Consider the following 144,179-nt stretch of genomic DNA (forward strand, 5'->3'; position numbering starts at 1 on the left):
ATGCCATCCACGCAGGAGCCCAGGAAAGCCTAAGCATTGTCCTCAACCCTGTTCCTCCTTCCCCACCTGTATTCAATGGTTGAAAACTCCTGCCTAATACTCCTAAGTGGCTTTCTCATCTGTCCCCCGTTGTCTCTTCCATTGCTATCACATACTTCAGGTCCTGATAAACACTGTCTCCTGCTTCAGCCTCTTAATGGGTTCCCCTGCCTCCATCTTATCTTTTCCTCCCACTCAAGCACCAGAGAGATCTTCCTGAGAATCAAAGCTGATCATAGCCTTCCCTGTCTCTGAATCTTCAGTGGCTCTTGACTGCATACAAAGATAACATAGAGTTCCATATTTGACACACCCGTCATGTCTACAGGAATCACCTCTTTTAAAGCCACCTCTTCTATAGCCTGCGCTTGGGATGTACTGGATTGGAATTGATTGTCGATCTTGAATCTTGTCAAGGTGGATGATGTTTCCACACTGAACATATGTTGCTGCTTCATTCTGAATGCTGTACATTTCCCCTGCACTCCTCTGCACGAGGCTTCCTCCTACTTATCCTTCAAATCTTAGCTGAGATGTTACTTCCTTGACAAGGCTTCCCTGCTTGCCAAGTCTGGGTAAGGGATGGTTAAATCCTCCAATATAGCAGTTATTTATATGTCGTAATTGCTTTCCCCACTTGAGTCTGAGTATCTTGTGCTAAAGACAAGTCATCCTCTCTTCAGTGTCTATTTCTAAGACTAGCACAGCTCCTATCACTTAGTAGGAACCCAGTGAATGCTTGTTTGGGGTAGCCTATCTGGGCCATCAGCCCCATAACAAATATGTTCTCTCCTGGAGAAGGCACGATAATCTAATTAGAGAGTCTACCCAGGGAACCTTACACAAGTCAAAAGTTGGATGTAGGTTGTAAAGGAAGGCCTGTGGGTGTCCCAGTGAATGAGGGGAAATAATGCAATATTTATATAACCAGTACTAACTGAATAGACTAGAAAAAAATGAACTTGGAACAAAAAAGCCCTCCTCTGGCCAGTCCAGTCAATGTAAACACTGTCCAAACCATCATTTAACCAGCCACCTGGAAATACCTAGCTTCCCAAAGGATGCATTGGCAGCCAAAACTGAAGAAATTTTCCATCATCAGTCGGTTCGTTGTTTTTTTTTTTTTTAACTCCTCTGTACAATGGCAAGAATAAAAAAGTCTGAATGTGATATGAAGTTCATATCTCATTATGCATTACATTTTATTTTTTTTATTTTTTTATTTATTTATGATAGTCACAGAAAGAGAGAGAGAGAGGCAGAGACACAGGCAGAGGGAGAAGCAGGCTCCATGCACCGGGAGCCTGATGTGGGATTCGATCCCGGGTCTCCAGGATCGCGCCCTGGGCCAAAGGCAGGCGCCAAACCGCTGCGCCACCCAGGGATCCCTGCATTACATTTTAATTACAGAGAATGCTAAGTTAATGATGTGAAATTTTTGTGTAGGAATTGCTACTGTTATCAGTAAAACTACAACACTGAAATAAAATTATAGAAAAGGAAATATCACACCATTGTTTCTAAAGAATTTGCATTAAGCTCAGAGAGAGCAAATAATGAGGAATGAAAGGAGTCTTTGTTATTCAGCAATTTCTACGATCTGCCAAAATGTCAAATAATCCATTTAATCAATCAGAAAATTAAAGAATGTGGCAAACCTCAAGGTAGTTTGAGATTACAACTGTGCAAAGTATTTCAACTATAGCATGAATCTATGTCACAATAGCAATTACTTAATGACTCTTTTTTCTGTAACTTTGTTGATGTAAAAATGCAATTTAGGTTTCAAATTAATTGCAGCTGCGATCCTATTTGAATCTTGTATACTTGATTTGAGGATGTTTACACAAATTCTTTCAACTTCTGCTTAAATGAATCTCACGTTTATAGGAAAGCCACATCTATTAAAAAAGGAATTGTTGCTATGTTTTAGCCAAAAATTCAATTATAATCTTCAAGTCTTTCTTGGAATGTGGTAAGATCACAATCTGGAGAAGATTTGGGAGTTTTGAAAAGAAGCATGAAATATTCTGATAATTTAAGCTAGGGCGGGAAAACATTCATTCAAGTATTCAACAAGTGTTAGTTCCGTCCATATAATAGGCCCTCCTATGTAAGTGCTGGGGAAAAACAGGGGCGAGGCCAAAAACAGGCCTTTCTATTATGGAGCATAAATTATCTTTGGAAATAAGAGCATTAATTACCTAGTAAATAATTACAAACTGAGTCAAATCTCTTGAGAAAAAGAAACACTGGTGGGAATGTATAACAGATGAAACTGATCTAGACTGGGAAGTTGGGAAGGTGGCATAGGGTAGGAGAAGAATCTGGAGGTTGAATAGGAGTCCTTCCCTGGAAACAAGAAGGTGGAGTGGCAAGCTTGGAGAAGCTTCCAGACGGAGACAGCCATCAGTGTAAAGAGGTGCAAAAGAACTATCATGTTTGAAAGACTGAGGGACTGATGTAAACAGTGAACAGAGTACACAGGTCAACTGGAGATACGAGGTGGGAGAGGTAGACAGGGTCCAGACCCCACAGTACCTTGGAAGGCATGGTAATGACTGTTATTTATTATAACAGCAAGTGGAAAACCCTTAAAGGATTTTAAGCAAGAGAGCAAGTTGACATGTGAGACTTGAATTTGAAGAACCATGTCTGGCTGCACTGAGGCTGGAGGCCAAAGAGACTACAGAACAGAGAGGACATTGACCTTGAGTCGTGGCTGTGGGGACAAAGGCAAGTGGACATATTCAACAGATACATGTGACATACAACTTGAAATCGTTTAAAAACGGAATGAAAACTGAATCAAGGATTATTCCTGGATTTCTACTTTATGCAATGGATATTATTTGCTGACATAGGAAATTAGAGGAGTCCCAGGTTCAGGGCAGGAGATAACGGATATGTTTTGAACATATTGCAAGTGACATACCTTTGTAACATCCTAGTGGAGGTGTCTAGGAGGTAGTGACATATATGAATATATGTCATCTGGGAAGAAGTTATTGAAGCCATGGGCTTAAAAAGACTTACTTAAGGGGAGAGGAGAAAAAGAGCCAGGCCTTAATCCGGAATAACTTTATATTAAGTGTGTGGGCAGAGATGGAAAAGCCAGCAAAGGAAATGAACCATAGCCAGAGACATATGAAGAAAAATGGGAAAATGTTGTCTCATAAGGTCAACAGAAGAGAGGTTTTAAAAAGGTACTGATTTTTAAAAGGTACTGATCAACAGGGTAGCTGGCCATGGAGAGGTCAGTAAAATGAGAAATGAAATAGTTCTTCAGATCCAGCTACATAGAAGCTACTGGTGAACTTAAGAGCTGTTTATGGCTATGAGTCATGAGGCTTAAGCAAACTGAAGTAAACTGGAAGCAAGCAGGAGGGGAGGCAAAGAAAATGGCGATTGTGGTCATAGTAACATTGGCCTCCACTTGTATCTTTCCTATGTTTCAGGCACTATTTTATTTATTTAAATTTTTTTAATTTAAATTCAATTAGCCAACATATAGTGCACCATTAGTTTCAGAAGTAGAGTTCATAATTCATCGGTTGCATAAAAGACCCAGTGCTCATCACATCATGTGCCCTCCTTAATGCCCATCACCCAATTACCCCATGCTCTTATCCCCTCCCCTCCAGAGACCCTCAGTTTGCTTCCTAGAGTTAAGAGTCTCTCATGGTTTGTCTCCCTCTCTGATGACTCCCATTCAGGTTTCCCTCCCTTCCTCTATGATCCTCTGTGCTGTTTCTTATATTCCACAGAGGAGTGGAACCATATGATAATTATCTTTCTCTAACTGACTTAATTTGCTGAGCATAATACCCTCCAGTTCCAACCACATCAATGTAAATGGTAAGTATCCGTCCTTTCTGATGGCTGAGGAATATTCCAATGTATATATACCACAACTTCTTTATCCATTCATCCATCAGTGGACATACGGGCTCTTTCCAGTTTGGCTATTGTGGATATTGCTGCTATGAACATTGGGGTGCAAGTGGCCCTATATTTGTATCTTTGGGGTAGATATCTAGTAGTACATTGCTGGGTCATAGGGTAGCCCTATTTTTAACTTCTTGAGGAGCCTCCATACTATTTTCCAGAGTGGCTGCACCAGCTTGCATTCCCACCAACAGTGTAAGAGGGTTCCCCTTTCATCAAGTTCATTTGTTTTTAAATTGATTTAAATTTAAGTTGATTTGGTTTTAACCCTCAGAGGGAAGCCCCTGATATGTTTATGTGGTGATAGGAAAATGTACTTTTATCCCCTCAGAGAAGTGGAGAGATGGTTCCCAGTTGTATGTATCAGGAGAAATGGAGGTGCACCTCCCAATTGTGGTTCAGGGAGACACTGAACCCTGTACAGCTGGCCAAAGAGGGTCAGAATGGGAAATTTTTTTTGTAAAGTTATCTTTAGCCTAAGAATTCCTTTTAATTTTATGTGTGTGTCTTTGTGAGAGTAAAAGGAATGACTTGAATCTTTAGTTAAGATGTGGAAATCACCATAATGGGAGAGTATCAGTATTTGTATACTCTAGTTTTATGCTATTTAGGAAGTTGTGGCCTCTCACCTCTGAAACCAGGATTAAATATCGCTTCTCTAGGAGGCCTTCTCTGATTCCCCCAAGGACACATCCATGTATCCATCCAACCCTGGGCAGGCGTTCTCATAGCACTTATCCTACTGATCACTTGTTCAGTCTGGGTCATCCCCCCTGCCATTAGGCTCCACCGAGAACTGTGCCTGTCTTGTTCTTGGCACTATCCCCAGCCCCTGGCACAGGGCTTGGCACGTGAACCAGTGAATGAACTTAAAATCTCCACATTAAGTTTCAAGTGAAATTATGTTTTTGCCATTTTGTGTTAATTTCCAACTTAACAACCCTCGAGATGCTACGTTTCCAAAGTACGTAGTTCACCAAGGCATTTCTGCTCATGCATAGCTGGAGCTGAGCTTCAAAACAACTTGAAATGAGAAGGATGGAAATTATACCCAGATTTCAGATGAGGAATTTCAGCATCAAGAGAGGAAATGAATGTCTCATGGTCACGCATCTAGCCAGGGGCAGCGATGGGAACTCTGACTGTAATTCTACTCTCATGTTCTCCAACTGTTATTGGACAGCATGCTCTGTATTCTATTATCAAAAGCTTGCAGAGGTTGCAAAAGGATGGCTGGGTCACTTTGAAATACCTACTTCTTTCTTCTTGCTGTCACCTGCTCTAGTAGAATTAGGATATAGACCCTCCCACAATCGCACTATTTGCACAAGAAAGTGGGGAAGGTCTAGAAAATGTCCCCAAGGGGGCCTAGTGATCCTTGATGCTTTGTTTCCCTTGTGGGAGGCAGGAAGATTACCACTCAGGTACTCAGAGGACATTCTGCCCCTATAGGGCCATCCCTGCTTTTTCTACCATCATTCTGATCTTTAAGCTAGAATTACGGGAAAATGTTGGCCAACAGCAGACAGAAAAAAATCAGCTATGGGAGCTGTGATTGGGGGTCCCAAGGCCTCTCTTTCCTGGGCAAGTTAGCCATTAGAGGAAATAAGGAAATGGGTGAGTGTGTGTGTGTGTGTGTGTGTGTGTAGAGGTGGTGTGGTGGTGGTATTGGACACTCATTCCGATCTCAAACCTCTAAGAAGTAAGAGTAAGAGAATCATGTTGTATCACTATATACAAAACACAGAAGGTGGGTTTGGAGCTAAGAGACAGTATGTTAATAACTAGCACACCTAGTAGGAGTCATGCCCCAGGTCTGAGGACTGACACTGGGGGGATAACGAGAATCCTGTGAGAAGCAGCCTGGTGAATCACAATTTTCGGTCTCTCAGTTTCCAAACATGAAAAATAGAAATGAGGATAAACTCTTCCTGGTGAGATTGTTGAGAGGATTAATCAAGATGATGTACATTGAAGACATGGTTGGAAGACAGGTTGTTGGTGGATTACTGTTTTCTTAGTTCCTAGGCACCTCGGAGAAGGACAGAGTATAGAAATGAAGTGAGGAGGGAAGAGGCCATCAGTGTCTTAAGAGAAGGCTATTTCTAGACTTGAGAGGGTAGACCCGCTAACAGATGTTGAGGGTACACCTGGCTTTAAAGATTTGGATTTGATAAAACTGAGAAAAAATATTTACTGAAATTATTTTCTACAATCTCGTAAGAAGGGGTCACAACTAGAAAATACATATTCAAAGTAAAAAAAGTTGCAAAATCATGTATATTGTTTGCCCAGCCTGGTTTCTTTCAGGTGAGCCTCACTACTTCCTGCCCTTTAACAAATCTGTTCCCCTGAAACAAAGGGATTCACCCATATGTACACATCTGCCCCATACAACTATGGTGAACAACTGTTCAACTCAGTCATGCTAGTTCCCTTGGGAGATCTCCCGTCAATTGAGTTATTTACTTCACCTGGGCTCTTACATTTTCTTTAGAGCCATTAAAGCCTATCGGTAAGTAACAGTGTATTCTCCATAAGCCATTTGGAATTTCAGACTTCCTGAATTTAGTGTAGGTACCCAGGGTAATACATATATTTGTATACTAATGCTTTTTATCAGGTCGCAGTGTCCTATTTAAGCTATCAACTGATTCACCCCTCAAGATCTGTCGGGAAATAGAGCTTTGTTCATTGTTCTTGTTTACCATGGATGTTAACCACTGTCTGATCTTTAGCTATGGCATTCTCGTAACAATTCAACTTATGAATGAGGCGTGAACACCTTATCTGAAATCTTATGAAAGCATATACATGGGAGAAAAAATATGTGGGGCCAGTTTTGAGGATTTCAAAGGAAAGGCAATATAGGATTCCAAAGTTTTTCATTAGTGTACATTTCTCTACTGAGAAATGGGAGACCATGTGTGTTTATCCATGAAGACAGATGTCTTCAAAGGTGTATAGGTTTTTACAAATGTATATGCTGATTTGAATAGTCATTCCCACAAAATCTCCAAATGACAATTTTGTGCTAGCTTCAGAGAAGCACACAATCTTTTTCTTTGTTAAAAAGACCAGCAATCTAATTATTTTTACTTGTATTTAAAGAAGTAGAATGAATGCTACTAGTTTCTTGGTTGGATTGTAACTTTATGAAATTCAGAAAGAAGATAAATGAGAAGGAGCCAGATTGTGCAAGAGAGACTAAGACAAATAAAAGATTCCAGGACAAGTTAACACAGCAAGTGGAACAGGTAGTTCAACTTAAGAGTTACATCCTACGCACTACAAATATAGCTAATCTCTCAACATCAAGAGATTCTCTTGTGGACATTCTGACATTCATTTTAATAAGGAACAGGTAGGCTCTCATAGGTAAGAGCATGGTGTACTCTGATTCCTACTAGCTGACTCATGGTTTTGAAATACTTTCAGGTGTTGACGTGAGTGCAGTGCTGAGTCCCTCAGTCCTAGACTTGCTAGCCTTGCTTGCAACCAGCAGAATGATCTTGGAACTTCATTTCCTCATATGTAGAATAGGGGAATTAAAGAATATGACTTTTGACTTCCATTTCTAAAATAATTCATCTGATCATAGAAATTAAAGTTGAAAAAGGAAATAGCACAGTTTGATACTCCGGGAAAGAATAGGCAAAAGACACCAAAAGAGCAAGAGGATATAGTTAACTTGGTGAAACAGCATTAATACCAATTTTAAGAAGTCTCAAGCTGTAAGTTTCTGACATCTCCTTTCTAATAGGAATGTGGACTGGTACATCATGCCTGGAAAGCAATTTGGGAATATATACGAGGGACTATAAAAATGCCCATAAACTACAGTCATTCCACAATTAAGAAATTTATCCTAAGTAAGAATTGGCATAAAAGTGATAGGTGAAAATGCACGTCACAGTACTCTAACAGGGGAAAACTGGAAAAACAAAGCCATATGTCTTACAAGAATATAATGCTTAAAGCATGGTTAATTCAAATAGTGAGAAATATTAGTGATTCTTTCTTGTTGTGATATATGATGCCACTATCTTAACACAGAGATGCCAGGAAGTGCCAGATTAAGTGTTACTTCACTCAACAAATATTTGAGTGCCTGCTATGTACAATTCTAGGCTCTGAGGGTAAAGTGGTCCTGGCCTCCTGGAGCTTATTTTCTAGTGTGAAAAAATAATCAATCAATATTTTAAAAGCAGGTAAATATGTAGTACATCAGATGATGAAAAGTGTCATCTGTGGAGAAAGATGAATAAGGGTAAAGGGACTGTGAAATAGAAGCAACTCGGTACATTCATGAAATACCTCAAAGTCATTGGGGCTGGACTGGATGAATGATGGACAGATGAGACTAGAAAGTGGGGGTGAGTATAGGCCATATGGGCCTTGTGGGTGATAGCCAAGACTTTGAACTTAATTAAGCAAGGAATTAAGTCATCAATATATTTTGAGCCTTTCTTTTGTAAACTAATTTTAGGTGACCAGTATGTTGCTTACATATTCTCTACTAAAACATACTCCCAGAATATTTATAAATCTCTTGGCTAGAAAGCATTTATTCTTAGTGCCTAATTAAACACATAAAAGAGGGGAAAAAAACCCCGATGGAATGAAAGAATGAAACATGGCTGATATTATTATCTTAAAACAACCAATTTATGTTATATTCTTGATAAGGACCGAAGGTGGAAAGAAAGGTAAGAGGGGCCTGGCATCAGTGGCCTGCATCCCCAGATCATCATATGTCTTGGTGTCTGCTTTATGAAAAGGTTGTGAGGAGAAGAGCCATTCGGTAAAATCATAAGAGATTTTCTTAAATCCCATTCCACTCCACCCTTGGACTATCAATGTTTCAGATCCAAAGAGAGTCTAATCTAGAATAACAGGGTCTGGGGCAGCTCTTTCTGGCGTAGCTACCCTTGGGAAATCTGATTCCAAGAATGGGTTTGGAGATGGTCATGACTATCTGAAGCTCATGACCAAGAGGGTCATGTTATGTGGTGCTCACTGAGATTCAGGGCTCTGGTCCATGTAGACCCCACTGTGATCCAGAGCTGTTGGTTGGATCTCCCCCCAAGTCATGCCTTACACACCCATGGGAGTGACTGTGGTGCTAACGGTAGGCAAGTGAGTGTGTGGGCCAGACTGAAACCATTCCCACTCGGGCAAAGACACTTCAGAGGACACATCATCTCCTTGGTGAGACCCAAATTGTGACAAAAAGATCAGGCTCTGCTATTTGAACCATGGCTTCAGAGTACCTGGGACCATCCGAAAAATGAGAGAAGGATTCTGAACTATTTATTTCATCTTCTCTGGGAGACTCACAATTCCAATAATTGTAGCATTTTGGGATTTGAATGTGTAAGACAATCTGACTTTTCTCAACCTGCCCAATCCCAGATTCCGTGCATGCTATCCTCTGTAGAGTAAGGTGATGTTGGTGGTGAAAGCTCGCATCTTCCACTTGCGCCATGACCACTGGCAAGACGGAGATGGAATCATTCACTTGAGGAGTGAGATCCCTTTTTACTACAGCATTCTGTTCCACTGGCCAACATACCTATATGCACTTTACCCTGGCATACGAAGAGATTTACTGCCAACCAATAACCCTGAAGAGGCCAGTGGCAGGCTCACTATCCAGAGCTGTTGGGGGATGCTGAGCCCTTCTCAAAGGCAGCCACTAATGCACAAGAGGCCTCATAATTCCAGCAAGTACTAGAGTTTCAATACAAGAATAAAGGAGGGGAGAAACTGAGCGAATACACGTCCATCCTGGAAATCACGGGCATGCTGGTAACTTGGACTCATCGTGCCCCCATGGGTGATACTAATTGCAGCCCACTGAGACTCAGCAGTGATTAATTCATCTAAGCAAGTGTGTCCATTAAAATCTACGATCTGCTTTTAACAGTCCTTGTGAAGATATTTAGAAGTAAATATGTTCTCCAGGGTAGAATACTTTATAGGCCAGAAAAATTTTCCAAGAACCACTCATTTGAGCTTCTCATAAATTCCTTGATGAATTGATATTTAAATCCTTGACTCTTGCCCATGAAAATCTGGCTGTTTTCAACCCTCACATGGATCTTACCCTGATTCTAGGGAACTTTTCCTGCTCTGGATCCCTATCGTAATTCTGGATACACCGTTCACTACATGCCATCTTGAATGACTAGTAATGTTGACCCCCCTACAGAATTAAGCTCTCCTTCTTGCAGTTCACCTTTAACTGTGTATGTGTGTCAGCTATTCTCTATTTCCCTAACTGTACAATAAACTTCTTAAGGTGATATGGCTTTCTACCTCTGTATTTTCTTCCATCTTCCTCCTTCATTTCTTTCTCATTCATTTATTCACAAACATCTGAAGAGTTACCTAATGTCTCTAAGCATCAGGGACATGACAGGGTTCTGGATAGGTAGAGGTAAGTATGAGGTTTAAAGAATAAATTCGGGGCGCGTGGGTGGTTCAGTCAGTTAAGCATGAGACTCCTGATTTTGGCTCAGATCATGATCTTGGGGTCATGAGATCAAGCTCCATGGAGGGGTCTGCGCTGGGCATGGAGCCTGCTTAAAATCCTCTCTCTTCCTCTCCCACTGCCACTCCTCCTTTTCTAAAAATAAATAAATAAATAAATAGGGGCACCTGGGTGGCTCAGTCAGTCAAGCAGCCAACTCTTGGTTTCAGCTCAGGTCATGATCTCATGGGTCATGAGCCTGAGCCCCATGTAGGGCTGCAAGGTCAGCAGGGAGCCTGCTTGAGATTCTCTCCCTCTGCCCCTCCCGCCAACACACACACAATCTCTCTCTCTAAACAAATCTTAATAAATAAGTAGATAAATAAATTTAATTATAATAAAATAACCCTGGATACAGATATGGGGTCACTGACTTTCACTATCTTCTATTTTTTACAGCAGTACACTTATACCATTGTGTAATTTTTTTTTAAAGTTTCAGCATTTGTGTACTTGTGTGGTGCTTTTCTTCATTCACAAGTATTCTATAGACCTTAGTGATAAAGTCAAATGATAACTCCTCTGTGTTTAGAAGTTAAACCAGCACCAAAGTTACAACTGAACTGACAAATTTCCCCAAGTGCATTGATATGCAAATGTAGGGAGGCTATGGCTCAGCCTTGCCAGTGGGCAGTTTCTGCAGAAAAGGCAGCATTTATCTTACTGGGGCAGCCCAGACATTTTCAGAGCACAAGCTAAAATCCCATTGTGTGGAGGAAACAGAGAGGCAAAAGATTACAAAAATAATCTTTATTAGAATTCTCATTGAAAAAAATACAGAACACCAGTAAAAAGGGGTATAGGTCAACAGTCAGAATTAAAACAGTTCGAGGAAAAATATATATACAGAAAAAAAAGAACAGTGAAATAAGTCAGTCATGAACATTAAAACGGTTCATTTAAAAAAAAAGAAAGAAAGAAAGAAAGAAAGAAAGAAAGAAAGAAAGAAAGAAAGGAAACTATGAATCCAACCGAGACATTTAAGCCACATATGGAAAGGAGGTGCAACTCGACATTCTAGAAGAACTGTTTTCTCTCTCAGAGATACTATTTTTAGACCAATGTCTAAAGGGAAGAGAGGATGTGAGATAGGGAGAGAGGGGAAAGGGAGAGGAAAGAAAGGGGGGAAAACAGAACAACTTATATCTCATGGGCCTTTTTTGCAACACGTTCAATAATGTGCTACTAGGTCCTGTGTGCGTGACTTCAGTTAATCCTTACAGCGGCCCTGCGAGGCATACTACAAGAGGTTCACAGAGGTTAAATAACTTGCCCCAGGGCTCAAAGTTGAAGGGGCTGAGAGAGGAGAACCCAACGCCACCCCATAGCCCTTCTCCTTTCCTCTGACAGCAGGTGCTTCTCTACCGCACTACACCTGGACGCCGGACAGGCCTTAGCGGACTGCTGCATCTGAGGCGGTGTCGATCTAGCCCATGAAACGTATACCTTTTTTGGAGCTTGGGAGTAGAGCAATCTGGACCACATTTCCAAGAGGGCAAGTCTGATTTGACTATTTCTTCTTTGTTTCAGAATAGAGACCCACAGGAGAAAGAAGCCATAGGAGGACTGACCACTACCTACCAGGCTGGCAGGCTATCAACAGTTCTCCTAGGGTGCACTGGTTCATCGAAGACGGAGAAAAATGTATGATAAACAGAAACATGCAACCCCAAATGTGCATGTCAATCGATGATCACGAAGATGAATCAACTCTCATAACCTAGATTCCTTAGCTGTCATAAACCCAAGGATAAAGAGACTCAAACACCAAGCATGTAGCAGAGCTAGACGCTAAGTCAGTGCTCCATCACATTCACAGCTGCACAGGCTAACGTTTTCTATCCTGATGGCCCCTTCTTAGTTGATGATTTTTCACAATGTATTTCATGGCTTCCATCCCTACATGAGACTTTATTACTATCACATAGGAATAAAAAGCCATAAAGCACTAGAGTGAATTTATCTTGGTCGGATGCAAAACTTATTTTCTTCACATGACTTCACAACCATTTCAAAGCTAACCAATCATTTCATGCTACATTAAGGAACATTTTAAACTACACATAAGTGACAGGAAGCACACTTAAATTGTGACATCACAAATTAACAAGGTGTTATCCTTCAACGACATTCTTAGCTACAAGGACCAGGAAACAAGACCAGAGACACTCAACAACACTCAACCATTGAATTCACCGAAAACAAAGGACACTGGGAAGAATTCCTGGAGAAAAGCTCATCACTTTGACATTGGACTTGGAAACACAGGAGGAAAGACGGAAGACAGACAAATCACTGATACGAACCGAAACCAGGGGATTTCATTCAAGCCTCTTGCTTCACTTTCTTCCTCGGGAAGCTTTCTTACATGCCCACTGCCAGCTTTCAGACCTTTCATTCTGGAGCAGGTGGACAGAGGGGGGACCTTAGCACCTGCTTAGCCTAAGTCAGCATTAAGCCTTCTACACCTAAATAACAAAAAAGAAGGGAGAAAGAGAGAGAGAGAGAGAGAGAGAGAGAGAGAGAGAAACCCTACAGCTTGCTAAGAGACCATGAGTACTAAAAGCTCATCTGCAGACCTCCATGGAGGCTGACAACCGCCCCCCCCCCCCCCATCTGTAGAAGCCAATATCTAAGCCAGAAACAATCCGGTGTACTACAGCTCTCAGTGATCTAAATAACTCAGGCCCAGGGCCCCAGAACATTCTTTATGCTGCATTAAAGTGACACTGCTCTTGGAGTTGTTGATGCACTTTTAAGTGACCACACTGAAACTAGTTCCCTGTGACCACTAATAACTCAATGCCCTAAGTTCCGATGGATTCGCTGGCCTTTCCAAACTAAGCCTGGAATGCCTATTTACCAACTCCTAAAACAATGTCCCAGACTAATAAGCACTGCCCTTTTCTTTTTCTTTTTCTTTTTTTTAATATTGTATTATTCAAAGTCAAATAAAAGAAACAAGAACCCGAGTTTCTCGTGAGGGGTAAAGTCTAGGCAAGCTATTTCCACCTGGAGGTTACTGTAATGAAATCTTGGTGTATGTGAATCACAGGGAGGAGACTGGAAATAGTTAAATGAAAGGAAGTGCATACATAAATTCAATTATCATGCATGAAACATGCAAATGATGTAAGCACTGCATCTGAAACTCTACTTTATATTCATTAATCTCAGGTTGCACTTTTGAAGGAGAAAGACATGCTAATTGGGTCCAGATTAATGCACTCCCAAACCTCTCCAATTTGTTTTTAGGTGAGGGTTAAATGATATGTATTAAAATAAACACAGCTGCTCATGTGCCTCCACCTTCCACCCCTCCCCCACTCCACCTCTACCTCTGCCCCCAGCTGCCTCCCCTCCCCTGCCTCACCCACCCAGCTGCCTCCCCTCCCCTGCCACAGCCCACTCCAGCTGCCTCCCCTCCCCTGCCACACCTCTTTTCCTGTAGGAAGAGGGATGAAAAAGCCCCGACATCTTCCTTTTGAAAAGATACAGGACGAACAAGCCTGTCTCTTAGCCTTTTCTAGGCTTTCCCTTTCCCTACAAGCCACCAAACTGCAGGAAGAGCATGGATGGAAGATGCCAGACTGCGGCATCCGGACCGTGCACAGGTGGGCAAGCCACCTAGCACTGTCATGGTCAGCGGGTTCTTTCTACAAGCTTGGGCCTGAGGCCTTGGACCAGCATGTACTGAAGGGTAGTTTCCAGGTGTCCCCGCAGAGGCTTGACTTGAAGCCAAACCTGCTGCAGGTCGATAGGACAATCCTGGGACTCGAGGTTTCTGGTTGCTGTCCTTCCTCTGGGGGTCACCGGGCTAGCAGAGCCTGGCCTACAGCACAGGGCACTCAAAGGGTCTTTGTAAAGGATTCCTTGCTCTCCCTCTTCCTCCTCCTTCCTGGCAAAATTATGCTTAAAAGAAGGACATTATTTACATATTGACTTATTGGTTTGTTGGTTTATTTGTACTTGTTGGAAACATTAGTTTGGGACGCAAGGGAATAACACATCTTGGGGAAAATCATATCACTTTTAAAATAGTAAGACATCCACTGTGTGTGTGTGTGTGTGTGTGTGTTTCTTAGTTTCTTGGACCCAGTCTTGAGAGAAAATAAAACAAAAGAAGAGGAGCTGAGGCCTACTGGGGATGGACCTGGCCACGAAGGGTCCTCTCCGAAGGAGTGGCCACCAAGGAGTTAAAGGGGGGGGGGGCGGAGACAAGAAGCCTCCAGACTCATTTCACACTGAAAGTGATGTTTAATTTGAATCCTGCTCTTCCCAAAGGGAAAAGGTTCGTCTCATCAGCAGGCTCATATCCTCCTCCCCCTCCTCCTTTCAGATGAATTGAAAATTCAGATTGACCATTCATCACGATGTGACACGTTCTTTTTGTCCCGGGCCAAAAATCAAATGAGAGCCTGGGACCACATCTGAGCAGGCGCTGGCTGGCCAAACCTCCCCGACCGACCGACGGACCAACCGACCGGGGGGAGGGACGTGCACGAGGGATTGAAGACAGGAACGGGGGCACAGACGTACACAGACACGGGAGTGGACGTGCACTCACAGCGGGACACACAGACACACAGAGCGACCGCCCGAATCGCCTTCTGCCTATTTGCGAACGTAGGGTTAGGCTCGGGAAGTAACAACCGGGAACCTGTGCACCTGCCGGCGCTGCTGCGAGCGCCCTTCGGCGAGCCCCGGCGCTCCGGGCCGCGGGCTCGTAGGAGAGAACGTGATTATCCTAAGCGAAGCCTCCGTGGGCTGCAGACGTCCCGGCGTGGAGCCCGACCCGGGCAGCACGGGCTCCGCTCGCCCATCTTCCGCGGACTCCTGGGCAGTTCGTTTCCCGTGATGCGAAGTGAGCCTGGCACCTCCTTGGGGCCCGGGCTCGGCCAGGCGGGGGTGTCCAGCACCTAAACGATGTTTTCGGAGGCAAACTTTATAGAGATCTTCACAGAAACATATTCTCGGACCGAACCATGCAGCCGACGGAGGAAATGGGCTGTTTACCTTGGAAAAGAGCAGGCAGGCTCTTCTCCGCGCAGGAATCACTGCGGCCTTGCTGAACGTCGTCCAGAAGCGGCTGGGCTCCTTGGGCTTCCCGGCATCTGAGGCGGCGAGATAACCCTGGGAGCGCGGCCTCCTTCCCGGCCGCACGTTATTAGCCTCCTGGTGGGCGAGATAGAATACAGTGAATGTAATAACCGCTCTCCGCACAACGGGCTCGCTCGCTCTTTTAAATTGAAAATCCCCTTATTACAAAACAAGGGGTGTTCTTTTTCTTCCACCTTTAAGTAGGACTGCCACATTCATTGCTTTTTACAAAAACGCAGCTGCTTTTTAAGCTACAGATAAATAGAATCTGCTAGGCGGTAATTCGACTCAGTCTGAATGCATTATTTTCTAAGACACTTTGGCGAGGGGCTTTTTATTATAAATTGGAATGGACGAGGAAAGTCCTTTTCTCTTCTAATTATGAATGTGTTTTGTTCCCTACTATTAACCCACAATGGCAGATTGATCTTCTTCTCCTTCTTCTTCCTCTTCTTCTTTCTGCAGCCAGTTCAATAAATCAACATATTTCCTTTTTCTTTTTTCTTTCCGGAAAATTAGAGAGGGCTGATGATTAAGTCTTCATGGACTCCAATGACAAAAATAAAAATAGCACAAGGAATAGGCAAACGCTGTAACCACAAACAGAGACAATGAAGGGGCCCTCCAACGTCCAAGGTGACGAGTCCTGTTCCGACACTGAAAGTTAAGATAAAGGGGATTTACTCGTTCATTTCATTTTAATTAATGTAATTTTAAACAAAATTAAGCTTCCCAGGCATCAGCATAAAGCTGATCTCCTTATACCCATTCACTTAAAAAGGAAGAAGACATAATGAGAGGGTAACATTTCCACAGAGTGCCCTAACCTCATGTGTTTCTCGTTTGCTTGTTCATTACGTGTGCTAGTCGGTAATTTTATCAGTCATCCCTTGCTTCTGGAAGCAGTGCGCTGAAGAATTAAACCGGAGAGGAAACGCTGCGATAAAGCCTCTCCGATGAGAATTTCTGCTGACATTGCTTTAACTCCAAAGATAAACACTGAGAAAAATGGGGGAGCTCCTAATAATATCAAGAGGCAGTCCAGAAACTCCATTAGCCTCGATGTTGCTTTAATTTTGACCCCGACGTTGATATTCCTGAGGACAGCACCACCGTGGCCCACAGTGGCTATGGCCTACATCTATATGGATGTGTCACCTAGCCAACAGGAGGCCTTCCCATGGGGCATCAGTGGGGTTCCAATTAGGGGAGAATAAACACTGCCGCAGCCCAGACAGCGAGCGGGGATGGCCAGGCTGTCAGGAAGCACAGGCAGGTGCCCACCACTAAATCCACGGATGTAAAGCCGATGTCATCGGCTCCCTTCCTTCAGCAGTAATGGAAAGCAATGTGCTGGAGATGAACTGTGTGTGGCAGACAGTTTTGGAACAATTTCTCCTTGTTTAGGTCATTTTGAGTTTATTTCCAGGAAGGATGATAGTGGGCAATCGAGGGGGACCTGTGTAAACATAAATGCTGTCATGGAAGAACTCTGTGCTGGGATCACATGCATATGAGACAGAGAGAGAGAGTGGGAGAGAGAGAGAGGTGCCTTGAAATCATCTTTGCATCTAAAGCCACGCTGCCTCTCCTATGCAGCTCCGTCTGAAATTTTTAAAGGGAGATACTTATTACAAGCAAGATGCAGCCCCGATTTTTCAGGGCACCCACTCTAGCAAGAGGTATATTTGCAGTTAACGGTGGTGACAGGGCTGTTGAGAGTCCACTCTCCTGCCAAAGCTTTGCATCCATTTCCTGTCTTCCGATAAGCCTGGGAACAAAGGAGGCCCATCAGGACGCCAGCCTCAGTCTCGGTGACTACTAGATGCTGTGGCAAGAGAAGCAGCCCAGTTTACCTGGAATAAATAATCAGGCCCCTTCACTGAGAAACAAATTGGAGTATATTAGTTATCTCGGTAAGAGTGAAATTGAATCCTCGGGCATCGACATCTCCATTGAGCCACGGCCACAATGACAAGCCTGCTTCGGCAATCAGGGATGTTTATTTCTGTAATATTGATATGTGAGGCAAATAGAAGAAGAAAAGGGACCTTAATTGAAGGAGTTCAGTCCTGATTTAGAAGCATAATCTTTGCGGAAATCGGTTCTGCTGGATGACTCACAAAAATATCTTTGTGCCTCTGCTTCCCTCAATCCATTCCCTGACCCTGGTAAATCATGAACCCAGATGACAGACAGATTAGGCCGGGCTGAACGTGAACTTGTCAGGGCAGCATACAGTCACCATCCTCCGCTGTCTGTATGATTGTTCTCAGGTAATAAAAACTGCCTCTGGTGAAGGTAATATGTGCCACTCGAGGCAGAACCCTTGGCCCTCACTCAACTTTCAAAACCACTAAGTCCGTAGCTCTACAGAAAGTAACCCTATGACTAAGCAGAGAGGAATGCCTGCCCCGTGGCCTGAGACACAGCGGGAGGGTGCTCCAACAATCTGGTCTCCTTCCGTTCTCTCTTTCAGAAAAGAAAAAGGGGAGAAGCCAAGCAAGAAAGAAGGAAGTGATAGAAGAAGGGAAAAGAGGAAGAGGAAATGTCAGAAGCCAGTGGGGTCCAAGTGAGTCATTCCCATTCTTTCTACACAAATACAATTCTCTTAACTCAACGCCCCTGCCGCTTAGAAGCAGACTCAGCTGCAACCCTTTTAAGGCATCACTTTGTGACCCAGTAAACTGAGGCTAGTTGGGCCTGTCTCACTGGGCTTCTCAGAGGACGATGTGTGTGGTTCTGAGCTACATAGGATGCACCCCGTAAACAGCACTTACCCAAGAAGGAACAACCATTAGCATTCAGGGTTGTCACTCATTGGGCTTCTCATCCCCATTGTGCCTCTCTACCTGGAAATTCCTGATTCAGTCCCCTATCATGCTCCAAACTCTAAGAACACCTGGCAAAACTAACCCATGACAAATGGACCCCTGCTCTGCCTCATTTCTTTCTTCCGCCCAATTCAAATCACTTCACGCTTGCAGTGGAAGGGCTGGACACTGATTTTGTTTTACCTCCAGGACCTGCAGGTAGAAATGGGAGAGAGGAGGTGCCAGATGTGTAATAATCCAGCCCCAGAGGCCAAGCTGGCCCCTGTTCTGAGAGGGATCGTGGGCATAGCCAAGTCTGCCATTCACTAAGACATGGGGTCCCCGAGGAGAACTTAGAATCCATCTGGTTTTGAACCAGAGTGTTGTCCCCCAAGCCCAATTTCAAGTTAGTGTGCACACCTTGCATGCCCCACACCTGGTTGTGCACATGTGCACAGGCATATACACACCTGCATGAATAACCTATTGGGAACGCCACCTGTCAGGGAACAGACCCTGCTCTAGGGCCTCACCTGGAAATCTTCACTCTACCCCAGCTGGTGCGAAAACACCGCAAATAGTGGGTAAGTCTGATCTTACCAAACTGCCCAAATACCTCATCTTTCCGAAACAAAATACCAGGCAGTCACACTCAGGGTTATAAAGGGACAACCGCCCTAATGTCCCTTTCAAGGTCAACATCTATTATCAGGATGGGTTGAATTTCATAAGACAAAACAGCAACTTCAAAAAACACTCATATCCTTTTTTCTTTTCTCTTCTTTTCTTTTTGGTAGGTTCCACTCCCAGCGTGGATCCCAACACAGGCTTTAAACTCATGACCCCAAGATCGAGACCTGAGTTGAGATCAAGAGTTAGATGCTTAACCGACTGAGCCGGCCAGGTGCCCCAAAGCCACTCATATTCTGAAACACATTTTGCATGATTCCATTTAACTTTCAGCAACTCCAGTACTTTTGTTTTCTAAAATGAAAAAAAAAACTAGGCTGTATTATGAAGATGAACTTTTGCACAAGTACACTCACTTTCTTTTAAAAATACATCGCGGTGAGTGAAAAAAAAAATGGCCTGCTTTCCAACCTCTTCCTTCTAAACCTATTTTCTGAATAGAGTTGTTTGAAATAATCTCATTTCTATAAAGCCAAATATCTTACGATGATCAGACTTGACAATTACCACACAAGCAAACACAGACTCTTAGAACGGCAACTTCAAAAGGATTTCTTCCTGCTGATGGCTGTTTGCCCACAAACAGAGAGGCTCCAGAAAGAGGCTCCAAGCTGCGCGGGCCACAGGAACTTCCAGCCCAGATTCTAATCACCGCTGCGCCAGGCAGTGTGAAGGCGATGGACGGGAGCAAGGAGACATGGTGCGTGTGGGATTTGGTGTGTCCTACAAATGAGGGAACATGGGTGTCTTCCCCAGAATCACATTCAGCACAGAGATGCTCTTGATATGGAAAGTAAGACAAGCTTTTTAACTCCTTGTCAAGGCTTCCTGACATCCACCACTTTCAGGAGGTCAAGAAATGTGTCCCCAGCTTCTGTTTTCTGTTCTCCTCCAGGGAACATGGTGAAGAATGGGGCCGCCCAGCTGCCTTCTAGCACGTCACACTTGGATGACTCCCATCCTCACGGGGGGTGCGGGGGGATGGGGGGGGTGGGAGGGTGTTGGAGGGGAACATGTCCATTGCATTTGGACTCACAGGAAAGAAAAAAATCAATTTAACATAAAAGACACTCACATATTTTTGCCTCTTTGCTATTCTGCAGAGGGTCTGTGGTATAGCTACATTGAAAAAGTTTTACATAATGAAGATTACTGAGGCATAAATCACATAGGTAAGAACTGAGATGTGTGACAGAGACGGGATCTACAGGCTAATTAAATTCAACAAGGGCTTCTGAAAAGACAACATGCCCACTAACCTTCCTAGGCTGATATTTTGTTTTTCAAGGGGCAGTAAGTGCAGAGTTGTCACGGTTGTAGGGGCCACAGTGTGATCCTTTAGCAAAACCTGAGGGGGGTCGAGGTGAAGATAAGATGCATGGATTTCTGTGTTGAATGGATGCCAGAGCCAAGATGCAAAGAATAGATAAGTTAGAGATTCGGAGGAACTAAATTTGAAGCCAGCCAGTAAAACGGATTGAACCTTATTACCTCTAGTCACTGAGAAATTCCCGAGACAGTTGGATGCAATTTGAAAAGGTCAGAAAAATATTTCCTGCACAGCATTACTGCTTCATGGTTTAAGGGTGTACATTTGTGAGATGCCAGCTCTAATCATTTTTATTGACTTTGCTTTCCAGAGACAGACAGACAGTCTGGGAAGCAAGACCACTAGATAAGAGAAAGGCCATCTTCTAAATGAAAATCTCTTGTATTTTGTTTTCTCACTTGTGACTGTGAACAATCCCAAATCTTGCCCATCAGAGGAGAAATCACACCACTTCATAGAAGAATGACGGGATGAAAAGAGAATCTAGGAAAGTACTGCTGCAATTTTCCTAAGGTGAGCTCTCTTAATTGCTATTTATTTAGCCTCTACTATATGGTAAGCATCGAAAGGTAAAGGATGCTGCACTTTAATCCAAGTGTGAATATTTAAAATGAAACACCATAAAACACACCAGGGTGTGCAGGTTAATTTATTGTCAGCATTTCCTTTGAGGAATGGCTTCAGGAAAGAGGGAAATCCACAGGAAACATAAGAAGTAAATGAAACATATAAATATAGACTCAAGATATTGTTTTAATGAAGGCTCTGTGGGGATTAGAACCCTTCCGAATACAAAGAAAAAAAGATTTGTCATTTTACTTTGAATGCGACTTGCATGCAGTTAGAACTTTGTTAGCAAATACATTTGCGGGTCTTTTTTTTGTTTTTTTGTTTGTTTGTTTGTTTGTTTGTTTGTTTTTTGACATGCAATTAGAAGTCAGAACTGTTGGAATGGCATGATCCATTCTAACCCCGTGAAGGTTTAATTAACATCTGACTTTTCTGTCTATGAGGAGCCATGTGTTTCAGACGCAAACACAAGACTATTTACTCTCCTCTTGTTTAGCAGCGAGGCTGGAACTTTTTAATGGCCTGCAGACCCAACTGCATGCTTTCACATGATGGTCTGGCTCCATGATGATGGCCTGGCTGCTCACTGGGGCTTTACAATCAGCAGGATGGCTTTTCTTATAGAAAACCTTCTTTCTGATCCATGCCAGGCCTCATGAGATTCAGGAGTATTAAATTATACCCTGCCATCCACAAGCCACCACTTCCAGCAACACAAGAAGCCAACCACAGAATGGCTTTGCATAATCTCAGGTACCCCCAAGACAAGTGGAAAAGCCGGCTCATTAGCTGGACATCTGAGTTCTTGGCAGGGAGGATAAAATATCCATCTTCCAAGTGACTTCTTCCTATCTTACCTGAATATATCTGGTATGGTTAGATTGGTATTGGTGGATTTGAAAAAACATTTTTTTCACCTTGTACAACATAATAGCTTTAACCACAGAAAATGCTTACGGACACTTCATGATGGTACAGAAGTTCCGAGTGAATCACACTTAAAACTCAAGCTTTTCCACATCTTCATTTCATAAGCCCTGTGTTACTAGTGGAAAATGTACCTAATGTACACATCTTTTGACTTCCACTACCTAAGTTTTCCATGAGAAAGAATTTTAAGCATTTCTCCTAACCATTAATATCATTAATCACAACAATAATAACAATCCTAAAAGTAGTATTACGAGTAACAATAATAATGATAATAGAACTAGTGACTATTGGTTGAGCATTTACTAGGTGTGGGCACCATGCAAATGCATTGTCTCATTTAATCGTCACAGCTAACTGAAGTAAAATAAAGGTGATTTTTTTCTTTCTCTTCCCATATTAGCCATGAGGAGAATGAGGCTCAAGGAGAGCAAGAAACTCATCTGGGTCAGAAAACTAGAAAGTACTGATGTGGAACTCAGCTTCCAGGCTTACTTGATTCTAGTCCCTATTATTCAAAGCTGTGTGCTTTGAACCATGCCCCCTGAGCATTCACAGGCCCCAGGAGTGCCGCTCCTCACAGTTCCCAGCATTTCTGGAGTGATGTTGAACCAGATTTCATTGCTAAGATGGGCTGAGTCACGCCCACCAAACATTTGCTGACAGTGCACACAAGGCAGCCACCTTCCAGAGCTACAGGCTAACAGCTGGTGACAAACCCCCTTCCTGTCCTCATGGAATGCAGCACAGGAAGGGGAGCCTCCTTCACAGCAGCCTCCCTCATTGGCTGGCGAGGTTCACCTCCACCGAATAAATTTCGGAGCCCAACTGAACACAAATTGCTTTTCTATTTGAATTGTTGTCAAATTATGTTCAGAGAAGAGCAAGAAGAGCAAATTTCTTCCTAGCTGGGGCCGCATTAAGGTCGAATGTGTTAGTTCCACGAATCCTTCTTTGAACAGGATTTTAAAAGGGAAGATGGGCAGTAGCTATTTTGTGATAGTCACAGGCAAGTAAGTAGGATGAGAAGAAAAGAATGATGGGTCACAAAGGCTTAGCACAGAAACTACTGCAGGTCTTTTATGTCAACAGGATGTGCCAAACAGAGCCAGGTTCCAACAAACGGTTAGGGTACCTTTAACCGACAATCATTTATCCTAAGCAATTCACCAAATGTGTCCCCAGCCCCAATTCTACCTACGTGTGAGAGGTGATGACTATGAAAGTGTTGAAATGCCAGCTGGCATCCCAGCACACACTGTCCAGGCACCTGTCTACACCTGTCTGCAGTAGGGACCCTCTCAGCCCCTCCTGTCTGGAGGAGAACCTCGTTTACCTGTCAGGCACCCTCACAGAGGGAGACCTTTCTTCCAACCCTGAAAGGAGACTCTCCTGCTGACAAAGCTGTCTCAGAACTCAAGAGGTACTAACAGGAGCCAAGAGGAGACACAGCAGCAGCTGGGCTGCACTTCTTACAGAATGAAGTCATTGTTGAGGTCCTCCAAGTGAAAGCATTTAGAAACTAGAAATGAGATTAGGTGCAGCTACTGAGGGGTAGAGAGAGGAGCAGGTGAAGAGGAGGCTGGTACGTGAAATGAACTAAGTCTGGAGTCTAAATGCCCCAGGGCTTGTGATTCTTTTGCTTTCCCTCGGTGCAGAACAGGGCAGAAAAAAATAGAGTGTGAAATGGGGGCCTTTGCACCCCTGAAGTGCTCAGGGACACAAGGAGTCTAATTCTTCACCAAGGGAGAAACATAAAATACCCTCCAAAGGGATCTAAGTTTTAATAGCTCATGTTGAGACGTCATTTTTTTAAGCCTTAATTATCTTCCAAAGAAGATGCATGAAAAATGTATTTTTTAAGACAGGTTAATTGGCTAATTTCTTATGTTGTGTGTGTTTTTGTTTTTTTGTTTTTTATTGCAACCTACTCTCAAAGTACAACAACAATAACGATCTCTGTAAAGAAAAAAAAACTGGAAGAAAACATCAAACTGGGTTATCATATGAAATTCCCCTTTACTGGATTCTTCCTGTGAGCAGAAACTCAGCTTCAGGCATTAATATCATTAGAATTAACTTTCTAGCAATGATGATAAGAAATGATGACATACAATTAAAATATTTATAGTATTTATAGCAGTAGAAGCAGTTACACCTCAGATGTCAAGATAATGAAAATAGCCTTTCCTTTCTCAACTCTGGATCAAACATAGCAATTTAGCAATTTCTAAAAACTCATTATTAGATTTTTATTTTAATTATTATTCCAACACTTCAATGTCACAATGTTAAATGCTTTGTGTACCTGGCTATCCTTCTCAAGAGGATTGTGGTAGCACGAGAACCCAAATGTTATCCTAGTCCATTTTCTTTGAATTATAGGAACCTCCAGAGTATATTCTTTCCTATATTGGGAGACAGTGTGGCTTAAATTTTTCTGAATAATTTTCAAAATCAAATTTGAAAGTTTTCATGAGAGATGATCCTCCCCGGTGGGTGATATGAAGCATAACCTAAGGGGAAAACATGAAAATAATTAGCATAAGATATATTAGCATATAGATGCCTTTGAAATAATAAACAGCAGAAAACCAAAACGCTTATCCTCGAAAGAAAGTTATGAGAAAATATGAAATTAATATACACTTCTCGCATGACAACCTCAGCCTGAAAGCTAAACAGAATATTCTCATTCAGGGAAGGGTGGGATGGCCAGGGAGATGGAGAAATAACACAAACCAGTTCTCCTATGCTCTGTCTTCTTCATCATCACCACATCAATATTCTCTCTTTACCATTACTCCATGCTACCCCTTTTCCTTTATAGACAGAAAACAAAACAAAACAAAACAACCCAGTAGGAAAACAAGTGTCTTCCTTTTACTTCATCTGACAGCAACCACCAACTGGACAGATCCAATATTATTTCTCATCTTTCTCCCCTCCTTTAGCTAATTTTCGATCTTTCCGTAGATGGCATAAGAAATGCCAGGCACAGTAATTCACTTATCAAGAGGACTGAGAAGCTTCAGATGAAAGGGGGATGGTACTTAGCACTTGTTAACCATGGACCATAAACGCCACTGATTATTTTTAAATTTCAAGTTGGTACAGCCTCTCAAGGTAGTAAGCTTCCATATGTGGTGTGAAAGGAAGAATATGGCCTTTGGAAGCAAAACTCACTTAACAATCTGATCTGGGTAACCTTGGAAAAATCCGTTAAACACAATTAGTTTGAGGGGTGCCTGGATGGCTCAGTTGGCTAAGTGACTCTTGGTTTTGGCTCAGATCATGATCTCAGGGTCCTGAGATTGAGTCCTGCATCAGGCTCCATGCTCAGTATGGAGTTCGCTTGGCCCTCTCCCTCCGTTCCTCTCTCTCTCTTAACTAAATAAAATCTTTAAAAGATGTAAAACAAAACAAAACAAAACCCATAGTTAGCTTCATATTTCTCTTTCTACAAAATAGCGATGGTGTTGTCTAATTTCCAGATACTTGTGACACATAGAGGTTATATAATAAACACTTGGAATATAGTGGGGCTCAATAAAGACGGCCCCATTCCTTCATCAATAGTTTCAGGGAGAACTCCATAAATGTTTAAATTCTGGGATTTGGTAAGCCTCCTTTCCCATCCCCACTTCATATGTATGTAGATGAGTATATGGTCTAAAGACATTTATTAAGGAGAGATGCCACAAAATAATATTTTGTTCTGGGTCCCTGGGCTCCAGCCATACCTTAAAGTATCTGATACAGGTAAATTTCCTGAAGAAAGCCCTTGTTGGACTGTCAAAACACAGTCAATGTCTCTATATCTGGATACTATTTACATTATTTCATTTCTTTTATTTTTTTATTACTTAAAAAAATTTGTTTAAGATTTTATTTATTTATTCATGAGAATACACAGAGAGGAGAGAGAGAGAGGCAGAGACACAGGCAGAGGGAGAAGCAGGCTCCATGCAGGGAGCCCGACATGGGACACGATCTCGAGTCTCCAGGATCATGCCCTGGGCCGAAGGTGGTGCCAAACTGCTGAGCCACCCGGGCTGCCCTTCACTTCTTTTAATATTTAGTTGATGACCGCTTATATAGCATTTAGAACACTAAAACGGGTCCTTTGCCAATAATACCATTTGCTTTTCTCAATTTGTTTTCAACTTTGAACTTTTGAGTGATGCTAATTTCTTAACAAACGTTGTGTGTGAGGATCCCTGGGTGGCGCAGCAGTTTGGTGCCTGCCTTTGGCCCAGGGCACGATCTTGGAGACCCGGGATCGAATCCCACATCAGGCTCCCGGTGCATGGAGCCTGCTTCTCCCTCCGCCTGTGTCTCTGCCTCTCTCTCTCTGTGTGACTATCATAAATAAAAAAAAAAAAAAAAAAAATTTTAAAAAAAAATTAAAAAACAAAAAAACATTGTGTGTGTTGGTCTCTTAGCATATAAAGTGGGGAGGAAACTCTTTTTTAAAAAATGTGGAACTCTGTAGAGATTTGAAACTCCAACTTGGTTTAAGTCACTTCATTCTCTTTCTGTGGAGCACAGATCTTGAATTTACCCTTTATTATCTAATACCTGCTTATATGTCCCGGAAAAAAAAAACAGCCATTAATTTCTTGAATTTTTGTATTCCCTCATCAATACATAGCACACTGCTGACACCTAGGAATGAGACTGGGATGGGGAAAACCCCTCCTGTATCTCTTTTTGACAAATATGTCACCTAGTTGAGTTTATGATAAGCATTTTGCTGAGAATGTTTTGGCTGCTTTGCATGAACACAGACTATCCTATGTTTACTTTTCCCTGTTTAGACTTACCTGACTGACCATACACCTTCAGGCAGACATCTTTTTCAGGACACTCCTGCTGAATGTCCTTTAATCCTTCTCTTTTTTCTCCACTCGGGCCTAATAGGGCTTATGGCCCTTGAGGGCCAATTTAAAAGAGAAAATGTTTAGAGATACACACCCTGGTAAATAAACCAAAAGCTAGTTTTCTTTGGCTTTTGGGATTTGAAAATATTTTTATTGCCTGCATGCTTTCTGAGAATGACTCCTCTGGCTATGAAGGAAAAGGGCCTATTTCACAAATCAAATAAATACATATGTATACAGAAGGTAGTCTCAACGGTCTACCAGTCATATCACGGTTAAGGTAAAACAGGTTCTCTTCTGCAATTTCAAAGGGATTTGAGACTGTACCAATTTGTTCCCAAAGGAAATTTTGACTTCTTACAGGGCCTAGTTTTAATGCTAATGATGTGCAGATATGTTTGTTCTATGTTGTTTTCAGAGTTTAAAACCATTTGAGGTGAGTTAGCAGGGAATGGGCAGGCCCGTCTTCCTGCAAACTCTAAAATCCTTTTCTGTTTTGTCGATATTCTCAAATATCTCAAATACAAAAAAGTCAAAAATCACAAAAAGGTACTTTGAAACTAACATCTCCTTGACTAAAAACCGAGGTGTGATGATTAAATTTCCCGCCAACACACAGGCATATTCTTCAAATACTCTCAATGAATAGAAAAACAAGTCGGCAGAAATAGCAGTTCATCTACCTCAGACATAAGCTCGTGGAGGATGAAGACAGCATTCAGATTCGGGGTATATGATGGAAAAACAACAATGATTAGTTGATAACAATAATAATGACTAGGCATTATCTCTTTCAGCTCTACTTAAATCATCCTCTTCCATTTCCTACTTCCTCTTGCCGGACAATGACTAAGCCTTTATACTGCACTCACAGACCGTCCTTCTTGTTAACTGGAATGGTTTGTCACCTGCTGAACTGGTGATTCAATAAGAAACTGGCATATTCCCACTTCTCATCCCATCCAACAACACAAGTAATTTCTAAAAATCCACACCTCATTTATCTCTTCTTCAGCTTTAAAGCCATTAGACCTATTTACATGGAGTCATGGTAACACCACAGTATCAGACACATTAATGAACAGACCTGTTCATCCTTAGAATGTTTTCCTCATCAAATTCCATGACCCGAGCAACCAAGATGTCTTCAAGTAGGTAAATGGATAAATAAATGTGGTACATCCAGATAATGGAGTATTATTCAGTGCTAAAAAGAAATGAGCTACCAAGCAATGAAAAGCCATGGAGAGAACTCAAATGCAGATTATTAAGTCAAAGAAGCCAGTCTGAAAGGCGGTATACTGTTTGATTCCAAATGTATGATGCTCTGGAAAAGACAAAACTGGTCACAGAAACAAAATTGGTGTTTGCCAAAGGTGGGGTGAGGAGGGGGAAGAGGTGAATAGGCAAAGCACAGAAGATTGATAGGGCAGTACAAATATTCTGTAGGATATTCGAATGATGGATAGATGTAATTATATTTTTGTCCAAACCCACAGAATGTACATCCCCAAGAGTGGACCGTAAGGTAAAGGTATGGACTTTGGGTGATTATGATATGTCAGTGTAGGTTCATCCCCAGTAAAAAGCAACATACCATTCTAGTGAGTGATGTTGATAGTGGCTGTGCACGTGTGAAGCAGGGTCGTCTCTGTACCTCCCTCTCAATTTTGTTGTAAACTGTAAAGTGCTCTAGAAAAATTAAGTCTTTAAAAAAAATGCCACAATTGGGATCCCTGGGTGGCACAGCGGTTTGGCGCCTGCCTTTGGCCCAGGGCGCGATCCTGGAGACCCAGGATCGAATCCCACGTCGGGCTCCCCGTGCATGGAGCCTGCTTCTCCCTCTGCCTGTGTCTCTGCCTCTCTCTCTATCTCTCTGTGACTATCATAAATAAATAAAAATTTTAAAAAAAATTTAAAAAAATGCCACAATCTGCTATATTTCTGGCCTTGTCATATTGCAGTCCTGATAAAAAAAGCAAATATTCTTAGCTCTATACCCTGATTACTCGCTTGCTTTTCAGACTGCAAGAAGAGCTTGGGGGCAGCTGCAAGCCAATGTCTGAGAGCCCTTTCCACAGTCACCAGCTGGAGAGATACAGGAGAGAATGTCTACATTCCTCAAGGTCAGACTCAATCACTGATTAGTTCAAAAATACTTTTTCCAGAATTTGTTCTCTGAAGGTGGGACACACATGCAGGTATTATTAAAAATTCTCAAAAAAAAAAATCTCTGCAACACTAATACTCATGTGGATCTCCCATTTATCTCTGTGATGTGCAATCTGAGGATCAGAATCTTGGATCTGTCCCACACGCAACATGATTTGTTTCCTCTGTACTTGCAATGTCAACTATGGAGGGTTTTGGGTAGAAGAAAACATAAGGGGAGGTGCCTTATAAACTGGTAGGTACTCTAAATATTGTGGGGGTGGGGGTTGAGACATAGTTATGGTGATGATGATGATAGTAGTGATGATGATGATGATGATGATGATAATTATAATTGTTACATGAAGACCAGTTGATTTCATAATATATGAAAAGGAAAGTATGAGGAAGCACATAGAGGAAGTACAATGACAAAGTCCAAGAGTGCAATTTAATAGAAACATAAGATTTTATTTATCTGACCCAGAAGGGAAAAAATCACTAGCTCATCCAAAAGTTCTTATGTAAAATGAATTTTTCCAAGTTTCTTCCAATGTACTTGAATATGATTACAGGTAATAGATGCCTAACAACAGATGCCATTTATTGGGGTTTGTTACCATATACTTATTATTGCTAAGCATGTTGCATGAATGATCTCATTTAGATAGTAGGGGCAGGAACTGATATTGTACCATATTAGGTAATACCGAGAATGTCTAATATAGAAATGCAAATTATATTAAAAAAACCCAACAGAGTTAGCCCCAAATAAGGCTATTTCATTTTTGAATGGGATTTCATGAAACTGATAAATTCAAGAGAAGGGATATAGGAAGAATGATTTGGGTACATCTGGACTGATGAGAAGAGGTATCAGAAAAGTGAGCTGGTAAAACAACATGGCTGCGTGGATGGACAACAGGAAAGGTTTCAAGGAAATGTGCAGGTCAGGAACAAAATTCCCCATTCTTGATGAACAAGATTAAATTTCCCACCAACAAGTGTCCCTCTTGCTGTGGAACACTGTCCCCCCACTACACAAATCATCCCTGAAAGCTGTGCAATTCTTCTGAGGATTTAGTAGTCATTATATTCTCTGCAGTGTCCACTCCCTGATTGCCTCTGTGACTAGAGGTGATTTTCACCAATGTGTAGGGGATTTATAATTCTATTTTGGCTTCTCCATTTCTTCTGGCCCTCACCTGGGACAAAGCCTATACTACCCTTGGAGGGCTGTGCTCAGGTATGGAAACTAATCTTCAATTTTAATTTAACCAACCCCAATTGTGCAGACACGTTTGATGCTGAAAGTTCTCTAATGTGTCTCGATTTCAGGTCTAAATTTGTCACCATTTGCATCACTGAGAATGAAACCAGAGTATGAGTAAGCCAAGATAGACTCCCCAATACTCATTGTTTCCATTGGCTTGACAATATGCTTTGGGGTTTGTTAACACAATATTTTAATCAGTACAGAAACCCAGAGTAGTTATTTACAGCATTTATCATCATTTTTCCCTTTCCACAGAAGAGCAAGTAGGTGGGCAACTCACTGGAGAGAATATTACAGCATAAGAGAAGTGACTGCCTTTCCAGATTTCTACCTCTTAGAGTAAAATGGGAACAATTGCCCTTGCACCCCTGGTTACACTCAACAGTGTATTTAAGAAGAGCACAGAACTAACAGACTGTGGCTGTGGGATGATTTTGGCTAATCAAAAGGATCGATAAGTTCCTGAGATGACTTATTTTCAAACCCTGAAAGTAACCTCTGACAACACAGGCAATGTAGAAGAGCAGGCTGGTGGGTTCGAATCCTGGCTCTGTCTCATCAGAGTCTTTGTGCTTCAAATTCCCCAACCATAAACTAGGGAGAGTAACAGCCTCTACACTGAAGGCCCTTGTGAGTGCTCAGACCGGGACCTGGCACATAGCTAACCCCATGTCAGTGATGGGCATGACCATGACCATCACCACCATTATGCCCAATGAATCGGTTCATAGTTTCAGAGACAAAAGATCAAGTCCACATCAAGCTGACTTTTAGCATGAAGGAGACTAAATGCCATTTCATTATCTCAGCAATAGCCAATTTATTCGTTATCATACATAGAGTGCTTATTATATGCCAAGCACTACAGTATTAAACAAGGCAGAAAAATTCCCTCTCCTTATAGAGTTTACATGGGGGGGGGGGGTAGACAATAAAGAAATTAATAATATAATGTCTGTACTGATGAATACTATGGGGAAAACTAAAGGAAGGTGGAGAAATGCAGGGTGATCTTTACTCTGTCCCCATGTTCACCATATTTGACACAACGGCTCCCTGCAGGCCCTGCTTTTCCTCGGAAAGGAATTCTCAGGCTGACATTCTAAGGTAACTGCTTCACTGAAATCTCAACCATTTGGCTGCAACAAAAATAATCCAGCATATGAACGCATCCAGATAGACATATGTACACTGGTTTTCTGAAATGTAATGTGTATGTAATTTCCCGAATGGCTGGTTGTCACATCCATCTGGTCTTATTTCCATAGCACTTGAATGCACCACGAGGATATAAACCCTAAAAGCTAGAAAACAGAATTTAAATACCCAAACACATACGAGGTGTGTTTTCAAAAGCAGCAGACAAGCGAGCACTGTGGTAACTTCATTAACTTCTCTGCCACAGCTGAGAGTAGCTGAGACTCAGCATAAAGGCCACAGAACATAAAAGACATTCCACCGGCTGACCTCATTAAGTGGATTTAAGACAAGCCTGGTGAGCTAATGACAAAAATCTACTTTGGAATTTCTGGACCTAAGAACCCTGAAAAAGTCCAAATACACCAAAACTCCACCATGCCTGCTATCTGAAAAGGCGACAACCCAGTGTCAATTAGGTCCATGTGGTTCACGAATCAAAGCCCAGGGATGGATGTTGCCTTATTCAACCACACTGAATAGCAAATCATGTTCTGTGTGTTTTTAGGTTTGGGCTCTGGTCCCATTTCCACTGTACAGATGTTGTAGGTTCCTAAATTAACAGTGGTCTCCAGGGAGATGCTCATCAGGCTGCATAAACTGAACAAAGGCCTCGCTGACATCTAGATACCACACTGTTCTTTAGAAAACATTTTTCCTACTGTTTCCCTTTCTCTAAAGGACCTTTCTTATTTCTAAATTCTGTCAGCACCCAAGGGGTCTGGGCCATGTTAGACTCTACTTACTTAAATGCCAGGTGGAATTCTCTGGTTGCTCTAGGAGTGTGTCCACTCCCAACTACTTTTACATCCCTTGAGTGGAGGAGGCACTCCCTTTCATGAAGTGACAGCATGTGTGTATGCCCCACGCAAAGGAAAACTCCTCACAAATACCGTCAACCCTATAGCAATCTTATCATCACCTGAATTTTATAGATGAGCAAGCTGAAGACTCAGAGAATTCGCCCTACCTCAGGCCATCTGATTTCAGAGACCACATTTGTATTCCACCCCCAATGCAGGGAGGAATAAATGCTTGTTGAATGAATATGTAAATGAAAAATAAGGGTATTTTTTATACCCTTAGGATGAAAGGAGGAAGAATCTGCCACTTAAACTATATCCTGTTGCAACAGTAGGTATACAATGACAGGATAGTTATTCAAAGTCTTTGGGGCATTGTGTCTTATACTTTCTAGATTCCTATGATACATTTGTTTTGCCATACCTCACGAATGCAAGGCATTTGTTAAATATTTGTGGGATCGGTGATATATTTTAACTCAACATAACAAATAGCACCTGAATGAAATTATTTCCTTGAATCATTTTCCTTTTCCTGTTACTAGCTCTTTATATGCAGGAAGAACGGATTTTTTTCTAAAATCTGGCTCTTGGTGCTAATTGCTTAAGACATCCCAGGTTTCCACCTCTGGGCTTTTGGCCAGGCCTGAGGGAGACCTAAATTCCTGGTCCCAGCTTTTCAAACGATAGCTCACCTCATTTCCACAAAAGTCCTAGTAGTAACGGTGGAAATAACAATCTTTAACTACTGTGAACAAGTCAATGAGTCAGAGCATCTTCACATATGTTTATTGAGGGGAAACAAATTCCACTCCACCTGTCAAAACCTGGATGATATCCTGGATTTCACAATATATGGTATCCCTGGGCCCTACACTTAAATGTAGTGATATTTACATAGGATGTCACTCTGTTAATGTTGTGTGGAGAAACAGCATTATTAGCTTCTTTTTCCCAAACAGTCCAGAAAGTCTCTGAGTATCTACCTTCATTTCTTCCCTGTCCCTCGCTGTAGTAGTAAGTGACACTGGGTAAGTCCCTGCATAGCTCATTAATAAAATAAGAAGAACGTAATGTCACTTGTCCCATCTCGTTACTGTGAAGATTACATATAATAACGTGTACAGAACTATTTTTGAGCCATGAAACATTACACAGCTGTAAGACATTATTAGAAAAGAAGGAAAGTATGCTCGTGTATAACATGCCTTGAGCAGCCAGGTGTTTAATTTCAATCTTATGTTAATGATACGTGTATGTGTAAAAACACACATGCGTACAGCTACCCCTGGGACAAAATGAACCTGTATATATACTGGTGGGATATTTGAATCACTTTACTGCATAAGACTTCAAGAGCTAATGAATGCCACATTAGGAAAACTTCTCTTATCTCTGTTGGTTTTTGATGCAGAGCTACTGTGTTTTAAAAAGTAATTGTATCTACTATTTATTAAGTGTCAACTCAAAGACAGGCGTTAAGGTGTTAAGGTGTTGATACACACTGTGTGGTTTATTCATTGTAGCACCACTCTAAGTAGGTATTATTATCTCTCCATTGCATATGAGTAAACTATGGCCCAAAAGAATTAAGAAATGCCCCCAAGGTCACACTGCTGGCAAATGACAAAGGCAAAATCTGCATTCAGGTCTGCCTGTTTACAAAGCTTGGCTTACCAAATCAAATCCTATTCATCTGAAATTTGCATTGATTCAAGTATAGCATATGTTATGCTTCTCAGAGAGTGAATTCAAATGAATTCACTTTACCCTTTGTAAAATGTTAGGGTTCCTCTGACCAAACATAAAGTGATCAAAAATGTGCAACTTTTTCAGAATAATCAGGGGTTTAAAACATTTTTTTACACACATCTTTAGAGGGTTTACAATTGCTGGGTCAGGTAATGCATGGTATCTTATAACTTAGATTGCTGAGTTATGAATGGGGTTAATGACCATGAGTTTTACTCACTGATCCCCACAGTTCACTCGAGACATCGTAAGAGTGCTCCTACTGTGGGCATACCACTTCTCCTGTGGTAGAGCTACATGAAGGTACAGGAGAAGGTTTCACAAAGAAGCAAAAGATATCCCTCAGGAAGTCTACAATCTACCCTTTTGAAAAGAAACTAGCAAACACGAAGCAGCCAAAGAGTCAAATTAATCTTAAAATACATTAGCAATACTTAGAAGTAATAAAACCAAATCAAAATTTCTTCAAAGGATTAAGTCTCTCAGCCTTTAACTCAGTCTGACCTGCTTCCCCCACATGCCAGTTAGAGTTCAAAGAAAAGATTCATACACTTCATTTACAGATCTATTGAACCCTGGGCACAAGTGATAAATCCTTAATAAGTCAGAAAGATAGCTATATTTATTCTTAAAATTAACTAATTTGCACACAGAGGTTAAGTGATTTGCCTAAAGACAATTCACTGGAATGTCTGATAAAACTCCATAACTAATTCCATTTCACATTTCACATCGCTGACCTGTTTTCTTATTTTAAGGTAACTGTGTAGAAATGCTAACATGTGTCAGCAAGATTATAGAAAAGATTCTGACACCAAACAAGTTCACCTCTTCACAAAGAGACAAAGAACAAACAAAAATTTTTACTAAAACATCTAGGGAATCTCATGACAAGCAAAGAGTGCCCCAAACATCACTTGGAATAGAAGACATGACTGAACTTTGCAGGGAGAACTTTCCTTCTTTTCTCTGTGCTCTGAAAGCAGACATACATTTATTTAGCAGTCACTTTCATGAACACAGCAGCAAAAAGTAAATATACCTAACGACCAAACTGGTTGGCAGACTCTAGTGTCTATATTCAACTCTTCATTTAGGCGATTTTTATGAATGTATTTAAACACACACACATGTTTTGGTTTTTTAACAATGAACTTCCTGAGACTATTCACAGAACATGTGGCAAGCTACTGGGAAATAAAATGCTTCAAGTTTTCAAAAATAAAAATATTTCAAGAATAAAGGAATTTGGCAATAAGCATTTTTGAAGAGACTAATGCTAGAATGATCATTGAAGGCGAGAAAATTCTGAAGGTGATTATTCAAAGCATACTATTAAATAACCATAATTTTATTACACATAAATTTTATTTTAAAAATACTGGGATGAGCGTCACTGATTAGACAGCAAATACCAATCATATGCTACAACTGGTGTTGATACAGAAAATGGAAGACCAATGGTCCAAGCAGGACTTATGTTCGGTTTTTCTACTTTGATTTAAGCTATTTCAAGGACTACATGGTTTCCTGAGTCAGTGCATGGTATTTTAGCGTTTTTGTAGCCAAAATAATGAGAACAGAATCATTTAGACAAATTCCTTATGTTTAGTATTAGATTCCATTGTAATTTTGCTGGATCTAAACCTATCTTAGAGAACCCAAATGACACAAAACTTTGGAGATAGAAATTAGCATAATTGAAATAATTCAATTTTTGGTAATTATAATTCTCTCTTAAACCTAAATTAAATATGCCAAACTATAATTACGTTCAAATTTGCATCATGAAAATTATCCCCATTTTGCTCATGGCATCTTAAAATATCTAATAAGGGATCTTATACTCTTAAGTTTGAGTCAAGAGGCCTTATTTTCACAGCCTTTGGGAAGAGACTTATTATGTATTAAGCACAGTTATACAGCCTCTTGGGAATGGGAGGATGGGTCCATTATTCTTTGTGATATGATGTGCAGGATTTGTACTATAATCTTTGGGTACCTCTAAGTTAAATTGCCATTAATGAGCACTGAGTGCCACAGCAGACAGTAAAAGATTAATGCTTTCTTTGGAGAGAAACTTTAAGCAAAGCAGGTCATGCTTTAGGACACTGGTAATGGGAATCAAAGACACAGTAACAGCTGTAATACTTTAAAACTGGGCACTTCAAAATAAGTATGGCTTTGCTACCCATCTTTAGGTGACTGAAGATGAGCGACAACATCAAGGCAACGAGAACTTACCTTTTAGTGCTGCAAACAGCTCATCGATTCCTAAGAATCGCATGATCAAATTATTATTATTATTAGTTATTTGGGATGCAAAAAAAAATCCCTAAAATACTACTCACTGGAAGCTAACTAACCTTTCTACTACTGGACTTCATTAAATTAACCAGTTGATGTGGTTAAATTTGCAAGGTGGTTAATTTATCTTCATCTTTGGGACAGTGGGTGGATGTAATCTGGGAATATATTGGCCAAGAAATAGATGAGTCTGGATGTGCAGGGCTGGCACACTGTCAAAGCACACGATGAGTTTCTTACAAAAAAAACATATGAATATATCACCAGTTGAGTAAAATATTCACATTAATACAGGAATAAGGCAGAAGAACCCTGGCTGACATCCCATCTGTTCTTACGAATTAAATTTAGAAATCATATGTAATATAGACATTTCTGTCTGAATATCATAAAACCCTGACACATCTAGGCTTTCATTAGAAAGCTCCACGATGTGACTTGAATAACAATCTGTCTTAGCTAATTAGTATTTTCAGTTTAGCATATTCACTTCCAGACATATTGCTGTTTGCACATGGTAATTTAGGTAAACAGATACCATCCACAGCTGCATCAATTAACACTGCTAATCAAAACTGAATTCAGGTAATTAGGCACATTTATGCAAAAAAATGTGTAATTTTGGAGAAAAGCTAGATTCTTCAGTAATATGTCAATAAGTAAAAAAATCTTCTTTTGCTTATGAAGATGAAGAATGAGGGGAGAGAAATCATCATTAATATATACATCATGCAGACAGAGTAAAAATCCCTAAATTAAATCTCAAACTTTAATCGGTCTGTATTTTCAGAAATTGGATATTTTTCATAAATGTTTCTCTCAATGTTTCCACATAGTGAAGTTGATTCACATCTGCCTAAGGGTTTAATCATCATCAAGCAGGACTCAAATGGTTAATGAATTCTCAAGTATTTATATACTTAGAAGAGATGTTGGTCAAACTTGCTCTTCCATCTTGCTTAGTCTTTCTTAGGGAAACATGCTCTCAGTAGGTCTCCTTTTCTTACACACTTTACTGTTCTCTGCTACAAAGGACTTTCATTTGCCATTAAAATCACAATAGGAATTTCTAATTTTCCTGCAAATACTCTCCCATCCCTCCCCTATTCTACACAATGCCCTCTGGTTGCCAGTTGCCTTTTCATTCATTTTCAAAACAAATATTGCGAATCATTTTCTTGTTTTCCTAAAAAAAGAAACCTATCTGGTAATTTTGATTAGATATTCTAGTCAGTTCAGAAAAACTAGTTTAGCTGTTGATAAGTTATCAGTAACCAGTAACTAAAAACGCAGGGTGGGAGGAAATTAGGCTTAGAGTTAAAGCTAAAGAAAAGGAAAAAATTGGGTCATTTTCAAAAGCATTCTACAGTAGATATGGGAATCTATCTATCATCTCAATTTCTCCTTTCTCTTTTCCGACTTTGAAACTTAGATTTATTTCTTAGTGCAAACCCCAGGACTTTATAATGAAATATTGAGTTCAGTGTCCCTAATTTTATTTTAATGGTAATAGTCACAATTCAGTTTAACAAACATTTCCTTGATACCTTCCATGTTTCAGGCACTCTCCTAGGCCCTTGTGGACAGATACAGGATGGCTTTAGATTCACAGACCAAAAGAATCAACTTTTAAAAAGTGGACCAAGACTCCAACTGAAAATTGATCTGTCAATTCCAAACTTTTGGAACTTCTTATCCTAATTTTGCAAAGGTTTACTTTTTGTCTAACCCCTACTAATTCTTTTGTTCTCATAATAGATCAGGAAATGAGAACCAAAATTGTTTTTGCCAAATAGCATGTTATCTTTCTCTCATATTGCAGTAACCTCATACAACCTGTATTTTTGTGTATATATATATTTATCAACAAGATTTTTCCCACATATTTCCTTAAACTCATTTGGCATAAGCAACTGGATAATTCCCAATGGAATAGAAATATAACAGACCCTGTGCTTATATCCAGTTTCAAGAGCAGGCATCATCAAACATGGTGGCACATTTATCAATGGTTGTTAAACTTCTCAACCAATGAAAGTGTGTGAGACAAGACAGGGATACCTCTGACTTTGACTCAAACAGAATTATTTATGAATTTCAAATGAAAGATATGCTAAATACTTACATTTTTAAAGATAAAAAAAGAGCCTAATGGCTGACTTCCAATGAACTAAATAATATTTGCAGAGGGCAATTTTTAGTGTCTCTGAAATAAGTGAAGTTCATTGCATGGATGTGCCAGTGAATAATCTGTCATTCTAAAGCACTTCTGTTCCTTAGGAGTGAATCAAGGGAGAGCCAATTTTTCCCTTGTATGTAGTTCCTGCAATTTAGTAAATTCCTTTGTGTGAGGGAAGAGTTTACATTCATCTAAAACCCCTGTGCTCACAGGCACCCAATTTTAGCAAAGTGGAAAACGGATATGGCAATACTAGCTCTGATGAAGAAGGCCTTGAAATACGGCACCAGCTCCCAACCCAGGCAAATCACTCTCCACCCTCAGTCTCAGCTTCTGGTTCATAAAACATGGCTCATGGACCCACCTCCCTGTGTTGTAGGGAATACCTGGTACATAGAAGGTGTCCAAATCATTCTTGTCAAAACCCAATGCAGATTAGTCAGTTATAGGTCCAGAAATACTAATGCTAAACTCAGATTAGTCAAAGTTATTTTATCAAGCAGTTCTCCATATTCCACAGTAATATGTAGAGATGGTGCTAATATAAGTAGCATGGAATACATCAATAGGCCACATGCCACTTCATTAGGTTGCCTTCCAATTCACCTGAAAACTAATGCTATGGAGCTTTCACAATTAGCTGGAAAGTTAGCATCAGGGCATTTATTGTGTTTAGAGTATCTTTATTATTTTGTCAAACAAATTCCTAGAAAAAAATTCACTTGACCAATATTAACCAAATAATTTTATTCTATAAATACTGTCTGTTGAGGAGAGTAACATTTTGAAAAAATCAGACAACTTCTTGACCATTAGTGATTTTAAAAACCTTGAAAATCCTTGCATTTGCCACTTATCTCTGTTTGGCACCACAAAATGGCTCATAGTACATTTACTCTTAATTTTTGTGGAATTAAATTGTTGATTCACAAACCACACAATATGCAATGAATAAAATGACACCACTGGTCACTCTCTGAACAGTCTATTTTTTTAAATGCAAGGACTCTGAAATATGTGGCCCAAGAAAATACCAAATGGATTAATTTTGCTTGTTAATGGTAAAGAATGTTATTCCACAGCCATAAGAGAAAATGTCAGGTCTGGGACTGGGTGGATTAGAGGGGAACAGATTGCCAGAAACAAAGGCAACAAAGAAATAAAAATGTCTTCTAAATACACTGAAGCAAAACAAATGATTGGATTTGGGATTTAACAAAATCTAATCTTATTTGCCTCTGCTCTTTCAGCACGTCTTTTCTCTATGCTAAGACAATATGAATCTCACCCTCTCAAGCCATGATTTTCTTTTATGGGAGAGATTGCTGGTAACTAATGGCATTGCATAGAAGATATTATCAGTAGGTTGGCATATTCGTTTTTTTATGCTTAGGATGTTGTATTTACAATAAATTTTAATGCTCCCGATTATTTTCATTCAGCTCTGGTGAGAGGTAAAATGAGAATAATCAAATTAGAGGAGATTATTGAATTACAGCTGAAGAATGAATAGTGCTTATTTTAGAGATTTAGTTTAGCAGTAGTATTTGGTTTTTTTTTTTTTTCTTTCTTTCTTTTTGGCGAAGTGTCTCTAACAAGAAAACAAGTATTATCATGGAACAACTGGATTTTTTTTTAAGTTGGACATTTAATGTACCTAAACTAAAGCCGATAATCTACACTTTATCAGGCAAGGTACAGAACAACATATTTGTTTACAGCTTATGGTTGAATACTAGCCCCATGATTAAGAATTAGTAAATTATCTTTATAGCAAACAGATCTTAGTCAAACAGATTATTAATCTATGCTGCAAGGTATCATCCAGCTCTTTAGAGGATGCCAGAGTCACTTTGCCAGCTGAATTCTCTCTCACTCTATCACAGGATTTTCATCTTTGACTTCCTCATAGGCCTGGAGTAGAAGCCTATCTTTCAGAAAAAAATTGTTAAAAAAGGTACATGAAAAGCTTGTGCAAAAATAAACCAAAGCACCTCAGGCTTCTTAATTTTTACACTATAATATTTGGGACTTTTGTACCTTGACATGTTCAGAGTAAATGCTTTGATGAAAAGAGAGAGAAGTAAATTACATATAGAATGAAGAGAACTCATATTATCATTTTAATAATCCACAGACACATAAAAGGAAGATGTGTTCATTATGTGATGGGACTTAAAAAAGACCACCGACCTTGTAATAAAAAAATTTAACACAATATGAAAAAATGGAAACAGTTTTTTGAAGTGATGTGAATATGCAACTTTTCACAAGGGCATCTTGAAAAATTTAACAAAGAAAAATAAAACCCAACCATTATGTGACTTTGTAAATAACGAGAGCTTGCTCCTCTTATAATATTTTTGGACTTCATATAAGATACTGAATATATTTATAGACTCTCAGAGATTACAGGCAATGAAATTCTAAACGTTGGAAATAATCAACTTTTACAAACAGCTTCATAAGCAACCGTACCACAAAGACCCCATTTTCAGGAGACACCATACAGATTTAACACGGATATAATATGCAGTTTAGGTGGCTGCCAGTGGATTAGAATAAAGATGTCACTGTTATTTATTTCTAACCTCTTCAGGATATTTCTAGATTGGTTTTTCTATTGAGAGCACGCATTTTCAGTGTGTGAAGATTGCCTTCAGGCTCCCTGCTTTTTGCGAGGTGGTGGTTTTGATGCTTTGATGGGGGGAGGAATGCCTGAGACTCTTCCACGTGCTCCCAATTATCTACACATTATCCCATGTTTCCTGCCACTGGGATGCTCTCTCCAGAGCTATGATCTTTCCAAAGCATCATCCCATTCAGATGTGCAAAAATGAAAATTAAAATAGGAGGGTTTTTTATTATTATTATTTGAATGACATACGACCTGCTTAATGTTTGCATTTAAATTGGCCAGAATAATTCAGCTCTGGCTTTTAATTTCAGAAGGGTTAATCACCCTAACAAAGGTCAATCAAACTTTAATCTTCAATAAAATTGCTACAGCCCCAATCACCTGCAGGACATTTATTATATTCCTATTTCCATGCGAAAGAATGCACTGCTTTCATTATGCATCACTAATCTTCTAACTCTTTACATTAGCACATTTTACCAAAAATATTAATTCCTTTGAAACTCTGACAAGAGTTCATTTCTACACATCTCAGGAGATAATCCTGTTTAAAAGAACGGGTGCATCAGCTGTGAACCACTTTCCTGGCTCTTTCTAATCCTCATAGACCTTCGCTGCTCCAACTGAGTTCTTACAATAGGAAATCTCAATGACACAAAATGTTATGGAGGTTTAGGTTAAAACAACATTATATCATTTTAGGAACTTAATCCCCCCTATTGTCTGTGATTATGCCATTCATCTCCTTGTTTCTATCCATAATGTTTATGGTGTTCAAAAGTTATTGATTTGGAGGAAGCAAATGTTAACCATATTTGAATAGCAGCAGAAAGACTTAAATTCATTAATTTGTTCACTCGATAAATATATATTGAGTGCCTATTATGTACCACTTACCAGGAGGGGAGAAATGCAAAGTCAAACGAAAAAAAAGAGAGTCTCTCTCATGAGAATAACACTCTCTTCTGAAAATAACATCCAGAATATAACAAAATAATATCTTAAGCCTTCACATTCAGCTTTTCTTATCAATGTCATTAAATTTTAGGGAAGATTGGAAATGTGTTCGGTCAAATTTTAACCAAAATTTCAACAGACAGTATTTTTCTATTATTTGGACACTTAAAGGGTTTAAAATTCACGATCCCATAAATGGCCCATTTTTAAAATTTGAGAACATGAAATTTGATTCTTATATTTATGAATATATTCAGAGTATCTAGTCTCCCATGAGTAGGAATAAAGCCATGAGAAAGTTTAAATGGGCATTAAAAAATATGCATTGTTATGTATTACCTTGTTTCCAAATATTATTTCATTATGTTTAAAAACTGCTATTAACACACACAACGAATGGCATGGGTAAAAATAAATAAATAAAACATTGCTTTATTTTTGCCATGATATAGTGATCTGCATGACTGCAGAGGGAAAGTAAAGAACCTCAGTGTAAGTCCCAATTACCCTGCAAATCAATTGCTTTGGTATTCCAGCAGTGGTGTGACACAGCATAAACAGCCCAAACTCTACCTTCTGCATATTTTTTTTTTTTGAGAAACCTTCCTCTCTCTGTCTTTGTACTCAGAGGAAGCACACAGGCATATATATATATATACACAGAGGCACATGCTCCTCCTCATCAATATTCAAGTTCATTAATTAGCAATATGTGATGGCTGTAATTTGGGAAACTCCCCAGAGCCTGAATATTCAATCAAGCAAAGCAAATCACAGTGAAAAGAAAATACAGGTATGACAGTCAATGGCCAGACTGGCATTGAGGAATAGCACATAATTTTAAGACATGCTAGTCTTTCTAAATGTTATAAAAAAAAAAAAAACAACAACCCAATTACTTTGACGAAAGTCAAGACCCCAGCCTTCCTTCCCCCTGCTTTGAGCATTTCTTAAAACTGAAATAGAACCTCTACATCTTCTATAGCTATGCTTGCTTTTTTCACTCCCATAACGAGGTTGACACAATAGAATAAAGTAGAGAAATGGCTTTTATTGTTGAGAGAAATAAATCCAATGTTACACGATATAAAATGTTCAATTGATATTTGTTAACAGTTATTCTGAAAACTGATGAAGATTAGATACAATGACAGTCAAAACATTGCTTTATATTTCTATTCTGTATCAAAAGCCATTTTATTATATTTCTGAATTTCCAGATTTGGAAAAAAAAAAAAAAAGCTTTCAGAGAATATGCTGTAAATGCTCAAGATGCATATGGATCTTTTTAGGAATCATTTTCATCACAAAACAAAAAATAAAAACGAACCCACAAGCCACCGAACAAAAACCTTAATAAGAAAGCTCAGGTGTGGAATTATGAAAACAAAACAAAACAACCCACAACAAACATACCTTTGGCTGAACAAGTTCACAATTTCTTGTCTTGCCTATACAGCTTTGCCATTCCACCTTGAGCAAAAGTCAACTCCGTGTCCCTTGTGATCTTTGTGACAATGCCATCATATCACTGGCAAATTTTTCGATTAAACTTTGCAGATGTAGTAGCAACTTTGTTAATTATGATATTAGCCAGCTGGCGGGTACAATCAGTCAACCGCTGTAAGAAAGCCAGACAAAGAGACATCTAATCATTGCAACCAGAGCAGATAAATTTTGTTCCTTTCTCATACGTGTCACAGATTCTATCCCTTCTGACCCTCTCCTCAGCCATCGACTGTCAAATTTAGATTCTGCGAGCTCCCAGCTTCCCTTTATCCCTGCCTTAGATCTGAAACTCCTGGTTATCAGGAAGACACGCGTCACCAGCTGTCTCCGAGCAGGAAAGCAATCAGGTGAATACTACTTATTATCTTGCATTGCTTTCTGAGGAGTGACAAGATTGATTTGGGACCTAGAATACATTCAGATCTCAGACATGTAGTTCCTAGGGTTTTGAGTTCAAACAGTAGGGTATGTGTAAAGTTGCAACAGAGAGTAGTACTTCAACCCCAGTATTAAGGATATGGGATATTAGAAATTGAAAGAGAGGGCAGCCCCGGTGGCGCAGCGGTTTAGCACCGCCTGAAGCCCGGGGTGTGATCCTGGAGTCCCGGGATCGAGTCCCATGTCGGGCTTCCTGCATGGAGCCTGCTTCTCCCTCTGCCTCTCTCTCTCTCTCTCTCTCTCTCTGAATAAATAAATCTTAAAAAAAAAAAAAAGAGAGAAATTGAAAGAGAATTAAAAAAATCTATCTGAATTCCTTTTTCAGATGCCTTTGTATTTTCTTTTCCACATCAAGATTACCTTGGTAATAATGTCTATGGACAGACTGCCACCCAGCAGAGCCAGCTTCATGCCTCAGTAACTTTAAGTCGACCCACAGAAACAGGATTCTGACATTATGAAGTTGTCTCCACCCATCTCCTTTTCATCAAGAAGAGTACTCTATAAATTCCCATTCCTGGAACTTATCCTCACATAGAAGTTGATATCAAATGTATAGAGAATAACGTGAGAAACTGATTTGGGCATCGCAGCCAAGAGTAACTTATACCACTTTAGACAAAGAGACAGATGTCTTTACATCCTAATATAAATTTTTCCTTCAAAAAAATCAGTCTACTCAAATCATATAGAACTGTGATTGGTAGATATACACACATATACGTTCATGAATTTACTGAAATTGAAACGCATATTGGTAACACACATACTAACATTCCCATAAAATGACATTACAATATCTTTTTAAAGTGAAACATTCAGCTGGCCAGTGAAGAGTTTGATCTGCATGGTTAGCCATTAAACCAATGTAATATTTACTAAACGATTATTTTTCCCCATTGAAATGTTTCAACATCAGTGAAGTAATAACACTTATGCTGCAGACTTTTAAAAAGAATAATATATAACACAATGACAAAATTATATTCAACAAATTAGTAGGTCTTTCAGGGATGGAAGAATTTAGTGAAAAGTTAAAATGCAATTTGAATTACATTTTAAATAGGAATCCTACATATTTGGCTTCCAAAAGGGACCAAAACAGTTCTCTACCTGTGAAAACTGCAGGTACAGTACACTATTTTAATAAATCATGGTATGTATCCTAAATTTACATTTTATTTTCACATGAGGATGTTCCTGTAATGGAAGGTCCAAAGTCCCTGCACTTGGTTTATTTAGCATGAAGTGCTGAAAAGATAAATGTATTTAGATGCAATCTAAGCTATATACAACAGGGATAAGATGATGTAGGGATCCCCAAAACTACAGAGCAAGATACTTTCATTCCAGGAAGATAAAAGGGTTCCTTAAATCCTATCAACAGAGATGAGAGGGGAAACATATGCTTCCAGAAATTCTCAGACATTTTATCTATGTATATGTCTTTCTGAAAATAAAATATTCTCTACCCTTGGTGCCTGGGGCTGCGTTTAAGAAATATGTCAGGGTCCATGAAAGCAAAAGAACAAAGGACTCAAAAATGTTAGAGGCTGAGGGTGTCATGTGGCATAGTCTCAAGGACAACAACAACAACAAAAATCTTAGACCTGACTTTTAGTGATACTCTGTTAGGAAAGGACATGGGCTGTCACCTTCATCATTACAGACTTGGTGACCACCATGTGGCCTGGCACGTGGTAGCTTCTCAAGAAGTGCACATTGACAGAGAATGAATACTTCTGTTGCACACATCAGCCTCCCCAAGGCCCAATTTACCCATTTTAAACTTAATGCCAAAAAAAAAAAAAAATCACTCTTTAGGCCTCATGTTGGTCACTATACATCAATTATCATATATTCATTCAAAATTGTATCTTTAAAATAACAAAAAAACAATTCAGACCTGCAAAGAGTTCGAGATATAATTTTTCTTAAGATTCCAAAATAAATGTTTCAATGTTGTTCACTATTTGCTCCTGTGAAAACAAGTCTAACTCAGAAAGTTCCAATGAGTCAAAAGTTTTTATTCTTTGACTGAAAGACTTTTTCCCAGGAAATTCAAAGAAGATAAAATATACCACTTATGTAGAGTTTTTCGTTGCCGTTGTATCTGTAAGAGAAAATGAAAACAATCTAATATTCCCAAAGAGGAAAATTATTAAATAAATTACAGCAATTACTTGTAGGCAGTCATTACATGAGAATGGAGATGGCTGAGAAAATTAACTTCTTATGACTATAGTGAATGAAAAAAGCAGAATAGGGATTGTTTATATACTGATAACTGAGTACATCTGGACAGAGACTGGAAAGAAAAATGCCCAAAGAGGAAATATGGTCTATGGGACTAGAAAGTGTTCTATTCTTGCATAGCCACTTGCTTTGACAGCATTAAAATTGTTAATCTCAAAAAGTCTGAAAAAGAGCACCCATCTGTAAAATGGGAACAACAAGAATAATAGCCTCCTGATAGAGCTTTGGTATTCACTCAGATAATGCATATAAAACCTTTTGCATCTTTCCTGTGGTGAGCACTCACTACATATCGTAGTATCTTTACTATAAGCCCCACATAAGTGGTCCTCACACATTGATCTATACAATGCCTTTTATTTTTGTCTATGAAACATCACCAAAGAGTCGCTGAATTAAACGGCACAATCTAAAACACGGAAAACTAGCACAGAAATATGGCCTAGGTGATAAAACTGATTTATAAAATCATAACGATGGTAATAATTTCAGATGTACAACACGTGGATTTGAGAATTCTGTATGTTACTCAGGTTTTCATTGACGTGTATTTGCCATACAGTGTCATATTTGCTGGTGTGGTGACAGATGGTGACTGTGCTCAGGGTGAGAACTAATGGCAATAATAATAATAACAGATAAACATGACTTCAGTTACAAATTATACTTTGTATAAGACTTATAAGACCTCTCTTATTTTAGAAGACCTCCGTGTCCCAGTTCTGACTTGGGACACACCAGGCAAGCAGCAGCCCTGCTGGGAATAGTGGAGTGGAAACAGGATAAACAGACTGGGAGGAGTTTCATGCTCTTCCTTTTATTTTCCAACATGGTACCTGCTGATCTCTGCTCCCTGTGGACACAAATTCCGACTATTTCTGCTCCCTGTGGGCACAAATTCTGACTCGGAGCAGCATTGCCTAAGCTGCTCTTTCTCTAGGGATGACAGGGCCACACCTCACAACAGGTTATTATATAAATGCAATGCACAGGTGTGGACTTTTGTGCAGATGGAAACAGTGAGAACGAGGCAATCTAGACTTGGAAACGCCCTGTCTGCAGAGAATTGTAGACAAGTATTCACCACGGATCCACACGGACCAGTAAATCCTACTTATGCTTTTATCCATGTACCACCAACCAGCTTCTGTTGGCCCTCACAACATGCCTTCTGGTCACTTGAATGTGTTTAATTAAATCTCACACACATGTTTGTCTTATTTCTGCTTCTGGCCCGCTGTATGTAGAACCAAATGCCTACTTCCCCTCTCTATTGCACCGTGGTGTCACAAGGCAGAGAGCCTGCTTCCATTCCATTCCTGGCTCCTCACTTATCAGCTCTGGGACTTTGGGCAAGCTACCAAATCTCATTAAGACTGTTTAGGGATCCCTGGGTGGCTCAGCGGTTTGGCGCCTGCCTTTGGCCCAGGGCATGATCTTGGAGACCCGGGATCGAGTCCCATGTCAGGCTCCCTGCATGGAGCCTGCTTTTCCCTCTGCCTGTGTCTCTGCCTCTCTCTCTTCCTCTCATGAATAAATAAATTTTTAAAATCTTAAAAAAAAAACTGTTTAAAACAGTAATACCACCTTGTAACACTGTTGTGAAGATTAAATTATATGTCAATGGCTCAGCACACAGTAGGCATTCGATAAAGGCTCTGCCATTGCTGAAGTAGCAGGGGAATCACTGGGAAGCAACAGAATTCTGCCATAGGAGTAAGAGACCCGCAATCAAGCTTCTTGGGTAAATTTAGATCCTGGTTTTCTCACTTCAATGACTAAAACCAACAATGAAATAATAATTGTAATAATAACTTCCCCATTAGAGTTGTAAGACTTAATGACTACTGCAAAGTACCTACCACATAGTAAATAATGTTTGCAAATATTATTATTATTCTGCCTACTGTGCTAATTGGTTATTTCTTCCCTATTGCTTAACTATTGTCTAGTAAGAACAAATCAGGACTTTGAATGTGACGACCTCACGATACATATATTCACAGAGGTCCATATTCATACTGCACCACTATTTGCAAAAGCAAAAGCCTGCAAATGATCCAAAAGTCATCAAAGGTAACCGGTTAAAGAAGGTTATATTCATACTGTGGAATGCCAGGCAGCCATTAAAATGAATGAAAAAGTACTGATATGAAATTATTTCTAAGATCCATCTTAAGAGAAGGAAGAATGGTGCAGGACAGTGTACCATATGTTACCGTTTTATTTAATAGAAGTTTTTACACGATGTTTGTATATTTAGAGAATCTCCGAAAAGATATACAAGAAATCACTAACAGTGGTTGCTTCAGTAGGGAACGTGGGGCTTGTAGGACAGGAACAGAACTCTCTCCATCGATTTACCATGGCTTTATGTCTTGATAAACCCATCAAAAACCGAAAATATCACAAGTCAGAAATGCATCTAATACACTTCGACTACCAAATATCATAGCATAGCCTCACCTACCTTAAACATGTGCCAAACACTTACATTAGCCTATTGTGGGGCAAAATCATCCAATACAAAGCCTATTTTATAATTAAGTGTTGAATATCTCTTGTGATTTTCTGGATACTGTACAGAAAGTGAAAAATGGAATGGATGTATAGATACAGAAATGTTAAGAGTCATAAGCTTATGGGGGGTTCACCCCCAGTGGCTGACTCAGAGCCTGGACGTCAAGAGTCACATCTACCCACTGAGCCAGCCAGGCGCCCCCACAATGTTGGTTGTTTGCATCATAACAGGACCTTTTCCTTTCAATTCTCATTTCAATGCTATTTCAGTAGCATTTGTTGCGTGCGTAAATTTTCTTCACCCAATAAATGCCAAAATGTTGATTTTTTCCAGCAGTCTCTCCTATCTCAAAGTATGTCTTCCTTATAAAGGATTTAACTTAGTATATGAGAAACAAACTGTATTCCTACATTCTGGATGATTCTAGAAATCATTTCAAGTAAGGCGTCCTCTTCATGTGACAAATGGACAAATGTTTGTCTTCAGACAGGCAGTTGGCTCTCAAGGCTAGGTTCTCTAGTTGCCAGCAGAAATGCCCAGGGCTGAGGGTGTCCAATGGGGCACAAGACGCAACTCCTGGCATATAGTAAATTCCACACTAATAACCTGAAAGTTTGGTATGGGCTTCCAACTAAGACTCTTCTTGTCTTTTCAAATATGCAGATTTGAGAACTCACTGGTAATTATAAATGTTATCGAAACATATATCAATTGATAACTTTTAAAAAATATTTTATTTATGTATTTGATGAAGAGAGAAAGAGCACAAGCAGGGGGAATGACAGGCAGAGGAAGAGGGAGAAGCAGACTCCCCGCTGAGCAAGGAGCCCAGAACCCTGGGATCAGGACCTGAGCTGAAGGCCAACGCTTAACCAACTGAGCCACCCAGACTACCAGTTGATAATTTTCACAGGGATTGTTCATGCGTCATGTTGCCTCCTTATATGGGATGGTCTTTCCTACTTTTAAAAAGTGCATCTGCCAATCACAGATGTCAGCCATCAGAACGCCTGGATTTACAACAGGTTCAGACAACCTGTGGCCTCTGTTGCCTCTCTAGAAAAAACAGTATCGAACTCATAGTGAAAAGATGATGGTTAAAGGGGTTAGTTGATGTACAAGACACAATGGCCAGTGCTTGGGAGCACTTAATACCAGGTGTTCTCATCAGTAGCAACATCATTGTCATCATCACTAATTTTAAACACCATTAGATGGTCAAATGCTGCAGTAGGATATGAAAAACTGCTGTTCTTTCCACTTGCTAATTTTTCTTTTCCAGAGTAAATGCTATTCATGAAATGAACACAAGTTCATATAGCAACTGGTAATACTCATCCTCTATGCCAGTCCTTCTCAAACTTTTATGATCACGTAAATCACTTAGGGATCTTGTTGAAATGCAGATTTTGATCCTGTAGGTCTGCGTTGAGCCTGACATTCCACACTTCTGAACTCTGGAGGGATCCTGCCACTGCTGGCTTTGGGGTATCAAGGTTATGTAGACCCTGGACTTTACAAAGGGTAAGAATGACACGTTTGGTAATAAATGCAATGAATATTAAGCAATATTTATGTGTGCAACCAAGGAATACTTTTTACTTCTCTCTTTCATGCTTATCTCTCTGCATTTACATTTCTCAGTCTTCAAGTAAAATGCAGGTGTGCAATGAAAGTTCAACTCATTTCCTTTCTATGTTGACTCCTGCTGGATACAAGGCAAGGGGAAAAAAAACCCAATTATATCATCCACAAAGGAAGGGGCACATTTATAAAATAAATTTTTAAGGGAAAAGGCAAAGATTTTAACCTTGATATATTTGTTTTCTCATGCTTATTTCTCTGAATTTACATTTCTTAGTCTTCAAATAAAATGTAGGTGTGCAATAAAAGTACAACTACTTTCCTCTTGATGTTGACTCCTGCTGGATACAAAGCAAGGGGAAAAATCAATTATATCATTCATAAAGGAAGGGTCTCATTTACAAAAAGAAAAAAAATTTAAGGGAAAAGAAAATGCCTCGAGGCATTTTTTTATGTAGGCTCTACTCCCAGGGTAGAGCTCAACACAGGGCTTGAACTCATGACCTTGAGATCAACACCTGAGCTGGGATCAAGAGTTGGACACTTAAATTGACTGAGCTACCTAGATGCCCTTAACCCTTGAGATATTTTAAAAGAGTGATAACTATTATTTCCTTTCTTACCACAACCCAAGTCATTGTTTATACTCATTTTGTTTGACCCAACAACAAAATAAGGTATTAGCAAAATCTTTTTTCTGTGATCTGTATGGTACTCTTGTGTAACTAAACATTTACGTCAGTTTTTTAGAACAAAGCCAAATGGTTTAATCAGTAAGAATATTGTACCCTCAGTAAGCTGATACTGCATAACTCTTAACAATTCTGGAAATATTTGCTCAGCTTTCATTATCGTCTCTATTGCTATAAGTTAGTTCCCTTGAGGATAAATGGTGAAAAAACAATAAAATTTGAATATGGTAAAATAGGGACTCCTGGGTGGCTTGGCTTTGGATCAGGGAATGATCCTGAGGTCCTGGGATCCAGTCCTGCATCAGGCTTCCTACAGGGAGCCTGCTTCTCCCTCTGCCTGTGTCTCTGCCTCTCTCTCTCAATCTCTGTGTCTCTCATGAATAAATAAATAAACTCTTAAAAAAAATGAATATGGCAAAATAATACTCTGAATTCTAAAACGCAGCGTCCAGACAAAAGGTAACTAGGAGTTATATGGTTCAACTCAGCTTTGTTTTTGTTTTTCTCACTTTTTTTTTTTTTCAAACTGAGATCCATGGTAAGAAAATATTTACCACAGACTGAAGTACCACACACACTCAGAATATTTTTGAAAAAAATGTGTTCATGAAACAATATTTACTGCATTCAGTATGCTCTGATAATTCTCTTCTCTTTTTATTTTAATGGTATTAGTATTAATAATATTTTATTTTAATATTATTAAAATTATTAAATTATTAATTTTTAATGCTGCTATGACCTATTCAGTTGATTTCAAAGTCCACTGATGGGTCCTTCAAACTTCCAACCTTGGAAAACTTCTGAGAGCTAAGGCTAGTTCTGTGGAAGTTCATGGGTGCAAAGGATGTTTAAGAATTGAGGTCACGTTGTCTTGACATTCACAGACAAAAGGCCTGGTCATAGAGCCCATACAAGGGCATTTTAATTGCCGATAACAGACCATGTTTCCACCAATACATTCAGTATAAATGTTTTCTTCCCTCCCTTCTCTGGAGGATAATGTAAGAAAATCACCTTTCACAATTAGGTAGAATAATGGTGTTTAAATGAATTACCCAATTACCATTAGGAAGTAATAAGGAAGCAAGTGAAGGATGACTATGGGTCAGAATTGATGAATTCAAGGGAATGTGCAGGTAGCAATTTACATCTTTTAAACACATTCGAATATAGTAAGCTGCATTGATCTGGGAGTCACACCAGTGAGCCAAATGGACATTATTCTAACATAAACTGGAACTTTTAAGGACTGGTAAATCATGAAAAGAGCATGGAAACAGAATGAGATTTTGGTATGTGTTGATCCATTTCAGGTGGGAAAGGCCAAACTGTACCTTTCAAAAAATTCAAGCAGCACTGAATTGTTATAAACAACAAGCATAGGCACTTTCGTTTCCATTGTGTAGAAGGAAGTCAGCAATCAGGTGTATAAGATAAGAAACTAAAGCCAAGGAAGTCATAGAACCTAAGCGGAGTGACTGAAGCCACATGTCAATGCCTGGGTACTGGCTAGATCTCTTCTGTCCAATTGCAATGCAAGCAAGCAAACAAGCAAAGAGAAAGAACACCAGCACCGCAGTTGGTAAAAGACAGACAAACTGGTGAGAGGGGAGTACTGCTATCTTTAGTGGGTCTCGGAGTAGCTCTGTGTGAAGAAGGATTGGGTAACCTTTCATACTTCCTCCTGCACAGTTATTCTCAGATTCCATATGGGGAGTACAAAAATAGTGAAGAAAATCTCCCTAGTTCAGAGTTGGGTACCATGCGGAGGCTTAAGAGATACTTTTCAGTGGAAGAGAGTGGAATATTTTTACAACAGCAATATTTTAGAGTGATGATCAAAGATCATATGTCTTATATATTTTACCCCTAAATGTTTCTAAAGAAGATGTTTTTTCCAACAATTCGCTAATCGGTAGTAGTCTATATATGTTAGGATAAAGATATGTTTAACAGACTGGAAGGCCATATCACAATATTTCTCCTCTCAGAGAAAGACCTTTCCACAACTCTCTTACGGGCCCCTGACTCTAATTAAAAGCCAGCTTTTTGCTCTCTGCTGAAATTATTCTGACAGCTTTGACAGCACATTATCATTACAAGATAGTGGTATACTTAAAGATAAATAAGGATTCATGGAGAATTAAAAGTAAAAAGAATTAATACAAGTCTCCAAAATACCAAGTTAGAATATCAAAGGTTACTCAGATAAAAATTTGATATTTTCTCATTCAAGTAATCATACCTTTATATGGATAAGCAAACAATCTATGCTGTGCCATCAACAATCATCCACTTCCACATCACACAAAAACAAATACATCTCATTTCCAAGATTTGTGTAAAAGAAATGATGATATTTTAACATCTTAGATTTCTCAATATGGATTTGTTCTAATTCCAACTGATTTTCTCTGTAACTCAGCCTTTTTCACTTTCATTAAAAAAAAAAGGAAAAGAAAGAAAAGAAAAAGAAAAGAAAAGAAGAAAAGAGAAGAAAAGGATTCCCAGCAGGATCTTTTAGTTACATGGTAGATTTTTCTAAGTAGATTGTATGACTCTTGCTCTTATATGGTCTATTAATAAGATATTATGCTACTACACAATTTACTAAATTGCAAAGGTTGGTCATTCTTACTTTCTGTGCAAATCTAATCCTACAAAAAGCACATGCACATTCATACGCACATGGTTAAATACTCTCAACTCTAATGGTCCTTTACAAAGTTATATGATTAAATCATTTGCGTGTTTTTTTTTCAAAAAAGTTCGCTATGATCAAAAAAAAAAAAGTTCAAAACAGAAAGTGAAGAGTGTACCTGAGTTTTAAATGACAATTTTTATTCATTTATTTGTAAAATTATCCATTTATTTTAAGAGCACCAGCCAGAATGAGTTTGGAAGACTATGTATTAAGAGGAAAGATGAAACAGATGCAATACACAGCTAAGATCAAAGAGCCCCATCAATTCATTCAAAGAGTCAAAATCCAGCTGAGCCTCAGAGCCCTGTCTGCATAATAAGAAAGGTTGACTAAAACATAAGGATTAAACAGATGAGCTGTCTCCTGCAGAGGCGTGGGAGGGAAGCCCCACTGAGACACTTGTAAAGACACTTTGGAAGTGCGCACCTGCTCCTCCACAGTCAAACATACAGGAGACCAGCCTGGCCAAAGATGGTCTACAAAATTGCCAGTTTTAAGAAAACGGAATATATGTCCTAAGAATGTCTTTTTTTTATTTGTCATATTTTCAGTCCAGGAAAATGACAAATTAATAAATCACCTCCATTTTTCAAGGTGACTTATCAAATGCTTGCTTTTCAAAATCAAGTGTGTATTTTCCTACGTCATGAGACAGTATTAGTATTAGGGAGCTGCCTACCTCATGATCAATTTCTTTCCAATAAATGGTGGTTTTCTTGAGACCACTTTGAGTAACACTGGTAAATATATGCTAATTCTATTTTCCATTCCTAGGAAATTATCATTTTTAGTAGTAGATCCCAATTTTTATGAACATCAGGCCAAGTTCTACTCAGAGCTATGCTAAATTACACAATTCAGTTCCATACAGCAAGAATACAGCACAGAAATCAAATGCATTTATTGTCCTGGGCCCGTGACAAATGGTACATTTATTCTAATGACTTCACCACAAGTTATGTTGTAGCTACTGATAAGAAATTATTCTGAACATAAATACAATTTTCTTTTAAGAAAGCTAAGCTAAGCATGCTGGGCCTTTAGGCTCTACTGGGAAAAGATCGTATGGAGTTATAACATTAGATTTCAAATAAAATTTAAAAACTTTACCTTTGGTATGGATTAACTTTCTCAAGCACAGCATGTACGGTGATTTAAACATGCAATTAATAGACCCAAATATATGGTAAGCATCAGTTTTTGTTTAATTCACCAAAACAAGCAATCCAATTTTGCAGCGAGAGCAAGAGTCTCTCAGGAGTACAATGAGCTGCAAAACATCAGGAAGTGGCTTCGTGGGGTTGAAGTGCAGTCTTTGACCTGCTCCCTAGTAGTCTAATTACATGATCACTCACTCAACCAACCAACTAACCAACTGTTTTTACAGTGTGGATTACGTGTAAGATGCTATGAGGGATACAGAGAACTATAAGAAACAGTACTAAACCGTAGGTGTCAAACGTGTGACATGGATAAATTCTGTAGAAGTGGAACCTTGTGGGATAAAGAACTGGAGGTCTTTATTTAAGAGGTGGGATTGACTTAGGACCTGAGGGATGAGGTGAAGGGGAGGAAATTGGTTTTCAAGGGGAAGTACAGAGATAAAAGAACATAGAATCCACTTGGAGAGAGAGATATATATCATTCCATTTTGCTGAGACATATAGAGACATATGTATGAGGTTAAAAAGGGAAAAGAGGGGGCAGATAGGTGGCTCAGTTAGTTAACCATCTGACTTATGGTTTTGGCTCAGGTCATGATCTTAGGGTCCTGAGATCCAGCCCTGCATTGGGGCTCCATACTCAGCAGGAAGTCTACTTAAGAATCCCTCTCTCGGGATCCCTGGGTGGCACAGCGGTTTGGCGCCTGCCTTTGGCCCAGGGCGCGATCCTGGAGACCCGGGATCGAATCCCACGTCGGGCTCCCGGTGCATGGAGCCTGCTTCTCCCTCTGCCTGTGTCTCTGCCTCTCTCTCTCTCTCTGTATGACTATCAAAAATAAATAATTAAAAAAAAAAAAGAAAAAAAAAGAATCCCTCTCTCAATCTCTCCCTTGGCCTCTCCCTGCTCTTTCTCTAAAATAAATAAATAAATATTAAAAAATTTTTAAATATTTTATTCATTTATTCATGAGACACACACACACACACACACACACACACACACACAGAGAGAGAGGCAGAGACACAGGCAGAGGGAGAAGCAGGCTCCATGCAGGGAGCCCGACATGGGACTTGATTCTGGGTCTCCAGGATCACACCCTAGGCTGAAGGTGGCACTAAACTGCTGGGCCACCCAGGCTGCCCTAAAAAAATTTTTTTTTAAAAAAGGGAAGAAAGGTAACTATGAGGAACCTTTGCTGGTTCCCCCCACTCCGCCCCATCTTTCCTGACATGTTCTCTACCAGTAGTCTGGAAAATCACTTTGCATTTCTATCAAAAACTCATGATCCAGACATTGTGGATCAGAATCTTCAGAGATAAGAAATGAGAAACTTGATTTTGAATAAACACACAAATGAGACTATTTTTAATGTCTTAGAGACAATAGGGAACCTTTAAAGTAGTTTGGAAGAAGCAAACTGAAGGATAAGCTAGGACTTTGGGAAGGGAAGATTCTGAGACAAGAAGAAACACTGAGCAAGAAGTCAAATCAGAAGTTTTTTTTCTTTTTAAGATTTATTTTATTTATTTATTTTAGATAGTGCAAGCTCGCAGGAGCATGGGAGGGGAGAGGGACAGAGGGAAAAGATCTCAAGCAGACTCTGCCCTGAGGGTTACAGCTGACCTGGGGGCCTGGGTCTAATCTCAAGACTCTGAGATCATGACCTTGAGCTGAAATCAAGAGTTGGACGTTTAACCAACTGAGCCACCCAGGCGCTCCCAGATCAGACCGTCCTTGTTTTAATCTAGATGCATGGTAAGAATAATCACCTTTGCTCTAAAAAAAAAAAAAATCAACTTCCATTTCTCTCAAAAGTAGAAGCCCTTAATCCTAAGTCTCACCACAATTTCTGACATATTAATATTCCAATGTCTTTAAAAATGACTTTGAAAGTCCAACTTATTTCTGTAAGACATAACTGTCACCTTTAAAAAAACCTTTTAAAAGTACACGAATCTACAGCTGATCACTCCTTTAAGTACCCATTTTCAGAAGGTCTCACACAAGTCTAACCCGTCAGAAAAACATCTATACATACTATTCTATTGGCCAAAAATTAAGACAATAAATAATATTCTGTGCTGATGGAGGTACTAAGAAAAGAGGACTATTAATATCTATTTATTTATATAGGTATTATTTAATACCTATTTATGAATAAGTTTATGACTTATTCAGGGGCAATTGGTAATGCCTAACAAAAATTTAAATGTCCACACTCTTTAACAACAACAAAAATACTTCTAAAAGTCTAGTTTAGAAAAGTACTTACAGAAGTATATAAGGATGGATAGTGCATGGACGCACACACACACATACACACACACATAATGTAATCATTAATTTACAGAAAAAAGATGGAAATAATTTATAAGAGCTTCAGTAATGGAATAATTACATCAAGGTACATATATATTACAGAAAATGGTGCAGATATAGTCACAAATTCTGAAAATCTATGTGTTATGGAATAATGCTCAAGATAAATAATTTAAAAACCAAATTATAGGAATATGTATATGTATAGAATAATCCAATTTTCAATGAAAAAGGCAATGTGTGTTAATAAGTGTATTTATGTGTGTCTCTTTATTTATAGAAAAAGCCCCTAGGGGCACCTGGATGGCTCAATGGGTTAAGCATCTGCCTTTGACTCAGGTCATGATCTCAGGATCCTGGGATGGAGCTCTGCCTCAGGCTCCCAGCTCATCAGAGAGTCGGCTTCTCCCTCTCCCTCTGCCCCTCATCCTGCTCATGTGTGCTCTCTCTCTCTGAAATACTTTTTTTTTTTTTTTAAAAAAAAGCTCATTAACAGTAGTAGGATGGAGGAATAGCACAAGAAATAAAGGGTAGGGTTTCACTCTAATTTTTACATGTCTGTATCACTTATTTCCTTAAACAATAAGCAAAAATTCTTCTGTAACTTAAAAAAATAACTTAATATTTATTTTTGAAGTTGTTACAAAAATGAACCTAGTATTTGCAAAATCTATTAAATACTTAACAAGAATTTTAAAAACTTCTGAATATAAGTGACACTTCAGAAGTGTCACTTCTAAAGATGGTGTAGAGGGGAAACCAGCTTCCTTTCATTTTGATTAATTAGTTCTCAAAATTTAATGGACTTGCAGCCTTTAAAAATCATTCAGAAACGTTAACGATTCATGTATTGACTTCTACTTTACAAAAGCCTTTCCATTTTAATTAATCTATCAATCTTCCCATCTGATGGAGGAAAACTTTATATTTGCATCTTTAAAGACGAGAGTCTGAAATAAATAGATACACATAATATTAGAGCTTATAGCCTAAATTATATAATTATGCTGCTTGATCATTCATTAGATACATCTCGTGAGCCCACCTTCGCTTATTTTCTGATTTATATGTGTGGTTCCCACAAAATATCAACTTATATGAGAAGACTAAATATGAACACTAATTTTCATTTACGTATAATAGCAATCTGTTTTCAAAATGCTTCCAAAATTTGCTACTTAATGTACCAACTTCATACTATGTAAAAGATGGGGTTTTTCCTAAACCAACATCACAATTTTTAAAAATTAGCATAAAGCTAATATGTATTTTTTAAAAGTTAGAAAATGTCTTTTTACTCTTAGAGAAAATTCTTAAACATTATGGGAAAAAAACATAACTTCATCATGAAATTCTCTACAATTGGGTAGATTTATGTATTTCTCAGATCTCATTTTTCAAGTTTTTAGCAATTGGTTTTATTTATTTATTTTTTTAAGATTTATTTATTTCTTTATGATAGACAGAGAGAGAGAGAGAGAGAGTCAGAGACACAGGAGGAGGAAGAAGCAGGCTCCATGCTGGGAGCCCGACGTGGGACTCGGAGCCCGACGTGGGACTCGATCCCGGGACTCCAGGATCGCGCCCTGGGCAAAAGGCAGGCGCTAAACTGCTGAGCCACCCAGGGATCCCCAGACTTTATTTATTTATAAGATATATATATATATATATATGCATATATATATATATATATATAGATTGAGAGAGAGAGAGAGAGAGAGAGATACAGGCAGAAGGAGAAGCAGGCTCCATGTAGGAAGCCTGACGTGGGACTCGATGCTGGGTCCCAGGATCATGCTCTGGGCCAAAGGCAGCGCTAAACCGCTGAGCCACCCAGGGATCCCCTAGCAATTGGTTTTAATTGGAATACTGCTCCTTCCAATTGTAAGAAATATGAAAGGAAAAATGAAATATAAATAGTTGTATGTTATAAAATGAAATCACATTTTCGTATATTTATTTATTTTTATTTTTATTTTTTTAAAAGATTTTATTTATTTATTCATGAGAGACACAGAGAGAGGCAGAGACACAGGCAGAGGGAGAAGCAGGGTCCATGCAGGAAGCCCGATGCAGGAGTCGATCCTGGGACTCCAAGATCACGCCCTGGGCTGAAGGCAGGTGCCAAACCGCTGAGCCACCCAGGGATCCCCACATTTTCTTATATTTAATAGCACCAGTGGAATACATACATTACAATAGCACCAGTGGAATGCATCCTTTGCTGTGTATGACACAGTGAAAGGAACAGTTTTACCAAGACTATTCATATAAGATATAAGGAGAAAACTATTTACCCACAGAATTTCCTAGAGTTTGATGGCAATTAGCAAATCTTACAGCTCTTACTTTATTTAAATTACTTTTAAAGTCATGTTTTACAAATGGGGAGAATACTTCATCTAACATTAAGTTCCTGAGCTAAAGTACTCTTTTCCATACATGTAAAATTAGGAAGTTCAAGAAGATGACAAAAATAATATAAAATGTTGTCTCTAGATGTATGACCAAAGGACATAGTCAACTCCTGTTAGAATAGTTTCTTCATCACTTAAGCATAAATACAACTGGAGGTTTCTCCACCGTCTGGATGAAGGACCCAGGACTTTTAGTTAGAAATACTTTGAATTCAAAATTACACTCAGGTTGATGGAGAACATCTAGGAAGGACCAAAAATAATTCACCAACAAGGGGCTTATAGAAGAGATAAAGCATATACCTATGAAACAAATTAGAAAATATTTTTCAAATGTTTGAGTGTCACTATGTGTAGTACAGTCATAGACTAAGAGGGTGAGCTACAAAAACATCCATAATTTCTCTGGTACTTTTCAAATCCTCAGGTATGGTCATTTTCCCTCCTAAGTATAACAAACATGAAAGCACAGATCACAGAATATGCGTTTATTTTCAGCTTCCTTAATGCTAGCTTCCCTGCTTCAACCTCACCCCGGACTTATCACCTTGTAGCCATGTAAGAATTACACACATCAGAGGTAAAAATACTAAAGTTCCATGGCACAGATTAGTAGCTTAAGGGTGTTGTTTGCTATGATGACTTTTATTTCTTTCGACTATCAGAAAAACTTGTTTACTCATTTAATAAATACGGTTGAGCTCTACTATGTGCTTGATACTGTGTTTGGAATGATGCTGGGAAATCGGAGACAGAAGATAAATAAATCATAAGGTCTCTAAACAGACATGAATTGGTTTTCTTGTTTTTTCTTTCTTTTTTTTTAGAGTTCCCTCTCCCCCAAAGTAATCCAATTATCTTTCCTAGCAATGTCTCCCAGGTCCACCATAGCTTATTTCAATACCTTAAAATACCCTTTATTTCTTTTCTTGTTTGTTTATTTTAAAAACCACAGTAGGTAGCCTTTACATGTGCTAGGCTTATGACATGTGTGTATGGTTTTCTGTTTGTTTCCAAAACACCTCTTAGGTCATAAGGTGAGAGCTACTGGACAGAAAGACAGAGCAATACAAACATATTAACATTTGTTCTAGTTTAAGCCTAACTGTAAAAAAGCTTAGAATGAAAAGGAAACTGGCTCAATTTTAAATTTAGGCTACACAGACCATATCAGAAACCTAAACTGCTCCCCAGAGACTTCTTTATATTCCCAGTTTAGTTGATGTTTGAGATTTGCTTTTGTCTGGACTTAATTGAAAAGTGTCTTTCAATGTGAATACTATCATGCAACACACCCAGGTGTAACCAGGGTTAATGTCACAGCTTTAGATGTGAGAATAATCACTATTAACTTTTCTAAAGTTTTCACAAACCAGACCCTTCAAAGTACTGAAATTGGTCTAAAAGCTCCCCAGCGATTGTGTCGCTATAGAACTTTTTGCTTTTTCCTCAAAAAAACTTCAACTTCATCAGCAACAGATGAATTCATTAACTTCATTATTAATTCAAATGATTTTTTCATTTTTTCATTTTTGTAAGCTCGAGAGAGACCAGCTCTCTCTGTGTTCTATAAAATGTAATCAATCTCTATTATAGTCATGAAAATGGTATTTGTCACTTTGCTAAGAAAAAAAAAATCAATATATCATCCAAGGCTCAACAAGCATTTAATGCAATGAATTGAAGACCGTTAGAGAAATTTAGCTTGCCAGGAGTTTAGGACAAGATAATCGAAATCCAGAAAATTCACAGAAGGTTGGCCAATGAAATATATAGATGTGCCATAGAAATTAATATTTGGGCAGTAGAATAACCTGTCATCTCCAATCCTGGTAAGAAAATGGATTTAGACAGGCAAATCTCCAAGGGGTCACCATTTAAAAAAAAATGAAAGCAAAATCCAAATATCAAGAAAAGATTTGAATGTGGCTGTTAAATAGGGAAGGCTTCATTCTCATTTCCTATAAAATGTACCAAATTAGAGGGATGCTTTTAGAACTGCATAAATGTAAAAACAAAACAAAACAAAAAAAAACCTTCAAGGTTAGAGACCTGTAGGGAGATTGCCATTGGAAATAGTTTGGCTTGGAGTTTTTGGGGGGCTGTTGTTGGTTCCAGTGGTTAATGACCAGTACAATGGCATTGTTGAGTTGCAGGGCCCAAAGCACATCCTGCCAGTCTCCCACTCAGAGAGGACCGGACCTCTGATCCTGTTCTTCTAGCTTCTATTGCGTTACCTCCAGCAAAGAGGAAGCTTGCCCCCGACAACCTCCTGTCTTTAGAATAACTCTTCCAAACAGAAATTTCTGTCTTGAACTGAAATCTACTTTTTAAAAAAACTGCCACTCTTTGGTTCTAGTCCTGTATTTGGAACAACATAAAGTCAGCCTTTGCACCGTCCCTTAGATGCTTGAGGTCAACTATCATTTCCTCTGGCCCTTTACTTTTCTGAACATAACCCATCTAGGCCCTTCACCCATTTCTCCTACTAAACCACGTACTGTGCACACAGTCTCAGAAAATTCACGGTGCATTCATAAAATTCTTCCCAAGATACTTCAATTTATCAATATCTCTTCTAATTTGTACCATCAAGAGTGAATATAAGAAAGCAAGTATGTTCAATAAGCATAAAATCCATTAGAGCCCTGATTTACTGTGATTGGAAACTACAACATAAAAGTGAATTCCTTCTTTCTCACAGTAGCTTCACGGGATGTGTTTTACGTTGAATTTATGATCAATTACAGCAGAAGCTCTATAGAGGCAGGAATTCTTGTCTGTTTTGTACGCTGCTCCATCTTCAGCACTGAGCACATGGATGGCCTCAATAAACATTTGGTGAATAAATGTAAGGAGTAAAACAGCCATTTGAGGATGCTAGATCTTTGCTTATTGCATTGTTAACAAGCTACGTCCCTTCCATTCAATACTCATGAAATTGATTTTTAAAATCCAAATATAGGGCTATGTATCTGTTGAATATTGTCTGGGATTAGATCAGGCTTTTGCGATAGCTGAAACTGAATGCAAGTACCTACGCATGAAAAAAAGTGTGACTGTAAAGCAATGGCTTCCATCAATTTGCCTGATGGATTCAAAGTCATTTGGTTTTTATCATATCCTATACTTTTCAACTGCAAAGTAAACATCCCTCTGTACATTAACTTCACTTTTTAATCCTGCTCTAATTCATTATTTCATTACCCTTCAAGTGATAGTCATCATATCCTACATGAGACAACTGAGGCATAGCAAAATTAATAACCAGCTTTGGCTCATACCAAAGGAAAATTCCAGGATCAAGACCCAAATTCAGGTATCTCTTGACCAAATCCTATGTTTTCCACCATTACATGCTCCCCGTTTTATAAAATTGAAAGATGATGGGATGGAGAAAATCATGGCAAGGAATTTAGAGTATTAGAGATACTCTCTAATAATCTTATCTTCCCGATAAGGAGAAGTACCATTCCAAAGAGTTTATTATAAGAGAAAAATCATGGCAAGGAATTTAGAGTATTAGAGATATTCTCTAATAATCTTATCTTCCCGATAAGGAGAAGTACCATTCCAAAGAGTTTATTATAAGTTCCCAGTAGAAAACCATTTTTTCCTTAAGATATTTCCCCTTTTCTCCTCTATAGTCTCCAACAACTAGAGATTAAAATACTAAAAGAAAATTTTAACTTTGAAATTTACATCATATTTTTAATTTTCACTCCTATGACTAAAGAAACTGGTAGAGATAGAAAACAAAAAATTTAAGGCAGGGAGAAACAAGACCCCAATCTGGACTCTGTGTGAATAAACTGTGTTTGCACAATGGCAAGGCAACTTCTAAATGCAACTTTAAAAAACTGTGCACGAAAAAATTTTTAAAAAAAAACTGTGCACACACACACAGAAATAGTACTTCTACTTGTTTGTTCTGGCTCATGAAAATGAGCCAGAAGAAACTAGTGGTAAATTGAAATTTTTTTTAAAAATTGTTGGCCATTTTGGTGGGTATCATGTCACATAGAGTGAATATACATGACAATAATTTGTATCATCTGTTGTCCAGAAACAACTCCCTGTATGCTAAAAGGATCAAGGCAATTTTGACCAATGAATTCAAACAACTGCCAATTCAACAGAAATATTCCTTCCAAATAGGCTAGCTAACATTCTACTGAGACAAACTCCATAATCACTTGCTTGAATAATGGCATTATAACCATACAATGTACCGACCTTTTTAACTATCTTGAAAATTCAATTTCTTATTAAGTAAGAACACATGATGGTTCATCTTCATTTGTAACAAATCTGTGGATGCTCAATTCAGTTCATAACTTGCTCAATTACAAAGTAAATAAGCAACTCATAGAAATCACTTATTAGGGGGTAACAATGCAAACCAAAGATCTTATTTTCTTTACGGGCTTAAACTGCCCCTCTGTAGTTTTCATGAATAGAATTTTTTAACGCCATTTATTCTTGGCACTTTCAATAAGTGTTCCTCATAGAAGTTTAACTGTTAACTTTCACCAAAATTACAAAGTTGCTTCATTTCTGAGGTCCGAACAAAGCAATTAAAAGTACTTCTTTGTTTTTAATGTGGCAGATGGCAACATCTTAAGAGATAAGTTACACTAAGTCTTCTGGAAGTCTTCTGGAAATATGTCTCCTCCATTGTTGGGTCTCTGAGTATAAATATGCTTAGGTTAACTGGTTTTTTAAATAAGTTTTATTTATTTATTTTTTAAGTTTTTATTTATTTCTTCATGAGAGACACAGAGAGAGAGGCAGAGACATAGGCAGAGGGAGAAGCAGGTTCCCTGCAGGGAGCCTGATGTGGAACTCGATCCTGGGACCCCGGGACCACACCCTGAGCTGAAGGCAGACGCTCTACCACGGAGCCACCCAAGTATCCCTAGGTTAACTGATCTAACAATGCTAATTAACTTACTCAACAAACCTTCATTGACCACCCACTATGTGTCAAACATCATGCTACATCACGGGGATTTGAAGAAATAAGGCACAATTCCTTTTCTTCAGGTAGGTATACTCTAGTGGGTAAGACATAAACATGAGCATAAAATGTGAATGTGGTGGGGTAAAAATAGAATTACAGAGTATTGTCTAAGTTCACAGATGTCACTGGTATCCAGAAATGTAACTGTCACATAGTAGGCCCTCAGCAGATATTTGTTGACTAGATGAACGACTGAATGAATCTCAGTTGCCTGAGAAACAGAAGAGCTACCTGCCTACATTGAGTTCGGGCACTCGTGCTGCAGACTGGAGTGATGGATGAGGAGGAGATGTTTGATTTTACTTGCACGTTTCCAGAATATTCTGGCTTCATTTGGGGAGGAGAAAGGGAAAGGGAGCAAGAGAAAATAGAGCCATCTTAACTGTCCATCTAAGAGGATTTTATTTTAAGGTGATTTCTCCTAGATGGCAGTCTCTAAGCCTGTACCTTGGAGAAAAAGCGCAGTTACTTTCATGCTGATCACACTGAAGCCCTAAGTTATAAAGGGACATATCTGGATTTAAGTGGTTGAAAGCAGAACCGGGCCAGCAAGTTCAGTATATCATTCACTATGTCACACCCCAGCGAACATATTAATGAAAAAGCTTTTTATACTTGAAGGCAGACTTCAAATTTCTGTGACAGTAAATTAAAGATCTGACTTAAGACACCAACAGAATAGAGTAACTCTAGTTAATCAGCTGTATGCCTACAATAGAATCTTTACAAATAAATTTATAATTATCCCTTCTCAAAGGTCTATCTTTATTCTCTCCTACTAACTAGGATGTAAGTGAGAATTCAAGCAATTACAAAGATAGCTGTTGAGACAAAGTAATAATGGTCTCCTGGTTAAGATCCTATTCAAAGGATGAACCTTCTAAGAACTCATTTTACTATAAAAACTCAAGAAAATTAAGCCAATGAGTCTAGGTTTCTTCCACTTGTGCCACCTTACACAATGATGAATCTAGTAAAGAAAAGAAGCTGATTCCTGTCTAAATATTTGTCCTCTTTTAAAGCTGACTTAGAATACATTAAGTTTCTCTGCTGAAACTTCCAAGATTGTAGTAAAAAATAAAAGCAGTGTTATAAGCCTCAATTATTTAGTGTCTGCCACCTTACATCACTGCATTATCACTTTCAGGCTTTTATATTTTGCCCCACTGTCTTTCTGTCATATCCCCGGATTAATTTCTAACTCTGGGTAATTAATTAATAGATTTTCTCTGTTCTCACTCCAAAGCTATTCAATGATGCTGAAAAAACTTAGACCACTGGGAAGATTGATGCCATTACAAAAGGATGCCTTCAGAAACTCCTTCAATGCATCTCCCTGCCCTAGTCCTCATGAGTGCTCTGACAAATCTTCACCACTCCTCTCTTGTCCACCCTCAGCTGACTACCTTGCTTCCTACTTCCTAAAGAATAAAAGATCCCAAGAGGTGCAAATATCTTCATTTTACCAGCTGATAATCATCCTTAGCTTCTTTCTTTCTCTCTAGCAGGAAAGAAGCAAACATTTTTTTTTTCTAAGGTCTCTCCTTCAGATGGATTAACAACTTCTAGCATTAGGTAATCGGTTCGGCTTCTGCTTCTCTCTTTCATTATAAACATATTTCCTACAAATGTGCTTCATTCTTTTACTTTTTCAAAAGTCGTCCTTTTATCCTACCACTGCTTATAGCTACCCTTCTATTCCTCTCCTTTCCTTCAACACCAAATGTGTAGAAAATGTAGGCTGTCTGCCATTACTCTTACTTTTCTCCAGTCATATTCGTCATTGCATCCATTGTAATATGGCTTACATTCCCACTAATTCAGTCTTTCTGACATGACCATAAACTTCCTTATTTCCAACCAAAGGTTGGGTGCTTAATCTTCATACTGCTTGGCAGCTTAGTGAAATCTGGCACCAGTAAGACTCCCTTCTGCTTAAAATCCTTTTTTTTTTTTTTTTTTTTTTGCCTTGGCTCCCACAGTGTCATTCTTCCCTAAGGTTCCCTTGCTTCACTCTCTCCTTTGGTAGACTCGCCCATCCTATTCATTCTTTCAATGTGAGCTAGTTTGCTAAATTTCCCTCGATGGCACTCTTCAATGCTTTTCTCCTCATTCTCTTAGATTAGAGGTTGAGGAGAAAGGTGTTCTGTTGTTACATAAATATTACCCCTTTTATTTAGCCAACATTCACCTGTCTGTAAAGGTACTCGAAAGGCCTTAAAATTCCTTTTGAGTTCCATGGCCTCTGGAGATCCCTACTAGGATTTCTTTCAAGTATTTCAAACTTGATATTTATCTCCCACCCCATCTCCAGTAAATTATCCCACTCTCAGTACTAATATGAATGGCATTATTATCAGTTACAGTCTTCTGACCCAGAGCAATTTGCTGCTATCCCTGACTCTTCCCTCTCTGTGCCTCATCACATTCGTTGGTCACTAACATTTACTGATACTAACTCAGAAATATTTATTGAGTCTAGCCTTTTTCCATGATTGACAGAGTAAGCCATCTTTAAAAAATAATCATAAAAACAGGGCATTTCAAATCATAAGCCCATTTAAAAAAAAGTGTAATCATATACCTTGGTTGGTCGCTTTCTACAAGATTAAAATTCAGATTCCCTTTGCATTCAAAGCTCATCATCAGGCAGTCTGGGTGGCTCTGTGGTTTAGCACCACCTTCAGCCCAGGGCCTGATCCTGGAGACCTGGGATCGAGTCCCACGTCAGGCTCCTGGCATGGAGCCTGCTTCTCCCTCTGCCTGTGTCTGCCTCTCTCTCTCTCTCTCTCTCTCTCTCTGTCTCTCACGAATAAATAAAATCTTAAAAAAAAAAAAGCTTATCACCATCTGGCCTCATCACATCTTTTTAATTCATTGTTTACCTCCCCTCCTTCATATGTACATCTACCCAAAACCTCACCATACTGATTTTCCATGGTAATTGTGGGCCAACTTTGCAGGTGCTAGGTTCTCTGCCTAGAAAGATTTCCCCTACATTTTCATTCTGCATCCGTTAATAATCAGACGGAATATCATCTTTTTAGGTAAAACCTTTTCCAGTTACCCCACAGAGCTATTGAAACTAACAAAATCTTCTCTAATTTTTTGTGTGGCAATTTATCCATTTTCCTGTCACAGATACCACAGTATAGTCCTTTAGAACAGAGAAGTTATTTCACTTATCTCTATATCTCTAGAACGTGGCACAGTGCCTGGGAGATAGGCAGTAGTCAGTACATATAAAATTGATATTTTTGATACATATTTTATATTAATCACTGAAAATTAATGATAAATATTCAGGTAGGGGAAGAAACTCACCACACACCACTATTTTAATTTCAACATGTCTATCATGTTAAACTCAAAGGCTACCTTTACAAATTAGCTAAACATGTAGATAATAAAGAAAGTAGATTTTTAAGCCATTTTATAAAGCTATATTTATGGGACAAATTAGGACTGTTAACAAGATAGCCTGAAGACTAACATATTCCTGTCAATTATAATATAAAATCTTATGTGGACATGCATGTTTATATTTTCAGTCTATCTATCTGACATATATTAAGAATATAATGTATCATGAAATGTACTTAAAATAAATAGCTTAATGTCTACTTCTATTAAAATAGTTTTTCAATAATAAAATAGATTTATTTATTTATTTATGTTCATATTTTAAATGACTCACACCTTCATGTCTTAAATATATTGTATACTTATCCTGTTGTCAATGTATAAGAAAATAAACTACTTTTCAGATATTTAGACCTAATCATATTTTCTTTCCGTCCTATTTGAAAATTTACAAATCAAGTATTGACCTGCTTTGTTTTTTTTTTTTTTTGCAGTAAGAATGATACAAGTGGAAGTTTTCCTAAATTTGTTTGAAACACTCTGTCATGGCAGTGATATCAAAAATTAAATCCAGCTCCAAAACTTTTCTTTGGACCATACTAAAAACTCTAGAAGAATAAAAATAAAAGTGATTTTGGTAAAAACAGAAGCGACCATGTATTATCCACTACATTACCAACATGCATCCACAACTACATACATCTTGTTAATAGAGAAGAAGAATGAGAGAGTGAGTAATACAGGGCATTGTCACCACCTATATTTATGGTTTTCATGAAAGAAACCATTTGGAATTCACAGCAAAAAGCCTAAAGTATTCATTGCTGCAGAAGACAAGTGTTGCTCTCTGTGAGTTTTCACTATAAACCTTTTCAGTCTTTGTTGTCATATCTGAGCATCTGCTACCCTACAGTAGGAGAAGTCTAAACACAGCCCCATGCAGCTGTCAAGTTCTGTTTTAAACTTTTGTCAAAACCCAAATTCTTTACAAGCAGTCATTCATTTGAAATTTGTATTCCTCACTGATTACTGGGGCATTCTTAACTGTTCCTGTGCACTCGTGATCCTGTAACATAATCACAGGAGTTGGGTATTAATATTTTTCTAATTGAATATCTGAAGGGAAACCATCACACTGATTTTGCCTCAGACACCTCTGAATAATTTGCACACATCTGACAACTAAATTTCACCCGTTTCAAAGTATAAATCCCAGAAAGAAATGAGAATCTAGTATCTTCCAATTAAAATACTTTCATAGGCCATCAATAGCAAAGTGGAATAAAAGTGAACATACCACGAAGATTAAAATGAGAGGCTCTCAAATAAGGGTGACCACGGTTTCCAGGAAGGTAATCCTTCTTATATTACTTCCTTTAACACTTCCTTCTACAATCACAGAGAACAAGTCTAAGAGTCATTTATTCCATTTCCAAAGGGTAGAACTCAGTAGAGCAATAAGCAAGAAGAAATTACTCATTTTCCTTATCCTTATATCCTGGATATAAAGCAAATTGAAGTCTGAAACCATAAGTATTAGGAAATCCAAGATATGGTGAAAATAAATATAAAAACAAATACAAATGACCGCTTTTAAAGCATATAATTTTTTTAAGAACGTTTTCTTCATGTTTCTAAAAGGAATTCAATACTCAGAGTCCTCCTTTATTGGTAATACAAAAGCCAAAGATAAAAGCTGAGGTTTTATGATACCACACCCACTAAACACATACGTTATTGTGCTAATAATATTTTTAGGATGATATTTTAATATTGTGATGAAATGCTAAGATAAAATAAGAAGTGTATTTTAAGAAACGTAGTCATTACAGTTTGGATTAAACCTAGTCATTAAAGTGTGTGTCTTTGCATTCTTAATCAGGTATTTACATCTTTCAGTTGGCTTGAAATGTAATATAGTTTAATAAGATAGAGCCATAATAATAAGTTATTAAGAAGGCCCACATTTCTTGATCAGATTAAGAAAATTTCTGTAAGTCCATGAAGAAAGCCTATAAGCTCTGCAATTGTGTATCTGTGGTTTTAAAGAATTCTAAGAATGGACAGCCAATAAAGTGGGTTCAGAAGGCTCAAAGCACATGGGAAAAGGTGCAGAGCTGGCTTTTAGTAAGATGTAAAGAATGACGAGTAGAACAAAGAAAGAAAGAATTAGGTGGGATGAGTGAAGAGGAAGACAAAGCAAGAGAAAGTAGGCTAAGATCAAATTTTTCATTGGGTGTATGTGATGGGAGCTACCACTTGAAGTTCTTGAGCAAGGGAGTGACATATTCAATACAGAAGTCAGCAGGCAGGACTCAAAGGGCTATAATGGGTTTTACAGAAGGGAAAAAAAGATGAAAGAGCGAGTAAAATGTCGTAGTAGTTCAGTGACAAGGAACATAAAGACTGCCATGTACATCATGAAGTGTTTTACCCCAGTATCCTGTCTTTGTGCACCAAAGAATGTGGCTCACTTATATGACCTTGATACTGATTTCAAGTGATTAGGGATGTATTTCTCTCCATTTTTCCTCTGAACGTGATATCACAGTCCACAGGTCAGAATTCACAGCTCTTTGGGGTGTATGTATGGAGGGCGACACTGTTTCACACTGACCCACAAAGTATCATTGTTGAATATCTGAACTAGTCACCAATTAGGTTCACATAAACATTTGAACTTCCAGCTTTAAAGTTAGAAGGTCTTTACCAATTTAGAAGTTAAAATTAGAAGACCTAGCATGGCAAGATCTATATTCTTACATAACAACACATTATTTTGATTTTCAGACAGGGCATGCCTTCTCCAGCTTGCCAGAGTCCCCACTATTCTCTGGCATTGCTCTGCTTGAGGCCCCTTCAAATTTTAATGTGACCTGCCTGGCTCATTTGAGTTCCCAATCTTGGATCTCAATCTTCCAAAATGGATTTATATTTTGAGATACTTTCCTCCAGTGGTTTCCCTAGCCATGGAAAGTACTAATAAACAAAACTTATCTTCATATACGGATTATTGCTAACAAAGAACTTTCCTAATACAATCCACACAGGCACCCTATGAGCTAGGCAAGGTATTTTCCACCATATTGCATGAAAGAAAGGAAAGTGTAGCAGATCAAGAGACACCTGTAAGCTGACCCATTGCAAGTATCTGAGGTGGCACCAGGTCTCACGTCTTTTGTCCCCTGTTAATTGGTCTTCCCACTCCTGTGAGCTCCCAGAGCTATACCCCAATTCTTGTATCTTGAGTTTTAGCCAACAGGTCTTTTTTTTTTTTAAAGGTTTTATTTATTTATTCATGATAGACATAGGAAGAGAGAGAGGCAGAGACACAGGCAGAGGGAAAAGCAGGCTCCATGCAAGGAGCCTGATGTGGGACTTGATCCGGGGACTCCAGGATCGCGCCCTGGGCCTAAGGCAGGCGCTAAACCGCTGAGCCACCCAGGGATCCCCCAACAGGTCTTTTATGACATCCAGTCCTATCTCTCACATTCGCTCGACATCTGTTCCCCCTCCATTCTCTCCTGGGACTCCAAACTCTGCCCAATCTCAGCCTCTATTCACTGTTGGCTAGCTTCGATGGATCCTCCAATTCCCACCTGAAACCTCACTGCCTGAGGAAACTTCCTCAGACATACCCCGCGACCTGGTGCTATCTCTCCTTCTTAGTTACACCTATTGTGCCCTCTACTTACCCTGTTGTCACATGTTAAACTCTAGGTGACTATCTTTGTTTCTATCTGAGCCATGAATGCTACAAGTTTGGGAATAAGTGTTGCTCATTTTTTGCAGTGTCTCCAATCCCTAGAAGAACTCTGCTGGTATGTGACAGTGTGGTGTCAAGATTTTGGTTTTGATTGTAAAAATAGTGTTTTAATGGCATCAGTCTGTCTTAAATGAATAGCAACTGACATTTATTGAGCACTTACTATCAACTTCTTTGGATGCTCAGATGTCTTTATTCAGATCAGAGCTACATGATTCTGGATGGCAATAGAGTGTATATGTGTACAAAAATAAGATACAGGGATTCACTTGTGCCACTTTCTTATTATCTAGGGATATGCTACCTTCATCCTTTAGTTGACATGGACTATAGTGGTGGGACTCCTTGCCAATGACCCTAAATTCTGTGTGGCCCCACCCAGGGTCTAGTTTCCAACCAAACATTGTCAGGCAGCTTATTTGGTTCATTGGGCAATTTCTTCCTGCTGTTCCACATTATCTTTTTTCCTTGTTGCTGATGTCTGGTTTGCCAGTTAGCAATGCATGGTTACAATCTTCATTCTTTAAAGTGTTTTTTTTTTTTTTTATAAGTACCAGTCTTTTTCCCTGGAATTCTTAAAAAAAAAAAAAGAAAAGAAAAGAAAAAAAGAAAGGAGGAAAGAAAAAGAAAGAAAAAGCTGTTTTTAAACATCTAATCTCCCTAAGATTACTTACTCACTTTCATTTTCTAAAACAAAAGCCTCCATTTTGTCAAGACTCCTATAGCTAAAATTGAGTAGAGATTGCTTACTTTTTTAAAAATTAAAAGCTATCTTAGGTATGCCTTGTCTCATAGATCCTGGAGGTAAGGCTAAAGTCCTATTTAATAGTAGGGAGCTCATTAACCACTGATGAATTTTCTCATGGGGAAGAAGGAACAAATATGATCACAGATGCTGAGTTTTTGAAACTAGAAGGAAACAGTTAGTGTGGAAAAGACAGTAGGAAGATGTTGTGAGCATGAATACAATTTTGCTTTTAACCACTCTATCTTTTAGATATTGCCCAAGAAATAGGCAATCACAGAAAGGTGATGTGGAGAAGCAGAGAAACAATATGAAAATATTCCATAAAGACAGCAGTTCCATTGGGAGACCAAATAAGAGTCCCCAGAAAACAGGTCATGAATGAAGAGTTCGAGGAAAACCACACTGTACAAAAATAGTATATTTACCATTACTGAGTTTTTTATTTTTTATTTATTTTTATTTTTTTATGTAGGCCCCATGCTCAGCCCAGCACAGGGCCTGAACTCATGACCCTGATATCAAGAGTCACATGCTCTACTGACAGAGCCAGCCAGATGCCCCACTGTTACTAAATCTTAAACTCTTATTTTTCCAGCTCTATATTGTATGTCACCTACTTGTGAAGCCTTTTCTGACTCCATAGCTTGAGTTCGTTACTTCTTCAACACTGATAGGTCAATCGGTCCCTCCGTTTATTACGGTGCTATGATGTTCTAAATCTGTACTTGTGCCTCCCCAACCAGGCTAGAAATAGAAACTCTTTGGAGGTAGAACCAAATTGCCACAGTTGTTTCTCCAAGATCTAGCAGTCTCCCACAGGATCTGGCACTTATGGGTGCTCCATAAACAAATGATCAATATTTAAATGATGATATTAAGCTTAAGTAATAGATTAGATACCAGGGCAGGGCATTGCTTAAGAACAAGAATGGAGCTCCATCTGAATTTCAGAAAACTATGGTCGCTAATGTAACGGTCAGCAAAGGGCTCCTCTATAAGGGCAAACAAGAATCCTCTATTTTCTGCCATCGTTTTTACCTTCACCGAATGCAGAGAAAGTTCTATATTAACAAACTGTAACACTGGTAACACAATGATTGCTGCCAACAGGTCCTCTAAGGTGGCATCTCTTCCTTGAAGCCAAAGTCCAAGTGAGATCTACCATAACCAACATGTATGCTGTGTAGATGCAGCATTTCAAACAGTAGTGATGTGTTTGGAGGGCTGGGCCAGGAATCAGGCAAAAAACAGTTTTGTCTTGAAATCTGAGACATGATTTTGCTAAATAAAAATCAAAAATAGCGTCTCTGACATTTTCTGTTTATTAAGCCTTTTTTCTCTCATCTATTTCCTGCAGACACTTCTGCAGATGGAGATGGAGATAGGCACCTGCTACAGATCCTGTTCTCCCTTGGGAAATACACATTTGCTGTTTTTCATGGCCATTCTATTTTAAAATTTGCTTTCAGGAATGCTGAAAAGGGGAAGTTGCTCAGCTAACTTGCTCTGCCCAGAAGAGCACTAACCACTGTGGGAACTAACCAGTTTGCTTTGCTGGCTTTGTGTTATCATGCTTCTTTTAATTTCTTCAGCCTACTTCGATGCAGTGGGAGATAATATTATTAATCAATGTAACAATGAGCCTGTGCCCTGGAGACAGAGTACCCACCCGAACCACAGTGGTATCTTCATTATCAAATAAATGAATTTATAGCAGTCTAGATTTCTTGGTTCTGTAGGTTATGAGATGATAGGCCTTCCAATAATAGACATATCCCATATAAAATTCAATTTGCGAGGGTATATTGTTAAGACATGCTGCTGAACTTTAGTGAGATAAAAAAAATACAAAAACAGGGGACGTGGCGTTTAATTTTATTTTCAACCTGGGTATTTTCAGGTTTGTTGAATCTAATAATAGATGAGTTTGTGTTTTGAATGTTTTTTAATTTTATTTTTCCAGTAATTTATTTTAATTATATTTTTACCAAAGTATCAATCCACAACAGATTGTAAGTTCAGAGGGAAGAAAAAAGGTCCCCTTCGAGAATGAGAGCACTCAGAATGGCAGTGCAGCATAGTGTGCAGGGTCAGGCTGACCTGGGTGGGATTCCACCTAGAACCATGGGGACAAGTTACTTAACTTCTCTGTGACCCAACTGCCTCATATGCAAAATGTGCCTAATGCTATCTCTATCGCAGGGTCCTTGGGAAACCCAGGAAACAGTGGTTTGGTTCAAAGCCCTGTTTCCCTACAATAAAATGGATATAATACCACTGCTGCAAAGTTGTTGTAAGGATTAGATAATTGGGTAGCCTTGCAGCCCAGTGTCTATTTGGTGTCTAGCAAAAACTCAGTTAGCTGTTATTATTATTGAAAAGTATCTTGCCCATAGTAGCTACTCAATAAATACTTCTATTTATTTCTCACTTTTGCATAGAAGATTCTGAAAATGTTAATGCCTTGTGGCCTTACTCCAAACCCCTGAGTGACCCGGTGGCATGGCCTGACCATGCCACATACAGAAAGTCTACAGAATGATCCGGACCCTTTGAGAAGCTATTTGTGGATCTAGCCCATTGGTGTGGACTCCTTGTTTACCAGTGGACATTTGTTTCTCTTCCTCTATTTTCATGGAGAACATTCTCCTTTGGGCTATCTCTGATTCAATGACAAAGCCCTGACAGGAGGCAGCAGACAGGGGTAGGAGAAGGCACCGAAGAGTGATGTCAGGTAATGAGGAAAAATGTCAGAGAGATAATTTGATCTCTTCTTTCACAAATTACTAAACATAATGTGTCTCTGCATGCCCTCTATTAAAAAAAAATTGCTTGAGGAGGTAGGCATGATGGGTAAAAAAGAAGACCAAGAAGCTTCTATACTACTTTTGACTTTAGAGAACGCTTTGATTTGATTGTTACAACCCTCTGGCAGACCCTTTATTCCCACTTCACTGACAAACTGAGGCTGAGGAAGTAAATGGTTTCCTAAGCATATACTGCTGCTGAAGGCATACTCTAAACTTAAATCCAGCCCTTCGAACTCTGAAAAATGTGCATAGAAAGTGTTACATATACACAGAGAGTATTTTAGGAGAACATCTCAGCCTAATAGTTTGATGTGCAAACAACTTGAAATCATGAATACAGGCCTTTTGTGAAAGAAATACAATAGGTAACTGACAACGAAAGTATGGATGGGGTGTGCACAGAGAAAAGTGGATGTATAGCCGAACATAAAGAAGAGCATTAGGAAAAAATGCTCAAAGGACTTCAGCTTGTGGTCTAAGGCATAACTAGGTTCAAAACTCAGTCATAATTGGAAAAAAAAAAAAAAAAGGAAAAGCTGACAGACATTCCCAAGTGACCCCAGGCTTAGAGAGGCAGCCTTTGAGGATGTCAGACAACCCCCAGGAGAGCCCCAGCAGGCACCTTCCACAGGAGGACTAACCTTCCTCCTTGGCCCAGTTAACCACTCCCACTCTGGGGAGATCTCCTGAAGGCAAGGGAGAGATCATACTGTCAAATAAACTTCTCCGGCTGCTGCTGGATGCCTGCAATCTCATCAGCTCAGTATTTGATCTTTGATAAGAGGTTAGTGACCTTGACAAGGGCAACACCTCAATGTTCTCCGTCATCTAGACCTTAATGTGGATAAATTTCAGGTCATTGCTTGAAAGGAGGTTTTACCAGGAAAGGCAAGAGAGGCAGGGTCTGGGCATTGAGAGGCAGCGAGGACAAAATGCACCTTCTGGTACATTAAAAGCTGGCAATGCGGAAGGCGGATATTGCCTTTTCACGATGTTGTCTAAGATTAGCCATCCTTCTTTGACTAATGCATATAGAAAAATTGTATATATGGGGTATGTGAGTAGCTGCACAGACATGCAATAAATAGGAGCGATACTAAAGATGGTTACTGACGTTTATTGACCTCCTACCATACGCCAAGCACTGTGCTTTATACTCATTATTTCCTGTAATCTTTACAGCAACCCAAGGGGGGTGGGTATGATTACTTTCCTCATTTTATAGCTGAGGAAGCAGGGTTAGAACTGTTTAAACAGCTAGTAAGCAGTACAGCAGGAACTCAAACCCGTCGATCCGATTCCAGTTTAACTGCTATGTTTATGCATTAACTTAAGCTGCCATGTTTTCAGAGGATGACACAGACACACACACGCATCAATCAATACCGCAGACCCTGCAGCAGAGAAGACAGAGCCACCATCCACTGAGTTTTTAAGCTCCTGGTTTAACACATACCAAGTACACAAGAATTAGACAAACAAGGAGAACATGCAGCAGTTTATCTTCAGAAAAGATGGGAACCAAGGAGTGTAAGAGTGAAAATGGAAGGCGGATGGGGGTGGGGGTGTGTGTCAATCTTTAGGTGTGGAGCATGTGCAAAGTAGAAATGGGAAATGAATAACTTTCTGTGCCTCTGGAAGGTAGGAAGTAGAAAAGAAGCTTTAGAAAGCGTCTAAAGCGTGAAGGGATTGCTTTAAGTTCAACAAAAATTTACAGATTTGATGGGGCTTTCTGCTAAATTCTGACAATGACCAACTAAAATCCCTGGGTGGAAAAATGTGCCCAGGATCAAGGAGCTATGGTAATTTACAATTCACATATCTATTGCCAATTCATCTGTTTCACACCCCTGTGGACCTCTATTTTGTACTTTACAGATTCGAATAGGAGCCTCTGGGATATTCATCAGTGTTGGGGGAGAGGGGTGAACTAGTACCTGGCACATAGCAGAAGCTAAGTAAGTGTTCTTTGAAAAAATCATGGAAGGGCAAACATGGCACACACATCTCAAATATCAGATTTTCTCAACAGTAAGCAAATTAAAACTCTTTCTTTAATAAAACAATCACGATATATAATGAAACAATGTAAAATGTGAGCCAATTTCTAAGCTAAAACCCAAAGCTTCGAATTAAAAATGCACTTGCTTTGGTACCTGCTTAGGGTCCCACCCACACCCCTAGACCCTGAGGGAGTCCTTGTGGTTTCCCCTCCACCATTCTTATTACTTGGTTGAAAAATGTGTACAAGAAGTATATGTGTGCAAATAGGTGAGTGCACATATTTAACCCAGACCATGGACCACTGCCTTTCATGTTTAAAAATGAATCCATTTAAAGGAACTGCTATCTTTATGTCTTCTTAGATAGAAATGGTACATCATTCCTTTTAGCTTATTAAGATAGTGTAGTGGGGCTCTGAGAACATTAGCAGCTGAAAGGGAACTGCCTCCTTCCCTCACTCCTCACCACCACCATTAGGCTATGATTCACATCTCACGTACTTATTTGAATGATCAACAAAAGAAGGACATTTTATTCTCCAGCCTTTTTCATTTAACAAATTAGAAAAGAAACACACACACAAATCATCCCCTACCCATTTACTCCTTGCTCCCAGCCATGACTATCCTGGGCAAGAGTCTCGAAACCAGAAAGCAATAAGTGAACAAATGCGAGACCTCAGGCAACTGGACATCCAGAAGGCCATTTAGTGCACTCAAGTGCAGTGGAGGTTAGCTGTGCCGGGTGCCTGACAGGATATGGCCAGATCCTTGGCACCGTCACTTCAGTCAAGGAATGCACACAATAACTGTGAAATATTTTGATGGTATTGATCCTGAACACTTCTTTACAAAATAAATTAGTATCTGAGATTCCTCATGGACCCTAAGAGACATTTATAAGTAGGAAATCTTTGTCAAGCTGAAGCCAAATTGGCTAAAGAATCTGTCTAACTGCTAAACTGGAAGGGACTTCATACTCTTGAAAATACCCCAGGTACATTCATGGTGCAGGCATCCATGGCCTTTCATCATTCTTTTTCTTTTCTTTTCTTTTTATTTCTTTTCTTTCTTTTTTCTTTTTCCTTTTTTGCTTAAACCTCAAAGACAAAGTTATTTAGTTTTCCCACTGCACCTTCTATTAACTTCTGATTTATTTGATAAGAAATATCCATATTATGACACTCATAAAACATAAAACAAACTAGGGTTCTAGTCCATGGTAAGGTGGTGCGTGTAAAGGCTCTAACTCCAATGAAAGAGGATCTGTAGGGTTTATTTCAATATATGGCCTGTGGGCACCAGCTGGGGAGCATGTTGATTTATTCATAAAATAAGCTATGATATTATCATAATAATCTAACACATCTTGGAACTTTGGTCCTCCTGCCTTAAATATATACTTCGTTTATCCCTCCTAGACTACTCTTACATAGTGCTCTTAAGCTTGTATATATATTCAGCATGAACACGAAGTGATATTATTCATCCCAATTTCACCACTCGCAAGGAAGTCCCCTCCAATGAGATGACACCACGGTCTGCTGCTGCGGAGAAAGAAGGCAGACATCTCTCCTCACTCTATCAGTTCCCTAAACTCTCATCTTCAAGAACATGAGAAAAAGGCATCCAGTGTGGCAGAGTGACAGGTCAGAAGGTCAAGGATCAATACAGTGATGTGTGTTGGGATATTTGCTTGATTAAGCGAGCTTCATAAAATATTTAAGAAGGTGTATACTTACCACTTAGGAAATAGTAATCAAATGAACAGAACAAAGTAAAATCCATTCTCAAGTTCTTGTTCTAATAGAAGTAAACAATCACAGGTAAAAGGTACTCTTTGAGGAACTTCACATATACTTATGTTTTATGGGAATTCTCACCCTGCCTATTTAGTTTCTGCTAACCCAGGAGTTACTATTAAAGCTATTTGGAGTTCTCCCACTGCATCGTATTTAGGCAGTGGTAGGAAGTAGCCCAATAACATGCTGGGAAGAGGGGGACACCCATTTGGGTTGACAAAATCCACTCTAGTTAATCCTCAAAAGTGAAATTTCTGCATCCTATAATAGGAGTTGCTGGGTATTTGATTAAATACCCCAGGTATTTGGTCCCCAACCTCCTTTCCATTTCTCCCTCCAACTGGCAAACATGAGAATTTAGACCAGAAGAACCTGAAGAAACAAAGTGTGTACTTTAATACAGAAATGCTTTTACCTGCCTTCCCTGCTGTGAATGAAATGGGCTGGGCTTTCAAAATGTTAGCCAGCTTAACTCCCAGTTGGTGGCACTGGAAAAATGTAGCCATGCAGTCTTACTGCTCTGTTTCTGTTCTTTAACTACCAACTGGAATATAATAGAGGAGTTGAAGGGGAACAAAAGAGAGATGAATCCAGAAAGAATCCAAAGAATGACAACAAAGCAAGCAAAGAAAATGATAATGAGTCAAAGACATTGTGCTTGCCAAAGTCAGCAGCCCAGACTATTTTCACATTGAAGATAATTACTCTTCCATTAATTGCCACTTTTTCCCTGAAAAATTCATGATATTTCACAAACTACAAATTATCTGTGGAAATTCATCTTTGCGACATTTTAGGAAAAGTCATACCAATGTGCTTAACCCAAAGACAGATGTCTACATTCATGTTGCTCAGACATGGATAAGATATATTTTACGTAGTGGAGAGGATTTGGGTATAATGGAAAGAGCAGTGATGTTGAAAACACTAATATTTTTGAACTGGAAAGTGAGTACCTGGCCACTTTGATGGATTACAGGATAGGTACCAAATAAAGGGGCCTAGGGACCTGTGTCTCCTCGTATTGTATCTACAGGTACCTGAGCTTCCTATACGTCCAGTTCCTTCATCACTGCTCCATTGTCTTTGGTACTTGTTTCCTTCTCAGGCATATGTGAAAGTATTGCAATAGTAAACACAAGGCTGGCACTTACCATGAAATCTTTATTTCCCATTTTAGTTTTAGAATACTTCCCAAGTACGCCATCGTCTTTGGTTTGTTCACATTTAAGAGTTCACACTTCCAAAGTTAAACCTCCTGGAAGGTTAGAAAATAGTGTGCCTTTGCCCCCCTTAAGAATTACAATGTACATAATTTATTTTTATTTAAGAATGTTGTATGATATACTGAGTTACAATTTTCCAAGCTGAGGACAGAAAAACAGTAACAATAATATAATTTGTACATAAATAAAATACATTATTAAATAGCCTAGCTTTCAATGCCTCAAATTGGTTACAGTTTAGGCAGTGTATATAAAGCTTTATATTACAGATTTCCGTGTCAAATTGACAAATGCAAACTTTCTTGGGGCTGGGATAATGCTAAATAAGATCAAATGTAATCTCATTTTATGAGACATGATAAAATCTTACCTCATCAGATGGGACATCCAGAATGTCGCATTTTCCCTGTGATTTTATTAATAAAGCAGAAACGGCCTTCTAATAGCTACTTCTTCCTTCAAAGCCTTGTCTCTCTGGGTAGTCAGAGTCAGGGTTTGAGCTAGGTGATCCAAAGTTAGAATGTAAATTATAAACAGTTTTTGTTGTTGTTTCTGCCAGTCTGAAAGTTCAGGAAAAGGAAGAAAAAAAAAAAAAAAAGAACCAAGAATGTTCTACTGAAGAGCAGAAAGAAAAGCTTACTATTAAGATAACTCTATACATTCCCATGTACTCACTAGCAGTTTACATTTTAACTTTCTCATAATCAGTTTTTGATCCCAAGTATTAGAAGTTAAATTACACCTACCCCTAGACATAGCCAGGGGTAGTTGGGCAATTTTCCACTTTAAGACCTGAATTATCTTCCTTTGATCATCTACTCTACTCAAATTCATTATAAAAATGACCAATTTACCATCCCACTTCACATGAGGAAAAGACAATACTATACACTGTGGTTCCCAGGACAGAGCAACCAAATGCTACCTGGGGACAGATGAACATGATAGAGCATGTATGAGTAACTTAAATTTTCCAATTATTCTTTATAAAACAATTGCTATACTGGCCATTATGAGTTCCAAAAACATACACTTAGAAGCATGAGCCATTAGCATACGTCATTTTCTACTGGCGGAAGCCAGCTCGCAATAAATCTCTTACCTTGTAGAGAGATGGAACAGCACAGGGCTCATAATAGGATGAGTGATGCATGAAATGTTCTTCAGCTCACTTCCCCTGGGATTTATACTTCCAAACCTAGGAACACCGTCTGCCTGCATGGATGGAATGCTAAGTAATGCAGTACAACCACCAGTGCGTTATGTATAGCTTTTCAACTTTTTGAAATCTAGGAGAAACTGTGAAATAAGTAAACACGTAAGCAAGCATGTGTCTAAAAATTATGGCACAAATTGGCTGGAAAAATACACAGTTCAAATAAAGAAGATTCGTAATGAGCATGTGTTTTTAAGTAAAACTGTGTAAATAATATGCTTTTTCTTAGGAGCTGAAGGATTACTGCACTCCTGGTTATGGGTTTAAGACTGAGGCTGTTTTAGGGGATCCCTGGGTGGCTCAGGGGTTTAGTCCCTGCCTTTGGCCCAGGGTATGATCCTGGAGTCCTGGGATCAAGTCCCACATCGGGTTCCCTGCATGGAGCTTGCTTCTCTCTCTGCCTGTGTCTCTGCCTCTCTCTCTCTCTCTCTCTCTCTCTAGCTTGCTTCTCTCTCTGCCTGTGTCTCTGCCTCTCTCTCTCTCTCTCTGTGTGTGTGTGTGTGTGTATCTCATGAATAAATAAAATCTTAAAAAAAAAGACTGAGGCTATTTTATATTGTACAAGGAAATCACTGGATCTTAATTACAGACAAAATGTTGGTCAGTCAAATTTTTTTCAAAAGCATTCAAAGGAATGAAGAAAAAAAAAAGTGAACCTAAGAAAAAATACATGAGAAAAATCTTGTATACTCAAATTCTCATCCAATTTGCTCATTTAATTTTGTTTTTAAATTGTCACTAACTTTTTTAAAGGCATAGCTTCAGATGAGATTTGCTTCCAATCTAAATTTAGCCCCCGTTCCTCGTGTCATATTTCTTCAGGCATGAGAAAGAAAATCAATGCCTCTACTCACCTTTGGAAGAATTTCACTGCCAAGTCTCCATGGTTCTATGGGATCCAATAATCCGTGGCTCAGTATTGATTTTTCTGTAACACCTGTAGAAACAGCCTCTCCTTCCTTTTTAACAAAATATAGCAACAAGAATCGTGTAGTTTCTGAATGAATTAAACAGAGGCTATTAAGCATAACTTCATCCTGCAAGGAAACGTGGGTTGTATTTTCAAAAGAAACATTACATTTGCTCAATATTTTGGAGCTATTTAACAACTTTTTAAAGATAACGTCAACACCTACTTTTAAAGATAATCTGCACATAATTTCTTCAGGTATGTGGTAGCTAACTTGTGTATGACAAATTGTACTTATTTTTTCTAAGGAAATAGACACATGGTAAGAGACAGATCAGTAAACCTCAATCCCCAATTTAAAAATGTCTCCAAAATCAAAACTCTTTTTGCATATGAAAAACCACATCATGTCTTTAAACACCTAAAGTTTTGATAAAAATATAGGATGACCCTTTCAAGCAGTGGAATAGAGTAGACCAAACCCTAGGAGAGAGAGTACATTACACTTTGGAAGTATTTTATGGCTCTGAAAGAGTTGGAAGAACAGGCAAGAGCCACCAAGCTTCCCACTTTCCTTGAAAAACAAAAACAAAAAAACCAAACCAACCCAGACCAAACTCCAGAAAGTCATGTTTCCAGCATTCTTCACACACCTGATTTAAACCTCAAAGGTATGAGTCTCCCCCTGGGCAGACTTCTTTGGGCATGTCTGAATCTATCCCCCGTAGCCACTGTGTACGCTGAGTGGAGTCACTCGAGTTGGCAACCCACTCTGTCACTCACTCCATCAGCCTGAGAATCTGCAAAATAAAAATGCAGTGTTAAAAAAAAAAAAATTCCTTTTACATTTGCTTTTCCCAGCAAAATCCTAGAGGAGAAAACACAAAGCAGGTTGTTTCTCACAATATATGTGACATCTTGGTTAAAAGTGACACGACCATGTTGCACTCTGACAGGTTTAGTGCTTGGAACTGACAGACAGAAGCCCGCAAGAACTACCTTCCTGCCACATATATTTAAGCTCATATTAAAACCTTGATTTGATAGTCCCTTGATTAGCTTGAGCAACAGTGAGTGCTACTGCCTTTCAAGTTCATTATAAATTATGCTATTTCTCACATTACTGTCAATTTAAGCTCCTGTTTTACTAAAATGCAGTCATTTAAACACTCATCAAACCTGTGCACATTTCTGAGTTAAAGAATTAGATCAATCCAAACTCCAGCTCAAGGGAGAAGTTCCATTGTTTATCAGGCCATGTCTACACTGGCTGAGCAAAGCGCTCTGTTCAGAAGGAGAAGCGCCTTTGGCAGCTAGAGTCTACATAGCTGACCCATGGATGCTCGGGTGGAGCTTCTTCACCTAATTACACACGTGCAATGAAATTACTAAGCATTTGATGAAAATGACCCAGGATGACAAAAAAGCATGGCATGATTGTTGTTCTAATTTATTTACATGGCAGTCATTTAGAATATAATTCAAAGAACCTATTAAAAAAATAAGAACCACTTCTCAGCCTTTTGGCTAAGATCAAGTGTAGTATCTGTTCTTATCAGTTTAATATCTGATACGTCCTCTATCCGAGGACAATATATTAAATGGATTTTTGGAGCAGGGAGATGGAATAGGAGCTTGCTCCATCCACTCCGCGCATCGACCTGGTATTGCAGTACTTCCAGGGACGGTGCACCCCCTCGGGGGAAAAGACCGGCTGTCAAAGAGAAGTTCTACCTTACGGAGGGTGTGGCGGTCGTCGGGCCTGGGGCCGGCTCCTCCCTCGTCTAGGGCCTCTGTCGCTCAAGGTGATACGCCTTGCTCTTGGTGCGGCCCCTAGGGGGCTGGCTCTCCAGCCAGGCTTTGGCCTAGGAGTTTACCAGTCAGTCTTTTCCTCGTTCTCCTTGGGGCGCTCTGACACCAGAGGTCTCCATCCTCTGTCTGCCTGCGCGTAACGTTCCGGACCTTTGGGAACTCTAATGCAACCGTACTGCCTCTACAGATCCGGTCGGAAGGAATTGATGTATTGACTCTTCCTATCCATGAACACAATTTCGCTCCTTTCCTTTCCTTTCCTCCTTTCCTTTCCTTTCCTTTCCTTTCCTTTCCTTTCCTTTCCTTTCCTTTCCTTTCCTTTCCTTTCCTTTCCTTTCCTTTCCTCTTTCTTAAAAAAAAAGAAAAAGAAAAAGAAAAAAAAAAGAACACTTATACTTCTTAGGCATGATGAACATGGGCATTGAAATAGTTGACGACTCAACATTTAGTCTGACCCAGGTTGTATGCTTCCCAAACAGGACCGTGGTGGCGTGATTTTAAAATGCAGTACTTTTTCCTAAATGGTCTAGGTTAGGCTTTAACCCCTGACTTTACATTTGTAGGGGGAAAGCCTTCAGACTTCAGATAATTAAAAACTTCATTTAGACCTCCCAGAACAATGGGCCAAAACGGCAATTGATATTTTGCAGGAAATATTTTATACCCTTCCAACCTGCGCCAACAAGATATTATTAACAACTGTGGGTGCATTCTATTCTGGGGACAGGTCAATGCCCTTGTATCACCTCGAATTTTGAGGTCTTTTCACCAATTTTTTAAATAAAAAGATGTTTAGCAGAAATATTCTATTAGTAGCTATGAAATTATAGGTTTCTTCCTCCATCCCCCCAAACACACTCCACCCTGTGAAATAACAGATACAACATTAATCACCTTTGGAATTTTACCAGGCTTCTCTCATGGGTGAACTAGCAGGGCTGGACCAAACTGCCTTGAAGGAAGGAAGGCCCCCTCACCTCCATGGAAGCCTTTAAAGGCTGTCACAGATCACTCATTCCAACTCTTCAAAGAAAGCAGGAGACAGGATTTAAATGTGTGGGAATCCATCCACACCATCATCTATGAACCATACTTTACTTCTACCAATATCACCTCCAAATAAATTTGCTACATCGAAGTCCAAACCTCAGTTTCTCTAATTCCTTGGACTGCAGGAAGGATGATCTCTCATTTTTTTGCTACTCCCATTTTCCGATTTTCAAGAGCATGGCCAGTCTGTCTGTTTCTGTTTGACAAGTGTTCATAGGCTAAAGCTCCTTTTTGCTGGGAGCAAAATTCCACCTTCAGACTGAGTCACGGCAACAAGTTAGTCGACTGACTTTGCAAAATACCACTCAAATTCTGAAATTAAAATATATCTGGGATCCCTGGGTGGCTCAGCGGTTTGGCACCTGCCTTCGGCTCAGGGAGTGATCCTGGAGACCTGAGATCGAGTCCCACGTCGGGCTCCCTTCACGGAGCCTGCTTCTCCCTCTGCCTGTGTCTCTGCCTCTCTCTCTCTGTCTCTCATGAATAAATAAATAAAATCTTAAAAAAAAAAAGGAAAGAAAAAGAAATCTGGGCTGTCTAAGAATCACTTTATTTAGCAAGGTCCATCCAAGATAAATCAAATCTAGTATCTCCTTGTCCTGTATGAAACCCCCAAGAATGTCTGGATATAAAACCGCTGTCAATGTTTTGGGCACACAATGTTGAGTACCTCATGAGGACAACATAAAGCAAACAAAGGTCCTTGTGGTGCTTTCTGTGTGCTTGGCACTGTTCTACAACACCGTATGAGCTCACTGACTACCCGCTAACAACCCTATAAGGCAAGCTCTGTTATCTTCCTTTGAAAGAGAAAACAGAGTCAGAGGCAACGAGGAAGTTGCCGTGGATCACACGGTAGGAAGTGGTGGGGCTAGGATTTGAATCCAGACAGGCTCCCATCTATGCTTTTACTTGGCTTCTCTCCTTGCCCAGCCATGCTAACCAGACTGCTGTCATTACGGACAAGGATTTATGTCGAAAGGTGATTCTTTTAAATTGGTGCTTTCTTTCCTATATAAGTGGAATTAATTTGCCTGGAACTAAAAGCTTTACTCTGTGAACTGTTCTGGCCCCTTGGCTCATTTTTCTGCTTCTTCCTTGGAGGCATTTTCTTCCATATTGAGCCAGCATCTCCTCCTTTCAGAATAAGTTGGATGTCCTCAGAAGCAAAACTGTTCCTCGCTAATCATCATTTCAAGGGTACCGTTTACTCCTTTAAAGCTTATATCTTGGAAGATGCTTACTGAATGTGGAAAATAGCAAATAAAGAAGAAAATGCAAAGATAGAAACTGCTAATTAAATAGGGCCTCTGAGTAGAGCATGAACCTAATCGTTGCCTCATGGAATTGGACCTACTGAAGTCAGATCCTGACACTACCTTTTACAAGCTGGACAGGTTGTTTTTTTCTCTCTGTGCTTTAGTTTCCTCATCTTTTTTTTTTTTTTAAGATTTTATTTATTTATTCATGAAAGACAGAGAGAGAGAAAGGCAGAGACACAGACAGAGGGAGAAGCAGGTTCCCTGCAGGGAGCCTGATGCGGGACTCCATCCTGGGACCTGGGGATCACACCCTGAGCCAAAGGCAGACGCTCAATCACTGAGCCACCCAGGTGTCCCTTAGTTTCCTCATCGATAAAATGGGCATAAAAATAGTACCATTGCTCAGGGTCGTGAGGATTAAATAAACTAATCTATGTAAAATAGTTTGACTCAGTGCATGGCTCGTAGCAAGCCCTCAATAAATACATGTTGTTGCTATTACATTTAGTTGGTCGCTGCAACTAAGCCTAGCCTTCAGCTGCCACTAAGCACGTAACAATCAAAAGTTTTTGCTATTTGGGTGTGAAAGTATTAATAGGGATTTTAGGAAAATCGGTTGTAGTCACAGGAAATCCTTTCAGCCCAGGGACAATTTAGCTTTAAGAATTCACTGTGACAGATCTCTACAAATAATTTCATTCCACTTTATTTTGCGAGAGCACAGGCAAATCACAGAATATGACACAACTACTTAGAAAGTTATCAGAGCTCACAATGTTGTCAGACACCTAACCTCAAGCACCAGGAGCAGATTTTTCTATATGGCAAGGTTTTAAGTAACTTGAAAGGATTGCTTGCCTAATTGGTTTTTTTGTTGTTGTTGTTGTTTCTTTATGTCACAATCCAGATTTCAGCCCAGAGTTACTGAAGTGAAAGTGACCTGGACAGTGGGGAGGTGATTCTAACAATTGTGCAATTCAACAGGAGCCAAACTGTCCATGCATTCAGCTCATCTGTGTCTTTCTTTAGTCCTTTTCTTTCTCTATATTCTAAAAGCTTGGGCTTATGTGTAAGTCCCAACTCTTTGAGGCCACATGGGTGATGTAGAAATGGCTGCTTAGGAACGTGAAATAGAAATTTCCATTGTAAAGAGAGCATAATGCAAGTACTAGAGGAAAACGACTCATTGAGTGAGCACTTGCAATTGAGCTATTCGGTAAATGTTAGACAAAAGGAAAAGAAACAGATTGAAACCTTTCTTCCTCTTGGTTCTAAAAAGGACCCCATCACCCGAGAGAGACAGACAGACAGCAGACAGACAGAAGCCTGGAGGCCTAACAGGAGAATCATGGAGAAGCCATTCTGGGTAAAACTCACACTTTTGCCCGGATATCCCAGGGTACACAGGACTGTGATGGGACTTGGGGACTTCTTGCTGGTCCCCAGGGGGCTAGGCGTGAGGAGAGTGCCTCATTCCCCAGCACCTCAGGGATGGCATATTCCTTGGCGATCCAGAGGGGAAGCAAGTATGGACGGATAAAATAGCACCTTGGTCAAGACGTGAATTTTTGAATAAAGAGTCCAATGTGCAGCCTCATCTGACATAAAGAAAGTAGACAGAAAATAGAATGGAGAAAGAAAGCACACAAAATCTCAATTTTTAATCCTACATCTTTGCCTGGGAAAGCTTCCTGCCATCAACATGCAGAAGGCATGGACTCATAAACTACCCAGGCCAACTGATTTCCGTTCTGAAATGAGATTTTAAGCAAATGATTAGCCTCCAGTTCTCTAGATGAGCACGGCATGTCCCAGAAATACTCACCTGTCTAAAACATCATGAAGTGAGGGACAGTTCTAGCATGAGAAGTCATGGAGGGAGAAGGTGCTCCAAGGGTTAGAGAAGAAGTAAACTTCCTGACAGCAACTCAGTCATTAGAAGGTAAATGGAAAGGCCAGGAAATGCACAATGACTCCTATCTGCAAGAGATGCCACACCCTCCACTGGGAATTATCCATGCAAATGACAGGGGCACGAAGAGATGCTCTCCTCACCATTCTGCCACCAAGAGGATGTGGAGAATAGGGGGCAGCAAGAGGCCAAACAGCACAATCTGGTTTCTTACCTGAGATGATGAACCATCCATAGCAAAGGAAATGGACCATTAGAAACTTTGTAGGAAGGGTATTCACTCTGTGCTCAGGCTTTCTATCTGCAAGCATCATTAAGTCAGCTGAGCCTGGTACCAGGCACAGAATTGCCCTCAGAAAGTAAAATTCTTATTTTCCTGTGGCAGTCTTATTTTTACATGTTAGGGTCTTAAAATCCTTTAACTTGAGTGATTTTATTTTATTTTATTTTATTTTATTTTATTTTATTTTATTTTTGTAAAGATTTCTATCCATCTATTTGTGAGAAACACAGAGAGAGAGGCAGAGACACAGACGGGCTCCCAGGACCCTGGCATCATGACCTGAACCAAAGGCAGATGCTCAATCACTGAGTCACCCAGGCGTCCCTAACATGAGTGATTTAAAAAAGGATTCTACTTATTTCAAAAAAAATAAAAAGATACTACTTATTTCATATCAAATCAAGTACCAACAAATAACATTGATTCTTCAACACCAAACCATCTTCAAACGCCAAGTGGAAAGTTTACAAAAGAAAAAGGAAAAAGAAAAAGAAAAAAAAAAAAGATCAGATTTACGAGGGGTCCTCAACTGGCTACTCTGCAGACCTGCTGTCATTCCTCATTATCTTTTTTTAAGTCCCCATACAAATTCAACCCAGGTGCTTCGGTTCTTAACAAAATGAATCTGAATTAATTCTGATCATAAATTTTAATGAGACAACACTTTAGATCCTCTCAGTCATTCCAAACGCAAAACTTATCTTTTTCTGTGGCAAAACCAGAAATTCTTTTCTTGGGAAACCTTGATCATTTCACCTCTGCGGTTTTGATATAATCAACCAACGTGCATATCAGTAAGGTCAGAGGGGACAGACCTGGAATCTCAAGCTTCCTGAAACTTTACCTACCTTCCACAGTTACATATTTCTCATTCCCTTTTGTTCACAAGTTTTATAATTTCACAGAATTACAAGTCATACAGCCTGACACCAAGCTTGATCTTGCCATTATGCTTGATTGTTCAAAATTACACTAGTTCCAGAATGTTGACAGAATTCCTTTCAATATTTTCTCTGCTGGTTTATTAAGTGGCAATGTCATACTTAAAGAAACGATCATTTCTGGGGCCACTTGTTCAATTCTTTGAAGACTGACATCACATTAAAAAATGTTCCCCCCGAATCTTCTACTATTCTTTCTATCCTCAGTATATTTGACATGTCAGAAATAATTATAAGTGGCTTCCTAAATACGGGAGACATTTTTCTTTAATATTCTGGAATGGATGAGCGCAGGATGGCTTTGTTATCAGCTTCACTCTGGTTGGAAATATGCATTCAGCATCAGCAATATCTCACGAAAAAGCAGAGACCTGCCCTAATGTCTTGGATTTCTCTTTCTGTGAATCTGGCTCTACCTTCCAGGCACTGTTTGTTCCTTACAGATAATTATTAATGGCAAAGGCTCTTCTTCCTTAGAGGTGTCCTTCACCTTCTCATGCCGCTTTTCATATAAACATGTTCAAGGCAGTGACTTCGCTATGTTACTTCTTAGTATCAGGGCAGCTTGTTTAAAAACAGGTTTCTGATTACAATGGGGGGTGGCGGAGGAGCAGGATCTTTTTCCCAGAGCTCTTATTTCACACTCTCTCCTTCGAATGGGGTACTGCCTATCATTTTCATCAAAGGCAGAAAATCTGTTTTGTATCCAAGGTAAATGGAGAATGCCCACACCTATACTTCCTGTCAAGGCTTACTATTCTCATATATGGTAGAAAGAAAAGAAGGAAAGAAAGAAAGAAAGAAAGAAAGAAAGAAAGAAAGAAAGAAAGAAAGAAAGAAAGAAAGAAAGAAAAAGGAAGGAAGGAAGGAAGGAAGGAAGGAAGGAAGGAAGGAAGAAAGAAAAGAAAAGAAAAGAAAAAAAAAGAAAGAAAAAAAAAGAAAAAAGAAAGAAAGAAAGAAAAAAAGAAGGAAAAAAGCTAGTGAAGGGTCCTGCCCAATCAGTCTTGGTTGTGTCATAGGATAAATAAAGTCATCTCTCTACAAAATGATGTATCCTATGCACCTCTTCAGATGGATGGAAAAGATCTAATACTGGGGACATTATCCCTTTTCACTGATAATCAAGATTATAGCAAATTTCCTGAATCTTTGATTTGTTGGTTGATATTAGCTCCACTGACGGGCTCTCAGAACAAACTCCACCAGATGGGCTTATGAGTGGAGAGGTCTGCGGCCCCCTGAAACCTCCTGATGCAAATTCTGGCAGACGGGTTTCTGATATGGCTGCAGACTGATAGACAAAGTTCTTGGCTTAGGCAGATGGAATTGGGCTTCTTCTTTACCACTTATTATTAGTCACATGGCTTTGAGCCAACCACCTATGCTCCCTGAGGCTTATTTTATAAAACATCTTCTGAGGCTTATGTAATACATTGGATAATGCATATGACAGTCAAAGCATGATCCATCATATAACACCATACAAATGCTTGGCATTATTTTTTCTCAAATAATTACCTATGACTAATGAGGAAATAGGTCAAGACCATGGACATCAAACAGATCTAGGGGAAAATCCACATAGAACATAATCATGTTTATTTAGCACTGAGAACTTTCTTCTAAAGAAATATTATCATTACTCAAAACTTAGTCTTATGTATATATCATATATACAGGTGACCAATTTTTAATTGCAGTAAAATGCTTGAAACCACATATAGAGTAGATTTAAATTAACACTTCTTAATAATTTGGGAGGCATTTCATTGTCTTACCACACCTAAGGGTGGTAATTATGATTATCAGTGGCTAATTGACTAGAGAAATGGATGGAATCCAAATGGCTCTATGATATAAGTGAGAATAAATTTTAGGCATTAATCTATGCTACCTATTTTGAATACTATCATAGGTTTCTACTGCCAAAAAGTAGAAGTACCTGAATGATTCTGAGCTCTCTGACCTGAGCGTATTAGTGATTCCTCTTCTCTCTAGGGGCATGTTAACTACAACAGAAATTTCCACATTCTAACATTTCACCAAGCATGTTGCCCAACATAATGACTTTTGGGTGGTGCTGAAGGGTGGGAGTTTCACTTCTCTGAATCTGATGCACCAGGTTTGGAAAGAACAGCAGGAAGTAATTGCAGGGGTGGGATATAGGGAGGAAACAATAAGCTCTGTCCTGATTCACTGATGAGACTGTCAAAAAAAAAAAAAAATGAAATGACTTAAAATTTGAAGAAGACTTTGTAAGTTAGATGGCACTAGACAAGTATAAGACATAATTATTACTCTTAATAGTCTTGCTCAGTTTACAACAGAAGTTATATATAGCTCGAAAGAGAAGAATTCTTTATCCAACGATGGTATATCTATTCCTCCATCATCCAATTCTTGCTTTCTCAGCTCATCTCTCAGCCAACATGAGTGACATGTAGAGTCTATTCTTATTTTCTTCTGTTTTTGTCAGAGTTTGACACAGTTGGAATAGATGGGAAGATCTTGCAGAGAACAGAGCTGCAAGTGAATTTGGAAATTTTAAAAATAGCTGTCTCTGCATAGTAAGGTATAAAGATTCCTGTATGTAGAAGGTTAGAGATACTTCTTGTTAATACAGCTAAAAAGCATGTAGCAATTATTGCAGGATGGTGGAATATTCTGAAAGCTCTGCATTCGCACATTGTATCTGTTAGGATGCCATTGTCACAAAAGTCAAATACATGTCACAACGATTTCCACTCTGAGCCTAGCCATCTGAATTGCTTCCTTGAAATAAATAAATCTGCATATGTACATGAGCATGCATGAGAAGACATGGGTATAATTATAAACACACACAGTTACACGAAACTATGCCACTGGAAGAACCTTGGACACATTTGGCAGAGTGCTACAAAGCTCTACAAAGCTATCAATAGCCATCCGTAAAACAATTGAAGGTAAAACTAGGTTAATCAAAGTAGATATTCATTTCTCCACATGGGATGGGTTGTGTTTGTCTCCTTAATTTCTAATACAATTATCTTTGGAATTCTGCTGTAAGCACAGCACAGAGCTTAAGTAGGAAGGGGAGAAAAGTATAATGGGGCTCCATAATGGGCAGTCCTTTCCTAAATAGAATGAGGGAGATTCATATGGGCTAGCATAGAGTGATCACTAGGTAGGTAGATAGGTAGAAAGATGATAGATATATAGATAGATAGATAGATAGATAGATAGATAGATAGATAAAGGATAGTTGGGTAGATGATACATAGGGTGAGAAAGGACTTGTAGAAGATTAAACATAACATAGTCCCAAACAGGTTTCACACACACACAGACAAGTGTATGTATAGAAAAAGTATTTAAAAAAAAAAAGACGAAGATCCATCTGTTACCAGATGTTCTATGTGAGAAGGGAAGTAGAATTGAGGTGGGAGGCGGGCTCCTTTCCTCTCTTTAAATTTCACTGTGATTACTATCATTTTTATAATTAATTTTTAAAGAAATGTAAGTTTAAAGAAACACACATTAGGGCACCTATACTAAAGGAATACTGAATGTAATTACAGGTCTTTGGTAATTGAAGCTTCTACTTTTCATGCTGCTCACCGGGTTGTGCAGAGCAGATATTCTTAATTGATGTGAAGAGCATCTCGTCTGGCATAGGGTTACTGATCTGTTACAAGGTCTTCCAAAGCTCCACCCAAACACTACGTCCATGATAACCTCAAATGTAAGGAGGTGAAAATAATAATAAATCCATCCTGCTCCTCAGACTATATTCAAACTCTGCTAAGAGAGTTTTCCTTCTTAGTTTTAATGGGACAGATAGAAAGCACAGGACAAAAAAAAATCATACTGTACTTATTAAAATCTTATCCATCCAGGCTTAGCATATAACACTCCCCCAATCAGCTGCTTCAGAATATGAGCTCAGGTGGAAGCACACACTGTGTTCCCCACTGTCCACAGCATCATTCTCTACATCACGGTCAGTGCATTTAAGCTGGGATCCTTTGAAACACCGGAGCACAAAGAACTAAGAGTCTTAAAGATTGGGTCTTATACTCTGCAATAGGATCAACTTGCCTTAACGGTTGGCATACAGGGCCCTAAGCGCTCATTCATTTGTTTGAAAATCTGCCTGTATGATGAAGCCAGCACTTCGGTCATGGCTAGGGTATGACATAAATTAGCATCTCTCCCCTCAAGAAACGTGTAACCGTCCAAGCAGTAACTTCAGGTATAGAAAAGATCCTAAAAGGACACCTGGGTGGCTCAGCGGTTGAGCACCTGCCCCTGGCTCAGGGTGTGATTCACGGTCTTAGGATCGAGTCCCACATCAGGCTCCCTGCCTGGAGCCTGCTTCTCCCTCTTCCTATGTCTCTGCCTTTCTCTGTGTCTTTCATGAATAAAATAAAATCTTAAAAAAAAAAAAAGAAAAGATCCTAAAAATTATCAATCTTTTCTAACCTTTGAAGAATTCATGTACTTGTCTTTGATTATAAAATATTACTCATTATAAAGGAAGCATTACTTTTTTATGTCCATGACTTTAAAAGTCAAAACAAGGGAGTTCCAAGTTACATGAGGAGTTGGCAAAGCATGCAGTGGGCCAAACTCAGCCTGCCACCTGTTTGTGTAAACAGTTTCTTTGGAGCACAGTCAGTTAATCTGCTTACAAATCATCTATGGCTGCTTTTGAGCTATAACAGAAGAGGTAAGCAGAAACAAGAGCCAATGCCTTCACTGTGTACATCAGAAGGTATACATAAAAAAAACGTAAAGTACTTGTTTGTCTTCCATTTTGGTACGTTCTTATTTGGGAATCTGTTTCCGTAGGATAGTCTACAAGTGATTTCTTAAGAAACATGTGTGTCTCCTCCCTGATACGATTAAGAACAAAAAGAGATGGCGAAAAAACAGTACAGTAAAGCATCAGTAGAAAAAAATATATAAATTACAAATGGAGGGACTTTACAATGTTTTTTAAATCTAAACTTTGCTACCACTTCATTCACACCCAGATGGGCCAAGGGCTGAAATCTGAATGTGTATGCTAAGGATAGGAAGAAAGACCAGAATTAAGTGATTAGCAAAATAATGGAGCTTATTTAACCAGTCTTTGAAAATGTTTATAATATTGTGAAAACTGCCCCCAATTCCTCAATGTCTCTTCCTGAAGAGAATCTGTCCAAAAAAAAAAATGCTTAAGCTAAATTTTTGCAAAACATTTGCATGGATGGAGCTACATAGTGTACTGCCAAAGATGCTCCAATTTAATTATGCCCAGCAAGTTGGCTGGGCCTGTTTGGCACTTCATTAACAAAAAATAAACCTCACTCTTTTTCCTGAGAAAATAGCATTTATAGTATTTTGGGGGATGGCAAAGTTCAGTGTGCTACATTTTGGTATGAAAAAAATGCATGTGATAAATAAAGCTTTAAAGTTTTTTTCTTCTGGCGTGGTAACTGACTACCCTGGAAAATCAGTGTTTTAGACATGTGAGTGAATAAAAGTCATAAAATTTACTTTTAAATGTTTTTAAAAATCACTGAAAATAGGGGCAGCTGGTTGGCTCAGTGGTTGAGCGTCTGCCTCTGGTTAAGGTCGTGATCTTGGGGTCCTGGGATTGAGTCCCACATCAGGTTCCCCACAGGGAGCCTGCTTCTCCCTCTGCCTGTGTCTCTGCCTCTCTCTCTGTGTCTCTCATGAATAAATAAATAAAATCTTAAAAAAAAATCACAGAGAAGCAATGCCATAAAGCAGCAAGAGGAAAGATCTGGAAATTGAGAAATTGGAGTCTTGTGACACTTCTAAACTAGAGGAAGTGTTTGGTGTAAGCCAAAAACTTAGTCTTTTTAAATTTCAGCTTCTTTTGGTGGTAAAATATAGGTAAGGTGTGGATGTTGGGAGAGAAGGTAAAATCAAGATACTTGTATAGCTGTGACTCAGTTACTGCTCAGAAGGAAGGGAAGTACAATTAAATTAAAGGTAAATTACATACATATTAGCTCCTTACATTGGAGCTTCCTGACTCAATTACCAACAGTGGAACAGAGATCTTTCCAGTTCTGCACCACGTTCTTATCCAAAGAAGTCAGTCTGAATTAAGTTGAGAGGAATACGTTGTTAACAAGTTGCTAGCAGCTGTCAATGGACTGCGGAACTCACACCAGCACCAACTAGAAAATGACGCAGCTCACTCAATGAGTGGAACATGCATAGGGCACTGGTAGAGCTGAGGACAGTTGGGAGAAGGGTGGCAAAGCACACAAAAGAGGGTTCTTAGAGGAGGTGACACATTTGTTTTTGGTAAAAGAAGCCTCTGAGTGAGCCAGAACAGAGAACCCAAAAGTGACTTAGAGGCAGAGGAGACAGTAAGAGCTAAGAAATGATAGGGTTCATAAGCAGAATCCCCAGCTGTTGTCTGTGTCTGGAAAGCAAATTTTAAAACAGGAAATTGTTAGAGATAAGATGAGCAAGGCAGGATGTAGTGTATTTAAGGCTCGGACTCAAGTTGGGACCATTCTGGACTTGATCCAGAGCAAGAACACATGGGCCTAATTTAAGCCTGCGAGAGGCAGGTCTGCCCTAGTGGGACGTGCAGGGTGCACTTGAGGGTAACAAAGCTGTTTACCTGGTGCAGGTGGCCAAGAGAAAGAGAAATCACAGCCAGGCGGCAGCAGTTCTGAACCACCATGGGGGCAGTAGACCCAAGACGTAATTAGGATGGAAGATGAGAGCCAGTCCTGGCAACAAAAATGGGAAAAGGAAACCAAAATGGAGTCTCTGGTGTCTAGTCTAGGTGAATGCTGGCCACGGGTCCACAACATGATGTAGAAGAGCACCGAGTGAGAGAGTTGAGTGAGGAGGACAGTGATGAGGGCCCTGTACGCATGCCGGGGTGGACAGCGCCTGGTGGACACAGCAGGCAGCTGGATATTTGAGGAAGGGGATCTGAGCTCAGTGAAGTGTGTGCATAACTGTAAATCCTGACAATGGATGACAGGATGGGAGGGAAGCAACAGGCTGAGGACAAACCCCCTGGAAGAAGGGGGAAGAGAAGGCCACAGAAGAGACAGGGAAGGAACAAGCAACTAGAGGACCTTGAAGAAGGAGAGAGTGACCCACGTGGCCAAATGCACTGAGAGATCCAGCAGAGACTCAAAACCTTCCCTAGGTTTAGCGATTTAGGAACCACTCATCCAGTTGTGAACTGAGAGCAGGTGCCAATGCTGGGGACAACCAAGGGGAGACAAGGAAATGCACGAAGGATACCTACATCAGGTTGGCAACAGGTCTGAATGAGACGGAGAGGGGAGACAGAGGCTGGCATGAAGATGGACTGGAAGCAGGACGAAGGGAGGAAACTCCAGGCAGCAGGAACAAGGGATTACACTTGAACAGACGACCGTCTGTCCCAAAGCACCAACCCGACCGCAGCAAACTCAGCTGTGGCTCTATCAGCAGCTGTGCCAACGTCCTCTCCTCTTTCATTCATCCTTTCTGTTCTACCACATTCAGTTTGAGAACCCTTCCAGGCGATGTGCCCTGGTCCTCAGGATAGCAGGCTCATTAATGAGCACAATATGAACATGATGGAGTCGGATTCAAAATTTTTTGTATGAAATGTCCTGAGGAAATCTGAGAAAAAGTGATTGTTTTCTTAGCCACTATCTAAAACAAACAAACAAACAAAAAATCTCTTTACCTCCTACTTAAGCTCTATCGTTATCAGAGTGCTTGTACAGTACTTTAGCTAATGCTTTTGAGATAGATGTGCAGGTGTCTTAGGAGACGTCACACATAAGATCTGATCTGTTGGTGGATGGCAATTATCTGTGCAGCTAGTTTTCAAGAGCATGGAAATTCCTACACTGGAAAGTAATAGTTAAAAAGAGGGTCACCCAGGTATGAGCAGATTTGAGCTTTTCCTGGCTCTGTCACCGCCTAGCCCTGTGACCTCACCCAGGCTCCTTCTCCAAGATTCAGCCTCTATTCTAACTGTGGAATGAGGGGCTTCCACTTAATGGTTCCCTCTTCCAGAATTTCCAGCTAATGGGAAACTACCATCAATACCCCTTTATATTTTCTAAGATTGAGGAAAATTAAGTCAAAATACATTTTTGTGGCTACTATAGCAAATATTGAGCAAGATCAAGGTCATAAAATTACAGCCTATATCTTGGGTGAGAAACACCTCCTGGTAATAATTAGGAAAGAGAGCTATACACATTGCCTTCTCTTTTTCCAAATGAAAAGCTCGTTTGAATCTCACAATATTTTCCTTCCCTTTCAAAGTCCAGTAACAAGTGTTTGATGACAAATCAAAGCAGGATTGTTCCAGTCATAGTACACATGCCAGTGTCTCCAAACAAAGTCAGAATGACAATCTCTGGAGACAAATGATTCGTTTCTGTTCCTGCTCTGTTCACCAGAAGAACATAACTGCAGTCACGATTCAGTCTAAGGTTCACTAATACAAAGTCCATGCCTTTGGTTACCACACAGACAGCAGTTTCTCTGTAGTATCTCCTTAGACGATGTTGGATAAAGTGACCTCAAAGAATGAGGAATAGTGGGTGGGGATGAGGAAATTAAAAAGTGCTTTAAGTTTGATAGAAATTTACCTAAAGTTTATTCTGGGACCCTGGAGATAAAAGGAAAAATCCTAATGCAAAGAAATCTTCTTCTCTTCCTTCTTTCTTCCAGAGACAGAAGAAAAAACATGCAATAAGTATTTCTGGTCCTTTCTTAGGCCTTGGTGGGATTCTGTGTATCCTTGGGCTCACTCTAGCTATAATTTCAACATCAGAGAAACAAGACCTTCAAACACCTAATTCCTTTCTACCCTTTCCTGTTTCCTTTTTTTCCCCCCTTTTCCCCCCCCCCTTTTTTTTCTCCTTTCCTGTTTCTGAGCCCTCCTTCACTGACATTGGGTTTTGTGGATGTCATTTGGTATTTTGTTTTATTTTTTTCCTTCACCACTACGTTTACCTATTTTTATATCATATCTTCAGCCTCAGGCCAGGGCTTGGTGATCGCCCACAAAGATTACTGTGGCCTCTTTTTATCTGGCTTTCTGATTTCTGAAGTTCAGACTCTTCATCTGCCTTTGTGTGGCTTCCAGACATCATACATAATAAGCCTGTGGTCAATACACAGCAGAACCACCAGGGTTGCTTCCCACCCTTTCCCGAGGACCTCATCACTTCCTCTTCCTCTTAGGTTTCCATGCTGACATTTTACCTGGTAGGTTTTCCTAGCTTCACAGTTCCTATGGGCACCTCATCCTGCCCTATGTGCTTTGTCTCTTAACCGTCTCCAATCTGTCATATTCTTCCCAGGCAAGGCATCTTGATGTCCATATCATCCAGCCATCCCTCTTTCATTTCTGAAACTCCTCCCAAAGTGTGTCCTAAGTGTGTGATGAGGTCTTCTCCATCCTGCCTTCAGAAATGCCTGGCTCTAGCCTTCTGTCAGAACTCTACCTCTGTTGGTAATATCTGGAAAGCAAATGTGCCTTAGTTGCAATTTCTCAAGCACATACCATTCTTTAGGTCATTCCTGTTTTAATACCTAGACTGACCCTATTTGCATATCTCCTGCCTTCATTACTTCATTACAAGTATTTTCTCACACCAAACTTACTATATTTATATTCTTTCGTTAGACTTTAAACTCTCTGAGTATGGGAATGATAGAGCTATAAATCAATCTTTTCAGGACTGTCCAGTCACCATTTAAAAAATGACTTTAATAGGGACAATAAAATAGAAAGTCTTATATGAATGTATCTGTTTTTCCACAAGGACATAAATGAACAAATCATGTTGGTAACCACATAGTTTGGCTCTATCTGCTTCCCAGTGGGCCTTGAAAGCACTAAGCCTGTTTCTTACCTTGCTTTCTGTCCTGTGGAGCTAATCCAACCACAGACTTGCCTTTGAAGTCAACTGGAACATCATGCATGGGTAAGCTCCAGAGAGCACACAAAAGCAAGAAAAGAAAACTGACATGTTATTCTTAACCAAAGGGACTGTGCTATTTCCGTGTTTCTGTATACACTTGGGCATCCCACAGACTTCAAGAGCCTGCAGGTGAAGTAGGAGGAGAAACTAAAGTTAGTGGTGTCTTGTGAATGGGGAACGGGCAGCAGATGAAGCACAACAGAACAAAAGTTTTAAGCTCCTAGTAAATAATTCCTCTTTTTTCTTTATCAAGAGCCATACAAATCACAAACATAAAATTCTTCAAGGTTATAAAACTCTTCCCTGAGAATGTCAAACTCTTCTGGAAAAGGCATCTACTCTTCATCTAAGACATAACAATTGCCTTGTAGACTAGTATTCAATCCCATGCAACAGCCATTTATCCAGAATCTTTACTGAAAAGGAGTTGTGCTCATCAAGATGAGAGCATCATCACTATCTTCAAGAAGAAAAGTATAAAGCAGCTCTCATAGCATATAGCTCTCCAAGGCCACTTACAGAGAACGCTCTTAACCAGCAACAATCTGCAATGCAGCAACACAGTGAAATCTAAATTACAGTTTTAATACTGCTTCTCCTAGTCAAGGGCTTAAAACCAAACAATGTTGGGAAACTAACTAAATTTACTATGTACATACCTTTTGACCCTGCAAGTCCTTTCCTACAAAGAAATTCCATAGCAATAAAAGAACCAACCAGAGGCCCCGCTACTTAACAACTGTGTGTATTTTGGGTGGATTTTCCTTACCTCTCTGTCTCAGTTTGATAATTTGCAAACCATGGATAATAATGTACTTGCCTTATAGCCCATGTGAGTAAGATGCCTAGCATGTAGCAAATGGTCAAGAAATGTTAGTAAGGTGGGTATTATACTCCCTATTTTGCAGGGGGAAAAACTGTGTTTCAAAGATGCTGAACAATTGGTCCAAGGTAATAACAGTACGTCTTGGGTTGTTTTTGTTTTTGTTTTTTAATGTCTTGGATTTTGAATCAAATTCAGTCTGATTCCAGAGACTATCATTTCCTGCCTTGAAGGCTGCTTCTTAACTTAGGGCCCTAAAATGAACAAAAACAGGGCACAGTGACTGAGAAGATGCTCCGAATGCCATCTGGATGATTTAAGGAAGTCTGAGTTGTCATAACCCTCTCTTTAATGTGTATGCTCAACTATCAGATTATTAGAATATTAGACTTTCAAAAAACACCCAAGAACCTCATAATCACAGAGTGCTAAGCTCAAACATAAAAATGACATGACCAGGCAAGATAGCCTAAAAAATGACTATGAACCTGAAAAGCTAACAGTCAATTATTGACAAGATATAGGGATTCACCATAGGTGCAAGAAAAAAAGCTTTGAGCTCCTGGACATTGATACAGCACTGTAATATTGATTTCACGTTTAAATATTTCAAGATGAAGCATAAGAATTGGTATTTGCCAAGCATTATCATCAAAATACTCTGGCTACTTTTCTGGGGTAAAGACCTGGATGACAATGAGCAAGTTATGCCAAGGTTATGTTGTCATGAATGAGCACCTGGAGGGGTACTAGAGAGGTGTCATCCCCAGAAACAGTGGACACAAGATGAGGATGCTATGCTGAAACAGACTTCGTTTTCAAGGTATGGCACTAAAACTAAATTTTAAGAAGACAATGGACATCATGATCTAGCAAGTGAAACTGAGCATAGATGAATCTAAATTCAACAAAAACTTGATCTCTGTTCCTAAATATTGTCTTTGCTCTTTTCTGATTCACAAATTTAGCCACTTATCATATGCCCCAATGTAGAATGCTTTCACCTTCTTGAGGCTTTTTTGTTTGCTTCATTTCTCTGCAAATGCTGTGAGGCTAAATATGTAGTTTTCTTTTTAATGTGTAGTTTTATTATTTTTAAAAGATTTTATTTATTTATTCATGAGACACAGAGAGACAGGCAGAGACATAGGCAGAGGGAGAAGCAGGCTCCCTGTGGGGAGCCCAATGTGGGACTCGATCCCAGGACCCCAGGACCAGGCCCTGAGCTGAAGGCAGACACTCAACCATTGAGCCACCCAAGGGCCCCTAATGTGTAGCTTTAAAGGTAGAGATAGATAGAATGTATTTAAGTCTCTAAATGTATGTTCTAAATCACCTACTACTGGGTGCGGGATGAATAGGCAGGGAAAATCTCACTGAAGAATTTCTCAACCACACCTTTTGTGTTCCATGCAGTCTGAAAGTGCCATCTGCAAATGGCTGTCAAAAATGAAATGCAGCTTAGAGTAGCCAGCAGTGAGAGGAGTCCCTGACCTGAGAATACCAAAGGCACTCACAAGTCACAGAGAAAAGGCGGGTAGTGTCTTTGCTCTCCTTATCTGTTTAGACAGGTGGATGGTGAGCCCTGCTTCCCAAAGACCTGGGGAACCATGAGCTGCCACCTCTTAGAGACGAAGCTCCTCTGTTCTGAGTGGGGCTCATTAAATATCTTTCTGCCCAAAGCTGCCTCTAACATGTCTAAACTAAGTCCACTCACCTAACAGGATATTCAGGGGAGGCAGTCCTTTGCTGCACCCTGCCCATTTCCATCACATTAGGGCATTTGTCCTCCTCACTTACTGAATGCCCTACCCCGTCCACAGGGGGTGTTTGGAGGGAATAGGGTGCTCACTTGCCTCCAATTCTTACCTCCCCTGAGTAGAGAAGGCAGATAGTATTCTAGGGAGAAGGCTTTTCTCCCTACATCTATAAAATATAAACTCCACAAGATAAAAACAAAGAATAATTAAATTATTTCTGAACTTTTCAATACTGAGGTCTTAGCCTAACTAGGGGCAAAACTTCAAGGTTTTTTGATTAAAGTTTTAACATTTTGGGGCACCTGGGTGGCTCAGTGGTTGAGCATCGTCTTCAGCTCAGGATGTGATCCTGGGGTTCCAGGATCGAGTCCCACATCGGGTTTCCTGCATGGAGCCTGCTTCTCCCTCTGCCTATGTCTCTGCCTCTCTCTCTCCGTGTCTCTCATGAATAAATAAATACAACCTTTGAAAAAAAAAACCTTAACATTTTTTTGGGTGGCCAATCTTTGGCTTCCCTGGTAAATGACAAGTGAATACAAAGTTGTTTCTCCTTAAAATCCTAAAACTGTATAATGGTGATAAGAACGAAGACTGAAAAAATCCCAAAGCTCTTTGCCTACTGTTAGGTGTTGTTTGGAATGGTGTTTTTAGCTACGTGGGTGAATGGTGTAGTATTTCTGCCAGAGAACAATGCTCTTGGCAGGGCTTGACACACCTGGGATGTTGTTAAAGACAGATTTGAGAAGTTTTCCATCGCACAGAATATGTTAGTTAGTCTTCTCAAGATAGCAGGAGGAAGTTTAAGCATTTCAAAAAACTTTTCAATTTTCATTTGTGTCCAAATTTTAAGAGTATCATGAAGTACAATGAAGGCAAAGGTAAACCCCATCCCTCCCCCACACATACATAGTTTATTATAAACCTTTAGTAAAGTATTTGCAGGTTTTGGATGGTGAATTACTAACCATGTAACACAGTTATTTTTTTTTAAGTCTTTACAAAATGAAAATCTTCCTTTTGCTGATGAGATCGATTAAAAATGGTAAAAATCACTTTCAAGAGTTAGCCTCTATTGTAAACATTCTCATGACTATTCTTACAACGAATAGTCTGAAACAATATTCTGAAGCAAAAAGCCATCTATTTGATTGTTAATACTGCTTTCTACCTGTGAGGGCATAGCTTCTTCCTTCATAGAACTGAAGCAAGATTGTTAAAAGTCATTTTATTATATTATCCAATTAATTCTTTAAAATTTATTTTCTCTCTCCAATTATACAATAATTGATGAGGGAAACATTGTATTTTTGCCTTTATAAAATCCTCCTCAGTGCCTTTAGCAAATTGGTCAGACAAGATAATTAAGGGGGAAAAAGCCAATTGAATATTTGAGTAAATAAATGATTTGAAGTCTTCCCAAATTTATAACAATAATCTTGATTTTCAAGCAAAAAAGATACCATTTTAGAGAGGTCATATACTGTACCAACTTTAACTCAACTTAGAATGGAAAAAATAAAGCCCCCAAACTATGCAGAAATTCTGAACTCTTTAAAATATTATAGATCAGAACTTCCTTGCCCTATATGCTGACATTTCCTATCTATTGTACTCACCTAGCCAAGAAATAAATACTATCGAAGAGATAACAGATTGAAAGAGGTTAAGGTATTCATAAATATCAGAAATCCAATGAATTGACGTAGGTTAGAGTGGATTCTATTGTACTGCACTGAATTAGCAGGATTAAAGCAAAATGAGGACTAAGCTCTGGATTCAAATTTTGACAGCACTTGGAAAGCACGAGGCTTAAAAAATAGATCTTGATCTCTAGGATGATATGCTGCCTGTTTATAGAAATAATCCTATTCTTATCCCATTTTTCTACCTGTCAAAACTATTTCTCTGGACTGATTATAAGCACAATGTCTGATGGGAAGCCACGTGTATTTCCTGTTTCCATTATGTAAGTACACACTTCCTAGGTGGCTTCCTGGTCACTTGAAAGTCATATCATTTTTGTTATTTATTTAAAAATTTAAATTAAAAGCTAATGTGAAACTAGTTTTGCATATGTCACCAAATGGAATTTATTTTAAAGATCAACAGCCTCATCATACGGGATGCCTAAGAGTGGAATGCCATTATTTGTGCGTCACTCACAGCCTTTCATATGCTATACCCATAGCAAGCGAACAAAACAGAGGACTCAATGAACTTTAAAAAAAAATCTTTTGACCAAAACAAGTTATTAATTTAGCATACATTGAAAATAACTTCTTTTTGTTTGTACATTCAAATGGATAAGCCATGTCCACTGTTTTGCAGGATATGAATTTGAGAAGGAGCCAAAGGTTTTCATTTTGCAGTGACAAAACACACAGTTAATTCAGAGAAAACAGAATCTTCACAACCAACTCAACTGATTGGGGCTGCGTGGAAAAAACTGGCTGATTAAACATTTCCCTTTCCAACTGCATGTGGTGTGTTCTTATGGCAAATCACAGGGGCTAAATATTGTTCACCATTGTGCACCCAGGTGGCAGCAAGATACCAACAATTACACACTGTAGCTAAGTGCCAAGGTTCATGCCTGAAATTAGCGTTAAAATGAAAGGACCACAGAAAGTTAGGGTTCAAGGGGAGACAAGCTCATCCTCAGCATTTCACTGACACCAACACAGCATGTGATGAGTACTTGGAGCACATTTTCACTTTTTGGAACTCTCATGGGCTGTTCAACTGCTACTATTACAATACAGACTGCAGAACACTCCTTGTTTCCTAAAAGCAGCATGTAGCTCCTCATGGCCAAAGCTTCATCCTCACTCATTTCAACTAGCAAATAGGGATTCCCAGAGAATGGGGCTGTGTCAGCAGAGCACTCCCATATACATCAGACGGTACACACGGGCTATCATGATCACTGGTTCCAGGGGCCTGCTTTACCTTTCTAGGTTGCTTTACCTGGGGAAATTAATACACATTAGATTATATATTATGTATTAGTTAGTAATACCTCCTTGAAGTAAGCCCTATAGTCGTGACTATGTATATAAGTCATGGCTCTGATAGTAAAAGAGCTCCACAGCAGAGCTCAGGTATAGGAATTGCTTTGAGAAATATGTACCTGGATTTCCTACAAAATAAAATTTCTACCTTATGCACTTGATTTGAGAACCCACACAAAATACAGATGTGTAATTTTTTTTGAGATGTCAAAGCTGCATTTTTTTTTTACTACAACTGAGTAAAAATGTAAGTAAAATTAACCACAAGTGCTGCTTGTTGATAGAGGAAGAGATCCATTAGGATTTTGAATGCTGAATTTAGCTTTTGTTGGAAAAAAAAATCTAACATAAAGTATTAACCAATAAAATTTTATGATGGTTAAGAGAATGTCTCTTTTTGGGGAGGGGTGGTCAGCAACTTCTGTGATACTAAATAATGTCCCAGGATATAGAGAAACATAAAAAAAAAACAACCAGTTTAGAGTCTGCTGCACTCTGGGCCTGAAGAGTGTTGATAAACATAAACCCACATTGCACCTTCTCTTAGAAACACCAGAAAGTTCATTCTACACCTAATGTATTGATGTTGATAAGAGTGACAGATTATTCCTAGAAAAGGCAAAAACATATATGAAAGTAAGATTATTATGTGTGTAAGAAATACACATTTCTTAATGGGATCTCTGAGACTAATTAAATATTTAAAGATCTTGGACTGGGGTTATAAATTTAGGAATATGATATTATCCTTCCCTGCTATGTTTCCTCTTGTTGTCAATCTCTCCCCGCTTTGTGCTTCTCTTTTCCTTTTCCTGGCCTCAAACTTATATTAACTGCATATTCTATGCCAGGCACTGTGCTAGGCTGTGGAGCTCTTGTTTCCAAGCTTTCCAGGCCTCTTCCTCTTCTACCTTCTTCTCTTATTTTACTACTGGTTCCCTGAACTCTTTGCCAACATACCACCTGGTCCTACATTCGAGCATTAAAGCAGCCAGAACAGAGGGAATTTGTGAAATCTTACCTAGCCTCAAATCACTTTGGTTGTCACACACATCACATGTCAAATGATCGATGCAGATAAGAGAACTTTAGGATTTCATTTCCAAGACAGACTTTATTGGCACCATGGGCTTTGGCCCAGACACAGAAGGACGGGAAGTGCTCAGAGAACGATGACAAAAGTGTTTTGGGGCAAGAACTGTAAGACAAAACACAAGGCAAAGTTCATGGGGGGCAATGAGTAGATTAGTCTTCTGGTTTAGCAAATTCCTATTTAGAAATAGGTAATAATGCAGTTGGAAAGAAAGACCAAAGCCAAATAGTGAGAGGTCTAAAGAGGGTTTGACATTCCAATGTTTTACCCTACTGGCTCTGGGGAATCTGCAGATGCAAAGGGAAATGAGAGAATGAAAGCATCAAGGTGGCTGCATGCTCCTATTCTAAGGGCAGAGCCTTGCCTGTTATATCCACTGCTCTATTCTAAACATCTCGAGGAGGCCTAGGACATCATAAAAGCTCAATAATACTTGTTGAATGACGGGAAGAATGAATAGAGCCCGAAACACGGGTTTTAAGTCATCTCAGCTGCTTTGCTGGCTCTGTGACCTTGAGGGAGTTAACTTCTCAAAACCTTGGTTTCCTCTTCCACAAGCAGGGACACCAGTACTACCTTTCTCATAATGTAACTGAAAGGATTAGACAAGAAAACCTAGGTGGGAGGCTTAGTACATTGACTGGCATGCAGAAAATAAACGTTGACCATTAATAATTAGAATTAGAAGTCCCTTAAAATAGTTATAAGCAGCATGAAAGGAAGTAAATGTAAAAGAACCAAGTTAGTATTTGCTGCATCATGGGCCTAAATAGTGAGGGGGGAAAGGATGATTTTAGACCACAGTTCTAAATACACATCAACACGGTAACTTCTTATAACACATTCCGACTGCTTTGCCAATAGAATCTTCTAAATTGGTGTATATGCCTAGAACATATTTTAAGCCCTTAAGAGGCAAGTGAAGTACAAGTTCCAAAATAATATTGGATTGTCATGTGATTAGCTGATAGTGTATGACTAACTGGCGAGATTCCTATAATCTGCAAAATCGGACAAATAATGAATATTGAATTAATGGTGCATATTAGGAGCCACAAGAACAGCGTCTGGCACAGGGTAGGCACTGAATAAATGTCTGTGGAATGAATGAAAGAATATTTTCTAAATTCTATGGGAGAACATTTAAAAAATAATTTATTTGATTTCCATGTTTCAAATTTCTAACAAATCAAATCCTTCTTCAAACATATCCCGAAAATCCAATATTTTCAAAGATGCCTGCAGTAAACTATGTTAAAACCCTTGAGATTGTGATAATTAACTGTACACCATATGTTCCTGACCATGGTGTGCTTGCTACCTTGTCTTTCTTTCTTTAAGGAAATTCCTGGCCTTATGGTGTATTTCAGTCTTTCCATTTGGACTGTGAATTCAATTGTCAGAAAAATACAGGACTTTCAAAGATTTATAAATCACAACTATGTTGTGCTTAAATAATGCCAAGCAACATTAAGAACATAAATTATGGCTCAGAGATGTTATTAAAAATGTGAAACAGTTCTGTTCACCGCAGGGTGTAGGGTCATAAAGTCTATCAACTTTAGAAAGACATAGCACCATTGATTCTACACAAGCCATCTCTTGATAGAAAAAAAAAAAAGATTATAAAGACCACGAAGAAAACTACAATTTTCACATTTAAAAATCTAAACAACGTTTTCAATGCTTCAATTAATTATCAGTGAGTGCTAGAGTGTATAATTAAGGTTTTAGCACAACTTCTATTTTCTGAAATCATTCTGGGATCCTTTAAACAAAAAGTACCCAACTGATGGTAATGCAAATTAAATTCTGCTCTTGGATCACAGAGGTGATTAAACACAAAATGCCAGTCGGTAAAACTTTACAATGTATCCTTGCCAACAGGCTAGACGAGTAACCTGAAGTGACACCTTCGACAGCTATCCAAAAGGGTCCCTTCCCCACCAGGTTTTTTTAATTGTAAGTTTTCTAGATGATATTCACTATAATTCTGAGGTTTGCCACTCGGTGGAAAATAAACTAAGGTAGCTTGAAGGAAAGATTTTATTGAATTATGCAAATGCCTTGCTACCCCTTAGGAAATGCTATATCCCAATAGCACATCCCAAAGGCAACTCAAATCTTTCAGCACTTTATCCACAATTTCTAATGAAATCAGTTTTCCACCCCCTAAACACAGACAGGTCACACAAATAGCTTCAAAGCCAATATAACTGTCTCGATGACAGATAAGAATAATGGCACACCAAAAAGACAGAAACCAAAATTAGAGTGGGCAGAGAGAAACTAAGAGTAATCAATTACTCTGCAACACTGGCATCTGGAAGGGAGTATTAATGACCAAAAGAAAGTAAACTTGGGGAAATCTAGCAAACATATCAGGAGAGGAGAATAAGCAGATACCAGAACTTAATTTCACTTTTCTAAAAAATTACACCGATGGTATGTTGATCCAGCAATAATATGGTATTCTGACTGGAAATATTCATGACAATCAAGTTCAATTGCATACAAATTTTTCTAATTAGTGTTTAAAACAACGCAGTTTGGAAGCTAATGGCTCTGTGTAACTTGCACAGAAAAACTGATTTAAGATTTTCATTCTGACTTACATGAAAATTGATCTAATATGTCACAACTCCAGTTCCCAAAAGATTTGATTCTTTAAAAGCTACATGATTAACTTTACTTGTGTCTACATCTCCCGAAAGAATTGAGGTGCAAAGATGTTCCTGGTAACATTCGCTGCAATTACCTTAAGTTTCTATACATGCATTTACCTATTCAGTACAGACAGATACAACTGCATATTCACATACACATATTTGATTTCTTAGTCCATTTTTAAATTTAAAAGACACATGACATCTCGAAGCGAAGTCAGTTCTGTGACAGTGCACAATATTGATTCTTTCTGTCTTCGCAGCCTTTCCCTGACTTGCCTCTTTGTTTTCCCTCTTTACACCACCAACTATCATTTGCAATATTCCTCCCTTTAAGATACACTTAATTCTTGTAAGGAAGTCCCAAATTAAAATGGGAGGAATCTGGAAGTACTCACTGGTTTATCTCAAGACTTCAATGCAGTTGCTTCAGCTGAGATAAATGCATGAAGACTTTTCTGAAATAACTTTTACGTAAGGATAAAATGATTTCTGTGTAAGAAACAATTACCAGCCAACATTATTATCACCAGAAAACGGTAAGCTAGAATGAGCAATAAAAACATTGTATTTGCAATGAGATATTAGAGAACAGCTATTAAAATATTTTACTCAATTTCTATTATTCCTTAAAATGAAAGTCATCAAAATGTCATTACAGGCCTTTCCCCCAGATCCTTCAGAGACTGAATTTAATCATTTCAGGAAATTGAGCGCTATCTACATTCACTTAAATCCTCTGAAATAACAGCAAGGCAAAACACAATGTAAAATTTATAAGACATTTTATATTAAGATATGTCCACATACACACATACATACATACATACCACAGACTGGGGAATATCGGTCTCCGGATACCTAGAATTAAACATTTCTTGTGAAATTAGCCACTCATATAAAGTATTACCTTCAAGGAGACCTTAAGTAAGAAACCCAAGTCAAGGAGTCAGCACTGAGCTTTGCGAAACCCCAGTCTTCATAAAGCGTGAGAGTAGCAATTTAAAAAATGCCTTCAAAAAATCAGTTTTTGGAAAATGACTTCCAGCCACAATTATTAACGGTACCACAGAGCATAGAACTTTTAAAGTGCTGCTCCACTCAAAGGAGCTGAACACTGGAAGAAGCGCAATTAACAGCAATAAAGGCATCTCATGCCTTGTTTCTGAAAAACTAGTGCTCTTTGAGGGATTGTCAAGCTGGAAGACCTTCGATGTCACCCAATCCCTGTTCTAATTTACCAGCTTTAGGAATAAAATCTACATAAAACAAACATCACTTTTATGGATCCCCCAAATGATAATGTCCTCTCAAGAAAAAACAAAAACAAAAACAAAATCTGCCCGTTTCCAAGGCTGGAAGGAAACATATCAAGTACCTGGTTGCATTTTGTTAACAAAGGCTGGACAATCTTCAGAAAATGACTCACAATAGAATTCCCTAAGACAGTCTCTTCCCCAAACCTTTCACAGCTAGAAAGAATGTCTTACATTTTCGTTTTATTTAGGAAGCAGTTTTCCAATGCTACTGGCAAGTACATGGAATGGGTTGACAATGGCACTTAAAGAAAAATGTTTAATTTTTACCTTTCCATTCGAGGAGGATGCCACTTCTTTTGGAGCCCATATCTCCCGAAGATACTCAGTTCTGGCCGATTTAGAATAAAAACCATTAGCATATTACTATGAAAAGAGGAAATAAAAAAACTACACTACAGGGCTGCAGTGTCTCGGAAAAGAAGCTGACAGCGCTTATAAGCAATAAACGCCTCATCCTGATACCTATTCTGTGAGCAGCGTCTGATGAGCAGACTGTATGCTCCCTGCAGCATCAATTAAGCACTTAGTAAGGGACCGGCCAACGCACGGGGGCTCATCTGCTAAGCCGGGCTGCAGCCTCCACAGCCTGCTAATCAGCGCGGCGCCTGCCCTAACGAGGTTCTAGAACGCGAGGCCGGCCAGGGACCATTAAGGGGCACAGCAGCAGCACGGCCCCGGGCAGTCGCCAACGTTGGATACAAGTTTGCCTCAAAGAACCAGCGCAAGAGCGAAGGTGCCAGAGCCGCAGCACGTCTGCCCACTTGTGCCCCCGCTCCGGGCCCTGGGGAAGCGGAGGCCGAGCCGGCGGGGCACCCCCTCCCGGAGGGCGTCGGGGCAGGGCCTGCTCCTCCGGCGGCCCCAAGTGCCCGGGAGGTAAGAGAAGGGAAGGTTTCCCCTCTGTCCCCATCCACCTAAGGCAGCCTCACCCCAGGCACCAGCGAGATGCTAATGCACATGAAAAGACACGCCAATTTCCCCCACTTTGCTCTAAGTTTCAGAGGTCCCTCTGCAATAAAAGATAGCTGTTTGCGGAGGCTGCCTTGTTCCATACCATTAACTCAGAACAAAACATATTTTTAGTGGGACAGCGGTGTTTACTTGTAAGAACTGATGAATTGTCCGGCACCATTTATCACTCACAGACAAAGACGTTCAGCCACAATTTTGGATATAAATCAGGGTACATGCTCCTCAATTTAAAAAAAAAAAAAGACTCCTTAAGTCCCCAAAACCACAGAGATTGAGGTCAGACTGGCCATAGCAACCAAAACAGGACCTGGGTCTCCAGAAGGACCTAGCAACCGATAAATGAGTTCAGATCTCTTTTCATCTCCACTGGTGTGAAAGCCAAAATTAAAAAGATTAGATCACCCTGCACCCATTACAAAAGGCGCCACAATGAAAAAGTCATTTCCAGCCTTTGAATCACATCAAATAAATAACATTCATCCCTGCCATAATGAACAACTTTCAAAGTAAATTGAATCTCCATAGTACTGCTTTCCCTGGCTGCACAGTATTTACATGACAATATATCACAGGAAGCTCAGAATGGGTCTTGTAAATGGGGAACTTGGGATAAAAAGCATCTTTAGCCCGATTACTGTATACTCAGACTGCTTTTCAATCCCCTTCATTTAAACAATGTGTTGTATCAAGAACATAAACAATGTTTTAAATTGTGGGAAATGAAAAGTTTGCAGGACATTTTTAAATGTCTGGAGTCGCCCCTTCTGTGGGGCACTGAGAATGTAGAAATCACTTAACCTCCTAAATCCGTGCCCCGGATTCATTTTTGTGACAAAGAATTCTCATCTGTGGGTACACTTGCCTCATTGTTCGTGCCAGCAGTTTTTCACCCTAAATATCTCCTGAATTCTTATATATTACTTAAGATGAAAGCACGCTTGCAGATTTTTTTTTTTTTTAGCATGTGGTTCATTCATTTTTTTGTCATTTCCTCGAAAGTATAAGGTATTCTCTATTGCCAGGACAATCGTGTCTTTTAAGTTTCAGCAATATCTCCACACAATATATTCATCTTCTACAGTCTAGTTTTCACAAAATTTCTCCAGGTCATTAAAAAAAATTTCTTTTTCAGGGCTAATATCCCTAAAGACTTAGGTTTCCATAAACTATTGTACCATTCCTGCATTTCAAATAGAGCATGTTCAATTAAGACAGTTAAATCTATGTTAAAAATATACCAGCTCTATCTTATCTTTTTGTGTCAGCTCACGTAGACGTTACTATTTGAACTCCACAGGGAATCTCATTAATTTTTAAAACTCTCTGACCTCAGTACAGTTGAGTATAAAAATAATTTCAAATTAAGAATGAAAGAGCATCACTTGAATTCCAAACGACCATATGCTCTACGTTGCACAAAACATTGCTAACTATCATCAAACAGGATTTTTTTCCAGATACGAATTTAAACAGCATGATAAATGTCACCAGACAGACATAAAAAGCAGCTCACCCTTCCGACCAGCCCTGCTCACACCTCACCTCCAGAGATTCTCCTAACACAAAGCCCCGAGAACACAGGTTTGCAGGCAAGTGACAGCACAGAGGATATAGCCTCTTGAAAATATTTTCCTATTGAGAGTCGCTTTCTGTCTCAGCGTCTCTCTCAGCCACAAGGATGAAAAAAAAAAAAAGAAAAGAAACCCGCCAGCATCAGGGCATCCACGTTTTCTTACCTAAAACTTGTCGGAAGGATGGTCCTTGGGTCCTTGTCCTCGCTGTCACCTCCAGTGCCCCCTCTCGCCATCGTGGAAACTGGCTTCACTATGTTGATGGTTCTGTGCCTCAGGTGCAGCTGTGGCACTCCTCTGCCTGCACAGAACCTACGAGGGGAAATAAGGGAGGGAGAGAGAGTAAGGGAGAGGGAGGGAGTGTGTGTGTGTGTGTGTGTGTGTGTGTGTGTGCGCGCGCGCGCGTGTGCTTGTGTATCAGAGAGAGAGGGAGAGAGAGAGAGAGAGCTGCTGACTTGAGACTAAGAACCTAAAACCTCCGGCCAAGACAAGCCTGAATAAAAATGATCAAAGCTCTGTCCTTCATCAAGAGAGTAGACAGATATTTTTTTTTTCCTCCTCCACTGAAAAGTGGAGCTGTCATTGGGGAATCTCACCAGGAGAGCGCAGACAGAGGCAGACCCTCTCCAGAGTGTCAGGGCTGCCCAGCAGTCCGTGCAGAATACAGGTACCTATTGTTCCAGAGACAGATATGTAGCCAGCCAGTCAGACTCTGACAGATCTCAGCAAACCAGTGAGCCTGCCTTCGTTTTAACTCCTTATTTACTAGCGCTTTTTGGCCAAATGCAAAGGTCTTCTCATCACCCAGGAGAAATAAATGGAGATGATGCAGATGAACTCCTGGCAGGCGCTAATCCCGTATCTTTTACAAAGAGGGACTTTTCACTCCTGTGATTGAAATGCTGAATGTAAGGCAAATATCTTATATCTTATTTTTTCGGGGAGGAAATGAAACATTTAGATTAAACGGGAAAGACTTAGCAAGGGAAAGAAAATCTTGACATCCAAGATGAATAGCACAGCCCATTTTAAAAGGAAGGCAGAAATTGGGGCTGCTCAAAGCCCCCTGAATATAAGTACATATACTTCAGAGCACGAATAAGGTTACCTTAGCCAAAGGGGTTCCAATCTTTTGCATAGGGGTGTGGCACATTGACCATATTCCACTCAAAAAGCTACCTTGGCAGACCTGTTTTCCTAGGGGCTGGAATCTTTTGAACTCTGTGTTTCTAGACCTCACTGCTTTTGCAAGCGGTGCTCCCCCTTCCCCCCCAAATCCGCTTTCCCCAAAACCCCAACAGTATTTAAATTATCAGTATTTAAATTATGTCTAAGGCAGTAATATTAAATCAAGGGAGCTCAGAGAAAAATAACTTCTACATTATCCCTGATGGGTTCTGAGATCCAGAGGGTATATACGATTGTTGAAATTCTTGGACCTTTCTGGATTACAGTAGGTTTCTAACTTTCACCTTTGTATACTAATTAATTTTCTTCTAAGGCATGGAAGAAGGCAAAATACCTTGTATTTGACTGTTTGGCACTGTTAGAAGACAGAACATAGAAAAACAAGAGAAAAAGAAAAAGAAAAAAGAAAAAGTACCTTCTCATTGAGTTAAAATAAGAGATGGACTTACACTCCCCCCAAAGACTTAAAACATACAAACACTTCAGACTTTTTTTTCCAGAATGAACACCAATTTCATTAATTGTTACCATATACCTAAGAAACACTGTGCATATTCTGACTTTGTAGGTGTGTTACAGTCTATAAAGTGGTTGTGAAATTCCTTTGTAAAACCCACACTCAAGCATCACTTTCCAAAGCCAGAGGGTAAATAGTCAACGCAATAGGAGGAGGTTTAACCATGCATGGCTGTTAACAGTAATGAGATATGCAGTATGTATCTATGCACTGCCCAGCTGCTTCTTCTAAATATCTAGGGTTTATTTTATTTATTTAAAAAATCCTAATAAGAGGTTGCATCACGATGTTTCAAAACTCCATTAAAAAAGAAAGAAAGAAAAAAGACTTATAAAAGACAGTCTCCTTTTTCTTGTCCTAAATCCCAGAATTCTGAAACCAGTTCAAGTCATGCTAATTTAACAAAAACACTGTGCAATTAATAAAGACTTCAGAAACTCTTTTAGAAGTTAAAACTGCTTGATTCAGTGACTTTTGAAAAGTCCACTTTGTGTTTCGTACTTGGGGAGAGGTTCTATCATGCTCAGAAGGGCAAGGATGTCAAATGACTTTATACCTGAACAGGGAGAAAAGTATACAAGGTTTCACCTTCACCTGTGAGCAGCAGCAACAAGACAATCTTGTAGCTTTAATTTTTTTTCCTAAGTGGGATAGACAGAATTTTTTCAAACCTGTTTCATAGAACATGCATATCTTTGCAGGCTTAAGGGGTAACCTATTTTTATCATGGCTATCTTAACAGCAAAATAGCAGAAGCCCATTCAATGGACGAAAGGATGATAGATTATAGGTCCACACATAGAACAGCTGGATCACAAGAGGTGACAGCTCCCATGCGAGGCTCTCAGGACTGCCTCTAAAGCTGCAGTTTAAAAGGGGCATCTAAGCTCTCACTCCTGAGCATGTGATAAGACTTAGGTGTAAGTACATTTAATTAGAGCATTACCCAGGCCCCATCCAGATGTCATTATCTTTTACGGTGGTTTTTCTTTTTTTTTTTTCCCTTTGATCTCTCTGTCCAACTTCTGTTGTCTTCAGAAAACCAAGCTTCGTGTGCCAAACAGATTTTAAATATTCAGCTCTTAACATGTCTGAATACAGACAGTTCTCACAGTCGGGGTCCATTATTTTCTGGAGGCATGTGCAGAGGGTATTCAACGTTAATGAGACTCATGTGCACATGTAAATAAAAAACAGAGGACACACTCCTGCAAAGTCTATGTGTGTGTTATAAATGGATATCAGCATTTGTGCAAAGTATACATTTTTTTGTTGTTTCATGAGTAGAAGTAAAGGTAATTTTTTTTCTCAATAAAGTTTTTTTGACATCCTAGTAGGATGTCTCTAGAACATCCCTGAAACCTTTTACACAGCCCCAAGTTTGTAATTCACACTTCAGTCCCCAATTTGCCAAATAATTCATGTCAAGCAGAAGTCCAACATAAAGTGCCAACTATTTCTTGAAAGAGAAAAAAAAAAAACAACTGTTTCACGTGCTGGGTTTTTACGAAATAAACACATGAGGGTAGGGGCACCACTCATTAATAATAACAAGGGGGTAGGCTAATTCCCTTGGTACTCTGCTGGGCATTTATATTTATCTCTTTTCATCCACATAGCTTGAACTGAGAGACATGAAGTCAGATTTTCCAGGAGAAATGTGGAAGAAAAACAGAATACCTTCTTTGTGTTAAATAAAATTTCAATTTTTATAATTTACCCCCAGGACTTGCTACAGACACCTTCAGTTACTCATTCACACAATAAACCTCACGCTGATAAAACTTCTAAGAGACTCTCCGGGAACATTGCAGGTAACCCGACTCCAGCAAAGTTAAAAATAGTCTCTGCACCAAATTAAACATTATCTAAGTTCTCCACACAGTTATTAAATACATAGAAGATCACCTGTGTGCATGACCTATAAATGGCTTGGATTACATATTAAAATTCTAATTAAAAGTTTTTGTCTTATCTCAGTTGGTCGATTCGAGATTAGAGAGTGAATTCTGGTGCAGAGTGAAAGCTCATAAGGAATGGAGATTTCCGATGGTTGCCAATTGGAAATGAATGGCGTGTTACAAAGTATTTCTAATAGAAAGAAAATAATACAAAACTAAAAACAACTTCCAAGACCTGCTTTTGATGATGGGTGTTTAATGCCATGAAAATATTCCCTGGTGACTTATTCCACAGAACTTGAATTTCTTGAGAGTTGGAGAGAGACGTACGAGAGAGGTGCAGTTTCTGCGGGGAACGTATTAGTATGATTACATTCCAACCTGAAGGTTTAAAAATCTGATCATAAAACCTGGTTAATTAGAAAATACAGAATGAAATATAAAAGCTAAAGCTTTCAATACTTTAGACCCAGGATGGGGTAAACGCTACTTACATTTCCATTTAATCCACTGAGTGAAACACTACTTCTGAGAGCCTTGCTCTGAAAAGTCAGTGAAAATCTAATGGAAGATATAAGGGACTACTTTACATCACCCAAACACTTGCAACATTTTAATATTCCGCCATTTGATGATGAATAGGAGGAAAAGTAAGCACTGACCCCTAACAACACCCTCCCTGTAATGCTATAATGTATATACTTCACAGAGTTCACATGATCAACTTTCTGACATACAGTGTAAACGAGTTAAAAGTTTGGTTTCAGAAAAACTCAATGACATATTTTACTCACCCGTTAGTAAGCAATCAGATATTCTGAGGTAACAGTGGAGCATTCCGCCTTCCTGTTCTACAATAGCTGCTGGAAGTCAACTCTGAGAACCCACAAAGGGAGAACAGAATGTTAATATTTTGAATAATCACAAAGGGCAAGAATTTGCATTGTTGCACGTGTAAATGAAACAATATGTTTTCCATGGTTCCATAAATGTCCTCTTGAGTGGTCTCAGACTTACAGCAAAAACGGAAAAAAAAGGGGGGGCGGGGAGACATGGAGCTGATTGATGAGAGTTGATATTCAACATAAAAGCATTTCATACAAATTGGGAAACTCCCAGAAGGGAACTGGGCAGAAAAGTTGGTAAAGATTTCCCTGTACAGCATTTTAAAAAAATCACAGACTCTTCCAGAACATGAGTTATTTCCCTCAAGAATTACAATTTGGAAGTTTTTGTTAGCAGACATATGTTATCCTGTATCCCATTCTTTGAGGGAATTAAACCTACCTGACTTCTTCTCCAACAGCTGTTTCCAGAACTTCACAGGGATGGGGAGAGTGGCCTAACACATGCCAAGCTCCAGCTGAAAGTGCTCTTCTTCTCTTCTCTCTTCCATCATGTTGCAGTCTTCCTCATCCCACTCTTTTGATGAAAGTCAGGATAAGATATGATTTATTGATACAGCAAAGTCATTATAATCCTGAGCTAAAATGCTATTAGAGCTTTCCCTAGCTACTGCTGTTTAAGAAAGTCTTTAAAAACCGATTTAATTTCCTTCCACCCAGTCAAGTTTTCTCCACAGATAATTGGTTTTCATTAGATGCACAAAAAGCATCAGTGTAGTCAATATGTATGAGACATTTAAATATTTCCAAATGAAAGTATGCATGTATTTATGTTTGGGAGCCCAAACACACAATTCCATTTGATTATGTATCCCTGACCCTTAACACTCTTCCAGCATGGGAGAAAGCGTTGTGGAAATCAGAACAGCTGCATGAACAGCCAAGTTAGTCACGAGTGGTCGTAGAAGTTCCATAAAGTTTGACGGTGGATGGCCTATTCCCTCATTTTAAGCATGTATATCACTACGAAGCAATGTATCCTCCCTGCTAATTGTGCTCAATTTGTGCATGCTCACAACCAGAATACTTGTGTTTTTATTTTCGAAGTCTTCATCATTTCACTGGGAAAAATAAACAAACAACAACAACAACAAAAAACTTTTGATTTTTTTTCTCTAATCATCATTTACACAACAGCCCCTCTAGGATTTATAGAACCTATCTCAGTATATTATTATCATCAAAAGTGCATTTGAGATGCTAGTGCAGAATCACTAATTGTTCATAAGTACCTTGAAACATTAGATTAGCAATGTTTATAATTGTCTAAATACAGCATGACGCTAGGAAATCAATTACCATGCACATCAATCTTTGACATTTCAATGCATTATAACTGTAGCAAAGTTGCCATAAACTTAAAAAAAAAAAAAGCCAGAGTTTTCTTGCCTGAAAAATCTCACTAATGAAGAATTCAGTTGTAAACACTGGAGAAATAAGCGTAGTAGCACATGCAATGCTGAAACTGGTCTACTTACTTGAATCTTCGTCTTCCTCTCAATCAAAACCATTATTGAATTTGTAGACTTTCACGTTTGAGAATTTTTCAACATCCTCTTCCTCCCACAGTCCCTCCTCCACAGGTAAATTGTCATCACATAACAAGCTCCCCATCTCAACAGCCAGTCAACTATCTTTTAAGAGTCACTGAACTTCTGAGAACTGACGAGATGCTCTGAAACTTCCTCCGTGACACAGGTGTCTGCTGCTGCCTGTGGTCAGATCAGATTCATCAGTTGCCTGGGTAGCCACAATTTCCTGCATTTTTTTCCTCCTGGGGGTCCAGGGTACTGAAGTGAGAACGGCTTCTCCCTGATATTTATTGGCTTTTAGAATGGAAGGAAGTGGTTAGCTTTTTTTTTTTTTTTTTTCCATTCAAAATCAAAAGACAGAGTTTTTCTAAGTTGAATTTGGGTTTGAGATGTGTCCATTCCTGGACAAAAAACAAATCAAAATAAAACACAGAGCAGAACAACTCGGTGTGCCTGATTCCATCAAATCACTGTGATTTAAAAGAAAACGACAATTAAATAAGAAAAGAAAGGAGACATTCTAAGCAAATTAGTTTCTTCGTTCAGTCCCGCACTATCCCCTTAAACCCCTGACCTCTCCGCAGACCACGTCTTCCTCCTGCTGAATAGTAACTATTTCTGAATAGCCGGCACTTAATGAAGCTAAGGTCAGGCTGCTTCGAGTTGGCATTTGCAGTGATAACAAATCAGAAATGATAGCATCATACAGATTTATGAATTTTTTACCCCTGCAGTCACAAACATCAGACGTTTACTTTATAAAGAGAGCTTTTAGATCCTTCCTGCAGTTTCCATAGTGATTTCATTTTTTTCCTTTTATCACAGATTGGCTGAAGAGCTGCTACCCTTTGTGCGTTAAAAGGCTTGTGCTACCAACTGTCGATATAAAAGGTAGCTGAGGCAGCGACGCAATATATACTGCCAAAAATAATTGAAACAGAGACATGTTGGTGAAAGGTTCCAGGAGAATTTTTTTTTTTCTGCATCAGTGTGAAAGCACAGGAGAAAATAATTTTGCCTGAATTCTCGTAATTACTTAGAGTTAAATGTAGTAGTATTTTATGCTGTGTACCATACTTATATTAAAACACTCATCATACAAAACATAATCCTCTCATAAAAGGGTTTAATATAGCTTACACTGTTCCCAGTGTCTGGGCTTGTTAAACACAAAAGTTCATTTACAAAAACATTTTCACTTTAGTTACTTCACTTTTGGCTACAATGTTTATTTCCGTGTTTATTCTTCTACTTCATCTCTCTCAGCTGATTCAATTCTTTTTTTCATGTTAGGAAAAAGTACACTGCATTTTTCAATTAATCCAGGCTGTCCATAGCAAAATAGTCAAAATTTATGGAAGAAACACACGCATGTCTATCTAGGGCTTCACAAAGTGAGGTTCTGTTCTCAAGTCAATTCTACATTTGTTTTAGGTACTTCTTCTCCCTATGAACACTGAGCATTTAAATGTTAACTGTTGCACTGATTTTTCTTTCGACTCTCATGTTAGTTAATAATGTTGGCACCTGAATAATCCTGGTCATAGGCTGCTATAATCCTAAGAGAAATGTCTGTGTTCTAATTACTTATTAAATATATTGAATTCTTGTCACGATGCTGTGGATGTTTTACAAGTAAACTTTTAGCTCTGAATGTTTTTTAAGATTGTGACAAAAATAACACCATTGCCAATTACCACTAAAGTTCATGTTCTATTTATATATAATAAGCTATTAAAAATGGCACGAAATGTAAAACTAATGGTCATTTTAGAAAAAAAGGACATTCCTATGAAAGTACTTAAGATATAATATATTCTTATATATTTCATAATAAAATCTTTGAATTTCTAGAAGATATATAGATCTATGGGCTTGACCCTATGGTTATTACAACACATATTTCATCCCATCCCCATGTTTTTTTTTTTTAATTTCCAAAGAACATATAGCCTAAATAGGCTAGCTATTTCTGAATTTTTATTCAGTGTGAACAAAATTATGTGCCATAATAAGATTTCTTCTTCTCCTTTTCATCTCACTTTCATCAGAGAAAATAAGCTGTAAAGTGAGTTTTGAAGGAGAAAAATATAAATTGATAAAAAATGGTAAAAATTCCAAGAGATACTGGGGTAGGTAGACATGGTAAACAAACACTATTTTTAGTTAAGCTCTTTGAGGGTCAAGGAATAGAAATTCTCTTGACTTATTTTGTTTAAGGTCATAGTTGAGTTTAAGAAGACACAAAGTAATAGTTAACATAGAATTGGCATACCAATCTTCAGACTCATACTTCTGAACCTCACAGAGACTAAAATGAGAGTCAAAGAAGCACCAGAGACCTTGTCTACTAGAATGTACACATTCAGTCATTGGACATATTCTTTTTGTGTGTGTGTGTGTGCTTGCTTTCTTTTCTTTCTTTCTTTCTTTCTTTCTTTCTCTCTTATGTATAGTTGACACATAATATTACACGAGTTTCAGGTGTAAAACATAGTGATTCAACATCTCTATACGTTCTGCTATGCTCATAAGTATAGCTGCCATCTGTCACCATACAACACTGTTAAATAGCATTGAATATATTCCCTGTGCTGTGCCTTTTATTCCCATGACTTACTCACTCCATAACTGGAAGCCTGTATGTCTCACTTCCCTTCACCCATTTGGCCATTCCCCCACCTCCCTCCCTCTGGCAACTATCAATTTGTTTTCTGTATTTATGGGTCTGTTTCTGTCTTTTGTTTGTTTGTTAAACAAATTCTTATTAAACATATCACATACCAGACACTTTGATAGATACTGAGTGTACCTCTACTTGTGAACAAGAGACACTATCCTTGCCTTTATGGAGCTTCTAGTCTGGGAAGAAGTTAGGGAGCCAAAAAAGAAGTAGAGAGCAAATAGAATATAAATTATACTAATGAAAAAAAAAATTATACTAATGAAAATGATAGTATCTCTAAAAAGGACTTCTGTAGTCTGAAACCTGAAGAATGAAGCTGCCATATACAGGCTATGTGGGAGGAGTGTTCCCAGACACAGCAAGATCATTCCATGCTTGAAAAAAGTAAAAGAAGCAGCAAGGTGAGTGAGGGTGATGGTGTCTCACCAGTTGTTTAGAGGGGGCACAGCCTGTGGTTGACGTTAATTTAGTTCTAAGCAGAATAGAGTATCACTGAAGGGTTTTATTTTATTTTATTTTTTTTTTTATTTATTTTTTTTTTTTTCACTGAAGGGTTTTAAACAAATTAATGACACTCTCAAATTTTATTTTTTAAGATCATTCTGGATGCCATGTATAAAATAGACTAGAACAACACAAATGTAAAAACAAGAAAATAAATTAAAAGATAACTACAGAGACCCAGTAAAGACATGCTGATGGTCTGGACTAGGGAGTTCTGTCAAGATGAGCAGATGAAGATAGATTTGAGTAGGTAGTGGAGGTACATTTGTTAGCATGTGATGATAGATAGGCTGTGGGTGGTGAGTCAGAAGAGGAACCAACAATTCCCAGGTCATTGTAAACGGGAAATACAAAGGAAGAGAAATATATGATGGGGTGGGAAAAGCAAAAGTTCAGTTCTAGACATGTGAGATATTAGACATCTATAGGTGCCACGAAGATATAGTCTGGGTTGGGAACATAAATTTGTGAGCTGTCAGATTACAGATAGTATTTAAAGACATTTCCTTCTTTCCCAGGGGGGAAACAAAAAGGATCACCTGGGAAAAGTCTGTACAGAAAGAAGAAAACGAGTTCTACACTAGATCTGAGACACATCAGCATGTCAAGGTATGACAAAAGGAAGAAGTGAGAAACAACCAAAGAGGTGAGGGGAAAACCAAAGAGACTGTGGTACCTCAGAAGCTAAGGAAAAAGGCTATTTAAGAAAGAAGGGTATGGTCGACTGTGCAGAATATTGCTAAGAGGTCAGATGAGACAAGTCATAAAAGAGTATTTTTAATCAAGTGTTCACTGGTGACATTATGGATTGTTGGAGGCAGAGGCTATGCTGGAATGGACTGAGAGATGACTGGGAGGTAAGGAAGTGGAGATCTCTTTTTAGATAAATCTCCAAGAAGTTGTGTCATAAAAGAAAGTATATGGTACAGTAGCTGTTAGGGAGGAGATGAGGTCAAGGGAGATTTTTTTTTTCAATATGGAAGATTCTGGAGTATGTTAACAATGATGAGATTAATCCATTCAATAAAGTGTTCACTGACTGAGGAGAAAGAGAATGAGAGAGGAACTTAAGTCTTTGACAAAGCAAGAAGGGAGATGGGGTTTATAGCATCAATGGAGGGACTCCTCTTTTCTAGGAAAAGGGTCATTTCCATCCTAATAACCCTTAAAATATGGGAGAAGAAAGAGAAGCTGGGTGAAGCAGCAGATATGAGTGTAGATTTGGTGGTGAGGAGGAGAAGGAATTCTTGACTGGCCAAGCGCTTCTCTATTCTAAGTGAAGTAAGTCAAGATAATCAGCTAAGAGCAAAAGGAGAAGAGATGATGGAAAAATTTAAAAAGAAAGTAAAATATGTCATCTTATGTTAAAAATTTATTCATTACACTTGTTAAAGATGGTAAGGAAGACTTTCTTTGAGAGGGATTACTCCAATGTGTTTTTGCAATAGGGAAGAGAGATCAGCTCACCTCAGAATACAATAAGGACCAAGTGGGGATTCATAGCCAAGGAGCAGGAGGGTGGTCAGTGGATGGAAAATTTCTAAGAGGAAAACATCAAGGGTGAAGAGGATTCTATCTAAACTTGACAGGATTTTTGTTGAATGCAGTCCAAGGTGATAAGATATCAAGAGTGGGGCTGGGCTGAAGGATTTGATCAAGTATCAAGGATAATCAAATACCCAGGGTCATAGATTTTCACTGAATGACTCAGTAGGATTCTTGCTAAAACTGGACTAAGTGAGCCAAGGACAAAGTCCAAGGTTGGGGCCTAGTCACAAAAGGGCTTTGAGGAGGCTGCTCAGAATTTGGTCATAGAGACAGTCTTTGTCATTGATGGGGTAAAAAAAAAAATGAGCTTACTAGATAAATATAGAAGGGTTTTCAGGCAAGTCTGAGGTTCATGATTTTGAATTTAAAATGAAGAAAAATTCTGAATGCATATTTGATTTTTTTTCCCCAACAAACTTGATCTGCTTGATTTGAGAAGGTACCAGCCTGGGTCTTTGCCAAGAGAAAACACCAAAGAGAATTAGATAAAACGAACTGGGAGCATTTGCTAGGTCATGGTTATAATAATGGACTATGGAGTCCTATTTTGGGAAGTAGGGAAGAGAAGCCTTCTCTCTCTTTTCAGGAATGATAATGGTTAGGGATTGAATGACAATGAATTATAGGTCTTGACAAGGTTGAAATTGAATGAAGAACTCAGATGAAAGGATATGAGACAGAAGTGTGAAATGAAATATCTGAAGTTGAGATATCACACTCAGGGAGTATAGTTTCCATCAGTGTCAAGGGTAATGACATAAGAATACATAACTGAGATAAGTGGACAAATAGGCCACTGGCGACAGGGGGTTAAGGACCTGGGAGGTGTATGAGGTCAAGGACTTGGTTGCTTTTCTGGAACATGGTAAACATTTCCTGAATAAACAACTCTTGGTAGAGAATAGTGTGTTCTAGAAAGAATGTTCTTAAAGAGGTTCCAATCAGATCCTAAGGTTGATATAATAACTTAGGTGAAAGAAAAAGACCCCAAAATGCAGAGAAGCTATGTAGGCTTACTAGTGAATGACAGGCAAGGGGTACTTGAGTTCTTAAGGAATGGGAAATATGTCACAAATAGTAAATGTACCTTCCAATACACAGATTATCAATGAGCAGTATTTGGACAATAAATTGAAATGGGACATTCAACAACAAAAAAAGCACGTATGATTCTGAAGTATTCCTGATGATTGACATGATAGCAGTCATAATTAGATTATGATGATGAAAAGGTATACTTTGCTCAAAATAAATACATTTAATGGAAGAGGTGGAAACAAAATACAATATGTCGAGACAGAGGATACCAGTAGAGAATTGCATGAACCTGTAGGTACAAAGAACCTGGTAGGCAGAAGAAGAAAGGAACAAGAGGAATAATGCCATTGGGGTGTCTTGCTGGAAAAGACAATTTGTAAAATAAGTAACTACAGAGGAAAGATATGATGATGACAATGAGTAACTCCAATGATCTGAACTTGTTTGGAAAGTCTCCTTCTACTCCAAGCAGAACAATCTGATAACTTCTAGTCAATCTTCACAACAATTTCACTTCTCAGATGATACAATAAGCAGGGATGAGGACAGATTCTCTAAGCTTCATTTTGACCCATTAGGAAACATCAAATTCTTTAAAAGCAAAATGTATTGAGATGTATTGAGATCATTATGTGTTTTGCTGGAAACCAAAAATGAACCCTAAGTACCAAAGATAATGTTTTGGAGGTTAAAATCATAGGATCCTAGGAAGATCCTATTTCTTTTTGATTGGTAAAAGCCACAGAAGAGAAATGTGTACTCTGTGTTTACAGATTTCAAAAAGCTCCAGGGAAATACAGAGAGGACTCTGGGCTCTAAGAGGAGCACCAGAGGGAAGGTGTCTCCAGGATGATGAGGAATTCTTAGAACCTCAATTCTTTTTTTTTTTTTTTTAGAGATTTTATTTATTCATGAGAGACACCCAGAGAGAGGCAGAGACACAGACACAGGGAGAAGAAGGCTCCCTGTGGGGAATCCGATGTGGGACTTGGTACCAGGACCCTGGGATCATGACCTGAGCCAGAGGAAGATGCTCAACCACTGAGCCACCCAGGTGCCCAAACCTCAATTCCGAAGAAGAAAGAATAGGAGGTGGAGAGGATGGGGAGGGAAGGAAGAAGAGGAAGAAGGACAAGGACAAGAAGAAAGAGAAGAAGAAGAAGGGGAAGAGGAGTCAGAGGAAAAATAAAAAGGAGAAGAGGGAGGGTGAGGGAGATCAAGGCAAATTTGAAGGAAGCAATACTGCTTTACAGTATACACTTCAGAAATGTGAGATTGGGATGCCTGAGTGGCTCTATCAGTTAGGTGTCTGACTCCTGATCTCAGCTCAGGTCTCAAGCTCATGGTTTTAAGTTCGAGCCCCTCATTGGGCTCCACACTGGGTGTGGAGCTGACTTTAAAAAAAAAAGTGTGTGACTGATTAAAGGCACATATAAAAGATAGAAAAGCACATATCCAAGGATGGAAAAAAATGGGAAGGCAAAGAGCTTCAGACAGGAAGAAAAAGGCCAGATTGAGTTGAGGTATGTAAGAAGTATGAAAAATGAAACAAGCTTTTAACCTGTTTAACCTGTTATTCTGAGGAAAAACAAGAAAGGGATCAACTCACTACTTGGTGCAAATGGAGTCATTCATTCATGCAGTTACCCATTAACTCTGATGGAGTCCCCACTGCATACTAGGTACAAGAATAAAGCTGGAAGCACACCCTTCACTCTCAAATAAAAACAACAAAAATTTTAAAATAAAAGTTACCAATAAATGAGTGCTTACCAGGAGACGGGCACTGTTGTAAGCAATTTCCGTGTATTTGTTATGGAATCCTGTTAGCTACTCCGTGTTCTAGATGAGGATTCTGAATTAAAGAGAGGTTGACTAAATTGATCAATATCACACAATTTAAATAGCAGGAGTAGGGTTTAAATCCAAGGTACCAGCCTAAGAATTAATACATCTCTTATCAGAAAATCTTGGGAGCCAGGTATGTTTTAAGAATTCAAAATTTCTTTTGAACTTCAGAAATATCAGACAATGTATATAATTTTATTTTTTTTAAGATTTTATTTATTTATTCATGAGAGAGAGAGAGAGAGAGAGGCAGAGACACAGGCAGAGGGAGAAGCAGGCTCCACGCAGGGAGCCCAACGTGGGACTCAATCCCGGGACTCCAGGGTCATGCCCTGGGCCAAAGGCAGGCACTAAACCACTGAGCCACCCAGGAATCCCCCCCGCCTTTTTTTTTTTTTTAAAGATTTTAAACAATGTATATAATTTTATTCCATAATTTATTCCCAATACAGTCTGACACAGTGCTTATGATAAATTTACTAACAGTTTTATGACAAAACATATTAGTGTAACACTAAATAAGATAACAAAGATTGCAGAGTCCATATATCAGTTCAGGTTAAGATTTGTGAGTTTACTGAAAGAAAGGAAGGGAGGGAGAAAGAGAAGAAAAAAGATGAAAGAAAGAAAGAAAGAAAGAAAGAAAGAAAGAAAGAAAGAAAGAAAGAGAAAGAAAAGTTGGTTTTTAGTTCTTTTCTAATTTTGGAACCATGGATAAAGGATTGTGAGCCTATATTCTATATAAATTGCAGAGGAATAAAATGGGGTGAAATTCGAAATACTTAACAACTATATAGCTAGGGCACTGGCCAATCAGAACGAGAGACTGGAAGTTAGTTCTGGGGTGGGATTCTAAAGACCCCATGCTGTATCAATAATTAAGCTTTTAGTTGCTATATTTAGGAAAGTCCAAATAATCCTGGAGATGGAATTCGGGGCTGCCAAGAAGACAGTGAGTGAGAACACTAAGTAAAAAGGTGACCTTGAAACAACAACTCTTTAAAACAAACAAGAGGAAAGATTTCAATTTATTATTAGCCAGTACCTTGGAGAGAGACCATTACATTCTATCATTTCAGTGTTGGCTGTTATAAATGTATATGCAGAACAGAATAGCAAGCAGAAAGAAGAGCCATACATGGAGTGGTTATGGGGACAAGAAGGGGGTCAGAGAAGTTTTTCTTACTGCACTTATAATTTAATAATGATAAAAAATGATAGCAAACACTGACTGAGATTTTATAGGTGCCAGGTACTATTTTAAGTACTGTATATGCATTAACTTATTTGATCCTCTATATTTGATCCTTCTATAAGGGGGATGACTATTATCTTCAGTCACAAACGAGGAAACTGAGACACAGAGCAGTTCAAAAAACTTTTGGCAGGGTAACTGGTCACTAGGTATTGGGGTCAGTATTTGAATCTAGGCAGTTTGACTCCTGAGACCATGTGCAAAACCATCGCAGTACACAACGTGTTGTAAGTACAGACTTACACTTCACTGCCTTACTCTGCACTAAGAGTCTGAGGCTGGAACCAGGTCTCATTCATTCTCACATCCCCTCCACAGTGCCTAGGTCACAGTAGGTGCACAATAAATAGCTGTTGTTATCACTGCTATCATATGAGATAATGTTGGAAGATTCTGACAACATAGGAGAAGTGGAGAAGAGGATTTTAGACAGAGAGAGAGCACAGTATGAGCAGAGGTATGGATGTCTTTGGCAACAACTCCTTTTGTGCTTTCTTCTTCACTACTAAGAAAAATAATCTCCAAGTTGAAACAGGTAGAACTCACAGGGGTTGCAGACTCCAAACACTTCATGGACCAGCCTTGCCACAAAAATGTATGAAAATGCTAGGTTAACAAAACAGAACACTTGGTAAGCACTGGGTGGACTGGAGAGTGGATACCCTGCCCAGAGGCATTCTAATTCAGATTTTCTGAGTGCTAGTTTTGCAGCTTCTGGTTTAGAGGATGTGAGAGGTGGAATGATGAAACAAGAGCATTTAGGAACTTTGAAAAAAAATTTCAAGTCAAGAAAATTATGAACAGATAGGACCATTTTAGGTGCTCTTAGTGTACACAGACAAATGGGAAATAATCCAGGATATGGAACATGGGTAAATATACTCATACCCACAAAAAAAAAAAGGAGAAACATTAGATCTACAGATCAATGAGTCTGATATCCATTTCTGAAGAAAATTCTAACAGAGATGTTTGAATAGATAGGTTGTAAGCAATTAGTAGTGAAAACATAAATAATTGGAAATCCCCCTGGAATCTTTTTTTTTTTTTTTAATGAGTTATCCTGAATGAAATACATAGTTTTCTTTGGTAAGAGCTTTCCAGGCTAACGGGTCATTGCCTTAAGACCTCTTGTAGACAAGATGGAGAACACAGAGATAGATTTTTAGATAAGAAACCGTAATCTGTCCCCTGCCCTGGGGATGTTCTATAGAGAGTATTATATATTGAAGTCAAGGCATACAGCCTACAAGAGGACCATGAGCACTGGGAGCTTGTTCAGAGGACACAACCAGGTCTGTAAAATAACTTGAAAGCACATCAGCATAGAGTAATAAAGATATCTGGCCTAGAAAAGACAAGAGTGAGGGGTACACAAAATGCTGTCTCTAAAAGTTCTAAGGCATGTCATGTGCAAGAAGAAGAAGGTGCAAATAAACGTATTATAGATTACCTTGGAGGACAACGAGATGCCAGGGGCTGGGCCCTGATGGCTGTTGGGAAGGCATCTGTCTAGTAAGTGAGGCAGACTCAGAATTTTATACCTTTCATGAGAGTCTATTCCACATCTATGACTTTACCAATAAGGAAACCGAGAATTGAAAGAGGTAGGTAATTTTGTCCAGGGCCATAGAGTGCTAGGAGAAAACCCAAGATTCTGAGTTTCAACTTCAATGGTTTTGCAACCACACTATGACACCTGGAAATTAATTTCGCTTCTTCTTCATGGTTCTAGGAACTAGAGAAATATAGTGTTAATTATCCCACTGAATTCTATTGCCTTACTCCCAAGGCTATAGGGTTTTAAGCGGAAAAAGCCAGAATCCGCAGGTTTGAAACAGTATTTCAGCCTGAAGTGGTATGTTCTTCAAGTGTCATGTAAAAATTGCCTCCTTCTGAAGAATTTAATCTGCTTCATGAGGTAGACTGAATTTGACTTGCAGGTTTACACTAAAAATCTGTTATTTTCTGGTTGATAGTCAAATCTATTAAACTGACAGAACTTTAAACCTAGTATGCAAATACTCTCCATCAATACATTAATAAAAGTTTGGTGTGCCGGTAAGCAGCAATTTTCAATCACAAAGGTGTGCACATTTTCCTGTCATTTTATAGCAGCAACCACTATAGGGGTCATTTTACAAACCACTTAAATACTCAGTGCAAAAACAAAAAAAATTCCCTGTACATGTTCCATGTCAAGTAACACTGACATGGAATATTTCCAATAGTACCTTTTGTATGAGATCTCAAATAGCCTACCTCTGAAGGGTGAAAAGCAAAACCTCATCCAAGTTGACTTGAGTAGCTCCACTAGTTTTAGAAAAAGGAAGGAAATTAAGACTTAGCACACACTTGGTATATGACAATCACCAGTATATCATCTAATCCTCATGGCAATCTATGAAGTATTTTATTTATTAAATACATATTTGTCTGCATGTTGACTTATCAAACAATATTTTAGGCAGAACACATATTAATATTTCAATTTTGCAGATAAAGACATCAAGGTTCTAAGTTGTAAGAAATCTGCCCAACGTTTCAGCTAATAAGTGGAAGAGCCAGAAACTGAACATAGATAGGTTTATGCCAAAGCTCTGCCGTATAGGTAGCATGTGGATCAAAGTGGTATCTTCTCATGATATAAAAAAATCAAATATAAGGAAAACAGACTTGGAAGTTAAAATGCTTTTAGATTATTATTATAGTGTCCATATAAATTCCATGTATTTTCAAGATGTGATTTTTTCCCCATCATTCTATCATTAAGCCAAGTCAATAAGAAACAAGTTTTGATATACAAGGCTCAACATGGGGTTTAACGCTTGTCTTTCTCCATCACCAACTGTGGTTGGGAATGGACTCTGGGAAGGAGGCATGGAAACCAGAGTTCTCACCACTGTTCCAGAACATATGCTCTCCCTCTTGCAGTTTCTCCATCTGCAAAATGAACAGGCTTTGAAAAATAATTTCTATAGCCCCTTCTGGCTCTAACCTTCTATAATTTTTAGTGTCTGTACTTTCTCCTCTCAAAATTCAAAGTAGATCTATGTGGGGCCATCTCCAACAGGCACAGCAAAGTGGAATAAACATGAGAAATTAAAAATCAAAATCCAAAGCGAACTTCTCATGAGGTTCCAGAAGACAAAGGCCCAGATTACATTACATTAAAAAAAATGTATTGCCCCCTTGCCACCTCAGGCTTTCTGATTTAGTACAGGATCAAGGGTAGAAATAAGAAATGTGTGGGGAATTTTGATCTGCTCATAATTCTAATCCAATTATAAGCAGAAAATGCCAAATATATTTTCTAAAACCCATCATTAGATTCCCTGCTCATTTTTATAAGTTTAAGAGTTTATATAGTTTTGATGCAAATTCTAGACTCCTGGGTACCCTTCATATTCAACCAACATATGAAGAAAATATGTAGAACTTTACAAGATCAAAAATTCTTCCTCAAGGACACTTATCATTTTTTCCCTCTTTTTCCTTTGCTTTACTTCCTATTTTCTAAAAGGAAGATTGGGGATCCCTGGGTGGCGCAGCGGTTTGGCACCTGCCTTTGGCCTAGGGCGCGATCCTGGAGACCCGGGATCGAATCCCACATCGGGCTCCTGGTGCATGGAGCCTGCTTCTCCCTCTGCTTATGTCTCTGCCTCTCTCTCTCTCTCTCTCTCTCTCTCTCTCTGTGACTATCATAAATAAATAAAATTTAAAAAAAAATAAATAAAAGGAAGATTGGCTTTTCTTGTGTTAAGATAGCACAGATACCTGACACAAACTGAGCACTCAATAGATGCTAAATGTCATTATTACTTCTTTCAACAGATATTTATACAGTGCTGACTATGTAATAGGCATGGTGATAAGCACTGGGAATAGGACACTGTACAAAAAGAGCCATGCTCTTGGACCAGACATGAAAACTACCATTAGGCTAGTGGAAGAGACAAGAGAACTACAAAGAAAAGGTATGGATTCTGTGAGAAAATATAACTGGGCAGCTAGTACAGGAGGCCAAGAAAGGGTTCTTTGAAGAGGAAACACCTGAATTGAAAGCTGACGGATGAGTATTAGTTAAACAAGCAAAAGTAAGGAACAAGTTTCTGCAGACAGCAGGAAGAGCAGGTGCAAAGGCCCTGAGGTGAGAAAGCACATGCCAAGTATGAGGGAAGTAAGATTTTTCTGCTCCAAAAAAGCAATGCAGAGGCATGATGTAAGATAGAACAAGAGATGTAGTTAAGAGCCAAACCACAGAGAGCATCGTTGGCTATGTTAAGAAGTTTTGATTTTTATTCTAAGAGGAATGGGGAATAATTCAAGGGTTTTAAAGAAATGAGGTGGGCAGAGAAAGGAATGTGATAGATCGTCATTTCTGAATTTACTATTATAACCTTGATATTATTCCTGGAAATCCCATTAAAGATTTTTTCTCTTAGTTCCAATTCACATAATTCAGGGCAAGTTTTCTATTAGTTTCTCCAATTAGACATAGCTCTCCAAATAAAATTAATCATATGGTGGGCTTGGATTTAATTCCATACACTGATGGTGCTGATTGAATTATATGCTCATATCCATAAACATTTTCTAACAGTCTCAGAAATTAGGTAAAGTTATCAAACAATGACAGTTTTAAGGTACTATATTTCTAGTTGTGTTGTTATTTTTACTAAGAAAAGAAAAACAAAATTTAAAATTAGATGTTTAATCCTATAGATCTTAGGACCATTAGCTCCTATTTTTCTTTTTTTTTATTTTTATTTTATTTTTTTTATTTTTTATTTTTTATTTTTTTTATTTTTATTTTTTCCTATTTTTCTTTTAAAATAAAGGCTGAAATGTGAATCTTATAAGGTAAAAGCTGGCTTTATTTATTTAATCATTTTTAAAAAGAATTCCTAGAAATATGTTGATTATTCAAATTGAAAGAAAAAAATAAAAATAAAATTGAAAGAAAAGAGATTGGGATAAGTGATCATTTATTACATATATTATATATTGATATATTAATTAATGTAAGATAGGATATATTAATAATTATCATAAATAATTTATTACTAACAAATATATTCATTACTATTAATAAATAATGACATATTTTATATTATATAGTATATTACATTGCAATATATTATGATAAATTATTGTTCATTTTGTTAAATGAAAACATTGTTGTCAATTTGGGTTACATGAGACATGGTTATTTCTGATCAAAACAAAGGGCATGGTTGAAATACTTTAAACAAGTGTTTGGATTAAAACTATGGAAATAAATATTTTTAGTTCTAATATGGCAGTATAAAGTTAGTATTTTCACTTTATCCTGTTGGAAATTCTCCTCCCTTAAGAAACTATGTGAATGTGAATAAGAAGCTTAAGCTTAATTTCTTATAAAAGTAGGAGACCAGTGACCTTAAATCTGAAAATGGATGGAGTGGCTGTCAACAGCAGTATAGATCATATGAGGTACCTCCAGGAAGATGAAGAGGGGATGGTCCTTCAGGGGCAGGTATCAGAAGGAGCTCTTAAATTATTCTTTCTTGAACATAAGGTTAAAACCTAAATACCTGCTCTATTACCACAAGAGTGATGTATACCAGCTGGAGATAGGAGTTTCCTTGCATCTGATTTGATTCCAAAAACCAAAGGAGGAATAACAGAAAAGTCAACTTTTGCAAGAAATTGGCTGTGACAATGGGGGAAAAAAAAGAGTTTACATCATGAACCATCCCCCGAGTTGACTTTCTATTAGCTAGAGAGACCTAAAGGCTAAAAAAAGTCCTACACAACCACCTGGGTCCTAAATAAATAAACAAATAAATAAATAAATATCTTACTCAACTAAAGTATGGTCTTAGGTCTTCCCTGCCCACACAGAGAAACCTCCTACAAATCACAGACTTAAAAAAAAAAAAAAGTTTTTTTTTTTTATCTGCTTCAAAATGAGCAATCAAAACAGAACAGATAAGGATATTACACAGAGATACTATAATCAAGAAAATAAGAAAAGGAGTCACAACACAATGGTAGGTGAAGAAGACTCACCAGAAACAATATTGAGTATGTTTCAATGGAAGAGATGAAAACTTTGACTAATATTTCACTCTGACTCAAGCACTAAGGCACACTGCTGCTACTAATGTGCCAATTGCTTCTATGAAGCAAGAACACAACCTGGAATACATGACCCTAGGGAATAAAAGGTCAGGAAACTGGAAATAGAATCTGAGCTCACAGAGATCTGAACAAAAAAGTGAAAGAAATATAAAACCAAGTAATGAAACTGAAATTAGAAGGAGCATTAGAGAGTATAGACACTGCTGAAATACAGTAATAGAAACAAAGAGCATACATAAGAAAAGTGAACAAAATAAAATGGAAGAAAGTTCAGGATAATGAAGAGTGTGAGGGAGGAGAGGGGAAAGAGGGAGAGGAAAAAGGGGAGGAGGAAAGAGAGAAGGAACACAAGTAGTTATGAACAGGCAAAAAAATCCAACATACACATAACTGGAGTCTCAGAAAAATAAAACCAAAGCAATGAAATAGAACAGATGTTAAAATGTATAAAGACAGGGGCACTTGGGTAGCTCAGTTAGTCAAATGTCTGACTCCTGATTTTGGCTTAGGTCATGATCTCAGGGTAGTGAGACTGAGCCCTGCATTGGACTCTGCACTGAGCATGGAGCCTGCTTAAATTTCTCTCTTCCTTTCCCTCTGCCCCTCCCCTGCTCCCACTCATGTTCTTTCTCTCTCTAAAAAAACAAAAAACAAAAAAAGCCATAAGGACTGATTTCCAAGAATAACAAAAGAATGTAATCTTCCTACTGGGAAGGTATGCTATTTTGAGAAAAAAGTAAATCTATATTTTTAATACTAACAACTTATTAGAATACTAAGATGAACACTTTGGTTCTCTAGCGAAGATAGTAAAGTGACTTACAATAAAATTTAAAAATCGGGTTGCCTTGAACTTCTTTAAAGCAACATACAATCTACAAAATCTTTTTTTTTTCAATCTACAAAATCTTAAATAAACGTCACCCTATAACCTAATGCTAGACAAAATGCCATTCAAGTATAAAGAAAACAACAGTTTAAAATGTTAAAGAATCCAGAGAATATTTCACATGAAACATCATGAAGAATCTACTAGAAAATAAACTCAAGGAAACTCATAAATGGAAAAAAAAAAACTTTGGCAAAAGAACAATGGTGAAAACTGAATCCACTTAACTGCAGGATTCAGATGAACAAAGGTGTGTTTATATAAGAGAATATAATGATACAACCATGGGAAATTGGAAATATTATAACTAACATATTAGCAGGTGGAGACTTATCTCATGTTAGTCCATAATATACCAAAAGTACAAAAATATATATAAAGGATATAGAAGACCTAAAAAACAAGTGAATATGATGGCTCTAATGGATACATATTAAGAATATAAACAGAATAGCTCTATTTTCAGGTATCCAATTAATAGTCATCAAAAAAGACAAATTTAGGTCAAAGAAACATTGAAAAAAAAAAAAAGAAAACACCCAAAAGTAGAAATGGCACTAAAAATCTTACCTGATCCCCATGGAGCATAAAAAAGCTAGAAAACAAGATCATCTACAACCCCAGAAAATCAGAAGCTCTCTGTCAAACACCTGTTGGGTCAAAGAGGATATTCATAAATCAAAATTGCAGAACCTACAAACTGACAAAAACAAAACAAAAAAAAAAAAACAAACCCTTACATAAAAGAACTTGTATGATTCAGTTAAAAGAGAAATCATCAAACAAACAAAAAACAAACAAAAAAACCCAGCAATCAGTGAAATCATACTTACTTATATTAATAAACAAAAGTAATATAAAATAAATGAATTGACATGAAAATAGAAGCAGATTAATAAGATAAACATGAGGAATAAGAAGATGACTAAATATTAAACCAAAAATTAGTAAATTTGAATACAAGAAATATGGAGATCTAACAAATACAAAAGATGGTCTTAAAAATGCAACAAAACACATCAACATACAATAATACAAACTATTGACTAATACAATCAAGAAAAGGACATAAACACAAAAAATAAGAAATAATTACAAGTAGGAAATTTAAGTAATCATATCAGATGACTCAGATTAACAACTTTGCAAATTAATTTGAAAATCTGGTTTAGGTGGATAACTTCCTAGGAAAGTGTAACTTGTGGAAACTGTTCAAAAGAGAGAGAAAACCTAAACTATCAATAACTAAAGAATACATAAAAACATTTGTTAATTAGCTTCATCCTCCTACCTATTCCAAGAAAAGCCCCAAGGCTCACTTTGTTCACAGGAGTTCTAATAAACCTTTAAAGAACAGCTAATTCTCATACTATTTCAGATTGTTCCAGACCACAGAAGAGAGAAGAGAGCTTCTAATTTTTTTTTATGCAGTAATGGAAACACTGATGCAGAACCCCACAAAAGTTTTCACAGAAAGAAAACTACAAACCAATAAGATGAAGATAAATTAAGAAATACCATATAAATACTATTATAATCATAAGCATATTAAAAACAATATACTGAGACCAAGTGGGGTTTATTTTCGGAATGCAGAATTGATTCTTTCTTTGGAAATCTATTACTATAATCACCTTATTAGTAGGATCAAAGGATAAACATAATAATTGTTTCCAAACTTGCTAAGATAAGCTTATGATAAAATTTGACATCCATTCTTGAGATACTCAATAAAGCAGAAACATTTGGAAAAATATATTAATATAGTCTCCTTGTTTCCAACTTTGCCCCTCCCTACCGACAGTCTATTCTTCATAAGTTGACCACAGTGATGGTTTTTAAATGTAAGTAAAAATCACATTATTCCTCTGCTGAAGACCCTCTACTGTTTCTTCATCTCATGGAGAGGAGAAGCCAAATCACAATTGCCACAGGCCATGCATGATCTGCCCCACTGCCTCTCCAGCATCATTTCCTGTCACTCTCTTGCTCACTATTCAGTCCAAACTGACCTCTGTTTTTTCTTGGACATACCAGGTACATCTGTGCTTCAGGCCCTTTGTACTTGCTATATCCTCTGCCTGAGATATTCTTAGCCCATATAACTGTAGGATTCTCTCCCTGTCTTCAACTTCTTTCTCTTTTTTCTCAAATGTCACCTTAGTGAGACCCTTTCCTGATCTAAACATTTGACCTCTCGCACTATATCCCTCTTGCTTGCTTTGTTTTTCTCCATAGCATTTATCATTTTTTTAAACATATTATTTATTTATTCATGAGAGACACAGAAAGAGAGGCAGAGACACAGGCAGAGGGAGAAGCAGGCTCCCTGCAAGGAGCCCGATGTGGGACTCAATCTCAAGACCCCAGGATCATGACCAGAGCCAAAGGCAGACGCTCAACCACTGAGCCACCCCAGGTGTCCCACATTTATCATTTTCCATCAACCTACAGAACTGGCTTATTTTCTTTCTTTTTTACTGTCTGCTCCCATTACTATGTTCTAAAAATATCCATTAGTTATTTTTGCCCATTCTGTTTTCTGTTTTGTTCAGCAAGGCCTGGCATATAATAAACACATACTGCAATATTTGTCAAACCAATAAATTAACAGTATATAACACAAAAGTACAAAAATGTCCTATATATATATATATACATATATATATATATATACACACACACACACATACACACACACACATACACATATATACATATATAGAGAGTTATGGATAAATGTCCAAGGATATATTTTAACTGAAAAATGTAAGATGAAGTAGGATATATAAAATATGCTACTATTTTGTGTAGAAGCAGAAGGAAGAGTGGGAGAGAAGGAGGAGGAAGGCACTGAGGAAGGGAGGGGGAGATAAAATATTTGTACAGGCAAAAACTATTTCTAGTAGTCTATACCAGACACTGGTAAGACTTCATGCCTTTGGCAAAGACAACCAGATGGGCAAGGAACAGAGATGGGGGGGAGACTATTCATAATAGAACCTTTTGCTTCTTTTGAATATAATGTAGGAGACTTTCAAAAATACTTTTTCCAAAAAGAAATATTTTAATTGACCAAATATTATAGAAAGAGTTTAATGCCCATTAAACACACACACACGATATATAAAAATATATTAAAATGAGTGAAATAACATCTTGCCTTTTTCCAACTCTGGAGTAGGAGGAAACTACTCTAGCAGATAAGTATCTGTAAATTATATAGTTTAATATATATTTTAATATTTCAGGGTAGCTCTAGTGGACTTACAAGTTTTAGGTTATTTTGTTCTATTTTTCTCTTCTCTGTTCTTTTCTTTATCTTTGTTTTATTTTGTCTTAATTATCTGCTCAGCATCCAGTCCCCTTCTTATGGTATACCCTTGATTTTGACTTTAAGAAATCATTTTTCACCGGGTGCCTCAGGCTGAGAGATAAGCATGTGACGCAGGCTAAGCCAATTAGTGTATTCCAATCCTCTTATCACAGCTAGTGATTCAGATGTGGACTCTTAACCAACTGGGGGTAATCGATGACAAGACTCAAGCCTAGAACTTTTGGTTCATCTATTTAGGAAGCCGACTCTTTCCCACATTGGTCAGGTGTTAGAAGTCTGAAGAGGACAGGGGTTACTAAATGGACCTGAGAATATACTCAACCAAAGAAAGCATAGTGAGACCCAGACCCACCTAAAGGTAGATAGCTCCACTTGCGTGGACTTTTCAGCTCATATTATCTCACAGATTTCCTTTAGCCTTATGTCAGCTTAAGGTTACATGTCACTCATAACTGAGGAGTCTTGACCCATAGAATAGCCATTATTCTCCTGATTCCCAAACTCTATAATACTAAAATGCTAAGCTAGTAATCTTGCCCAATGTCACCCTGTTAAAATTGTTAAAACCATGATCCGAACTCAGGATTACATGGTTCCACAGCCTTCCTGCTTCTTACAACACATTAATGGTGAGATCTCAGGTACCAGTGAGAGAGAGAGAAAGAAAGAGGCAGAAAAATAGGAAGACAGAGACCAAAGGAGAGACTGAGACAAAAGAGACAATATTGTAGGAAAACACCACCACCTATGGGGAAAAAAAATCATTGAATAAAGGGGCAAAAATTCTCTGAACGAAGCTGACACAAGCACAAGAGATGGAATCGCCACACAAGGGTAAAGTCCTTATTATTTCATGCACCTGGCAGCATTCTAAGTGCTGAATGTACTGAAAGCAACTTTTAGGTTTTCCCTTAGAAGATATGACCAAAGACTTTTGATTATTGGGGAAAAGGGTGATTTCATTGACTGCTTCCTTCATGCTTTTTGCTAAGCCCCTGAAGAATAAGAACATAAGAGATAGACTAATGAAACATAGTTAATAATTTAAGTTATGACTTGTTCTTTACAGCCAGTATTTCTTTTGACATTTTCTAAAAAGGAAAAAAAAAGTGAACAAAAAACTTGCCCCAGGATTCTAAGCTGCAGGTGGCATCAAAGGAACTAAAACCAAGAGGAAAGTGCCATCCATCAGCTTCCCACTGGCCAACAATTTCAGTTGATAAGAACTTGAGGAAGATCGCTGTAAGACACAGCCATCCACTTTTTCATCCTGTTTTCCCTGGTGGTAATAAAATTGATTTTCTGAAATATATTCTTGGGGCATTGTATGCTATGAAGTGCTAGACGAACAAAGGTGTAATACTAATAATTGTCCTCATTATTAGAAAAATGTGGTGTAGAGCAATGAATCTCAATCAGGGGTGAGTTTTGACCTCCAGGACATATTTGGCAACGTCTGGAGACATTTTTGGTTGTCCCAACTGGAGGTGGTGGTGGGGTGTGACAGGTATCTCATGGATAGAGGCCAAAGATGTTGCTAAACCTCTTACAAATGCATAGGACAGTCTCCCACAACAAAGTATTTCCAGCTCAAAATGTCAATAGTGCTGAGGTTGAGAAACTGATTTAGAAGCAGCGCAGCATTTGTTTTGTGCAGCCGCAGCAATAACAATGTCATTGTATGTGTGTGTGTGTGTGTGTGTGTGTGTGTGTGTTGGGGGAGGGAACTTGTAGAGTCAGTGTCTTCTCTGCTACCACCCAGGAACCTACTGAGTATCCAGCTTGTCCTCATCTGTGTGTGTGAGGTAAACATTTTGGCAATCATATCATCATCACCCAATGGCAATTTCAGGCTGCCCTTACAGAAAGAACAGCAGATGTTTGTGTCGAAAAGAAGGTTTCAATAGTACATATAAAATTAGCCTCAAATCTGCATCATTAAAATATTTCCAGGTGGGCTTTTTGGTTGCTGCAGTTTGGAGCAGCCTCTTGTCATCACTTTGGAAGTACCTGTCACATCTCCAGGATATGTTTTTGTCCCATCCCCAATTTCAGCACCTGTTCATCTGACAAGGATGGAAACGACTCTCTCTTTAAGCTCACATTGCTATATACTAATTTCCTGAGCCTTTCTGTCTCCTCATGCGTTATGTCTCCACTCATCACCACTAATAGGTAAATAATCTTCCTAACCACCTGTGGCCATACTTCAAAACACCTTGAGAGGCTCTTAGAAAATGCATTTTAAATAAACTCATTAGTAAAACACATATAATCAAATAGCATGGTTAAAGGAAACAGAAATCCCACATAAAGAGTGAGTCTCCTAGGAAGACTTTTACCTCTCACAAACCTGAACAGGGGTGGGGGTGGAGGGGCCCAGTGATGATGGGGAAACTACTCCTGGCTGTCCCCACTAAAATCCCATGAGGGGAGATGATCACCAAAAAGATAAATTAGCAAACAGCAATTCCTTCCCAGTCAAATATGAATGTTTGGGCATACTTCTATATTCTAGTGATCAACATGACTCAGAGTTACAATTTTGAAAAATCAACTATTCAGAAGATAGAGTAAAAAACAAAAACTCCTTTTACCCAGTTCCTATAGTCTCTCCCCTCTCCAGAAGAAATCACTGTTAACAGTTTCTTGTGAATCCTTCCATATAAATTTTATATTCCTTCAGCACATTTTTATTGAGTGCCTACTATGGACTCGCAGTGGGTATGGCTGTTGTAACAGAAAGAGACATGGTTCCTGCCTTTTGGTGCCTTGTATTTAGTGAAGGAAGGACACAGAAAAACAACAACTTCGGATGAACATGTAAATAAAAGAATTATTGTGGTCAGGCCACGGAAGGAAACAGACACAGGGTTGGAATAGGGGGCCTATACTAAGTAGAGGGATCAGAAAACACTGTCAGAAAAACTGAAACCTGAAAGAAAGGCAAGCAAGGAATGAGGGAAAAAGTTTTATATGTTGCTTTTTTACACTAAATATATAGTGGATATTTGCCTGTGTTCATTCATAAAGATTTATTCTTTCTTTTAATTAATAATCCCTGAGAGCCTATGTGCCAGTCTTGTTCCCTAAGGATACTATAATGGGTAGTATCTTTGTCTTCATTGACCTTAAAATCTAATGGTAGAGTTTTGATATATCAGATTAATTTTAATGGCTGTACAATATTCCATGGTGTAATACACTAATATTTTTTTAGTTATGCTCCTATGAATAGACATTTTGGTTGTTTCCAATTTTTCACTATTATAATCCATGCTCCTGGAAACATCTTGATTCATATATGGCTGTGCATATTTTTGTAGGATATTTTCTAACACTGCATTTGCTATGTGACAGCATAATTATTAATGTGTCATTCATTGAATCCTTACAATCATACTTTCTAGTATGTGAGGTGCTCATCCCTATTCTATAAACATGGAGAACATAGAGATGTTGAGGAACTTATCAAAGACTACAAGATGGTAAGTGGCAGAGTCTAGACATAAAGCCAGAGTCTGACTCGAGGATCTGCTAAGAGCCCCTCCCAATGGGATAGCGTCCATGGCTTTGTTTTCTGGTTACAAAAAAAAATTAAAATGTATTTATTCTTTAGACTTTGAGAAATAAATGTAAAATTTTAAAATCTGTTTGTTGTTTTCATTTTGTTTTGTTTTTTAGCTTTTGCCACTAATTTACAATCAAAGTATCAATTGTCAATGTATCCATTCAGGAAGTTGAAAGCAATGACATTGTAAAAGAACTTGATTAGCAAACTTACAGAAAGAAGGTCCTATAAAATATTCCTAAAGAATTTGTATGTTCCTGTCCTCCACCATCTTGACCATTTCCCAGGAAGAGACAGGTTTAACATGGAACCCCACAAGCTCCCTGCCATGAATGAGTGGCCAGAGTTTCTATTTTCACTATAACTGATTTCTTAGCTCCCCTGCTTGAAGACTGCAAGCTTGTTTAACACTCTGCAGGAAGTAAAATAAGCCAAAAGATGGTGCCAAGAATGCTTGTAGGCTATAGGTCAGTGTCCTGAATCCTCAGATTCCAGGGCATTCCCTGGAAGTTCTGGTGACTTAATCTGTCTCTGTGTTGGTTTCCTCATACAAAATGAGGATAATATTAGAACTTACTCCATAAGTTATTAGCAGTAATTGTGAATAGTATATTTAATATCATTAAAGCACTTGATAACTGTTACGATATTATGGAGTCATCCCTTGGTCTCTCAATGATTTCTTCCTTCAAAAACTTACTACAACCCACAGATAAACATATGTGAACATAGGAAAAAAACTTGACGGGCAAAGTACTACTGATTTTCTATACCTAGCAGAAGTAGAGTGATACTTTTCTTCTGCTTTTGGTTCCCTGTGTTCTCTAAGTTTTTTTTTACTAAATATGTGTTACTTTGACAACATTAGAAAAACCAATAATTAATCTTTAAACAATTTTCACCAATTCTACTAGTTGAGAGAAAATTGAATGATTAAACCTGGTTTTTAAAAACAGATAACTACAAATGTTATTCGTGGGGATTTTGTTTTTAATTAGTTAACGTCTCTCGACTTGTTAGGTATTATCGTTGTGATTGTCATCATAACCATCATTAACCTCATCACCAAATGCTTTCACCATTAGTGATGCCTTCAACGAGCAGAGTGATTCTAATGTTAATCACGTCATTTTCACACTCAGTTCCCTCATTTGTCAAATGTGGCTAATAATATCTGCTTTATCAATCCCAATGCTTTGCAAAAAGATAAAATAATACGAAATGATATAACGCAATAATGAGATTTACATTTAGGTATATGTTAGGAAATCATTTAATCATAACTCTCATAGTTATACTTCCCATTATTTTATTCTGACAAGGTAGATAAGAACTCTTTCCTCACTTGAGGAATAAGGAAATGGAGGCACAGAGCATTTGCAATGATTTCCCAACTCACACACTGGATAGTGGCAGAGACTAAACTAAAACCTAGTGTTCTGATGCCTAATCACTTCTCAGTGGTCTCCTAGGTAAGCATTTATCTGCCATCATCCAAAGAAAGAAGCCCTCTTCTGGCAATGGACAGCTTCTGTGCCTCTACTGATTGCAATCCTACTCCAGAGTAAAGCCCTTAGACCTTGGGGATTTTTAGAAGCATTTAGAGATGAAGTAAAGTCTCAGTGACCTTTTCAGCCCAATAATGCTAAAAGACAAACCGAAAAAGCTTAGAAAGTGTGAGGAGAAACAAGGCATTGCCTATAACTGTTTACTGTCTCCTTAATAATTCTACTCTTCAACTATCTTTGAAAAGCCAAAGTTCTAAATGTTATGGGGAAAGCCTTTCAATAGCATTAGGTTGAAATGTAAAATAGGATATAAAACTGAAGATAGACACATAAAATGGGTAGAATGGCAGACACAGATATAAGTACAATCTCAACACTGTATCTTTTAAAAAGATTAGAACACCAAATGGTCATTAGTTAGTAATTTCAAAAAGTGAGATTATGAATGATTTTTAAATTTTATTACTCTGAAAGGCAGTTTTCAAATTTTCTACAATGAGCATAAATTATTTTTATGCTTACTAAAAGTAAGAGACGCTTGGATAGTAGTAGAGGCTATGGTTGTTTTCCCTGTAAATATGGGGCCACGGTGAGGGCTGAGGGAGCAGACACAGGTCTTCTTCCAACACAGGGCACACATCCTGATATTATAATCCACAGTTAAGCCTATGGTTTTACCCATCTCCCCAGCTACTTGTCAAATAAACCCAGGCCCAAGCAATTCAACTTTTGGTGTGATTCTGGCCAGTGGTATTGGTCCAATTTAAATATGAGAGGAGGTTTTCTGGGGGCTTCGGGAAACAAGGTTCAACTGAGA

At 38.7% G+C, this 144,179-nt stretch overlaps 1 protein-coding gene, 1 long non-coding RNA gene and 1 other non-coding gene across 3 annotated transcripts; 1 reads left to right on the top strand and 2 right to left on the bottom strand.

Annotated features, from left to right (window-relative positions):
* Window positions 1-14,489: 14,489 nt before the first annotated feature.
* Window positions 14,490-19,056, bottom strand: LOC121481003. The gene is made up of 3 exons (XM_041737977.1): window positions 19,052-19,056; window positions 16,037-16,160; window positions 14,490-15,697 (listed from the first exon to the last, which is right to left on the bottom strand). Exons 1-3 carry the CDS (start codon window positions 19,054-19,056, stop codon window positions 15,155-15,157), a joined length of 672 nt encoding a protein of 223 aa, XP_041593911.1. The 3' UTR covers window positions 14,490-15,154.
* A 5,056-nt stretch (window positions 19,057-24,112) lies between these two features.
* Window positions 24,113-113,318, bottom strand: LOC121481368. The gene is made up of 9 exons (XR_005985265.1): window positions 113,175-113,318; window positions 110,737-110,797; window positions 83,226-83,372; window positions 82,517-82,699; window positions 81,549-81,745; window positions 80,817-81,006; window positions 45,952-46,158; window positions 43,515-43,719; window positions 24,113-24,471 (listed from the first exon to the last, which is right to left on the bottom strand). It is a non-coding gene; the product is annotated as an uncharacterized LOC121481368 (long non-coding RNA).
* Window positions 84,080-84,270, top strand: LOC121481694. The gene has a single exon (XR_005985365.1). It is a non-coding gene; the product is annotated as a U2 spliceosomal RNA (small nuclear RNA).
* Window positions 113,319-144,179: the final 30,861 nt, after the last annotated feature.

The sequence above is a fragment of the Vulpes lagopus genome, chromosome 23 (assembly GCF_018345385.1).
Source record: "Vulpes lagopus strain Blue_001 chromosome 23, ASM1834538v1, whole genome shotgun sequence".
In the NCBI taxonomy this organism is placed as follows: Eukaryota; Metazoa; Chordata; class Mammalia; order Carnivora; family Canidae; genus Vulpes; species Vulpes lagopus.

Excerpts from the sequence above, each read along its gene's own strand:
- LOC121481003 (XM_041737977.1), bottom strand. Across the intron at positions 15,698-16,036 it reads AAGAAGATCAATCTGCCATT|GAGGCTAATAACGTGCGGCC; the intron begins GTGGGTTAATAG and ends CTCGCCCACCAG.